The sequence below is a fragment of the Cinclus cinclus genome, chromosome 12 (assembly GCF_963662255.1).
Source record: "Cinclus cinclus chromosome 12, bCinCin1.1, whole genome shotgun sequence".
NCBI classification, from domain to species: domain Eukaryota; kingdom Metazoa; phylum Chordata; class Aves; order Passeriformes; family Cinclidae; genus Cinclus; species Cinclus cinclus.
The window spans coordinates 10,234,639-10,378,109 of record NC_085057.1 but is presented as its reverse complement, the minus strand read 5'-3'; the positions used below and the strand labels follow the sequence as shown (position 1 = coordinate 10,378,109).

Genomic DNA, 143,471 nt, shown 5'->3' with positions numbered 1-143,471 from the left:
AGGGGAGGATTGGTTTCATCTGGGATTTTTCACTCACCTCTTCTTTTCATCCCTCTCCTCAAGCCGGATGAAAAATTGTGATGGAGGCTATACCAAGCCCGAGACAAAAATGCTTTGCTGGGACTGTATCAGCCAGGTTTGTTGCCAGGTGATATGTCTGCATGTCATCTTTTCTGGGTGTAAGTAGAGTCCAGTGAGCAGACTGGGAAACAGACTTGACTATGCACAGTTCTGTTTCTTTGCAGGAAGAACTTCCCTCAGTTTGATTAATTATGTTCCTCTACTTGTCCGTCCCCTTTGACAAGATCACTGCCTCCCCTGTGGAATATGAGATCTTCCTACTCTCTCCCCTCCAAAAAAAGAGGTCCCACCCTTTCCCTGGAGCAAACACCCCTGCTTTAATTCTCTTCCCCTTCCTCTGTCACTTTCCAGGCTTTCAATTACAGCCCAACTGCATGTCTATTGCTCTTGAATGTTAATTTTATTGACCTTTGCCAATCCCTGCCCTCCTCCCAGCTGAGGGACAAGCTTGAAAATGATTATTCCTCTCGAAGGTGATGAAAAGTGCTCCTTGATTGCCAGATTGGCATCTCCATAACATTCAAGGTCTCTGCTGAGCCGGGGAGGTGGAGGAAAACAAGCTTGGGAACCAGGCCAGCTGCTTCCCACATTGGATGAAGCATCATTAAACAGCCCCTTCCCTTCAGGCTCCAGTTTGTCTCTCCCTCTTATTAAAGGAACTGAGTTTCTAAGTTAGGGAGCCCAAGATTCTGCTGTTGAGATGTTCACATTTAATTTATCTTGCACTCCACAGGGGCTGAAGTTCATCTTGCTGTTCCTGACCTAATTCAGCAGGAAATGCAGACTTTTAAAATGTGTTTGTGCCTTGTACTCAGGTTTGCTGATATGGGCTGTGACAGCAGAGGTGAAAGCTTTGCTTTGTCCTGCATCTGTGGTGTGACTGGGTTGGTTACTTAACATCTCTGAGGATAAGTTTATATTGCATGAGTGAGAGGATTAGTTGGTGTTTGCACAGCACTTTAGAGTTCTGAAGTGAGATGTGTTTAGGGCAATGTCACCAACAGGATCTATCTGACATGGAACTGTTTCTGGCTGAGGGCCTGCAGCTGTGTCAGGTCTCGTTGGGGGCCCTGAGAAGCTGAATTCCTGGACTTCCCTGTACAAATTCTTTAAGCAAATTGAGGAGGGTTAACCTTGGATAGCACCAGGTGCCCACCAAGCTGCTCTCTCATTCTGCCTTCTCTGCACAGGGAAAGAAAACATAAAGAGGAAGTTTTTAGGTGGAGATGAGGACAGAGATGACTCACCAATTACTGTCATGGGAAAAACAGATTAAACTTGAGAATAAATAATTTAATTTACTGCAAATCCATACTGGAGTAAGACAGTGAGAAATAAAAATGAAACCAACCTTCTTGCCTGACTCAGCTTCGCTCCCAACTTTTCTACCTCCTCCCCAGGAGCACAGGGAGATGGGGGATGGAGGGTTGTGGTCAGGTCATAACATTAAACCTCCACTGCTCCTTCCCCACACCATGCCCCTGCTCCAGTTTGGGGTCCTTCCTGGAGAAAGCATCCCATAAACTCCCCCATGTGTCTTTCCCAGACACAGGTTTGCATTACTGCCTTCAATCCCTTCTAAATTATCAAGCACAAATAAGTAGTTCATGCTTTTGGGATGGGAATTTATGGCTTGGCACTTCTCCTGTGTCCTTCTGCTGTTCACAAAATGCCATGAATAGGGCAGAGCTGTTGTGTTTAGTATCACACCATCTGTGCATTGCTCCAGTATTCCAAGAGCCTGTACTTGTAATCAAGGATTAAACTGTCTTTGCAATTCATCCTAGTGGCTTATGATAGCAAGCATAGATTGCTCCTAAATATTGCAGAAGATTTTTGAGCCTTGAGTTACTTTCTTCCAGCATGGCAGGAAAGACAGATATATTTGTCAGACATTGAGAAAGTAATACATTTCAAAATTCAGAAAATTCTAAAGATAAGATGATTCCCTGACTAGAGTTTGGGCACACTTTCCTTACCTGGTTATTTTCTTCTGCTCTGAAGTAAAAAAAAATGGTTTCAGCATGCCATCAGTAATATTTTATTTTTAGTGCTGTTTGTGTATAACAAAATTAAAGATTAAAAAAAAAAACACTTTATCATCCCTAAACCTAACATAAACAAATGAGATTACTACTCACAATTTTGGATCCCTTTATAAGTATCTGCTACACTTTTTCACTTGGGATCTTAGGGGTTGAGTTGTTTGTTTTGGGGGTTGTTTTGGCTTTTTTAGATTTAATAGCTCAAGGAAATGGAAACAAGGAGGGGAAAGCATAAGAATGGATCTAAAACATAGCTGTCCCCCAAGGAAGGAGGAGTCAGGTGTCAGGAAGGAGGAATGCAGTTTGTAGTAGACATGGGTTATGTTCATCTCTGACTTTGGCCAACTTGGTGGTCTTTTTCCCTCTTACAGGAGACATCACTGCTTCCTCTGGCAGAGGTGACTTGGGCTACACCATGGAGAGCTCACCTTGCTGGTTTTTCATTGCTTCTGTGCTGTAAGCAGATGGTCAATACCTGGAAGATCAAAATAATTTTTCCAGCTAGTCTTAAAAATACATTTAAAAACTTAATGATTTGCAAAGTGAAATATAAAAATTTCAGGGTAATTCTTACACTAAATTTTTGGAGATTTTTTCAGTTTGTGGTTTCCTAAGTCAGCCTTTACTAGAATGATGGTACTTTAAATGTATTCAATAATTATTGCAATGTGAAAGATTTTAGCCTTTAGTTTGAGGAGTACTTACCTACTGTGAAGGAAACTAAGTGGTAGTCTAATACTCTTTATCACTGATTTGTACTACATTAAAATTAGGATGCCAGCAGCTGGAGGAAAGATAAAATATTGTATGGCTCCTTTTTCAGCCTCAGTTGCTGCTTTGCTTCTTAGGTGGTGGTCTTCTTAGGTGAGCTCAAGTAGCCAGCTTGCAAAAGTTCTGTTTCCAAAGGACATCCAGGATTCATTTTCTGGGACAGCAGCAGGTCACAAAGCTCAGGCAGTGCCTGCTCACCAAACTCAACTCTAACTCAGATATGTTTGTATTTTTTAACTATCTTCTCATAAAAGAGGCGCTTTTAATTGCCTGTCATCCCCTAAGAATCTTGCCCTTAAACTTGTGAGAGATGTGCTGGTGATAAACTGTTCTTAGGCTGGCCCCGACTTTGCATTTGCTAATAAGAAGGAACAGCTGGTTGTTGCTGTCAAAGCCAATGCTAAGCAGTGGAAAAATGTCAAAACTATATTATTTTGTAGTGAAGTTTATCAGGAAAAAAGGTCTCTTAAATAAAGCTTCTTTAAAGGTTTAAAAAGCCCTCTGGCTAAGAGCCAACTTCAGGTTTTGTTTTTGGTTTTTTTTGTCATTGCAAAAATTAATTTTTCTTTTATCCTGTTCTCTAGTAGTGTTCTCAGGAAAACAATTGGATGAAATAATTTTTTACCTTCCTGGGAATTAATCTTGTGTGATCTGATAGTTTTTTATTAAAAACAGCAGAATGCTGGAGTAAAAAGGGCTGTTTGCACGTATCACAGACATACCTAGGCTGTCACAAATCTTGTCCACTCAAATATTTCATTTTTTTTAATCTTTGAATTCTTGGATGGAACAATGAGATTATATCAGTGGACACAAAGCAGAGGTTTTGCAGGTATTAGTGAGAGATGAGACATTTGATTGAATTTCAAGTGACAGACAGTCATCCCTGAAGGAAGAACATTTATATAAAAACTTGTGGATTTCAGCATTAAAGGTGGATTTTTGAGGTGCCATATACTCCCTGCTCACTACAGGTTAAAAATGCCAACAGAAGATTCCCCGTTCAACTCCTACAGTCAGGCTTGGGACAGTCTCTACTGTGTCCTCAGCTCACAAGATAAATATAATCAGTACATTTCTGGTGCTTTTAATTTTCAGGTGGGTTTTATTACACCTGACCCCCTCAGTGCTGGGTGCTGTGCTGCCAGCAGGGTCTGCTGCCCTCCATGAAGGATTTTACTGACCTTGAGCCTCTCTCCCAACTCTTGTGCTTTTGAAACTTTGGGGCTTGTGCTGTCAGTGTGCTCTGGTCTGGGAGTCTTATTTCTGAAACAGGAGGAAAGAACCCTGCCTTGACCAAATAAAACTGAAGTTTTCAGTAAAACTGTTCCTCTTTTAAATCTGGGTAAGAAAAATATCTTGATGTAGTCAAATAGAGCTCGTTTGCTTGAAGTGTCATCAGAGCAAAACAGTGTTGGATAAACAGAGGTGATGGAAAAAAAATCTGAGTTTCCTATGGCATGCATAGTTGGACTCTGCAGTCTTACAAAATTAATACAGTAGCCTGCTACATGGCAAAGACTCAAGGCTTCTCCCACCCATGGATTCTGGCAGAAATGTTCTTTGGTGGGAGTAGGCAACAATGCCAGAAGTCCTCTCCATCATGTAATTACTACTGCTTTATTTATACAAAGGTTCAGCATGAAAAGGATCCTCTCCCAATAAAAGACCTCTCCAGTGATGTGTTACTGTTTGTGCTGAAGCTCAGATATGCAAGGGATTTGTAATTCACAGCAGCAATGAAAAAATTAAGTAGGGTCTTATTTGCAGTGTATCTTCCTGCCAGAAGAAGAAAAAACCAAAAGACAACTCCCTCTCTGAAGCATATGTAACTCATAAAATCTGAAAATTGCTTTGAAGCATTGGCCTTGTACAGAGCTACACTGTGTAACTGGCTTTTTCAAGAAACCTCTGCATCATATGCTTTAAGGTATGTACTAAGTGATTTAATGGGGTGTGTCATTTTTAATTACTATGGAAGAGCATTCATAAGTATAAAAATGCAAGTCATGTCCTCTTGGCATTACTGCTTCTAAAAGCATTTTTATGTAACCTGCAGGAACCAGCACAGTATTTTATTTATCCTCTAAGTGCATGATAGTTCTACATTTCTGTGATCTGCAGGATGAGTTCAGTGGCTGATTCGTGGTAAATTAGCCTTAACTGAGCTCTCAGAAAAAGTGCTGCCAATATCTGAGTTTAAATGGTCTAAAATTAGCTCATCCAGCTTTATAGTACATCACTATCTTAGAAGCATATCAGTTTTCTCCACCCTCTCAATGCCATCTAATGCAGCATAATCTCTACTAACAGGAGGAAAAAAGCCATGTCATTGTGATTGCCCTATCTGTGCCACAGCTGCATCTGAGTCCTGTGGCCATCTGTGGAAAACAATTGATTTTTTTTCTTTTTTCTCTTGATATTGAGTTCTCAGCAAATCATTAGAATTTAAAAATGACATAAAACCTCTTTAGAGGAGAAGGTGATTTGCTTTGAAAAAGTGTCGTGTGCAATTTAACCTGCAGTGTATTGTAATTGATGTTGGCTGCCTTTGACAGTTATCTCATGATTTTCTCCTCGGTGCCTGTGCTCTGGCTCTTCCAGGTGAAAGGAAGCTGATGCTTGGCAAAGGAGAAGCTGCTGTGCTGTTCTCATTGCAGCCTCCAAGCACTTCAATGGTTTTTCCCATTCCTGAGTTTTTAAGCAATCCAGTCCACAAAATGCAGTGAGAAATCCAGCAGGGCAGCGGTGCAGGAGCAGCTGGGTAAAGCTCTGAAGTTTTGGATGAGTAACAGATTTATCAAAGAATTGAAATGTGGGGGACAGGTTCCAGTCAACAAAGAAACCTCTTAGCATTTGCATGTAGAAGCACATCTTCCATCAAGGTTGGAATTGGACATCTCCAACTAGAGTTGGTCTTTCATCATCTGCAACGCTTCTAACAAAATTTGAAAGTTTCCAATACTTTCTAGTGTTTAAAAATGTACGAAGTATATGCTACCACCCATTTCATTGTATCAATGGGGAACAACATTTAGCAAAAAGTGAAACTGTGGAAACATTCTTGGACACAGCAAGGCCTGTTCCTCAGCAGAGGACTAGCTGAATGGAAGCTCTTTATCATTGAGTTACGTAATATTTTTCCTTTAATGAAAATCTAGCTTTAATTTATAATTTTCCCTAGTTATTTATTTTTTTCCTCTTCCTTGGCTAAGATTAAAGTGTTCCCTCTGCACCCCAGACAAGATGTGATAGCTCTGTCCTTGCTTCAGCCAGCCGTGAGCCTGCTGTCCAAACATCCCAGTGGAACAATTCACATCTGGGGGACATCACACCCTGCACACCAAGGTCCTGGCTTGGCTTTTGCTCTTTCCCTTGCTCAAAATGCTGCTTCTCCCAACTTCTGCCCTTGGTTGCTGAGGAGTCCTGTCCCATCTCTGTTACTTTCTTGGCAGAGGAAAAATAGCAGATAAGTGTTTTAGCTGAAATCAGATGAGATGATGGTGAGGGGGTGTGTATATATGAATATAGATAACAAGATATATCTATATTGGTGCCTACATATTTCAGTGGCTTCTGGTTGCAATGTCAATATTGGCTTTCTTCCTTCTACAGGAATAAACATTAGAGAAGCCACAGAAAACAAAAGAGACTCTGAAGTTCATTCAATGCATTTGCTTCACTTAAACTAGACCCAAATCTCCTGAAAATTGTGTTGCTTGAGCTATGGTAAGCCTTGAAATGCCCCTGCTTCTGCTGTAGATTGTGTTTACACATGTATTATGGGAAAGAGGATAGAAAATATTGCTAAGGAGAAGGGAGTGGGAAGTTTGAAGCCATACAAGCATCATGTGGTGAAACTGGAGACAGGATTACACAGTCCTTGCTATTTGATGGTAGCCTGTAAAGTCTGGATTAGACACACAACAACCTCTTCATCTTACGCTGGCCATGGGAGTACAAAGATAGAGAGGGTGAATGAGTGCTTGAACAGCTAAGAGTTGTTGGTTCTCTGCTGCTGTTTGATTTTCCTGTAAGCCCTGGTTACCTGAACCTGTTTATGGCAAGTGATGTGTTGAGAGCCTCAAATCAACCAAGTGCTTTCACATCCCTTTTTTATGAACCTCACGTTATAGAAACTGTTATTCTGCACAAGCTGTGACATGGTCATAAAGAAAGCTGTGCTGATGTAACCTGATGTTTCCCTTCCTCATACTATTAAAAATACCCAGGCTTTTATGCCTTAGTATAAGCTTTCACCTTGCTAATATTGCTTATTTTCCTAGACTGAATAGAAAGCTAAAAATGCTGAATTGTAACCTCAGTGAAGATGAGGGAAACTGGGAAAAGAAATTTGATAGAAAAATAGGACTCAGAAAATTAATTTCCATTTTAATGGGGTTTTAGTTGTCTTCTGGATATGCTTCAAGTTTAAATCCAGAATTTATAAAGCTCTATATTACAAATGGGTTGAATTTTCAGTGAAGGAATATGTGTGTTGTTTCCTGAAGCACCTGGTGTGATGCAGAGAGGATTGAGTGTGTAATTGTTTATTTACATAGGTGTCTGTGGGATATAGAAGCATCACAATATGTTGAGTCCATTTGTATTGTAGAGAGTTTTTGGGGGTTATGTGAAGGTGCGTTAGATTAAGAGAACAAAAAATCTGAGAGGATGCTGCTAATCAGGGAGCTAAATTTACATGAGCTGTAGTCACCGCCATCCAGTGGTCTTATCTGCTGCAAATAATCAAACAAACTTATTAGTTTTATTTCCTTTTTATCTCCAGACTATGTTTATAATTTCTCCCACAATGAAATGACAATGAAGTCATAAGAAAGAAAAAGAAAGCTCGAGTTTTTGCTAAAAATAAAATGGAAAAAAAAGAAAAAGCATTACTTATTTCTGTTCGACCCCCTTCAAACATTGTCCTCTTAAGTAACAAAGAAAATACCAGTTCACATAATCACTGAATTTTAAAGTAGGTAGCATCTCCAAATAGACTCTGTTTTACTGTCTAATAAAATAATTCCAATCTTACTGAATTGTTTCCTGTGTAATATAATAGTGACTCTTGGGTACTTGCATTGGCTTTGCAGTGCAGCTGATTACCAGAGGCTGTTCTAATGTGTTTCTAGGGAATCACCAAGTGACCCAGAGCAGAAATTCTATTACCTCCTGTGTACTCAAAGAGGAAAAATACAAAAAGGAAACACGTTTAAGATACAGAATGCAGACCAAATTGTTACAAAACTCACAATACAGGCCACTGTTCCTGCTGCCTCTTTCTGTCACAGTATGTTCTCATGTCCCTTTCCCACAGCAAAGCTGCAGCATTCCTGCTCTCCTTCAGGCCAGGAGAGGATTGCTTCTGCTGCCTGCTCAGCGAGTTGCAAAATTTCAGTTAAAGAATCAACACAACAGTTAAGAGGTGTCCTTCATCCACAGTGCCCAGGATTAACTTGGATTAGTCCTCCATTGAGTTTCTCTCTGGGGAAGGTGCCCTGAACCACCAGGTGCAAAGAGTTGAAGCAGACAGGAAGGCTGCAGATGGTGAAGTGACCTGCTCTGATGCTTGTCCCTGCACCCATGTGTGGGGTCTCCCCTTTTTTTACAGTATCGGACTTACAGATCAAGAGCTGAAGCACTGAGAATGAGGCTGTCTTTCACAGACCAATTTTAATTTCACTGAGCTGTTGTTATTTCAGTCCTTTCGTGAGGTTTATTCAAGAGTGTTGTGGAGCAGGTGGAGGAGAAGCTAATGTGTTATGGATTATCTGACACTGTCAGCTGCATCTTTCATTCCCAAGGAACAAAAGTCATTCCACAAGTACAGAAACTTCTTGTAATTAACCATCCGAGGTAAAGAAACCTCCACCTCCTCCCCAGGAGCTAAGTTGTCAAATCAAACCAGGGCTGGGTGATCTGCTCTCTCTGGTTCTGATCGTTCTGTTCTCATGGTTCTGCTACAGATCTGTGGGTGGTGGAATCAGAGCCAAATCCCTTTTCCATTGATTCAAAGCAGAAACTGGAACAAGGAACTTGTAGAAGAAAACCTCCATCACTGCATTTCACAATAATGTGGGGCACGGATTTCTCAGTCTCTAGGTAGAATTATCTCCCTTTTCTACTTTTCTGTTAGTTCCATTTTCTACTTTATTGCAGAATACTCACATAGCTATTATACCAGAATTTATAAAATTGCTTTTAAGGTGGACATTAGGAATTAGGAAGCCTGACTCCATTCTTGGCTGGATTTATAATGTTAATCTTTCTACTTGTATTTAAAAATAAATCTGAAAAAAAAAACCTAACAAGATGCAAGTGTGTTTTCTCAGGGCAAATATTGTATTGAAGCCTGCTTAGGTGGCTATCCCAAATCCTTGCTGCATGTGGGGGTCATGACTAAGGGATACAAAGGATTTGAACTGAAAGAGAGTAGGTTTAAGTTAAATGCTATTAATAAATTATTCCCTGTGAGGGTGATGAGGCTCTGGAACACATTTCTCAGAGAAGCTGTGAATGTCCCTTCCCTGGAAGTGTTCAGGGTCTTGCTGGACAAGGCTGTGGGCAGCCTGGTTTAGTGGAAGATGTTTCTGCCCATGGCACATGTGCTGAAACTAAATGGTCTTTAATTCCCTTCTAACCAAAACCACTCTATGACTCTCTGATTTAAATGAAATGTAGGCAGGAGAGGATGAGTCACATAGGAGTTCTGGTGGCCTGTGTGTCCTTCATGAATAGTAGTAAGCTACTATTCTTCTGTGATTAAGATACTAAAATCTAATGGGACTCAAGGGAAAGCTAAGGAATTAAAAATAATGCAGCTTCTCAAACAGAAAAAAACCCAAGGTGAAAACTGATTAATTTCCTTAGGAATATAGTAAGTGAAATCTGGTTTAGAATAGCATTTTAGAGGTTGTTTCATTTCTCAAACTTCTTTGGTAAACTAACAGAGTGTTGTTAGCACATGTCTCTGTTATGGTGTTACTGTTCTCTGTTATGATTAGTGAGCTGTGTGTTTAACTCTCAGTAACTAGTCTACCTGTTAGATTTGTTAATAAAAGTCATCCACACAGTTAGGGCTTATTCAATCTGACCAGGACAGCTTAGGGTGAGTTGGGCACTAAAGGAAAATCGGGCTAGACAAATTTCAGGGCAGTTCTCTCTGCAGTTTGTACTCTGCCCTCAGTAAGAATTTGGCAACACCTGAAGTCTCAGAGGGCGTGTGCAGGTGTATCAGAGGGCAGTGGAGATCAGCTCTGCATCTATAAGCTGCTTGAGGATTGTATTGATGGGATGTGAGAAATTACCAAATGCAAACTGGATTCTCTAGGAGATGCAATAGTGTTTATAAGAGAATGTTATTAAATTACCTGTTTTCACTGAAGCGAGCGTGTAGAAGTGGATTGCAAGTGCAGATCTGTATGATTGCTTGTCACTGCTCTTAAGCAGTGGCTAATTTCAAAATGCACTGCACAAGCCTCTGCCTGTGGATTTAATCTTCAGACACACCATTGATTTAGATATTTTCTACCAGGAAATGGTGACAATATAGCAATATGTAGCAATAGGAAAAACACAATCCTCCTTCCTTCTTACACAAATACACACAACACTCAAACAGCCAGAGGTGCAATAATCCCTATTTAGCTGCCAGAGCTGGTGGCCCCAGGCAGAGGTGAAGGGGCAAGCACAAGACTCCTTGTGTTACCTAGCACAGCTCTGTGGGGGCTCTGTGCAGCCCTAAGTAATTGTTATCTGACCCTTCCCTTTGCTGGAGCGGGCTTTAAATCCCCAAGCAATGAAAGGAACTCTCACCGTGGCTTTGAATGAATAATGCAGCAGTTTTGCAGCACAGTGTAGCTAGTGAAAGGCAGCAGTTTGTGATTCAGGGGTGCTCAGACTCTCACGCTGCTCTCCCAAGCCTGGGTACGTGCACTGCTGAAGTTCACAGAAGTTCACTACACCTTCATGACGAGCTCAGTGTGGGGAAGGTGATTATTCTGCTGACTTACCCGTGGCTCTGGGTGAATGGGTGTGTCCCTGTTGGGATGTTAAAGGTACTGGGAGTCAACGTTGTGTTGTGCAACCTGCGGGATCCTTGCATATGGAAAAGCTTTTTACAGTACTCAGTCCAAGAACAGAGTGAACAGAGCTCGTCTCTCCAGGCAGCCCTCTTGTCTTGAGCACTCCTGAGCTTTATTGCAGTTCCAGTCTGAGATGTGGAGATGAAGACAGGAGCTACAGTCACAGCTACAGAACTCCATTTTCTGTAAAAGTTTATGGAGAGGGAAAAATCACAGCATCATGTAACACCATGGGTATGCGAGATATGAAGGCACTGTCCCAAAGGTATACTCATTGTAAAGCAAAAAAAAAAAAAAAAAAAAAAAAAATTAAAAGCTGGGGTAGAGCTAAGGAGATTTTTCTCTAGAGCAAGATGAACATTTTGCACTAGGTTAGCAGTCTAGTTAGCAGTAAAAATGTGGAATTGTCAAAACTTCAGTGTTTCCTAGAAGCACACCAGCTATGTTAAAATTGGTGTTAGAAAAGATCCTGAAGACCAGGATTAGGTTTTTGTTATTTTGTCTTGAGCAAGAAACTGCAAGTGGCCAAGATTTAATCTAGGAGTTGTAGAGTGCATGTTCATATTTTTGCTTTTTCCCATTCGGTCTGGGTGCTTGAATCTGTGTTTCTCTCACCCCAAATAGCTGAAAATTTTGATCTTTCACTGTTTCCAGGCACTGCCTTCATCAGCATTCCTTATTAAATGGATGTGGAAATATCATTGGAGTCATTAGACTTTAAAAGGGTGAAAACCCCTACTTTAAAATTTTAAATCCTATAAGTACATGAATGGATGAGTTGAATTATGTGTGCTGCTTTTACTAGGAGAAGAAAATTTATGCTTTGAAGGTTAAAAGCCATACGTAATAAAGGATAAATAAGTCATGGCAAATTTATTAGACTTGCTCTTTTTTGTGAGACAATTGTCTTTTAGATTTTCTTTCCTCACTCTGTGTGCTGAACCTGACATTGCTGTTATATTTTATTATTAACAGCAATAATATATACCAACACCTCACACATAGCAAGAGAAGACAGTAGTGTGAAACCAGAAAAACACATCAAGCCAAGAAGCATTTCAGGTATTTCCCCAGCCCTTTGTTGTTCTGTGTATTCCTGTGTGCTGTTGTGTTTTGGTTTTTAAGCACTGAGTGTGCCAAGGCTTGCAGTTTGTGTGCTGAGACCATTCCTGATACAGCACCCAATAGACTGGGTGGGAGAAATACCTAGCATAATGATAGATCACTGAATCCCTCCATTTGTGACTTATCTTGCATCTCTGGAAATGTAGACTGTGGCCTTCCCTCATGAGTAAGGGATGAGAATCTCTTTTCCTGAGATGACATTCAGCTATTTCACTCACAAACAACCACAAAAAATACACTTAGATTACATGCAAAATGGAAAGCTTTAAGTTGTTAGGCAACCTCATCATCTAGAACTGACCTAAAGGACTCTCTGGAAGGTTTTGCACATGTCTAGCTCACCAGATGATCAGCAGTCATGTATAAAGGGGGAGAAATTGTGCCACCAGCTTTTTGGGGTTTTAGCTGTCTGAAAAAATAAATACTTTTGTTGCAGCAGAAGTAAAAGAAAATCCAAGAATCTGAGAAGACTATTTTAGTAATGTTCCCATACTCACATGGGCTTGAAAAACCCAAGTTTCCTGGGCAGCTGCCAAGTGCAGGTAATAAAAGGTTGTTTAGCACTTGGGACAAAGCAAATGTTAAACACCAGTTACATTCTGCTGTCCAAGTCACAAGACTGCCTAGAGAACTGCTGGTGATAAATGTTCATGATTATGGTATAGAAATACCATCAGGAATTTAGGGTGGAACGAGCAGGGCAGGGCCACCCTGGACTAATTACATGGACTCAAGGAGAGGAGAAACTTCCTTGAGAGAGAAGTTTTGAAACACACACATTTGACTGGGTAAATGCTGACTGTGTAGTAAGAAATACTTTCCTATAAGCCTGCAGGAGGGTAAATGTACCAATTCCAGCTTGGAAAGTGTGCTGGATCATTCACGGAGCCACTGCATCTGAGGGCCAAATGTGCTGCTTCTGACTGGAAACTAAAGCCACTTCTCACTGATGTTTTCACTCTCTGGAGTACTTTGCTTAAGTCACTTAAGCATCTGCAAGAAGTTAGTGGTGCATGAGATGAGGAAAGGTTCAATATGTATGAATAGGTCCAACTGTGCTTCCAAGAGTGGTTTTTTCCGTGCATAACAGCACCAAAATTTGGGCAACAGCCAGAATGTTGCACTAAGTTCTTTTATTTGTTATCCTTATTGTTTTATTAGCAATTCCAGGATAATCTGTTGTTTCAGACTAATTTTACTCTCATTTTGCAGGATTAGTGAAAGAACCATTTTACAATCAGCTAAGGACACTGAAACACTTGAGGTCTGATCTCCATTTGTACCTGGGGAGTGGATGTACTGTGTCTGTACAGAAACTGCACAGGCTGTAGATAAAGTACAGCAACATCTGAACAGAAGGCATCCCTTATCTTCATGAGTTCCCTTAATTAGCTTGGTGTAGAGTTAAACTGCATTCCCTGCGGAATGAGAGTTTCTGCTCATTTATTCTTTGTTTTCTGAGTACTGTTGAAGTGTTACCATTTCTATAAATGTGGAGTTTCTTTCCCCGAAGAGTCTTGAAGTGTTTAAGCTTAATGCAGGATGAGAGACAGGTCAATAAGTTAGGGGACTCTTCCTGGGGAGAGGGAAGAACTTTTCTAGGCTGTGACAAAATAAATTCTGTATTTTGTAAGAAAGCAGAAAAGCCAAAGAAGGAGGTGAGGGATGATTAAAGAGAGGTGTGAATGAAGGAATCACAATTAGAAGGGGGAGCAAGGTGGTACGTGAAGCCACAGAAACAGGGTGCAGGAGCTAAATCTGAACTGGTAAAAAGGAAACCAGACACACAAATTTACCTTCTTGCAGGACAGTAAATTGGACACTGTCATATTGGTACAACAGAGCAGCTCTAAATTCTCCCAGGCAGGAATGTGCTGGAGAAGTGACCGAAGCAGGGGCTGCTGCTGAGGGTGGAGAACCACGGGACCTGCAGAGGAAAAGACAGAACTCGTGTTCCCATGGTCCTATTCATGTTAGCAATTCAGTTACTTATCTCTTATGAAGTCACTTTAGAGCCACCTCTAAGTTCTTTGAATATGATTGACAATTACTGTGATTATTTGCTTTTCCTTCTTGGGGATTGTGAAATTTTAATCAAAATTACCTCAATATGATAAGTTTGCAAAAGCCGAATTCCTAATGTTTATTTCCTCAACACTTTTACAATCTGATCAATCTTTAATAATGAGACTGAGCTGAGAAAAAAAAAAAAACAAAACCAATTTTCTACTCAGCCAATGCAATTTCATCAGAAATGAATCATCTTAAGTGAATACATTGATTTAGATTAAATTTGATGGGAAAATATCAAAATGAATAATTTTACCTTATTTCTTTTTGGCAATGTTGTAATATTTTATATTGGCATTTTATTCATTTAATTTCAACTTCTATGATATTTACATTATTTTGATATTCCTATACTATTGCATATAGGGTTTCAGTGATTCAAACTCAGTATGTTTGTTATTTGCACTGAAAATAAATGTCAAAATGCTGGAATTTCCTGTGGGATCAGAATTCCACTTTCTATTTACAATAAAATGTGTAAAGAAATACAGTACTCCAGAGTAAGTCTGACCTTAGTACTTCTCAGCTCTGGAATGCCAGGCAATCTAATATATGGATCAGGATTGTGTAATAAGATTTCTGAATGATTTATGCCAATCACATTGTCATTATTTCCTCACCACTACTGGCAGTGGTAATTCCTTTTACACTAATGCCTCTTTTCCCTCCAGCTAGATACAACTTATGTGAAATAAACTGCCAAGAGTCTCCTTGGAGCATGGCTTCCAGCTTTAAGGATTGTTCAGGCATTTCATCTTTTGTTGCTGGATTAGGTCCAATGCTGGTCAGTTTATGATTTCAATCCCCAGTATTATCATTGGTACTTATTTTACAAAATGATCTGCAGTGTTGATGAGTTTCCACACAGAGATAATGGCAACTGTCCTCCTGTTCTTGCTCATAGAATTCATCTGAAAGTGATCAATGAGATGGCGAAACTTTCTTTAAAACACCAGAATAACACTTAAAAATATTAGAGGGGATTTAAATTTTTTTAATTAAGCACATAATCTTTACGTAAGCAAGATAGCTTTAGCTTGTGCTGAGGAAGTAATTAACACATCAGGTGGAAGTTCACCTCTGCAAATGGTGCTCCTGAAGGTAAGGAAATCTGAATACACTCAAAGTTTGTTCATCTGAAAGATAGCTGTATAAAAATTGATTGATTTAATACACTCCTGAAACAATTACAGCTGCCATTTCCATGTATTGCGTAAACTATTTCATCAGCTTGTCTGCTGGAGAAAAGCTTATACAAACCCTATGCAGAACCCACTCTGAAATTTAATGTAGGTAAACTTCTTGATTAAAAAGTTTGAATTTGGCTGTTAATTCAGGTCAGATTGCCCTGTCCTAAAGATGTAGGTTTTGATCTCTTAATAAGCTATCTCATCTCAAAACATTGACAAAGAGCTCAGATAATAGTGTTGAGTTTTATTCTGTGTCATTAGCCCCACTGGACTCTCTTTTCCACCTGTTCTCCTCCTTACAGGAAATACTTGGAAACTCAGTGCAATAAATGTAAGGAGGCTTGCACAAAGGAGAGGTGGTGACCAGAGTTCCAGAATTAGCTGTATTGAGCTCTCTGAACCTAAGGGCACACACAGAGTAAATTATCTTCTTATCAACCAAATCTGCTGGTGATCTGAAAAACAGGATTTTTGTACTTAGTTTCTCAAATGCAAACTTAGCATGCATTTGCTGATGCCTGATGAAAATGTCCAGAGCCCCTTGTGCATCCTATTCCACCAGAAATACTGCATAGAACCTCTTTGTAGAAACCCTGAGGGGCAAATGTTGATCAAAACCTCTGAAATTCTGTCAGAACCAACACAAAATATTAGCATAAATGATATAAACTTCTTTTTTTTTTTTTCTGTTAATGTCATCTAATGAGTCCAATCTAAAAATCTTAAATGTGTCTGGTTTTCTCTATTCAGCATATTCTTACCCTGTTTTGGTCTGCAGGATAGCTGATCTCCCTTCCAAGACAGAAATGCTGCTCTGGAAAAAAGATTTTCTGGCCCCTTCTAGACTCAGGTTTTGGGCTCTATTTTCAATTTATTTCAGAGTCATTCCACTAACCACAGACATCACAGAAATTCCTTTACACTGAACAACTCCAACAACTCCTTGAACACCTCTCTCTCCTCCTTGGTTCTTTCTTGCTGGGTGTCTGTTGGTGAGTCCATTCTGTCTTGGAGAATGGCTGTTTTGTGAAAACCTGCTCCTGAAAAATGTATTTACTGGATTATAAACACGTTATCTTAGATTTTGTGCAGTCTGACAGACTGATCTCATGGCAGCAGCACTGCAGGAATGTGGGTTAGTAAAGATTTTGTGTTGTCAGCTTTTCATATCATCCTTACAATTTTTGGTTTTTTGGAGCAAAACAGGGCAATATATGTCACTATGCTTCAGATGTAATATTTAAGAACATTTTCAAGAAAATAAAGAAAAAAATGTGCCATCTCTGTAAAAACAACCTGCATCTAAATAGAAGCCACGCACTTTGTTTCACATGGAGCACATTTCCTTGTCACTGGTTGTTTGCCAGACTAAACCATCCATTGCAGACAATCCACCTTCACCTGGGGGTCCCAGATACCCCTTAGGGCTCTGTAAACAGGGAGTCAGCCAGTTGTTTCAACGCTGTTTTCTTTGTCAAGAAGATTTTTGAACCCCATCCTCTGCTGGCAAGTTTCCCCCCCCCAGTTGCAGCAAAGCCATTGTGAAGTGGCTGATAGTGGCAGTGTTTTAAATGACAAGGCATAGAAGAAAAGCCCCTGCTCTCTGGAACCTGCTGTAGGAGCAGATAAATGTATGTTAATTCTATAATTAGTGAGGCAGATCTTGCAGAGGAATCATTTACAGAAAGGATCTGTCTTGTAGGGCTGATTGAATAAAAGGTAAGGGGATGGGGGATGCACTTTAAAAGGCAAAACCAGAGTTAAGGTTAGACTGACAAATGCAAAGAGGGGAACAGATGAATTCTGAGAAATTCTGGGGCAGAGCGTGAGGATAAATGAAATTAAAATTGCACAGATACAGGGAGGGCAGAGGCATAAAGGCCTGGGTTTTGTGAGGAGGGGAGAATGATGTGGGTATAATTGCTGCTGGGTAAGGATTGAGGAGAAAAATTGCAGCTGTGGGATGAGGTTTGCTGGAGAAGTTGTAAAGAAAAAAACAGTAACAGCCAAGGGATGGATAAATATTTTAGCCACAAGTTTTTGAAGGAAGGTCACGTAATTTTAAAAGCCCCAAAATTGTGGTGAAGGAAAGAACCAAATAAAGGCTGTGCCAAAGGACAGTGTGGATATGCCACAAGGATGATTCCAAAGCCCTGAGAGTGCTGGGAGACAGAGAACTTCAATGACAGGATAAATGCTTTATTTTTCTCATGCAAGCTGTCAGAAATAATTACACTTAATTTATAGTTTTCATTTGAAGATATATTCAGTAGTTCTCAAAAGACACTCCTATGTCCAAAAGCACATTTCAAAAGCTCTAACCCCTCTGGTAGAAGTAATTGTTCTCTTTTGTAACTTATAAAAACATGCTTGGCCTCCTCTCATATGTGCCTTTGGTACACAAGCTTAGCAGATGCAGACATTCCTGTGCTGTTTGTTCCAGCAAGGTGAATTATGATTATAACACTGGGGATGAGCATCTGACGTTGACAAGGTTTTTGTGCAAGTCACTGTGAGGTAACGAGAAGTGTCTGCTTTAATGATTTTCACTGTTTAAATTTTTATTGTATTCAGCCGGATTTTTTTTTTTTATAGCCTTTGATTAAAGTTCAGAGGGAAGATGAATTTAAAAGTCTTCAAGTTTGTTAGATGTGCTACAGCTTGCCAGTCACCCTGCCAAAATTTTCCACTGTGTACTTCTTACAGTTCTGCGTGGTCTAAATTTAATTGACTGCAGATGAGAAGCATTATTACAGATCTGTCATTGCAGCCACTCTTCATATGTTTCACTAGCTGGAATGAGCAGTCACTGGATTTGTTTCTGACCTAATTCATAATGATGTAAAGCAGCAGTGATTTCACAGAAGAGGAAACAGATTTAGCTGGTGAGAAGGGCAGAACTGGGCTCAGTGTTGCTCCAGCAGCTCATTCACAGGTGAGTGGAAGAGTAAAGTCCATTGTTAAAACACTACATTTCAATTTTGTGAGAACAGAGGTGCATTATGTAAGCTGTTCGGTTGATATAACAACATAATTCATCATTTTATTCCTCTGGTTCTATTAAGACAATATCAAAAAACACAATAATCTGGGCTTTCCAGCCTAGCCCTTCCTTAGGATACTGGATAGTGTCACTCGAAGCAAAGCTCTAAAGATCAAAGAATGGACAGAGGTGCATTTAACATGCCAACTTATACAAACTGGTAATGTTACTCTGATGTCTTGAAACATTATCATTCCAGCAGCCTCATTTTAGTAAGTTAAAATAAACTAATTTATATGTGGACATCTGGATTTGTCTGCACATTGATTTATCAAGTCTATTTCTTTATTAAATCCCCTCACTGATAACAAACAATTACTACCTTGGATAATTGATTTAAAACATGGGGGAGACCATTGCCAGCTGATCCTGTGCCAAGAGTTACAGCACAAATTAATACAGAGCAGAAGTCTACATGCCTTGTACTTGCTCCACCAGATCAATATGTGAAGGAAGACTGGCATCCACCAGGTTTGTTAACAGGATTGTAACAGGATCTTGTTAGGAATACAAATGTCCAGCACACTGCTGGTGGCTTCCTTTCTTTTCTGCATATGATTTGTACTGAGAGCTGACTTTGGGAGAACAGAAGGCACTGTGATATTAGTGGGAGCACACAGTGAGAAGCTAAGACTGTGATCTTGCCTCTGTTAAAATTGATTGTCGTGTGATGGATTTGGTCTCTCTCTAATCTGGGACAGTCTCAAAAAATTCCTGAGAGTATTCCCGCAAAATGCAAATGTGATGTTGAAGTGGGAAGCTTTTCGTGCACAGCCATTAGCAGTATTTTTAGGCATATAAGATAGGAGGAGACAGAAGGTAAGATGGGCTGAGAGACCTTAAAACAAAGCTCTCATGACAGCAGAAATGTCCAGCTTCCTGTCAACACCAGCAGGTAAATAACTCAGAGGCTTTTCAAACAATTGCTTGGGCTGGGGACAGGAGCTGTGACATCTGTGCTGACAATTAAAGCTCTGTGAAGTCACCTAGAAGGACAGAAGGACAAGAACAAGCACTTGTTAACAGGGCATTGAAAATTAATAATCGTCCTCTGTCCTCCCAAACTGAAAGGGGTGGGTGGAGATTTACTGCTGAGGAAGAGAGGAAGCCATGGCATGACATGGAATATTGCTTCTCCAAATCAGATTTTCAGTATTATTGTAGAAGTATTATTAAATCAATCACTGAAAGTAAAGAGTCAAACCAAGGTTTGGAGTTTTCTTCCTTAATTATGTCAAAAGCTTTTACTTTACTGAGGACAGTAAACAGTTTAAATGTATTTATAAGGTTGTTTCATCCAAAATCATGCAATGTCTTAACTTTATCTAAGAATTTGGGCTTTTTTCAATAGTCTGTACTTCATATCTTCCTGCTGGATTGTTTCTCCTACTTGGAATATTTCCATTTGAAGGAGAAAACCTACACTATATTTGCAAATTGAGATTTTGAAAATTTAATCCAAATTCAGAAGACAAGACTCAGACTTGTATTTTGAGGGTATTTGTACCTTGGGGCTCTTCAGACTTTCTGAAGGTCAGGCCAATTCTCAAACATTTCCAGCAATAAATGTTTTCAGTTTACTTTAGATTTTTTGGCCTTTAAATATGTGTTTTCTACCATTTCTTGTGCTAATGGTTTGTTGTTTTTTCACAAGAGTGCTCACAGACTGCAAAGTTTAACTAATAAATATGCAAATGTGTTCACAGGAAGGTTTGTGCCAGAAATTTTTATGGGTCGCTGTTCTGCTCCTGATTGAGTAAATCATAGTGGCTGCTCTAACTTTCTTCCTCTTTCAAAGTTGGTAACCAAAGACAGAGCAGGAAAGGGCTGGGTGAGGGAAAAGCTGTCAGTCCAACACCTACAACTGGAAACATTAAGACAAAAGCCCCTCTGACTTTTCCCTAACCAGAACTCTACGTAACATGAATTTTGTTGACAACTTTAAACAGCCAGTTGAAAGAAATTTGGCTCGTGAGTTATTAATATGCAAGTCATTTGGGAATTTTTTAGAAAAAATGTTGCATTAGCAAAATAGTATTTGGGAGGGATTTTGTGCAAGGAAGTTTTTCTCAATTCTTCTAATTGAAATAAATTAGGGAGCTAAATGTGTAACAGCGGAGTTTTATGGAAATGTGTTTCTCCATTTCAGGCTCAGGGATCTTAGATGCTTCTCACTTCTCCCAGTGGTGTCCTTCAGTTGTCCATTTCTCTCCTTCCTCTTGGTCTTTGAATGACATAATGACTCTAAACCAGAACGTTTTACATGCAAAATAGTCCCGCTCACTCGTAGACTTTGAGTAATAAAAGAAATTTCAAAGATGCACTCAAAGAATAAGAAAAATAATTTGAATTGTGTTACTTTCCTCTGTTCACCTTCCACCAGCAGTGTTCAGCACTGATTTGAAAGGCTCAAGGTGTGGGTTGTGTAAGCCAGTGCCAGCCCCAGTTTCACCTCCCCTGTCCTCAGTCAGCTCCCACTTCCCTCCAGTTCTGTGCCCTATGTCACCTCTGTGGGCGTTGCTTTTGGAGTCTAAATCTGGCTCAGGGACCAGGTCAAAACCCTCCCTTGTTTGTCCTGCTATAAAGACTGAGAGCTTAAGCCAGAGACAGAAATAAAACATATTTCAGAGCTAGCAGGGAGAATATTAAGATTGGTTAGCTCAACCCATGTACAATCCTCTACTACAAACACAGACTTTTCCTCCTTCAAAATAAAATGAGTCTTAACGTCTGTATTGCCAAACATTAAAATATCCTGCAAAGAACTTGAATGTTAGGTCTGTGTCCCCAAAGTATTAAAGAAATTGGGTCAAATCCAACATGACAAATCTAAATGCCAGTGGGAAGATCTAGCTGGATTTTATACTTTTGTAAAGGCATCTTTTAATTCTGACGAAGCACATGGCTACTATTACTTCTCTCGGAAGTTGTGTTTACAGCAAAAAAATATTCAGTTTCTGTGTGATATGGAAACAATGAAGAAATCAAAATATTTAAGATCTATTTAGACTGCAAAACAGGCCAAATGGAAAGACATCATTGCTGTGACTGACCTACAGAGGACTTGTTGATAAAGAAAAATTGGTGTGCTGATGCTTATTCTGTCAAATGATAAAGCACAAATGATAAACCCCTTTTGGTGAATACACAGCTAAATGCCTCCCAGACCTGTCTCAAGCATCCACTTTTGCTGCCTTGTGATTTGGTAGGACTGTCTATAGATCCAGCCTGCTCAAAGATTTCTCATTTAAGTATCAGTTGCTGTGGTAACAGCATGAAGAGCAGATCAGATGGATGCCAGGACCAGATGGGTTTCTCTAAGAGCTCCACATCCATGGAGAGTTGGTGGTGACCCAGTTCCAAAGGTTACCCACACAGATCTGTACTGCAGCTGACTTGGCGTTGCCTTCTCCAGGGGTCCAGACTTTGTCTCTGAATCCCAGGGATTCTCTTGAATTTGCAGCCCTGGGCTTTCAGCAGAAGCTCATGGACTTCCCACAGAGGAAGTGCTGGCAGATTAACAGAAGTGATGGAGTTTCATGCACTGATGTTTATGCTGCCTTCTCAATGTCAAGGGCTGGGCTGAGCCCAGTCTTGAGCTCTGTCAAAATGTTGAGTAATTATTACATGATAATCACACGCTGCAGTTTCTCCCAGGCTTAATCTGATTTCTGCACTGTAGTTGCTTACATCCCACCTAAATTCCACCCACATGTAGTTTAACCAATATGACTGATTAGATTCCATTTTCCATGGTCAGAGCTGTGATGCATACAAGGTGTATCAGCAAATGTTTGACCTTTGCTGAGGTCTTCTTGGCGGGTTCTCTAGCATTTAAAAGTGAATGAATATTCTTACAAATAATTCAGTTGAAATCATAGTAATGGTTTGGTGTTTACTCTTTGGTAAAACCCCAAGTTTCCCTTCCTGTTTTGGAAGGTTGGGGTTTCTGTTTGTTTTTTGTTTTCCTGAGAAATGTGTGAAGGGAGTGTGTGTGTCGTGGTTTAGACACAATTACGTGGGCTGGGCCAGTCAGCGTTCCAGCTTTATCTGGAAAGGGGATGGAAGGCAACTCCTTAAACAATGCTCATTTCCCTCCCTCTCTTACCTCCAAAATATGTTCTAACACGTTGGTTTGTTCAATCTTGATCCAATCTCAAGTATATTGAGGGTTTTTAGAGGAGTAATGCAACGTCACAGATTTGGGAGACTTAGGGAATGTTCCCAAAACAAGGTCCTGCCTGTTCTATTTGGATGATGTGTGTCCCTTGCCTCCCTGGCCTGGCTGTGTTGGCAGATTCACAGCAGTGCAGCTGGGTAGATGAGAAGGTGTGGGTCTTGACTCTGAGCACGCTAAAACCTACTTTTTAAAAAGAAATTGATATTTGATTAAAATGCATTAGAAGGCATTCACAGAATTGAGAAAAGTTTTGTTTTCTGCTTTCATTGGGGCAGATTTAGTACTTTGGGTTTCTGTGCTAGACTGTGCCATGTAGATGCCAGTTTGTCCTCTGATCTTCAAACCTCTTGCTTCATGACCTCACCAGAAGGTGCTCAGCCCATGCAAAAGGCAGGTGATTTTGGCCTCATGACATTTTTTGGCCCTAGTCAGCAAGCACAGTTCTCACAATGCCTGTCAGGAGGCTGGGAGTAAGGCTCCCCATCACTTGGGTTCCGTCAGCTTTGCCAGGCAGTCGAAGCAGTGAGATCTGAGAACCTGCTGGCTGAATTTGTGGGGTGCACTTGTTCTTCCTGCCCCTCAGTCACCTGTTTGAGATTGTGCTGCAGCTGGAGATGCACCACTGGCACCAGGGAACACTCTGTGCCTCTGGCAGCCTCCCAGTTTCTCTGGTCACAGCTCAGCAGATCAGTGATTTCAGCCCATGGTGCTGAAATGAACCACAGACTGCTGGTGCTCACAGGCTGTGGTCATCCACAGAGGGAAGCCTCAAAGTGATTAATTTCTGCATTTGCAGCTCTGTGCTTTGAACATAGAGATGAAGAGAAAATACTTGGCAATAGAAACCAAGAGGAGCAGATCAAAAGAAACAGAGGAGCTCAGAAATATCTGCAGTAGCAAATGGGGAGACTGGAGAATTTCTGGGACAAGGCCACTAAGTAAGGAGGTAAAAAGTGCACTTGTGGAGCTCTGGCTTTGGACCAGAATGCAGCAGTCTGGGAGGTGTTGATTCACAGGACTCTAGGTGATAAATGTCCACACCTTCTGCTGGACATGGCATTGGGATCAGCTCAGGTTGAACACTTCCAGAGAGTCAGAGCCCAGCCTGTGATGTTTTAGACAGGCTTGTGCTGGCTCAGGATGTCCCACACTGGTGTTTTTTAGTAGGTTCAGCTGGTTGTTCATGTGTCTAAGCCCCCATGGTAAAACGCTGCCCCATCTCAGCTGAGATGGACTTTGCTTTTCTCAGGTTAATTTGGTTGGTGCCTGCTGAAGTTGCTCTCAGTGCCTCAAAAATGGAACAAAATTACCAGGTGATGGATTCTTCCTGTGGCAACACGGCAAAAAATTATTCCCCAGGGAGGAATCCACACGCAGTGACTGCATCTCTTAAAGCTCCATTCATGACCTATTTTGGGGAGCTGATGGGTCTCAGGTCTCCTGAGCCCCATCTAGCCTGGGCTGAGTTGTATTCACAGGCAATTACTAAATTAGCTTTAAGATTGTTTCATAGATGGTCTTGATTCCTTTATCTTCCCATGCAAGCTGTTCTATACAGCTCTAGGATATTTAGCAGAATTTGCTTTCTGAGAGCCTTCTTGATAACACTCCAGTGTTGTTTCCTCACTGCTTTTGAAGGTATCTTGGAAGATTTCAAAAATTACTTTTATATCTTACTGTGCAGTTAATGGTCTAAGTTTCTCGTTTGTATGTACAGATGTTTCTTGGATATTGGTAACTGCTAGAAAGTGGGAATGTGGAAAAAAAATGCTTAACCTCATGGGTCTTCCCTTTTCCCTTTTCTTAAGCTGTTTTTGGGGTGGTTTTTTTGTTTGTTTGGGTTTTTTTGTGGTGGTTTTTTTTTTTTTTTTTGGCTGTTTCCATCACCTGCAAAATAAACTGTATGGTTCCATCAGAAAGCAGGACTAGAACAAAATGTATCACTTGAACGAAATTCGAATAACCTAAATTTCAACAAGATTCAAGCCTGGATTTTTGAATCCTTTAATTTTGGCCATTTCACAGTGTCCTGTGAATTGGAATAAATGCACCCACCCCCCATCAACCCCCCCCCCCCCCCAAAAAAGGGTAATTCTTTGTAAAAGGAAAAAATCAGGGCTCATAATTTAGATTCAAACCTAAGATGGGAAAAAAATCCTTCTAATTCTTATATATATTTTAATGTTTTATTGGGTTACTTCTATTTGGGGGGAAAAAAATTGCTTTTACTTCTCTGAAGTGCTTGCTGTCCCTACACAATAGCACTGGGCTATTTAGTGTGGAGAACACAGAATAAATCACACTCCTTTGACTTCTGCATTGAATGAGCTGCTGAAAAAGAAAATAACAGCATCATTTGGAGGAAAAATAAAGCAGGATTGGGGCAGAGTTCCTAGTGGGAAACCTTGATTTGGAACTCTGCAAGGATATTCATATGTAGATAAATGAGGTTTTAAACTTAATGATGTCCAGTTTTATTATGTTCATAAAATATTGCTCTTTTTATATTCTTGCCACATTCATCCATCTTTGAAAATCCATCCTTAAACACCAAAAGGCAGAAAAAGCTGCTGTTCCTGGGGTCACTGCCATTGATTCCCCCCTGGAAGGTTTCTTGATGAGAACGTAATGTATGAGCAGCCATAATGAGCCAGACCAGAGGTCTACAGAGCTCAGTATAAAGGAAATTAAAAGAACAGGAAAACATTCCATGACAACCCTCCAGTACATCTTCACAGCATCCAGTGCACTGTAGTATTGCTGCTACTTGAGCTTTAACTGGGACATCTCACGGATTTTTCTGTCTTGGATTTGCCTGATTGATTTTTGAGCCTGTAAAAAATTTAGTAGAACTTGCAGTGCTGTGAAAAACAAGGAACCGAATTCTGAATGAGCTGCTGCATTCAGAAATGTAAGAATCAGTTCAGAGTGAAGAAGAACTGATCCCAGCAGCTAAGCCTGCCACCATGTGCTAAATATACTTCAGAACAATCCTTTGTGGCAGATCTCTGGAGGTGCTTTGTTGGGACTGAAAGGAAGGAAGAAAGGAACCTTTTGTGAAATCCAAAGCCAAGGCACAAGTCCTGCAAGAACTGCTATTATTCTGGCCAGAAACTGGAGGATTTCCCATCCTGCTTTAGTCAAGAGTTGCTTCCAAAGCAGAGATTACTGCCCATTGAAAAAAAAGAAAAAAAAAGTAAACCTTTCATAATAAAATGCACACAAAATGCTTATATCAAATTAGACTGTGCAAACAAACTGGCTTTTGAATAGGAGGCTTCTTTATGTGATGCAGGTTGGGTTTCTGAAAGGAATTTTATTACAAAGGCTAGACACAGTACCACTTACTTATTTCTCCCCCATTCTCCTTCCAGCTATTTCCCTGGTACTCTGCTCCTTCTAAATTCTACTCACTAAACACACAAAACTAAATTCATTGGGCTTTTTGTGAAAGTTCTCTGCTTGTTTCTGTATTCTTCATAGATCTTCCATTTTTAAAAAAGAATCCATATTTGAAGCTGTTCATTGAAGTTTAAATTTTGATGAAGATATTAAAGAGACATTTTTGTGGAAGCGAATACCTTTTGATCAATTATATCTTTGAGGTTTCATTTACTTGTCACAGCCTCTGGGGTTTTTTTTCCCCAAGAATTATCAAGGTACTTACATAGTACCAGATACAAATAACCAAGATCTAGCAAAATAAAAGATTCAGAATACTTTTTCAGAAGGACGCTGTGGGTGAAAGCAGTACTCAAGATGAAATACGCATCTTTTCTTATAGGTAGGGACCTTGAAAGCCTGGAGAGTGACCTTTGCATTTTTAGTCTGCATTATTTTTTCTTGTTCTGACATAAAGAGGCATAACACAACATATTCATTAGACTATTTGGTACAGCTGATGGTCTTTCTTGTGTAGCATTTGTCTCACCTAAACTTCATATCTGAATTTTACTCACTGGTGGAGAAACTATTTTTCCAGTGAGATTTCTGCTGCCCTCAACTGGTTTTTGGTACATGCACCATGGAGGTGAAGGGGTGTGGGCTGGATCCTCACGTTTCTGGGTGCAGGTGGGGGTGGGTTTCAAGGCTTTTAGAGTTGTTTTATGAGCACCCTGGTTGTAGGAATGTTGATTTTTAATCATCCAGAAATTCCATATTGCCCGTGCACAGCCTGAGTGCTTTGTCAGAAAGCACCACCATGATCCTGGAGTCAGCTCACAGCAGCCAAGTGCAAAATCCACTCGGGGATTACCTTCTGCTTATCCAAAGGAATGATTGTGACAGACAATTTGAATAATCACCGGGGCCGAGGGTTGCAGGTGGCAGGGATTTGGAAACTCCTACGTTTGGAATCTCCTTTGCCGAGGTCTGTAGGGAGCAGCACCCGAGGAACAGGTTTGCAGGGACCCATGGTGATGGATGGATGGATGGATGGATGCATGGATGGATGGATGCATGGATGCATGGATGCATGGATGGATGGATGGATGGATGGATGGATGGATGCATGCATGCATGCAAGGATGGATGGATGGATGGATGGATGGATGCATGGATGGATGGATGGATGCATGGATGCATGGATGGATGGATGGATGGATATGCAGGGCTCCGTGTGTCCCCGTGTCCCCCAGCAGAAATGCTGATGAGCCATGAGTGCTTCAGCATCCTTCTCCTGGGCTCCTTCCCTACCCTCTGCCTCTGGGCAGCCGGGTGCCTTTCGAAACACAGTGGGAATAATCGTGATTCTCCAGGCATTTCCCCGCTCCGGGTGACATCTACTGGTGGAACGAGCTCTGTGTTTGCCGGAGAGAGCTGGAAAATATACATCAAGTTTAATACGTGCACCTAAATCCAGCACAGAATTTATTAGCGTCAATGTTTCTGTATTTGTTTGGGTTATTCTGTGGGCAAAGGCAGGCAGATTTGTGGTAGGAAAGCAGGGTTCTTGGCAATATTGAAATGAGAGCAAAATAAATCACTGCAGAGGGTTTTATAGGCAGCACTTCAGCTGAGCTATGAATAAGTGGGATTATGCTGTCGCTGCCTCCAAGGCTTTTCTGTGGTTTTGTTTGGTTTGCTTGTTCTGCTCTCCCCATCCAGGGGAGCTGCTGGTAGGAAGTGTCACCCTGTCAGAGGATGCTGAAAGCCAGGTTTGCTATGGGAATCTGAGATGGCACCTTTATGTTTATAATCAATGCTTTGTGGCCCTGGCATGTCACAGGCTGTTGGCTTAGGAAACAAGTGTAAAGCAGGCTTTTCTTTCTGCCAGTGGCTTGTCTTCTATGCTTTGTTTTTAAGCTGCTGACACCGAAAATTAATCCTCTGTTAGAGACACCTTCAGAATATATCAAGCAAGAAGTGAAGAAAGAACCCCAAAACAGATTATTTTTTTTTTTAAAGCCTTTTTGGCAGACAGAAAATTCTACTTGGAAAAGGCACAGGGTTTATAAAAATATAAATTGGAACTTAAAGATTATATCCCAGTCCACATTATTAATGTAAATATGTTTACTTTGGTCTATGAATTCAGAAGCAAAATGCAGTGGTTTAACTTTGGGGGGTTGAATTCTCTTCACTTTCCTACAACTGATTTGGCTTTACCAGCATCAAGTGCTCTGCTTGTCCATTTCTCATCTTTCCCATGTAAACTTCCTCAAGGTACTGTATAGCTCAGCCAGTGTTTCTGAGATCCTTGAGGAAGGGAAAGAATTTTCTGCCAACATCGTAACAAATTGATTGAGGACTTTGCAATGAGCAGACGTGAAAATGAGCACAGACTTGGATTTTTGAGAACCCAAGGGATGTAAAGACCTCTTGGATTCTTCAGGGTCTCTTTTATAACAGTGAGTAAGTCAGATATGGTTCTACAAATGTGTACTCTAGAGTGCATTCCTGGCTCTGAAGGTGGATGTTGCTGTGCTCACAATGTCACTTCATTATACAATAAATGATTAAACTTGCCTTTTAATTATAGTTAAGAAGATTATTTCAGGGAAGTTTACTAAACCAGGTCCCAGGAAGATACAAATGCCAAAACAAATAAGGGTTTTCCCGGTGAGGCAGACACCAGACACTCCCTGCTGTACCTGTAGGTGTTTCCCACAGCAGCCTTCTCTGTTTGCTCTTGTGTAGGATGTGAAAAAGCCCCTGATGCCCTCAGATTACAGCTGGACAATGAAAGAATATTATTGCTGAAGAAAACTCCTGAATAATGATGAAACAGAGAAACACACCTTGAACTGTTCCTTTTCCTTTCCCAGGATGTGTCTCTTGGAGAGAAGTCACACTGGAAAGGACTTTGAAAGCTTTGATTTTACAGCTCTTGAAGCAAATAGTGTTTGTGTAAGTTTTAGGAGTTTTTTTGTGTGTTGTGGGTTTGGTTGTTTTAAAATGTTAAAAGCAAGTTCTACAGATTTCCTGAAATTGTCCATGCTGAGAGATTACAGTATATGAAACTCCTGAGAAATGCTTGTAATAAGAAGAAAGTTCCTGTGATCCAGATGGACTAGTCTATCCTAGAATAGGTACTTTCCACAATTGTCACTCACTCAGTATATCTTACAGGGAATGACACATTAGTCACTGTGCTGCAACTCTAATGACCCATAGCAGGATAAATTATGCTGCGTGCTCACACAATTGTTTCCTTGAAATATATTTATTTTTCTGTGAGTGCATGCTGGGATCACAGGATGGTTAGAAGCATCAAGACTGTCTTGTAAGCACATTTAGAAATCCCTGCAGGCAAGGTCAGCTGTCTTTGTCAAATTTACACACAAATTAGCAGAGTTAAGAATTCATTTTCTCATTGCAATTTGCGAGAAAAATTAACGAATCATCTCTTGGTAGGTGTTTTAAACATGAAGAAGAAAACTTTGGCAATTAACTATCTCATTATGGAGCCTGTCTACACTGAAGGTCCTAAAATCTAGGAAAGTTGTAGACCTGGGAAGACGGGCACAGGCTGGTATGGTGTGATGGTCAAGTCTGAATAACTGCTTGTGCATTACATCGCTTGTGTTCCTTGTCCTCTTCCCCTGCCAGAATATTTACCTTACTCTTCCTTCCTTTCATTTCCATGGGTAATTGCTTGCCATCTCCTTCCCCTACCTGTCAGTTCCTCTCCAGAGCTCTTTCCCAATGTCACCTCATGCTGAGAGGATCAGGTACCCCACATCAGGAGAATCTGAGCTTCCTCTCCACTTGTGACATTTTCTGATGACAGCATCACACTGAAGTACCTTGAAAACCAGCTTATAAATAAAATTAATAAATAGTGCTGTAGATTTGTTAAATTTTGGAACAACAATTTTCTTCAATACTGATCTTCGTAGAGCAAAGTGTGTGTGAATAGATAGATAGATGATAGATAGATAGATAGATAGATAGATTTGTGTGTATGTATATATATTTATATATTTTATATCTTTTATATACATATTATTTGATTTGTATTTGTATAAAAAATTATATAAAGAAGTACATTATGTATTTTTATATTCATATTCATAAATATATATTCTCCTTAGCTTCTTCTGACTTCCCCACCCAAGAAAGGTCAGTGTTTTGTAAAGTCATAGCAGCTGACACTCCAGGATCCCCGCAGTGCTGTCCAGCAGCCGGGAGGTGGGGCATGGGCTTTGCTGGTTCCTGATGGTGATGGTGACTGGAGCCATGCAGAACACCAGTCTTGGGGGTTGCAGGGTTCAGAAGAGATAAAGTAGCAACAGATTCCTGATTAAAATTCTTTAGTGAAATAGTAGAAAGTGAGAATTTTTAATACCACTCTCAAAACTGAAGCTGGTTGGTCATGAGGTCTCTTGGCACTGCTGAAAATATTGGCAAATCCAGGTGGCAGAGGTATGGAAAAAATAGAAGAGTGGGGAATTGAACTAAGGGAAATATCATGTAGCTCTATTTGCCACTGTTTCTGAAACTGTTTGGGGCAGAAACTAACTGAGAACACTGACTGTACAGATTTCAGCTTAAAATAGATGTATTTTCTATGTTCACAGCAAGGACCAGTCAAAATCCAATATAAAAGCTGGGTTTGAATATAAGGCAAAACTTGCTCATTTACATTAGGTAAATTTAGATCGAACCCACAGAAGTCCTCTAGCAGACTCGTTAGGATTTTATTCTGCTGTAATTGTGAGCAGAGACATCTCCAGTCTCTGGACAAGCTGTGAGAAACTCAGCCTGAGCTTCATCACATACAGGAGTCACAGCAGTCCTTGGCAGCTTGCAGGAGCCTTTAGTTCTAGGTTGATAAGCACATAATTGTGATTCAATTAAATTCAGAACAACATTGCATTGACACCCACAAAGTGTTTTTTCCTCCCCTAAGCTGGTTCCAGCTTTGGTGGAGTCAGTGCACATCCCAGTTTAGGAGCACATAGTAAAAGGTGCTTCAGATGTTTGGAAAATTCCATAACTGCCCAGAAACAGCTGCTCTGAGACAGCACTTCTATTAATTTATCAAGTATGTTTATCCACTCTGAATGGACTGAAAGTGCTTATTTTGTAGTTTATAGAGTTAAACCCTCTGGATGTACTCCTCAAAATACTCTGCATGTAAAGTTGTGTGTTAACACATGTTGTTAGTACCATTTCCCAAATAACAATGGACTTGGACTCTTCCCCAGAGGAAGAACTTGATCCCCACCTGGCTACAGCCTTCTCTCAGGGAGTAGTAGGAGCCATAATGTCCCTCTTGAACCCCCTTTTCTCCAGGCTAAACACCCCCAGCCATTCCCAAAGAGTCTTGTGCTTCCAGCCCCTTCCCCAGCTCCCTATCCCTTCTCTGGACACACTGCAGCCCCCCAATGTCTTTTGTGTAGTGAGGGGCCCAAAACTGAACCCAGGATTTGAGCTGTGACCTCAACAGTGCAGGGGGACAATCACTGCCCTGCTCCTGCTGGCCACACCACTGCTGATCCAGCCAGGATGCCACTGCCCTTCTTGGGCACCCGGGCACACGCTGGCTCGTGTTCAGCTGCTGTCAACCAGCACCCCCGGATCTTCTCCTGCCAGGCAGCTTTCCAGCCACTCTGCCCCCAGCCTGTAGTGCTGCATGGGGTTAACAGATAAATACATTGCACAACTCATAACCTGCTGATAATTTACACAACACTTTTGTTTCCATAATTAGGTCCTATTAAAAAAATTACTCATGCCCTGGAAACCATCATCTTCCTTCACTCCTCCCATTTTTTGGTGAAGAAGAGAATGAATGTCCCATGTGCAGTTGTCTGTGCCATGACATTAGTCCTGACATTGCTGCTGGTGCTATCAAAGTAGGTCAGGTCAGTCTCCCCAGCTTTGAGAGCCTAATCTTTGGGAAGACTGAGTGAAAGCACTCCTCTAAGTCAGGTAAGGTCCTTCCTTCTCAGTGCACTGATAATTATAATTGCTACCATCTCCCTTCTTTGTGAGGACTGTGAATCCAGTTGGGGATGTGGAGAGCCGTCTCTGACAATATCAGATGTTCTCAGAACTCTTAATCGAAGGCAGCCCATGAAAGCACCCTGGGGAGTGCTTTATTCTCTGTGTTTAAAAGGACATGAAAGTACAATAGTTCTCTTTATATGGGTACAAAGCAGCCAATTGATCTTGTCAGTTTAATAAATAATACAATTGCTTCCATCAGACACTGTTAATAGACTCCTGTCTGGACTAATGTTGTACAGAATTGTACAAGTACAGAAATGTTATCTTCCTCGGTCTGCCTTGGATTAACCATCTCCCCCTTTATCACCTAGAGGCAAAGCTTCCAGCAGTAGCCCCTGAAAGGCATCAGGTCCCCTGATCTTCATCTCTTTCTTCATTTCAATGTGTGTCCTTGGAAGAGATGAGCTAATTTCCTGATGCATCTGTTGTCTGACTGGTTCCTAACATTTGTATGGATTCAAAGAAGCATAAGGATGTAAAATATGCAGCAGGTTTAGGGGGTTTCTTTTTGTTTATTTTTAAACCAATCACCGTCTATGGGATCCCAAGATGCAAAATTTGTGTCATGCTTTTCAAACACTGCAAAGGTGCAGGGAAGCTCAGATGCAGCTGCACACCTGGGGCATTACGAGCACAAGGACCAGGCATCAGCAAAACTGATACAAGGCTTAGGTTCAAGAAGCTCACAGCTCAGGGGTTTGGGATGCTTCAGTGTCAGCAGAACCAGCTCATGCCCTTCTGTAGATGCCCCACTCAGCATTTTAAGCAGGACCTGAGTTTTGCATTATCAGCATTGCATTTTAGGTGAGCTTTAGGTGGAACTGTTGTTCACCAACAAAGTGCTGATAGCACTAGCAAAGGTAACTTTAAAACTTCTCATTGTCTTTGACTTTAAATATGTTACCAATTTATTTTCTTTTCTCTGCCATGACACAAAGTGGTTCTGGGTTTTGCAGCTCAGGGATGTGCCAAACAGGGAAAAAGAGAAAGTATGTCAGAGAGAATAGATTTTCAGAGGCTTCAGGATGTTTTGCTTTGAAGATAGTTAAAGGAGTTATGGATGTTACATTTTTACAACTTTCTGCCAAATACATACCTAAATATATGTTTATATATGTATAGAAGGTTTGTAAATATAAAACTTTAAAAATACAGGAATAGTTTATATATATATATATATATATATACATGTGCATATGTATGAATTTTGTGTTTGCTGTCAGAGTCCCCACAGGGGTTTTCCCCAGATGATGATGATGATGATGTTTTCTCCTCATGCCTCCCTTAGAGCATCAAAAGAGATATTGTGGTGAGTAAAACAATGGCTGATCCCATTCTGTGTGTTTGCAAGGAAAACAGTTCTGGTTTTAATGCTGGAATCAGTTGTTCAGCTTTTAATAACTTTTTGTTTCTCTATAAATAATCTGAGTGAATAATGCAGTGACCAATGAGTAAAAACCACTGCTGTTGACCAGGTATTTAGATTCCCTCTGCCTTGGTTTCCTCTGATATAAAAGGTAGGTACCAGCACAGCCAGAACTCAGAGGGGCATTAGGAGGATAAATACATTATTCACATTGAGCTGTTCAAGTATTTCAGGTGCTGGGACAATATATGAAAGTGAGGGATTTGTAGTTAAGCAAAAAGATATTCAGGTCGAGCAATGAGGTCCTACAGCATGAGAAGACAACAGACCTGGAATTCTTGTGGATCAGTGGGAAAAGTGATTTCTGGGAATTGAATGTTTCACCCCAAAAGCTTTTTCTCTGGATCCCTGTGGGATCAAGACTGTGCTTACATCAGTATTGCTTTCGAATTGTTGCACTGCTTGCAGAGAGAACACATTGCTGTCCTCCTACTTAAAAGTGAATTCAAATGTTTCTACTTTAAATTCAAAACCTATTCAAAATTTAGATTCCTTGACTAATTCTAGATATAACTTCAGAGAAAAAAAAAAAGAGAAGAAGAAAACCAGTTTTTCAGATAATAAAACGCTCATGTTAAAAATCAGGGGTTTTTTTATTCCCATATCCATTTTGAACTGAGGTTACTGTGTGTGAACGGTGAGACCAAATAAAGGTCTTCTAAAGTCACAATCAGTATATAAAAGGCCGCTCTGTGCCCTCCTTTGAGTGCTATTGATGTTTTCAGCTGGGGCATGAAAGACCTAGAACTCTGATCTCTGGTTTTGGCAAGTCAAGTCATTCCATTCAATTTCAGAACTGTGCAGCTGTGAAGCTTTACAGTTTTTGATGTTTAAAAAGGCAGGGATTATTTCTGTTCTCTGTGATTTCTGAGAACTGCTGCTTCTGTTAGCAAACCCAGGAAGAAACCTGTCTGTCTGATGTGCACGGACTGTAAACTGATACCTGGCAGACACCTGAGCAGATATTACACATCTGGCTGGCATCTCTGAGATCAAAGCACTCCCTGATGCTCTGCTGCCCTTTGAACAGCATTTAATTGGCCATGAGACCACATTTTAGGACCTGGGACTGAGCTTTGCCTCCTTGGATCACTGGATGAATCCAGTTTAGGTCTGCAGGAACCTGGTTGGTGTTCCCAGCCTCCTTTCTAGTGCAGAAGAGCCGTGTGCTCTGGTTCTCTCCCTTGCCAAGTTTGCAGCCCCTGCTCTCCCTTGTGGGGTTTCTGCAGGTTGGCTGAAACTCATTAGCACAGATTGTTGGGTGGGGATACCCCTGGTGTGCCAAGTCCCTCAAAACCCCATTCCCTGGGGAGCAGAGAGGAGCTACAAGGGACACATGCAGCAGGTCCAAGGTGAAACCATGAGTCTGTGGCAGGGAAGCAGCACATGGGGATGGCTCCCCTGCTCACCCTGCTCAGGTTCACTTGCTCATGCACTGTCCCATCCCCCGATGGGGACCCCCCAAACCCAGTTATCAGAGCCCCAGGACCCTGGTGTGTGCCTGGGGAGACCAGCACTGTCCCCTCTGCCCACCATGACCCCTTGGCCCAGCCCCACAGCCCCCACTGCAGCCCCCACTGACCCAGACAGTGATAAGGTGACAGTGATAAAGGATGGGTGGCTTTTTCCCCAAACATAATCAACTTGTTCTGCCCCTCAGGGACCCTCAGCCAGCCCCAGCTGTGGGCCATGACCTCTGGTCCCATCCCCTGCCATTTAGGAGGTCCCAGGGACTTGTGCTCAGCTGTGCCAGCGGCCGTGGCTCTCTGTCTGGGATACTCTAAAGAGTTAAAACCTGCTTTTGTGCAGAAACTTTATTTTGTGCAATCCATCTCTTTCCTCTGGTGTTTGGGGAGGCAGGGGAGGGCAGTGGGAACACCTTTTGTCTGGGGTTTGGCAGAGCATTGGCCCTGTTGTTTCCACTCTTTCCTAGAGAACAGGACCTGGCGCTGTAGAGGGGCACCAGGTGCTCAGAGTGGGGACAAGAGGGTGTCTGCACTCTAGCCCCACATGATGGACTTCCCAGCTAACTGGAGTGTGGTGTGGGCACTCTGAGTGAGCGGCTCTCTGTGGCTTGTGACAAGGACACCGTGCTGAGGGTATCTGTTCACTACCTGGTGCAAAAGGGGTCCTCATAGATAGATCTGGGATCAGGTCTGTTCCATGATGATTTCCCAGCCTGGACAGCTGCAGGAAGGCTGCACGGCAGGGAGGTGGGGGGGTCAGGGCTGAACTGGTGCTGGGTGTTGGGATGCTGACAGCACCTCCTCACTCCAGTGGTGAGCAGGTGAGGGGGAGGAGTGTGGGACACGGGCAGATGTGCACTGGGGAAAGGAGACATCAAAGTCATCCCACAGGATGTTTCTTCTGAGCAGAGGACTCTACCAGGGCTCAATGCAGCTGCGTGCAGCACTCCTGCTGTCTGCAGCCAAGCCCAAAGGCACTGAGGATACCAGTGCCTTGCAAGATTAAGCTCTTCGATTCCAGTCTCTTCAGCTACAAAGCGTGTTGTTTTATCTAATGCTTGTCCCTGTCTGTTTTAGGCTGTGGTGCCTGCTGAGAAAAGGTATGCATAATGAAATGATTAAATCATGCGTTTTCAAATAATCAAAGTCATGCTGTTTCAGCTATGCAGAAATCCTGTTCCTCTTATGAGACATCTAGCCAGATTCAGAATTTGTTTTGGATTTTACATTTCTTAGAAAGACCCAGAATGAAAAACAGAACCTGTTTAAGGCCACTTCTGTATTCCTGTATGCCCAGGGCCAGAGATGATGACATTCATATTCTTCTTGTGTCACTGCAGAGAGAAAATAACTTTGCAGTCAGATTTTATGCTCTAAAGAAAATCATTCACACTGTGACAGCACTTCAAAATATTTCAATCCTTATTCTGTATATGCTGCTGGCTATGACTGCAGAGCAGAATAAAAACGCTTCACTGAATCAGTACTTATGGGAAGGGGTAAAGTTTCCAAATCACTCCTTTCCATCTTAATTTTGTAACTAATCCCTCATCCCTGCTGTATCTCCAGTTTGAGATGGCTCCCCTGTAACTCTGCACAGCTTCCAGCTTTGGCATCCCTGGCACAGCTGGTTGCTCAACACTGCTTGAATCCTGTGCAGGGCAAGGTCAGATGGTGCTATGTGGGCTGCTGCACGTGGAATCTCCTCCTGGATGTGGAGAACCTCCCCAGGGAAATGTGCCCAAGAGTGGGTGGTGAAGGAAGTGAATGAGAAAGACACTTCTGGTGCAAGTTCAGCGCATCCTACCCACCCACCAAGGTAAGGTTTCTTTTCAAAAGGATGCTGCTCAGGCTTTTTTACCTAAAATCATACTTTATGTGCTTTTTTGAGTGATGATCATATGTTTTCCCGTGTTATTCTCTTTGGGGTCACCTAGAGGAGCATGTGAGAAAGCAGCTGAAAAGAAATAGGAAAGTTCTTACCAAGGAGGACATTGACTTGCCAAGGCCATGGAAGTGACTGAACTGATGGACATTAATAGACTTGTTTTAATGAAAAAAAAAAAAAATTATTACAGAGGAGGTGGCACAGCACATATAAAGCAGCTGCACTGTAAGACTCACAGGTTAATTTTTGCAGGTCCTAAATATAGCCTCAAGGAAAAGAGCAGTGAACAATTCCCTCCCTACCTCAGTGTGCCACATCCATGAAACTGAGTAACAGCAACAGTCTCTCTAAGAAGGCAGAGATATGTAATCAAAAAGCAAAATATCAGATGTACACTTCAAACAGAGGAATTGTTTTGGTTTTTTTTTTTTTGGGCCAAGGGGAAGAGTTTAATTTTGACAAAAGAATTTTTAAGAACTCATCTGCTCTACCATAATGAAAACTGCCACGACTAGTCTCATTTTTATTACAGAAGTGTTGTTCCAGAAGACTCCAGGTCTACATATGCAATTCTCCATTTGAAAATTGAAACTTCACAGACCAAATTACACCTGCAGTTTCAGAGAGGCCCAGTGAAAGAGACAGCCATTATATGGCTGCACTACTGGGATGGCACCCCTGCTCTGCAGCTCAGATGATGGGGACAACATGGTGACAAGACAGAAGGCATTACTCCAGCAGAAAATGTTAATCAGGGACAATGGAAATGCCAGAGTAGCTATATGCAGACAGCAGATGGAGATGGAAGAAAAGGAAATAATCAAATTGTGAATTAAGACAGAGCTTGCTTAGATGTCTGCTTACATTTGCACTCATCTTGTGAGATGAATTTGCTATTTTCCTCTTGATATAGATTTGGTCAAATGACAATTTTTTTTTAAAAAAAGGCAGAACTCCCAGCTCAGCAGCAGTGCAGAACAAACTCAGAATTTGAAAAGAGCAATTGCTTGTCCCTGAAAGAACAAAGGTGGACGGCTGTGCTGGTTGCCTTCAGGTTTGAAATGCTGCTTGCTGCAGAGCTGAGCCTGACACTGTTCTCTTTTGCTCTGCCTGTGGTGCTCTCTGGGACAGGACATGATGCTGCCATGGAGAAACCCACCTGGACAGAAGAGTCTGGAAAATATTCACAGACCTGCTTGTGGAGCTTAAAGCTTTTCCCAACTGAGAGATAATGTCAACAGTGTCCATATTCAGCCTTTCCTTTGCAGAATTCTGCCTCATCCTCTCACCTGCTTTGCATCCTACATGAACCTAAAACTCCAACCAGCAGTCAAGAGAAGAGCTCTGTGTGGGTTTTAGAGTCTTCAGTGCAATCTATTTGAAAAATGTCTTTTACTAAATGGTATAAAGCCTTTAGCAGTCAAGAATAGAACAACTTTTTGTCAAAAACAAATTATACCAGTCCTTATTGATTTTTCTTTTCTGAACAATTCCCAGATAAAATGTGCTCTTTCTACAAGTCAAAAGGTGATATTTCTAACTGCAGTCACTCCAAACTCTGAAGAGCTAAACCCCAACTTTTTCTTTCTGTGCTCCATCATTGCTGTAAATAAAAACTTTACAGTGAAGACTCACCATTTTGTTGCTGATCCATAAAGCTTACTTTTTAAACAAGGGAAAACTTCCCAGCTCCATAAACTGGACATGGCTATGAAGAGCAATTGCACATAAAAGACACATTTGTGTGCAGCTTTTATGCCCCCAAGCACCCCAAGTGCTCAGATGTGGCCCCTGCTCCCACTGTCTGACCTACATGCTCAGCTTCCAGAGGACAGGAGTGCTTGGAGCCTGTGTTCTTCTCACCAAGTTCCCTCTGCTTGAGTCTGGCAGTAGCAACTCGTGCACACAACAGGGACAAGAAAGAGCAGAGTGAAGCAAGAGGTGAAAATGCTCATCAGATGAGATTGGTACCTCTGTTCTTTTTGGGTTAGATTTAACTTCCCTCCTCCTCCTCCTCCTCCTACTCCTCAAGGTTTGCCAAGGAAATCCTGCTTCTGCCAAGTGATCAGTGATGCTGATGTTTGAGATCTGCTGGCAGAGCTGACAGCAGCAATATCCTCAGCTCTCCACAAAGGTGCTGGTTCAGAGCAGACCTGGAGAGAGCCCCACAGAAACTTCCAGTAGTGTCCCCCCAAGTAAGATTACACAGCCAAGATGATGGATTTTAGGAACTCAATAGATCAACATTTATTCATGAGTGGACACTGGGAGAATCCCTAAAATCTATTTCACTAACAACAACAATAAAACTGGAATTTCTGTCAAATACCAAAGGGACATCCTATTGAATGAGAGGAAATCAAGTTGATTTGACTCCAGAAACAAAACCTGAATACTTTGAATATTTCTCTCTGTACAACTAATACAATGACTTCCATTTTTCCAAACAAAAACTGCACTTCTATCATTTTTTTCTTCTTTTAAAATAAGTATTAGTCCAAAATATTTGTAACAAAGGTGGAGTGAATGGTGCTGGCTTTCATTCTTGGACTCTCCTGAGGAAAGAAACTTATAAACAAAGAGGTGATGGTGACCAGATCCAGACTAACACAGCTCTCATAACTTAAAACACATCGTTTGAACCATATCAGAGCCCAGCCCACTTTTCTGTCTGACTTTAGCCTCCAGCCCCTGTCCCAAAGTGGTGGCACAGAGCTCTGTGGTCTGCCATCAACAGCAGGGGTGTTGATCAGCCTCAGGTGTCCAGGCCCCAGACTGGAATCCCTCTGAAGCCCTTCACTGGCAATGAAAGCCCTTTTGAACAATCCCTCTGTAAAAAGTACGCTTAGCTGCTCTGTGGGGATTTTTGGTGTATGGTACAGGCTTTTTTTGTCACCCCAAGGATCCTTCCTTCAGTCTTCTCCTGTTCCACATCTCCCAGCCTTTCTGCACATACACTTCTCCTTTGATTTCCTTCCTTCCCAGCCGGAACTGGCAGGACTTGCATTCTTCTTTTCCTGATTTTTGTCAGTATGAGAGACATCCTAAATATCAGGTTAAAGCTGGATATCAGACATTTTAGATCTTCAGGAGAAAGGGTACTGCACAGTTATTTCCCATCTCCATTATGTGTGTGGTTCACATTCAAACAGACCACTCAATCTTTCTTAGGCAATTTATCTCTCTTGTTCTTTTCTCTTACAGTCTCCCACAGCAAGGTCCCCAAAGTCATCTAATAAACATAGATGTTATGACACCCTCCCACAATAATTCTAATTACCATACAGGAGACATTGCCTAATAAATGATATAATTACTGTGAAGAAGGAAACCAGCACTCCTGAAAATTCACTGTGAGTTGCTCTTTATCTTGTTGTAGAAATGGTTTCCATTTCTTTTCTTGAGCGTGTTTTTTTTTGTCCTGCTTTGCCTTTCAAGCTCTTCTTTTGCCTCAATGCTTGTGATCACGTGCAAGAAATGTATATCTCCAGGCACAGAAATATAAAGTGCAGTCATTGTGAACTGGCACGGGAATGCAGGTCCACCCAGTTAATTTTTTCCCATTGTACTGGGTGGAGTGGCTCTGCAGAACCACTCATATACACACACCCTTTCTTTTTTGGTACTGTTAATTATTTTAAACTGCTGTTCAGGTTGGTAGTATAGCTTATTACTGTAGAAAATGGGCAGTTTCTCTCCTTCTGTGGTGACTTGCAAGTTATGAAAAGCTTTTTAGCTTGATTTATTCTGAATTCTGCTATGTCTTGCTGATTTATCTATTATGCTCTAAAATAAGGCCAATTAAGCCCAGCAGTTAAGCCAGACAAAGAGAAAGACATGCATTTCCCTACCCAAAAGGTACTTTTGAAACAAAAAGACAGTGCTTTAAGCCAGTAAATGGTATCTTTTGCTTTGAACTAAGGACAGCACCATAGGATTATCACTGACTCTGTTGTCATGGGCACCTCACATTATTACTGCACTTTGCTTTGTTACCACATTCAGTCAAAGCAGTGACACACAAAGGAGAAGGCAGTGCTGTCAAGTGCTCCAAGGCTGGGATTGCTGAACGCTGTATTTTAATAATCTGACTTGTTCACATGAGCCAGCCAGCCTCAGCCAACACAGAGCTGTTGTTGGCCAACCAAAACACAGCTGTTAAAGCTTATTTTGAAGTCTACCAGCCTTTCTGCTGTCCCCTTTCACAGATTATGCTTAATCTCCTGTATGCAGGGTTTATATCACCTTATTGAAGGAGGGTTTCACTGACAGCCTCGGTGCTTTCTCCTCTTTGCCCCATCCTTTGTGGTTCTGGCAGGGGAGAAGATTTAGTACAAACATACCCAGGCAAAAAGGAAAAGAGTGTGAATGTCGTGTGATTCTGCTTCACAGGCAGCCCATGGCTTGTGCAAGGGTCCAGGGAAACACAAGGTTTTTGGGAAAAGTGCAAGCTGTATTTTGGAATGTTCTCCACACTGTGGGAAGCCAACCCTCTAGTGTGGCTTAAGCCAGTGGGCACATGCCCAAAACAGAAGCTGTGTTTTAAGGTGAGGGGTTTCCTTGCTGTTTTTTTTTTTTTTTCTTTTTTAGCTTTCTCTGAAACCCAAGTGAAATTACAGAGTGGTAGGGGAGTTGTCTAATCTGTATGGATCAAAATTTCATAAAATCTTAAGTGAGTAGCAGCGAAACAAAGCAGCTGAGCCTCCCCAGCCCACCAGCATCTCCCCATGGCCTCGTCTGTGCTGTGCAAAAGCCAAATCAGAGCTGTAAGTAACTCTGCCCCACTGCCAAGGACTCAGTCACATTGGTTTATCCAGAAGGGCTTCTGCACCAAAGATAGCCTCAGGCATGTGGGTTACATTTCAGGTCTGCTTTTAGCAGAGGGAAGCTGAGTGTTGGTCTTCAGACCTATGATTGCTGTAAAAGCCCAGATTTGAGCTTTTTTTACTGCCTGGTGTCACAGCGCTCCTCTAATGACCACTGGTTGTTGCCACAGTTGAATGTTTCCCAGATTAACCAGCAAAAAGAGAAACCCTCCACCCCTGGTTCTTTTTTCATTTTATAATTATCTGCTGTTTCTCTACACTTGCTCTTTTCTCCTTACGTTTTGCTCCTGCCTGGATGTGCCCAGTGCCTTGCAATTAAAACGAAGCTGCTCTGTACAGTTCACAATCTAAGATCACATGCTGCCAGCCCTTGCTCATTAGAGCAATCCCACTGGAGGGAATAAGGCTGTTTCACACCAGGCCTGCTTGCTTGGTGTAGTTAAGTTCTGACCTTAAGTTACATCTCTTAAAACATCAGCAAAACCTTCTCTGACTCACTGCTAATAATATAGCTGCTAATGGGAGGAATCTCTAAAAAATACATCCAAATATTTTTATATAATAATCAGAAAACTTTCATTCCCAAAGGGAAGGAATAGTTGCACTTTCAACATCACTTGTGTTTTGGCCTGGAGGTGTCCTACATGCTGTGCCAAAAAGTAATAATTAAAGGGACACAGTCAACATAAAACTAAGTTTATTGAAATTCCTAACCTGTGCTCCTTGGCAATGCAGTAGGGTGTTCAGAGTGAGGAGTTGTTTTAATATAAGTTTGTTTTGCACCACTCGGGCTCTTTGTTCTTTCTGCAGTGCTCAGTTTTAAGTACAAAATCTGTTTTTTCTGGTTTCGCTTCTAGTTTGTGTTCGATCACTCAGTGTTTCTGTGCTGTGTGTGTTCTGAATTTAAAAGACATCTGCTTCACTTCAGCTGGATCCCCTACTGTCAGTCTTTGCTTCCTCCTGTTATGTGCATTTCAAAATATCACTGGCATGAATATGCAAGGAAACTAAATGCAAAGCAAGCACCACAAATAATTGCTGATCCTTTTAAAGTGTCCAAGCCTCTCATGAGGACTTTGATGCAGAAGCTGTTAAGGAAGACAAAGATTTTGACTGCTCTCTTTGCAAGCAACAAGAATGAGCATCTGCAATTATTTTATGAAAGCAACCACTGGTGAGAATTACAAATCAATACAATGCAATGTACTTGGTGTATTTTATTTTAATGAAACCCTGCTTCACACAGCATTTGGAGTTTCTCAGATGTCTTGCTCATCCCTGGCATCCAGGCAGGGTGATAAAGGAGTGATCCACCTCCTCCCCAGCCGGGATCGTGTGGCAGATGCTACAAGAGACCCCACAAATTTTGCTGATTTCTTTTTTTTGGTGGGGTTTCCCCTGATTGGATGGTGTCTCAAGTAATTAATTGTAAATCATAGTTCACTCAGTTGCCAAGTGTTTGCAAGGAAAACTGCAAGAGATTCAAATGAAAAGAAGAAACAGTATAAAAATGCATAACTTTGCGTCCGCAGGCGGGCGTGACGCTCCTGCTGTGTCAGAAGCAGCTGTGCCAAGCAGACATACCCCAGCCAGATGTTGGCACCCTGCCCTGCCCAGGGAGGCTCGGATGGAGGAGAGTCAGCTCCCACCCCTGGGTTTGAGTGTAGGGAGCTCTGATCCCCATGCCAGGCTCAGGGTCTTGCTCATGGAACCCCACGGCTTCTGGCCAGCAGCCACCAGCATGTGGCCAGCAAAAAAGTGAGCCAGAGGAATTTGTGTCCATCTGCACCCATGGCCTGTTCCTGCTCAGAGTGCAGTTGGAGGTTACAGCTAAACCAATCTTGCTTCTAGGAACACTGCCCTGAGCAAGGCCTGTCTGATCCAGAAGATTTGATGTTCTCAAGATGAAAAAAAAAAAGAAAAAGCCCAAAACAAAAAGACAAGAAGAACAAGCATCTTTACATCAAATTGTGCCATTATTCCCCCTCTTACAGGGGTCAGAATACAAGGGTGTGGTGATCTTACAGGGACAATGACAGCTCAAAGGCTGTGAAATAGCCTGCACTTCCAGTGACTCTTTCTAACATGTCTGGAGATGGGGAAAAAACTGGAACAAAAAAAAAACTATCAGAAAGTCTAATGGATAGACTTCAGAAATCCATAGGTTGCCAATCAGGATTGCTCAAGCTGGAATGGAGGATGTGGATACCATATTGATCTTTGCAGGGAGAGCCAGCCCTTCCTCTACAGCAGCAGCAGCGGTGAGATGACCCAAACATGAGACACTGCACATTTCCAAAGATCCATGAGAGAACAGGGAAATAAAAACTATAAATATTGAGGGGGGTGTGTGCGCTCAGACAGGTCAAAAAGCTGAGGGGAAGATGAGAGAGGCTCCTGGCAGAGCAGGACTGCTGGGGAGAAGCCCTCTTCATCCCAAGGACCAGGAGCTTTGCTGTAGCTGTGCTGCTTCCCTTCGGAATCTCATTTAATTCAAATCCTGTTCAGTCTTGATTTGTAATTCTTCATGAAAACTGGCTGTTGTGTTTTACTTCAAGGGCTCAGTAGCCACTTGGCTCCTTTCCAGCAGATGCTCCCCACGCACAGCCAGGGCTGTGTGCTCCTCTGTATTGCAGCTTTTATTTCTATATTCCCTCCCTTGAACGCGATGAAGAAGGGTTTGTCTGCACAGCACCCTGGAGGGGTGGGAGGGAGAGCCTGCAGAGCCCAGAGGGTTCAAGGGTGAATTTAGGCAGAATTACAGCCACGTGCAGGGGCTGCTCCAGGGAGCACGTGGGGCCTTTGTGGATGCGAGCAGGCTTGGCAGCTCCTGGGGCACGGGCACAGCTGCTGGGGCTCAGCCCCTCCGGATGCACAAGGGACAGGGACACTGCTGGGACAGGCTCCTGCTGCTCCTGGGGCACTGCAGAGCACACTCTGCTCTTGGCTGCTCCTGAAAGAGCAGCATCACCTCTCTGCAGGGAGGGGCTGTCTGTGGACTGGGGATGACATTATTCCCTCTGTCCTTCTGCAGCATCCTGAGCAGCTTTGGACAGAAACACCCAGGCTGAACAGCCTGCCCTTGGTCTGCACTCAGCTGGGCCCCCTGCTGCAGTGGCCATCCTGGGGAAAGTGTGCCTTTTGGGCTTTGGGTGTTCCCAGGATGGGGAGAAAGCTCACTGCACCCATCCAAAATGCTCCAGCTCTCCCCATGAAGGTGTGGGCCCCAGGGAGAAATGCCTCATTTGCTGAAACTCAGCTGGTTTCTCAGCCACACTGCATTTGGGATGTCCAAATCCTATCCAGAGAGGCTGGCCCATGTGCTGCAGTGGAGAACTAAATCCCTGCGAGAGCTAGGTTGGACTGAATTGTTCATGTGCACAAGGGAGAACCTGCTGAAATGATAAAAACCTAGGCTGCGTCCCCATGCCTGTGTTTGGCTCTGCTGATAGCATTACAGTTCCTGGGGTGAGTTGGAGCAAAGTGACAGGTTTACCCTTTACTATGGAAGAGAACTGAAAGTGAACTTATACTCTGAATGCAACAGTAAAAGAACTTGGAAGGAACAAAGAAAACATTGGATTAATACTGAAAGGTCAGCTAGAAAAGCCCTCAAGGTCCCTGGTACTCACATGATGTGGGTGTTCGGGCCACGAGCCCTTTGCTTTTGATGGCAGCATTCAGCTTGTGGCACAGGGTTCTCCTCGTGGGTTCCATTTTTGGGGGATCCTCTGTTACAGCATGGACTGCTTTTGTACCCTGTGTTTGAATCCTGTCTGCCTGCAGCAGCTGGGCGCTGGTGCCCTAAAGGTGCAGGACAGGCAGGGATCACCTGACAACACTGAACTCTCTCCAGAAGTGACACCTGCTCTTCCTCAGACACCTTCAGCACTGAGTACATGCCGTGCTGCACCACCAGCCTTCCCAGAGGCAGGAGAGGGAGGGTAGTGTGCAACAAACCTGCATGTCCCTCAGAGAAACTCCTTTGGATGTACATTAGGGGGCATTAACTTTTTGCAGTAAACTGCTATGAATCAAGTTACCTCAGTTCTGTTTCGTTCTGCCATTAGTCAATGTTCTTCCATCACAGGCAAGTCACTTCATCTTGATATAAGGATTGTAGGAACATGTATCCAGAAGTCTGTTCCATGCTTTTCTGGTAATGGGCTTGCTCACTTTCTACTTTGTCCATGTTTAGTTGATCTGGAGATATGCCTTTAAAGTTTAGAAGAGGGTACTATGAATTAGAAGTCCTTGTTAAAGAGGCAAACAAGCAGCAGATGGTTTAAAACTGTAGTGAAGGTGTAATTGGTTAAAGAGTGAGTTAAATGGAAAGGAATCTGTGGTTGGTAGGGCACAGAGCTCCATGTTCTCACCCCATCAGCCCACAAAAACCATTAGGAGGCTCCTACAAAGATTTCAAGATTCATTGTACACTTGGCTGCCCACTTTTTTTGCCATAAAGAGCTATAAATGTGTCACGTTTCCCCATGGCATTAACTTGTTTGGTAACACAGCCTTTTCTGAAAGAATATTTCTATAGTGGCAGCACACAGACAGCTTTGCAGCTTGCTATAAATCATTGAGTATCCCCTTCCCAGAGCAGAAAAGTGAGGGGCAAACTGCTGACACTCCTGGGCCTGTGGACTTTCCTTCTCCCTGTGTCAGCTTTGGGAAGTTCTGCAGAGCTCTGCATTCCCCAGCTGCTTCCCATTGCTTTTACACAGGACACATGCAGGGTGGTAAACTGGGAACAGAGCTTGCCTTTGGGTGTGGCTTTTGAGGACTGCTTAATGAGACACTTGTGCTACTAAAGCACATGTTTGATGTGCTTTAGTACAATTCTGATCCTAAAGGGTATTGCCCAGCAAGCATTCATCCCAGTGAGTCTTTGGGGTTCTTGGTGTTTCAAACGTACTTTGACATTTCACCTATCTTGCTTAGGTAATAGCAAAAACATTCCCCTAGGATCTGGTTAAAGAATTTTTATTCAAGTCCCAGGATGCTATCATTATGCTGATCTCTTCTTTTGCAGCTGTCAGTCCAGCCCATAGACTGGTGCACCCACTGTGTGCTCCTTCTGCACTTCTTACCAGTACCTCCTTCCTCATCCTCACTCTCCTACACAGCTCAGTTCATATCTTGCACAAACTATGCCCACTTTTTCACCCCCAAGCTTCTAATGTAGAGAAGACACAGCACCTGGGTCCGGCAGTGTCCCCTGTTGTTCCCATTTCTGCCCCCTGTGTTGGAATGGATAATAAAATGCTTCTCATTTCATCTTTATTAGGCTTTACAAAAGGCTTTGGAAAATAGGAAGTCTGTCTGAGGGAGTCTCAAAATTCACAGGCTCAGTCAACTGCATGAACTAGAAACCACCTGGAGAGCTTTTAAAAAGTTTTTTTGACCTGTGAAAATTTAAATTCAGCAACCAATGTTTTCTCTGCAAGAGATGGTGAAATTTCCCCCTCTTAACTCCAAGGAAAAAACTGCTTTCCCTGATTTTCTTAAAATGTTTTAGGTGTTAGTGATTAACAGTGTCAGCCTTCATTTCTGTCTTTGCAATACTGAATTTTGTGCACGTGGCAAGCGATGCAGGTACACTACCTATTGCTAAAATGGACCAGCACTTCCAGCAACAATAATTCATTTCAGCTGCTCATAGTTTTGCCAAATTGCAACTATTTAGGTTGAAATTTCCTAAGCAGAGAATGTCTGCTTCATGCTGATTAATTTGCTTTAAATATCAGCAAAAATGTTTCAGCTGTTCTTTGGCCAAGGCTAAAGAGGTGTGATATTGGACACTGTTCTTACTACTTTGGTTGTGGTGGAGGTTTTTATCCCTTTCATAAAAGAAATTCTACCACACACATATGTTGTACTCTAAGCTTGTCCTTTCTTGGATGTGTTTCCTGGTGTCAGACAGGGTTGTCCTGAGACCCCCTATGAAACAAATGGTAAAATCACACTCCATTTCACTGCCTCCTGTTACAATCTGTCTCCTGGAAATCTTGCTGTCCCTGCTCGTGTCCTCAATCCCACCATCCAAGCTGAGCAGCTTTCTGCTGTGCAGTCTTTCAGTCAAATACCCTTGGGGTTTCACACCTCCTTCCCCTCGGTGTGGCAGAGCTGCTCCTTACAAATCTGTCCCAGGTGCTCAGATGTACATTTTTGCCCTCCCTGAAGTTAGCAAATAAGCTGATTTTAGTTGGTTGTATGAGTCCATGAACATCGTGAACATTTCCTACTTGATAAAGCCTCTCTGCACTTTTTGCATCTGGAGAGCGTATGGACACTGAACACCTGGGAAATGCTCGTGGTATGTTCTGTTCTTCTATTACATTCTGTTCCTCTGATTTTTCAGATTGTTGATTGATTTACAGACAATATTCTTATGGGCAGGTAGGTAGAAGTGTTTTTTTTTGGACAAAGAGAAAACCAGATACCTGAAACTAGTTAAGAAAAGATTTCCCCTCCACCCCACTTAGTTAATATGATATTTACTTAATATCACTTAATATGATTTAAAGTTGACAAGAAAAACGTGCTGCAGGAAAACAGAAATATTCACATCTGTCACTGTAAATAACAGGGACTTTCTCTAAGAAAAGTCAGCCCAGAAAGTCAGGTGCATTTGTTTTCATTGCTGTTGGATCTTTCACCAAAAGCATTTGGTTCCCCAGCAGGATTTCCTGCTCTGGCTTCCATGAGATTAATTGTTTCAAAAGCTGGAGTGGATGGAAAGTTGTGATGGCTAATTCCATATAGAGCTAGCACTAATTCTCCGTGCAGAAAAAGCTAGTATTTTGAGCAATGCCATGTTTTTCTGTGCAGTCTAATATTTCATTCAGCTGTTATTTGTTTTTACTTTATTTAGTCATTATTTAGCACATTAAGGAAGGACATGAAGAGGTTCCATGCTGCTGTTGATTGACACCTTTTCCTTTATAGTCTTCTCATAGCAATTTTTTAAGTGTCACTGTAACACACACAAACATGAACATGCAGTCACAGATCATACTTTTCTGAAGCCAGGGCAGGTGTTTGAGGCACTGCAATCAAAAGGAGGAGATTTTAGTTTGTGCCATTTACTGCTACTCCTAGTCCTGGACACAAAGAGTGGGATTTAGGATTAAGTTTCTCTCTGCAGTCCAGATTTATTGAAGAATACATTTGAGAGACTTCAGGTGAGAATGGTTTTCTTTTCTTGGCTTCTGCATTGTCCAATGAAGATTTCATTGGAAAACTAGTTAAGTATATCTCTTCTTCAGTTGAAGCTGTAGCAAGCACAGAGCTATAAATTCCTGTGTAGCAGACAGTGGCTCACGAGATCCATGGAGCCATGCCCACTTTGTCAAGCTTTGGACATCCTGAGAGGAGACTCTGGAAAGTTAGCATTTGCCTTGACTGCATACTTGGCTGGTTTAACACCATGAGTCTCTGCTGGGCTCTGCAGGAATAGTTTGGCTGGCTACAAACCAATGACCAGATAAAGTACAGCTATGGTAGCAGAACAGGAGAAGACAGTAGTCGTGGTTTAACCCAGCAGGCAGTAAAACAGCACACAGCTGCTTGACAGGCTCTCTCACACACACACACATGACTGGGGAGAGAACTGGGAACAAAAAGTACAGGACAACAGTAAAATCATATATACTGCACTGCAGTGTGGATGACAACTGTCAGAATAGCAGACCTTTTCTACATTTTTTCCCCTAATTCCTAATCTTTTCCTAGCATGGAGCCAGAGTTTATAGTCTGGGTCAGCCCTATTTCTAGATAATGTTTAACCACGATTCCCTTCCACTGATTATCTTACAGCTCAGTTTCAGCTGCTTTGATGGGCAGCATGAAGCTTTTCCACATGGTCTGTGGACATCATTAAAACGTGACATGAGCCTGGTGCTTTCAGCCCAGAGGGATTTGACCCTCTTTCAGCAGAAGGCTGAGGCACAGCAGCAGCCCCTGGCTCTCCCCAGCCCCGTGGTGCAGAGAGGAGCTCTGCACAGGGAGCCTCAGCCTGCACACTCCATGCAAGCTTGGATGAGAACCGTGTTGCAGTACAGTACAGATTCATAGTTCATTCAGAACATGTCCCTATCTGCCACCCCTGCAATTGGAGCAGGGGTTTAATCTAATTTTTAATCCCTCACTAATTATTAGGTATTCCTTGTCTTGCTTTGTTCAAACCTGGAGGTTGAGGGTGGCTGTAGTCCCCCATCCTGCATTTGGGAGAGCTCTCTGGAGGACTGCAGGACAGAATTGTTGGCCAGGGGCATCTCAGGGCATAAGCCACAGAGAGGCTGAGTGAGGCACTTTGTTCAAGCTCCTTCACTCCATTAGCTCCGGGACACCAAATGGAAATAAAACAGGGCAAGCTTCAGTGCAGTTCTCATTGCTTCAGGTTTTAAACATTGCAACATACGCCTGACCTATCTTGTACTGTGTCCAGCTGGTGCTCTCTGGACATGCCCTCATTGAAAGACATAATCATGTTTTGTTTAAGGTAATTTCTGAAGTTTAAAAGCCCATTTATATCTGCCCAGTCCACTGAATTGAACCTCTGCACAGTAGCATATTCAGTTTCTGTTGTAACCTGCTACTGCTGCTTTTAGCTGTAGCTGTAACCACAGAAATAACAGCCAAAGGAAAAAAAAAAAGAAAAAAAAACCTCAAACCACCAACACTCTACTTGCTTCATTTTTTTCCTTGTTTTTTTTTTTTTTTCTTTCCAATGACACTGGCTGCACTGTTCATTGGAAAGAGGGTTTGGGCAAGGCATATGACTGTGCTGTCTTCCTCAGCTGAGAGAGGAATTGGAATTCTCTTTGGCTTTGCTGAAATCACTCTCTTGCTGAGAAAATCTGTCGAAATGAAGTAGCTTTTTCTCTTCCCCTCTCACTGATGGCAAACTTCAGAGAAGGTCAGGCTCATGGGTGTTTGTGTAGATTATTCTCATAACAATGAAAAGGGTAGAGCCTATCTCACTGCAACCAGCTGGAAATGCAGCAACCTCTTTAAAAAGTACATGATTTAGCTGCCATCAATATATAGATTCCGTAGCAGCCAGACTGTTCTTCAACACTGTCAGCAGCACTAACCCAAGAAGCCAAGTGCTCTGGGAGGAGGTCTGGCCATGCCCTGGGCAGTGCAGAGCACCAGTGCTCAGGCAGACACACCAGCTCTGCTGGGATGCTGGTGCCTCCTCCAGGGGGTTCAGAGGGGGGGGACAGGCTGCACCTGAGGCATCTGGAAACAGAGTGGGACTCACAGGCTGGAGTTTCTGCGAGCCCATGGTGCAGAAGAGCACGAAGCATCCTTCCATGGCCAATCTCTGCAAGAAGAGGCCAAGGCACTACCTGGAAACCTTTGATCTGAGGGGCTTGGCTGCAATCTGCAGGGCTCCTCGGGCTGCTTCTCCTGAATTGATTGTGGTAATAATAATAAAAGCTCCAGCTGCAAATCCAAGGCCCTGTTCCCTTCTGTCTGTGGACACTGGGAAGAGGTGCTTGTTTGGAAGAATTCTTTAGGAAAGAGAGAGGCCAGCTGGCTTGGCTTCCTTTGCAGTGGCTCAGAGACTTGGAATGGGCTTTCTCCACACCACACTAAGCTGATTTGGTGCCTCTCCAGGACTAAACTTGCAAAAGACACCTCTGGATATAGTTTCTGTTGGAGGCAGACACCATGCTTCCTTGATAGACCTCCTAGACATTATGGGTCAGTGGCTGTCTGATTTTAGCAGTGCTGGAATTTTCTAATGCAGACGTAATTCAATTAGGGCTCCCAGAGGACTGGAGAAAAGCCTTTATTATTTTAGTCAAAATAAAAATAGTATCTCAGGCTTCCTAGAATAGTGAAAACACAGAGTATCATGAACAAGAGCTGGACTAAGAATATTTATACGCCTTTTCAACCAGGGTTTCCATGAAATAGAAGCTGTTTGAATTGGATTTGACCAGCCCTGTCATGTTTAGACATATGCAATTACTTCTCTATGCTTAAAATTGTAGTTACAAACCTGAGTTTGACTTTGTGGCAGTATGTACAGGGTTCAGCCTCACTAATGGTATTTAGCTGATGATGATTATTTTAACTGCACCTCCTTCAGTAAACAAGAAGCTCTGTTTTGAGTCATGAGGGAATGTATCAGCAGTAATAAAGGTATTTAGGAACCTACAACCTCAACTAGACATGGTCAGTGAGGACAGTACCTAAGTCACACAGCTTTCTTTGAAGATGTCATTCCATGCTGTTATCTTTGTTCATTTTTCTCCTTCCCCAGGGCCAGGCTGCTTTGCTGTAGAAAGAGCCAGCAATGTCAGTATTTCAGGATGGTCTGGTTAAGTTGTCAGGACATGGGGTTTTGAGGGGAGAAAGGACAGACCTGCTCAAGCTTCCCTCATGTGAGAGGGACAAGAATAAATGGGACCTCTGTTTCAACAAGAAAAAAGAATTTTCTCAGCATGTTCATTCTGTGGTTGAGTATACATCAATAGCACTGTTCTGACCATTGATGGTAATTTGCACTTGTTATTTACAGCGTGGGGTTTTTCCCCTTCCCTTTGGAGCCAATTCAGATGGAAGTGTGCATTGTAGAAGCAATGTGAATGCCGTGGGGAAGAGAACTCTCTCCAGCAGTGCCCTGCCAGGCTGGGAAGATGCTTCCCTTGGCCACAAGCGTTTATCCCCACAAAACACGCCCTAACTCCACTCTCAGGGACAAATCTGCCTTTGCTCAGACCTGGGGAGTCATATTGGGAATGCAATACCCCAGGTCACACTCTTGTGCTCAGTGCTGCTGTGCTAAGAAAGGGACTCTCCAAATGAGGCACTAAAACCAAGGTCTCTCTCATGGTGTTTCTTGGCTGTGGCTGGTTGGATGCAGAAGATCCCAAAACCAGATTATTTGGTCCTAGGATTCTGGTCATGAACAGTCAATGTAAATAAATTGAAGTCCAGGAAACAGGACTTTCCAGAGAGATTTCTGCGCAGTCTTTGCCACCTGCTCTGCTCCTAAGATACCAAGCTTGTCTGTGCTGCTGAGTTATGTGCTTTCAAGCAAATAAAGCCCAGTTTAGAATAATCTGGTTTATACCTTTTGTGAAGGTATAAAAGCATGCTACTGATGAATTTCTTTCTATCAAATGCATGTATGCTGGACATGGTCCCTCAGCTGGGATAGAAATGAATACAGTCTCTGAGCAAATGCTTAGAGCAGCCAAAGATTTGGCCTTTTCATTACAGGCTTCAATGTAACAACCCTGGCTTGCAAATCCATCACAAAGGCACTGTGTCTGCATGGGCAAGCACTGCCTTTGGCCTCAAATGGGGATATAGAGAGGTTTCTCAATGGCATCTCCAAGCCTCTCCTTCCTCATTTTGGGAATATTTCGAATGCAAACCGTGCCTCCAAGGGGGGAATTTCTTGTTCTGACACACTGGAACTGCGGTAGTAAGGTCAGCATGTGGTGGTGCAGATGTTGTGCCTATCTCACCTGGCTCTGCTGGGGAGTTCCAAGAGTGCCTAAATGCAGACAGAGGCTTAGCAGAGCTGCCAACACTGGATTCCCAAAGACCCTAACCAGGTCATGGTGAATTTCTGTGAGTTTTAGAGCTACCCAGTAGTGCAGACCCCGCAGTGTGTTCCCCCCTAGATGTAGAGAGCAGTCAGATGAAACATTTCTTTGGGGAAGACTGGCTATGACCTGTTTTTAACCCCAAATTTGGGCAGTAGTGTAGCTCTCATAATAGCAAGGCATAGGATGCTGTCAGACTTCTCCATTGATTCAAAATTTACAGGCTTGGGCCCTTGAGAAACCATCGTGCCCTGAGGAATTTGGGTATATAACTATAGGAATATTTGTTTTTTTTTTTTACCCAAGACAGAATTTGGTGTTATTTGTTGTGATGTGAAGTACAAGGTGTGAATAAGACAGGAGATGTTTTTATTAAATAGTGAATATTCAGTGACCACAAATACTGAGAAACCTGAAAGAGAAGGTAATTTAGACAATGTACCTGGTCTGAATTAGGTGTTTGTGAGCCAGCTGTGCATTGAGCTGCTGTGCTCTGCCACATGATGGGCATGACCCTGGTGGGGCTCTGCTGCAGAGACTTACTGGGTTTTCTTGGGATACGAGGTCCTTGGCTGGTTCCCATCTCAGCCATCACCTTCTCTTTGTACAACCCCGACCACAGCTGGTATAGAGGTGCAGGGCAGAGCCAGCCAGTTGCTTTGGGAAGCAGGGACAAAAGCTGTGGCTTTCTTCCCCGGGTGTGCAAGAAACAGCAGAGGAGAAGGCAAACCTTGGCCATGCTCCTCGTGGGAGGCTTGGTAGGTTTGCTGCTCTTGCTGTTGAAGGAACTGCACATCTCCCATTGTTGTGCCAAGGTCAATTTGCTTTCCAGTGTGTATTTGTAAATCACATCCCTTCCTCAGGTGAGCCCTTCAATCAGACATCAGCAGGAAGCAAGCTCCCAGCTGGGAACAGTATATAAACTGATCAAATATAAATGCCTGGTACAAAAGACAATACAGTCCCTAGTTGCTACCACTGAATTAAAAGTTTGATGGGAGTTTCCATCTTACCAACAGCATTTCCAGTAGATGCAGGCAGAGGGTTGTCCTTAGAGCCTGTAATTTGGTTTGCTTCCATCACCACTGGTGCTTTTAAAAGAAAAAAAGCTGCTGCTTTTTATTTTATTTTTAAATTGTGGCAGAAAGAAAGTTAAAAGAATGTTTCCTTGAAATATATTTTGACAGAGGCCAGCATGTCAAAATAAGAAGAGACAGCCCAGTTTTTTGTTCCTTGCTCCTTAGGAAGATTTCTGAGGAGATCAGGAGATAATTGTAAAATGGTCCCTGGGAAGTCATTAACTTTTTCTTTTTTATGTGTTGAGGGGTAACAGAAAGGTTGACAACCTGTGGAATTAGCCAGGTTACAATACTGACTGCTCAGAATCAGATGCTGTGTGCACTGTTCTAACCCTTAGTACATTTTCCTGATGAGGCATAAGAACCTGATTAACTTTAGGCAATGTACACTCTCATACCCACCAAATCAGTGGCATTCCTCAGGGTGTGGAATGTCTTTGGGGTTGGCTGCTGCTGTTTCCCTATCCTGTCCTTCTCAAACCAAGGAGATTTCTCAAGGCATCAGTGCTACTTTGTTTGAACAAGTGGCAAAATCTGCCCTCAGATTTTAAAAATATACACAAAGCATCTAATTATATTCTATGTAAATAGTAATACATCCCCAGAGGTATTTAATGTCATTTTTATCTTTTACCCAACCCATGTCTTTTATATACTGACCTTGCCAATATTTAGTCCAGCACTCAATGGTGTATAGTCCATCCCAGCATGGTTCTCTGCTGCTGTGAAGTAAGGCTCTTGTATATCTGTGCAAAGTGAGCATAAACACTAGTGCATTTATGAAATAATATTTGAAAAATCACACTCTGCAGGTGCAAAGAGCTACAGAAAATGATGGAAAATTGATGCACTGCTTGAGAAAGCAAGTATTCCAGCTTGGTGCTCTCAGCAGAACCTGGCACTCTGCTTATCTTTCAGGGAAAAATGTCATGGATCCCTCTTTTGACAAAGATGGTTCAGATAAGGTGATAGGAAATATTTTTGAGGGTTTGTAAATCTGGAAAGGATTGCTTGGCAAGGTCCATCTTGGAGAAACTTGCAGAACAAGCTCAAGCAGGGGATAGGCTGAGGCTTTGCAAGGTCCCTCTCAGCCAGCACATTACAGTGATGCCGAAATTTAAAACACAGCATTGAGTGTCAGGATACACAGCGGACCACGGTAATCCCAGAGGCAGGGGGATGTCTAATGCAGTTCTTAGAGAGAGATGACCCATGGTCATCCCTGGAGCACCTCCCAGCTGCTGGTCTCTGAGGAAAGCCTGTGCTGCACCTGTGTCATTCCCCACATCCCTGCCCAAGCCTTTACTCGGTGTCACTCGGTGCACCCGGGCCACCAGCAGATGGGAGTCTCACCGGCAGGAGGCCAGGGAAAACTGCTTCTGCCTCTCCAGAATTAAACAACTGGGTGCAAAGTTAAAATACCCTCTAGAAAAGTTCTTTTTCACAGGGGCTGGACGACCAGGCCTCCGGGAGGAGTAGAACAGATTCCTCAGTTTCCAGCAGAAACTAGACGCTGTTTAATTTCTATTCAACATGGTCATCAGACCAAAGCTCGGGGTTAATCTCACTCAGTGGCTCCAAGGTCCTGGGAAAAAGCAAAGCATGTGGCAGAAACCTGCTGAGAAGACAGTAACGAGCACTACTAATGAGCAGGGAGGGAATCAAGCATGAACTTCATCAAAGGCTCAGCATCATTCTGCAGGCAAACAGCACTTCCTCGTCACCTACAAGTCAGCTGCAGTTCATACCGTGGCAGTAACAAATAATTTCCTTCTGCAGCATGTTTTTAGCACCTTTTGATCATTATTTTTGGTTACCAGTATTGTTTTAACAGTCCTAAATAGCTCCAGCCATGGTCTGAACCACATAATGGGAGTCACTGTGCAGAAAGGGAACAGGGTGGCCCTTCCATGAGGAGTTCGCACCCTGTCAGGGAAGGAGCCATTGCCATTCTACAGCAAATATTCATTTCTGAGTTCTTCCAATTAACCTGGCAAAGCAACAGATTAAGACACCAGGGAGCAGTGCTTGCCACATTCATTTCACATGTGCTGCTGAGCAGTTGTGTTTTCATTTGTGCTTTGTGCATCTGCTGTTCTCCAGCCACCAGTGGTGCCTGGGGAGGGAGAGAAGGGCTGCTCCAAAGCAGACTGAATCTCATTATTCCATTAGAAACAGGCTTGGGATCATAATCTGAGACTCTGACAGCTTTATCTCTGCCCTTCTATATATCTGTGGTGATCTTCTCAAGCAAGCACTGGTCACTGTTGTCTGCCTTAAGGGCAGGGGCTGCTCTTTTCTGCATGGTGGGGCTGCAGGGGAAGGGGGATGGTACAAGGGAGCAGCATGTGTGACCAGGACGTCTGTCACACACTCAGGAACAGGCAACAGCAAAGACCTGACCTCCCAGCAGCTGGTGCCATTGCCAGCAGTCAGCTGTTATTGTAATGTACCTCTTCCCCCTGGAAAATGACTTTGTCCTTCTAAATGGGGTTTTCTCTTTATAAAAGGGATTTGTCCTTTGAAAAAGGCAGCATTTGCAGCTGAGTCCCCATAAGGAATCCCATGAAATCCTCATGGTGTGCTTCTGTTTTCAGCCCCATGGATCTGAACAGCACGTTCACCTCGTGCTGCTGAAGACCAGCCCTGCATATGTGATGTGCTCACAGATGGCCCTGGCCCTGCCCCCGGGGATGAAATACAGACAGCAGGCAGCAGGACTCAACAGGTCCTGCTCAGAGCCTGAGTTTCTACTGGGACGTTTGACTGTATTTTCTTTAAAGGGAATAGTTTCCAACTACGGCTGAAGTTTAGATATTTCTACTTTTTTTACTCCTCCTGCAGAACCCAGGGAAGCTGGGCTAGAGGAATGATTATTTTCCCTAGCTCCTCTGGGAGCCTTGAGCTAGATCTTCTGGTGTTTCAGTACTGGGAGACAGAAATAACGAAAAATTCACCAATAGTGAGTACACTGAGTACACCTTCCAGCTCCTCAAAAGTGACTCCAAGGGGGTTCCCACTGCACAGGCTGCTGTGCCTTCAGTCACTGAACTCTCTCTGGCCCCAAGGACAGCAGTACCAGACATCCCTTTTGCTGCCCTTGAGGTCTATCAGCCCATCTTTACATGTGAGGCAGACCCCGAGGCTTTCCACACTCATCAAGGGGCCAAAATTACTGTATCATTTGCAACGGAGAGCAGGCTGCATCTGCAGAGCCATTGCCAGGCAGCAGCTCTGTCCCAGCGCTATCTCCTGGTCCCCAGAGGCCGGGGTCACAGTCCCTCCCGGCACATATCACACAGGCACAGGGCTGTGCTGCCCAGGCTCTTCCCAGCTGTTACTGCACACTCTGCCCTGCCCTGGCAAAGAGGGATATTAGGGTCTCAGTTGTGGTCTCATTTCTATTGCCCCTCTCCAGACCCTCCAACAGTGACATCAAAGAGCTGTTTAATTCATGGGCATAGCCCAACACAGACTGCAAGGTGCTGCGTGTGATCTTATTTCATTCCAGCTTCCTTCACTACAATGAGGTTCTCCTCCTGGTTTCCTCTGCCCTAAATAAGGGCAGAATGAAGCCCAGCATGTGCACATACTCATGCTTTCTTTGTCATTCCCAGCGGCTCCTCCTTGAGCTGTCCTCTTTTCTTCAAACTAAGTGTGTTGGGGCTGAAGAGAAGCAGTGAACGAGTGCTGTCAGTGGAATCCAACTCTTGGCCCGGCTAATTTGGCAGTTGGCCTTTGAATAGATCTCGAGTGTTTTACAGAGCTGGGTGAAAAGCATTGCTGCTATTTCAGAACTGGGGCAACAGAAGCTCTGGGCTGGTTCTGCTGTGATTACGGTGCCTGGGGGATAGAGGATACAGTAAGAGAACTTTCCGCTCTCACTTTCCAAAAGCATGCCGAGAGTAATAGAAAATTATGTCCTCCTTCTACAGAAATTTATTGCTTGAGGTGGAATTAGTCAGAAGCATTAGTGCTTTCAGTAAAAGGCTGCAAGGCCGGGGTAGCCAAAAGAATATTTTTTTAAAAAAAGAAGAGGTGTATTTAAAGGCCACGTGTATTTTAAGACCACGAAACTTTGTGATGCTTCCGAAGTACTGACCGTGCAGAGTAAAGTCATCGGGAAACTCCCGATTCTGCCACCAGATCAGCGACTCCCTTTTCCCCTGGGGGAGTCCTCAAGCCGTGACGGGAGCTGGGCAGGGACGGGCGCACTCCCGAGCGCCGGCACAGGGCGCGGACACGGCACCGAGCCGAGCCGAGCCGAGCCGAGCCGGAGCCGAGCCGAGCCGAGCCGAGCCGAGCCGGAGCCGAGCCGGAGCCGAGCCGAGCCGGAGCCGAGCCGGAGCCGAGCCGAGCCGAGCCGAGCCGAGCCGAGCCGGAGCCGAGCCGAGCCGAGCCGAGCCGAGCCGAGCCGAGCCGAGCCGAGCCGAGCCGGAGCCGCGGGGCTCTCGGGGGGCGAAGTTCCCGTGGCGGCGGCTGAGCCGCCCCGTGTCACTTCCTGCGGGCGGGAGCGGGGCCGCGGGCGCGGGGCGGGGCGGCGGCGCCCGGCGGGGCTCAGCGGGGCTCGGCGGGCCGGGGCCGGGGCCGGGGCCGGGGTCGGGCCGGGCCGGGGCCGCGGGCGCTGCGCCGCGCCGCCAGCCGCGGCCGAGGATGCGGCGGAGCCGGGCACCGCGGCTGGCGCTGGCCGCCGGCCTCGGCTCGGTCCTGCTCGTCCTCTTCTACTTCCAGAGCAGCCTCAGCCCAGGTGGGTCCGCGCTCTCGGAGGGTCCCCCGGCGGTCGCGGGCGGGCGGGCGGAGAGGAGAGCGGGGCACGGCGGGCAGCCCCTTCCTCGCTCCTGGAGCCCCTCGGCTGTCGGGCGGTTCCCGGGAGCTGAAGTTGGTTCCGCCGGTGAGCTCGCCGGCGGTCGCACATCCCTCGGCTGAGCCCATTGAAGTTCGCCTCTGCTCTCGCCCGCGGTGCGAGCGGCGCTGCCGTCCCGGAGCCGCCGATCCGCTGTGACACCGTGTCTGCTTCCTACAGACACCTTGTGCCTGTCGCTGTCCCGTTCGGTGTCCCCCTTTCTCCTTCCTACAGACACCTTCTCCCTGTCGCTGTCCCGTTCGGTGTCCCCCTTTCTCCTTCCTACAGACACCTTGTGCCTGTCGCTGTCCCGTTCGGTGTCCCCCCGGGCACGAAGCCCTGCTCAGCTCCGTGCAGCCCTCCCGAGGCTGTGCCGGGATCGGGACGGGAAAGGGGAGCTGCACTGTCCCGCAAGTGCGGATTTACACCCGCGGTCCCCAAAATTCCTGGGAGTCTGGTTGAATGGCTCAAGGGACTTCTCTAGTGTGTGCTCTTAGAAATTTCTTTGAAGTTGGGAAACAATTCTGAACTAAAATCTGAACCGTTTTGTAGTGGGGGAATAATTTATTTCCCTGTCTTTTTCTGCTCCTTTGGGGAAATTAGTTCCTCTTTCCTAAGAGACGTTATTGGGTAATTCCTGCCGTTTTAACAATGTACTAATATTTTCTGAGTACAGCAGCAATCCATCAATGGGGCCTTTAGAGTTATGTCTTAAAATTCAGAAGACTGACTTGACTGAAACGTTAATGGAACGTTATCAGTGTACACTAAATGAAATGTGATTTTCCTTTTATAGGGGCTGCTCCATCACTTTAATGTGTTTTTTCCTGAAAATAAGAAAGGCATAACTTGTTGGCTGAGTAAGATTGAAAAGGAGTTGGGTTTCAGTGAGCATTTGTTCCTTCTAGACAAGCATGTGAAGCTTGTCAGATGAATTCAGAAATCCCAGAAGACCATAATCAGTATTGTATTCCTTAGTAACTTTTCCTTTTCTTAAGGAAATGATTTATGCATCTTATTTTAGTGTTGGGACTTCTCAGTAAAAAGTGCAGCACTGAATCAGCTTTAATCTCCAGGGGTGCTAATGAAGAAATGATTGTGTTTTACACTGGATATACTTTCTAGCATCTGACTGGAAAACGTGTCTCTTTACAGGGCTCAGGTTTTCAAAAACGATTCTGCTGGTCTGAGTCAGCAGAACTGTCTGTGCTTCACTGACTTTAATTGCTTACCTGATCTCAACCCAGTTTCACACAGAGTTCCTCTGAGGTCAGAGAAAACCAGGTGATGGTAGTGGTGGTGGTGTCTCACGAGGCACTGGAGGGAATTTGGGTCTGGAATGCTACTTTGAGAAGTGCTGGCCAGCTGAGGCTTTGGGAGATGCAATGCCCTGCAAATCTATTCTTTCACATGGGGCAAGCGTGATTTTTGAAAGTTCCCATAGATGGTGATAGGTCTGAGGTAGGGATCTCCAGCTTCTGGAACCAAGTAATGTTTGTCACTCAGTGTGAACGTATTTGTGAGAGTGTGGATGCCCTCTGCAGATTTGCCCCTTTAGGTCCAAAAAATGGTGAGTTAAAGCAATATTCATGTTCTCTAACATCAGCTTGTTTTCTAGCCACACAGTTGTCTCCCTGGGTCCAGCCTTCATTTTTGTGCCATTTCTTTCCCTTACTATTTTTCTGTTTACAGTTTTTCCTTTCCTCTTCAGATCAGTGACAAACTCACACTAGCAGAGGAAAGGTCATTACCATATACAGAAAAGAAGCAAGCTAAAGATTGCTTCATTTTTTTATCCCAAAGGAAAACAAGCTGAGGCCAATTACTTGAATTTTAGAAGTTACAAGTTACAATAATAGGTAAACAATTTGCAAATGAAAATGTCATCTTTAAACTGATGGCTGCCTAGGGGTTATTTGGAGTTCTAGTTGTCTGGTGTCATTTGTTTTTTCTCTAATAATGAAGAAAAATGCTAGGGAAAAAAAAAAAAAAGAAGCAATGCTATGAGTTTCTCCCAGGAGCAGTCAGATCCTTTCTCCATCGTTAGCAGGATTGAGCAGGTTGCCTTCCCTGGGCCACCCACAGTCTATTACATGAAGCATGCTGAATTAATCCTTGCTAATGGCACATAGAGACCAAACCTTCCTGTGACCAGGACAAGGAATGGGAAGAAAGATAATATAAGCAGAAACCTTTAAGCTTGAGAGTGCTAAGGGCTCACTCAGCTCTGGGAGGAGGAATTAACTGCTCTGTTTGCATTGCCCACTTACAGCTCCATCCAGGCAGTTGTGCACTGGAGTGGTTTGTGCTGAGCTCCATGGCTGTGCTGGAATAAGGCTTTCTTGTTCTGCCTCAGGAACACCCACACACCAGCCTGTACTGAAATAACTCTGCTCCTAAATGCTGCTGAGTTGGTTATTTTGGTGGTGGGCTGAATTAGTTTGTACTGAAGTCAGTGGCAGAATTCCCTGTTGTACCTCCTGGAGGCAGGAATGGGCTGGGTGTGTTTGCCAGAGAAATGGGAGAGGTCTTGGTGCTCCACAGGGAGGTGGGCTTGTGTGCTTGAGTGTGCCCTGACTTTGTGGCCCTGCAGGTTTTTTGTTGCCTTTCCTTCCTGCAGGCTGTACCAGTGAGCAGACACAGGGGCTGTAGGCCCAGCTCTCCCCTGGCCCTGGGGTAGAGCTGTGCCATGGACTGTCCCCTGCTCTCTTCAAGTCAGTGGTGACCCGTGTGTCCTGTTGGCTACCAGCGGTCCTGCTCCAGGCTCACAGATACATGGCCAAGGGCAGGATGTCTGCGTTGCAGGAAGGTGTTGAAGTGGTGCTGAGCACACTGGCCTCTGGTCCCTCCACACCATGCCACAGTGGGTAGTTCTGGGCTTTGCCTGGAGCAGTCACCTTCCAACACCTCCTGCACCCGGGCTGGTGGCGTGGGCAAGTGTGCTCAGCTCCCATGCAAACCTCATGCCATCTCAGCTGGGTTCAGGGAGTGATGGGGGCCACCAGGAGTCCTTGGCTGTCTGGTGTCACCCCACAGCCATCCAGGAGATCCTGTCTGGCCTTGGCATGATTGTCATCCATCTTCTGAGGTGTTGTTCCTCTGCTGTTCTGGCAGGAGTAGTGCACCATTAACTGTGCTGACTTGTGCACACTGTACATTTTCTGCAGAGGTGAGAACATGCTGCAGGGCTCCAGGCTGGTATTTCATCTCACTCTGCTGGCAGCACATCTAGGCTGGCACAGCAGGAGATACTGGAGGCTGCCATTCCTTGTCTACATCAGAGCTTTGGTCACTGCTGTTCTCAGGGGAACTACACTGATTTTAGCAAAAATGGGGGAGGTGGGATGACTCTAGTAGATGTGGGATAGAGAGAAGGGGGAACATGTGAAGAAGGTAGAGGGAGGTGAGTGGCCCTGTGTTCATCTGGTCTGAGATTTCTGCAGGGCAGTGCTGTGGGGCCACCCCAATGGTATGTCTTTGGGGCAACTGTGAGTAGGCAAACTGTATTGACATGGGGAGAGCTGGCAGATTTTCTCCAATAAGAAAGAATGAAAAGCCATCAGTCTCAAAGTGCTCCTTTATTTCTGCTCTGGTTGGGTCCATTTGCAGCACCCAGCTATTGTTTCTTAGGTCTTTTTAGCAGCACTTGCTCAATTCTGGCTGCTGCACTCCCCATGTTGTTTCACAACCTGCTGTCAGCACAAACTGTTGGATCTCTTGGGGCTTTGCAGGTGAGATGTACTCAGCCTTTGGTCTGACTCTTTCACAACAAGAGATATCAGAAGTGCCAGGGTTTTGATGCTGTTCCAGAAAGCTTTCCAAGTGAGAAAGCAGCAAGAGCCCTCTCTCTATCTTTATCTGTTCCTGTATCAACCAGTTGGATCTCCCCTCTGGGCTCTGATAGAGCAAAACCTTCTCCAACCCCTTCTCCAGCCTGAGAGAGAAGGGTTGGGGCATTGCAGGAGGATGAGCAGCAATGCCAGAAGCCACATCAACACATGTAGCAGATATCACAGGTAGGAACTGCCTCACCATCTTTGTGTGTTTCTTAGCCCTCTGATGTGCATATAGAAGACACCACTGCCACCACTCTCTGCCACTTCTCAGGTGGTTTCAGCTGCCCAGCCAGCATCCCTCAGGACTAGCAGATTTTGGAGAAACTCTTGCTTCTCATTGTTCTGAATTTATTAGTCTCATCTCCATCTCTGTGCCTAAATATTGGTCCCTTCAGGGGGATACAAATTATTATAGAGATTATAGAGTTGATAAGCAATTTGACCCACAGAGCTCTAGTCCCTCAACCTACAACTGCACCTAGAACTGGTGTGAATGGAGATAAATACACACTTAAATATTAGCAGACCTTTGAAAACCAGGGGATTTTCTTTTTTTCAGAACAGGAAAGAGCCTATTTTAGGCCTCAGTTCCTCCCCATTGTTTAAAGGTATTTGGAGGCTGAAATTCAGCCGCTGCCTTGGGATGTGTGTGCAGTTCAGCCAGTGAATGCTGTGAGCCTGGGTCATGCCTGCAGCTGGCTGACACATGTCCTCAGCCTTCCAGATAAGGAGAGAGATGCTGCTTTTACCTTGGCTAAGGTTGTAAGCACAGGCAGGGATGACAAATCTTAGCTACCCTCAGATCTTGTTGACTTTTCCCTTCCCTTCCCTTCCCTTCCCTTCCCTTCCCTTCCCTTCCCTTCCCTTCCCTTCCCTTCCCTTCCCTTCCCTTCCCTTCCCTTCCCTTCCCTTCCCTTCCCTTCCCTTCCCTTCCCTTCCCTTCCCTTCCCTTCCCTTCCCTTCCCTTCCCTTCCCTTCCCTTCCCTTCCCTTCCCTTCCCTTCCCTTCCCTTCCCTTCCCTTCCCTTCCCTTCCCTTCCCTTCCCTTCCCTTCCCTTCCCTTCCCTTCCCTTCCCTTCCCTTCCCTTCCCTTCCTTTTGTCATGGGGCAGTTTTGCCCAGCTCATTTTCCCAGTCACAGTATCATGATGCCCAGGATGCAGCCACCTCCTTTTGAGGAGCCACTATTCAAAGTACAGCAGCGTTTGTCAGCCAAGATGTTGGCACATGGAGGCTGGAAGCTCTCAGATCTGCTGTATTTGGAAAAGACATAAAGCTTCCATCCGTGACCCATCAGGGTAGATAAATGCACCCGATCCAGTGCTGAGAGCAGGGCAGTAATGAATCCCATCTGCTCCTGAGGGCCAGGCTTTTCATGAGGAATGCTTTCTCTAGCCCTTCTTGGCTTTATACGGTTTCCTGAGAATCTCTGATCCATGCAAGAGGTTTCAGAGGGGAAGGGGGTGGGCTCAGCACACCCAGAGCTAACTCTGTCCCTGCAGGAGAAATTCATGTCCCAGTGGGATCCAGTCTCTCCTGGCCCTGCATTCCTCTGGTATCTCAGCCTGGCTGTTCCTCTCTGGAAGCATGATGCACCTGCATTTTGTCCCAACACACTGAACTTCAATATCCTGCAATAAGAACGCCACAAAAACAGAACCAGCAGGACTTTTGCCTGTGTAAGTGCAGGTGAGTGAGGTCCAAGGCTGGGATATGAGTGCTTGTGCAGTGCCCAGGGCTCTCCTGAGGGTGCTGGTTTTATTTCTTGGTCCTTGATTCCTGCAAGCGTCAGAATGGAGAGTATGACAAACCCTCCATCTTAATTCCAGTGCAAACACAGCTGTCTTTCCCAGGACTCTGTATCAAAAGCCAAGAAACTACAAAGGCGTTAGGCACTTAACTCCCAGTACTGCCGTTTGGAGCAGAGTACCCAAAGAAGAGCTTAACTCCCCAAATACTTCTGAGGGGCCAAGGTGGGATGTTTCACTTTGAGCCTTTGAGGCACAGCTGGGCAAAAGCCCAAAACTTTCCTTGTCCAAAGGCAGTTAAGGACCTCTAGCAGTCTGACAAGGGGTGAGCATCTCATTGAGTAGCTCTGATGGCCCAAAAGGCCTGGGTTTGACACCATTGTGCCTTGGTCCTGCCTGCATGGCATAGTTTGCACTGAGAGTGAAAGCAGGGACAAATGGACCTACCCTAGGAGCTGGAGGTACTTTTTTCCCCCAGTAAAATTCATCATGGATGGAGTGACTGATGTGAACTGGGAGTTGAGCCCCACATTCCCAGGCTCTGCTGCCCATTTTGGGCCAGTCTGCTCTGCTGTATATACATCTGTACCTGCAGAGCTTGCAGTGCTGTAAACTGGGACACCCTGTCACTGTCTGGATCTGCAGCTGTGGAACAGGTCTGTGTTCAACCACCAGCTCTCTGCAATTTCCCCACTCATTCACATGCATCTTTTCATTTTTCCCTTCTTCAAATGTAACTGCCTAAAATACAGATTTTCAGTCTGAAAAGCTGTTGAAAGGCCGTGCGAGGGCACCACGTGGGATCAGGACCACAGTCATGCCATCGGAGCTCCATCTTGGACCTGGTGCTATCCTTCTGACCTGCCAGCTTGTTGATGTGGGGACATCTTTATTCTGACTTCTGGTGGAGACAGGGAAAGGGCAAGTGGGAGGGAAGCTGACCTCTCTTCCAGCATTTCTTCTGAATGCTATTGAGCAAGTTTCATTTTTTCCCGAACCCTTTGCAGCAGCCCTTACTGGGATGTCTGGGGTCTGTAGGCTTTTTGAAGGTCCCTGCCTTGTAACCTGTTCCACCTCCCACCTTTTGAAGTCTCAGAGGTAAAGATCTACCTCAACTTTGTTTCTAGACTTGGTGATCCTTGCCTCAGAGATCCTTGCAGGAGTCCACTCCCTTTAGCTTGCTGGCATGGCACTGAACACGTTTAGCTTCAGGGCATGGAGGTGTCCAGCCTTGAATCAGCCAGTGGGGAATTTCTGCAACCTGTTGGAAGAACAGGCTGGCTTCTCTGCCTGCTCCTGCTTTCCCCATAGTGCCCGTGAGCTCTTAATATCTGGATGAACTCTGACTAAATAAATAGTTGTAAATTTATGGGCAGGCAGACTGATGGGAATTTGGCTGGGAAGAGCTTGGAGTTGGTCTTTCCTGGGAGAAGAAAGCAGGGTTTCTCCTCTCTGGTTAGGACTGTAGCAGCTCCACCACCCTTGGGTTCAGCAGCTACATCCTCAGCTGAGGTGGCTTGTCACTGTCTAGCAGTGCAGGAAAGCCTGGCCACATAACCCGCATCCTCTAGCAGCTCTGTGCTGAGAGGAGAATTGCCTCAGTGTTGAAAATGGTTGAGAACCTGGTTTTGAGGGTGTGAGTGTGTGTGGATTCAGTGTCTGTTGATTTTTCTGTCCCAGTTGAACATGCTGTCCCGTGCCACCTCAGGTCCTTCTCTGTGCTGGGACAAGAACTTCCTGACCTACAGCAGGGCTCTCCAAGCACCAGCCATCCCCAGCCCTGTAGACAGCCCTGGCCTGGCTCTTTGGAGTCCTGCTTGCCTCCCTGTCTGCTGGCATGTCCCACCTCCCCTCCACCTTACCAGTGATCCCTGACACATTAGAGCAGTGAGTGCAGGGTGTTCAGTGCTCCCAGCAGTGCTGCATCCCTGTCACTGAACCTTTGGTGGTACCACACTGTGGAGCTGTTTTGGCAGCTGTGAGATGCTGCAAACCACAGTGCCCCGGGTTTGTGTGTGGTGTTGTGCTCGGGTGAGTGTTACGTGGCTGTGTACACAAACTGCTGAGGACAGGTGCCGAGACCTGCTGGGCTGAAGAAGCACCTGATTTTGGTGAGACCCAGCTTTTTCACAACTGGACTTAATTTTCATGGACTCCCTCAGAGCAGCATCCAACTAGACTTGAAGCTTTCTCCCCAAAGAGTGTCTTTGAAGGTGTTGCTGCCTCTGCAGTGGCTCGAGTGACAGATGAGGAAGCCTCTAGCCTGGGCATGGCAGATGGGCAGGTGCTGGCATCTCTACCCAAGGTACTTGTGCCATTAAATGTTTTGGAGCTTCAGAGCACTGCACAGAGCCCATAGGTCCCTTCCCATCAGCTTGCCATCTATGATATGGAGGGATGCTGAGGCCATGAGTCCTGGCCTCCAGTCACAGGGTGCTCACAGCTTTTCCTTCTCCATGTAAATGACTTGATTTATAGCCCTCCATCTCCTGGCTGCTTTCTCAGGGAGGGAGCAGCAGCAGGTTTGAGCCATCCTTTGCAGTGCTCTTTCTCCCTACAAGTTTTCAGCCTCACTGCTAATGTGGAACCTACCCCAAGTCTGCTCACTGGCCAGATGTTGCTTCACTGACCTCACAGGAAGATGGGTAATATCAACATAAGGTTCAAAGGTGGTGTTTGTTTGGAGCCGCTGAGTGTGGGTGTCTCTGGGGCTGCCTTGTCTGTTCTAGAGGGTTTTCTTCAAAGCAGGGACCTGAGAAATCAGCACAAACTAATGGGAGGTCAGAAGCTTCTCAGCAGCTCCCCACTGCCCTTTGTGCTGTGTTGCCCTGTGAGTGTGTGGCTCTGCCTGCCACAGGAGCCTCTCTGCACAGGCAGATTTCCCCATGGCAGAAGGCAGCGAGTTCAGTCCTGCACATATCTACAGAGCCAGGCCCTTCCTTTTGGCAAGGGTGCTGGAGTAGCATATTCACAGCTGGGTCTCTTCCAAGTTTACTCCTGGCAGTATCAGGGAGATTGATTTCCCTTTAGCTTAATAGGATCAGCAGACACAGGCACTGTGAGACTCAAACAAGGCTGAATTGATTCTGGTGGAGTTTTGCATCAGTAGCCCACAGCTGCTGCTGGGTGCTGTAGACACACAAGCATCCCAGTTCCCTTCTTCCTGAGGTCCCCACCAGAGCTTGCCCTCTCCCTGTGAAAAGGGAAGGGATGTCCCCAGAGCCAACAGCCACTCTCAGGAAGGGTTAAATCCAGAGCCACCAGACAAGCAGCTAGCAGTGATGCTGGATCTGTTGTGCCCTGGAGCTGCGATGGCACTGGAGGTGTTTGTGTCCTCTGTGAACATGCTGACTGGGGAGATGGGGCTTTTTGGTGGTTTCAGGCAGTGGTCATTGCTAAATGCAGCAGAAGTAGGCACGAGGGGCTGTGTTGTGGGAGTGTATGTGCTGGAGACGGTTCTCAGAGATGGTTCTCCCTAGTCTCCAGCAGGCTGGAATTCATTCCTCTTCTCCTCTGTGAGCTCATGCATCTCTTCAACTCTTTGTAAAGCCTCTTGTTCTGTATCTTGTGACAGAGAGTCTCACCAGCTAATGACCTGTGTCATTTAGAAAAGCAGGACACAGCCCCTCAGCTGCATCTGCTGGGAGCAGAGGGGTGGGAGCCATGAAGAAAAGCCAGGGAGGGATGGCTGCGTGCAAGGTGCTGCACTGGGAGGAGTTTGCTGAGTGTGCATTTTTTCTCGCATCAGCTTGTTGAGGCTTTCATCAATCCCAGATGCACAGAGCTGAGAAGATGCCTTGAAACATATTCAGCCGGCAAGTTGAGCCATCTGCCATTAGAGAGACTCCTCTTTGTTGTACCTGTGCAGGTAGCCTGTGTGCAGAGGGCACGAACAGCGCCTGCCCAAACCAGACCTGAGTGCGGGCAGGTTTTGAGCAAGCCCAGCCTGGTCCCCTGCACGCTGGCCTGCCGTGGCCTCAGCAGCTGAGCAGGAGGCTGGGGCAGATGGTCTCTTGGCTTGGCAGCTCCGTGCTGCTGTGTGAGCAGCTGTGTGCTGCCTGAGCCTGCCCAGAGATGGGGGCCTGCAGGGGTACGGGTACCACTCGAGCGGGATTTTAGGGAGAGGTGGATCTCTGGTGCAGCGTTGCCCAGGGAAAATCAGCCCCTGTCCATCCTAAGAAGGATCCCTGCCTTGGCACTGCTGGTGCAAGCTCTTCTGCAGTTCCTTTGGGCAGGAGGCTGCAAAGGAGGAGTTTATTGACAAGGAATGGAAATGCTGGCAGTTCAGGCTTGCATTATAAATGCAAGCAGCCAGCTGGGGCCAGGAGAATGACAGGCGTAATGGGGAAGAGAAATTGCTCTTGGAAAGCTTCTAGCTTGGCTTATAGGAGGAATTAACCATTTGGAAACAGAAGATTGCACGGTACTTACACACAAATACTTTATTTGCTCACAGTGGCCATGTTCCTGCTGGATATTGTTAATTTTCTGTTTCCTATAAAGATCTTAATTGTAGTCCTTGTGACAGTAGAGACCTAGGGACACTGCCCCAGCAAAATACATCCCTTGAGCTAAAACGCCTGCGATCTTTCTCTTAAACCTTCCTGGCATCTGCCTCAGGCTGGTACCAGGTGACCAGAGCCTCCTGCTGCTGAGGAGACATGAAGGTTTAGGAAGAACTCCTGCACTAAATGGGGCAGAGTGTCCAGATCAGCTGCCATTGTCTCTGTTCCTAATATGATCCCCACAGACGATGCTGGGGCATTTGGCAAGCTCTTTGAAGCAGCTGGATTCCTTCTTTCCCTTTCTGCATGATTTATTGTGAGCTAATCCTATAACTGTCACCATTTTCCATCACTTGATTAGAGTTTCCCTGGCTGATCCTTGACTCAACTTGACTAAATGGGAATAAGAAAGCCTTCCTTGAAAAACAGAGCCTGAGCCGTCCCCACCTCTGGGGAGGAGGGAGCCCCACAGCCAAGGCCCAGCTGTGCCAAACTCTGAGCCTGGCATGGCTGGTGGCACTGTGATAGTCCAAGAGGTGTCATCGCTGAGAAATGAAGGAAAATTATCTTTAGAAGCATAAAGGCAAAGTAAGCTGTGCAAGAAAGAGGAAGCCAAAAGAGGAAAGAGTTTTCATGAAGCTTTATAGAAAAAAAAGGAGGTTCTTCATGTAATTTTAATATCTTCATAATGGCAATAGCAACAAGTTCTTCCTAAGTAAACCTTCCAGGATCTTGAACATCAAGAGTAATGCACAAGTGGTTTTAAAGCATGTCCAGAAACCAGATTGCTCAATCACAGTCACTTCTGGAACCAGTGGCAGCCAGTCCCTGCACTGGCTTGGGTACAGCCAGCACTCCCTAAACAGATTTCAGAGGTCTCTTCTAGCCAGTTAAAAGCTGAGCAGCCTTCTGTTGGGGGAGGGGGAAAAAAAAAAAAAAGGAAAGGCAAAAAAGTGAAGTTAGAAAGATAATTATTTTCCTGCCCAATGAGTGTGACGTGCAGTAGAAATCTAAACTCGTGCAGGATGTTCTGACCTCATCTCACGTCAGGACTTTAATGGTTTTTTTGTAGCAGCTTAAAAAAAACCCATCCATCTGATGACACCCCCTCAAAGCTCACAGCCACCTCTGTGGCTGCTGCCTGAGCTTTGTGTACAGCAGATGGAAGGCAGAGAGGCAGAGCTGGCTGCAAACCCCTCAGCACTGGATTGTCCTTCAGCCTGGCTTAGCTGCAGAGTGCTGAGTGTGCACTGCAAATGTGAACCTCTGCGGGCTGGCTTTGTCAGCCAGGCATGAGGAGCAAAACACACACAAGTCCTTTGTCTGTTTTGCCAGGCAAGTGCCCCTCCAAAGGGGGCTGATAGGGGCTGCAGGGTCACACTGGCTCTGCTCACCTGGGAGTTCTTGCATGCCTTGGACAGTGAAAAGTCAGCTCCAAGCTTTCCACTTTCTTCTAAACCACTAAGAGCATTAATAGAAATGGACAGTGGAGATTATACTGTCAGCAGTGCTTGCTGTGTTTCTTTGGAGCACTTTCAGCAGAGATCCCTCCTTTTTAGTGGTTTGGAGAAAAACCCAAATAGCTCTGAAGGCTGGACCGCTGCCTCCCTCCCTCCCATCCCACATCCCATGTGGTGCTGAATGGGACATGCAGGCTGTGGGGCTGATCTCACCCAGCGTCCTGTTTCCAGCCAGGAACTGTGCCAAAGGCACAGCAGATCCTGGGGAGTGGGAATGGAGAAATTGCCCTTTGGAGAGCCAGTTTCTGGATCCTTTCAGTGGAGGAAGGAGTGATAATGTGAAATAAGGTCTGGTTGTCACCTTTCTGTAGTGATGGCAGTGCCTTGTGTGTGACCTGTCAGAAGGCTCTCTTTTCAGGTGTGACTCGTGGCAAGGAACATGGCTGGGACATGTTCAAGCTAAAAGAGAAGATACTGGAAGTTGGTGGCAAGGGGGACAGCCATGAGGAGCCCGTGGCTGAAAGGGGTCAGGCCAGATGCTGCCTGTCACACCACTTGCTCAGGAGATGCCTGTGCTGTTCTTGGCTCAGAGGCATTGCCTGCCCCACAAAGGTTGCCATAGCACTTGAGAGGCTGGGCTGAGGCATTTTCCAATGAAAGTCAATGTGTCTGTCTTGAACTGGATCCAGATGGAGAAACCTGAAGTTTGGTGGCACTTGGTGCCGGTGGCACCTTCCGCTGCTGGCCCCTGCCCCGTGCTTGCTGTCTGTGGTTTCATTGCATCTGGCATGAGTCACTGAGCATGGGAATGGTTGTGGGTAGGTGACAGTCGTGAGCGTGGGTCACTGCAACCCCGGACTGAGGAAGCAAGGAGCATCCGTGTGCCTCTTGCAGGCTGGAAACCATGTGAGTGCATTTCATGTGCCTGGGGCTTCTGTGCTGTCCCTATGCCTGTCAGCCCTCAGATTCTGTGTGAGAGTCTGTGCTGGGAGTCACTTGCACTGTGCTGGTGGGACATGTGTCCCAATATCAGACAGAGAGGTGATGCAGCTCTGCTGCCACTCCATCCCCCAATGCAGCATGCCAGAGCCATTTCCATGAGCCCCATTTACAGGGATGCTGCCTGCAGATGACTGTGCACAGATATCAGGGATCTTGGGCACAAGTGGAGGCAGGTGTGCTTGGATTTTTGGTCCCTCTTCAGTTCCCCGAGGCTGTGTGTTTCCACCCCCAGACATTCACCACAACCGCTGCTGCTTCTGGCAGGCCTGGCTGTTCCCTGTCTGTCTGGAATGAGAGCAGGACATGTGCTCACCCCTCTGCGTGGCTCTTCCCATCCATCACTTGCCAGAGAGAGTAACTCAGAACCTTCTTCCACGCCCCCATTAACATTTCCTGAAGGCAGCACACTCCTTGTCCCTCTCTTGCCCATGGACTGCTGCCTTCCAGCTGGCAGGCCACATCCCTGGAGCAGTGAATGATTTTTCCTGTTAAAGGAGTGCAGTCCATCAAGTTATCCCATGTAAAACAGTGACTCATTATCCCCTCTTTGGAGTGTGTTTCTTGGCTGGAGCAAGGCTGTTGTCAGTGCCAGGGAGCCTGGCTGCCATTACCACCCAGTTGTGCCACACAGCCCTGGCACTCTGGAGAAGCTGCAAGGGGGTGATTGCTGAAAACAAGGGTATTATATTAGGAGTGACACCTCCTTTTATCTCCTTCTCAAAGGAAGCAATCTTGAACATCTTGCCTATGTACACCTGGTTATGGTGAGGTCCAGGGATCCCCAATACCTTTGCATCTGTGTGTGTGTGTAGGAACTGTGTGGTTTGGGGCAGAAAATGCTGCAGAAGGGTTTGTCCCGGGGGATGGCAGCTGTGGAGCATATGCATTTGATGGAAGGAGTTTGGAAAATGCTCCTTTCCCTCTTGGCTAACAGTTTTGTACCGCTGTTCCCCCTCAGAAATGAGCTGTGTCACTGTGTCACAGTTCAGTGCCTTTGGAGCCTCCTCTGAGGGTTGTGGCTGGGAAGGGAATACTGGTGTGCTTTAGCAGCAGAGACATGGGGTGAAAATGGGTCCTGGGGATGCATGTCCCATCACCCTTCAGGAGCTATCTGTGACTGCTTGGAGTTGGCCTTAAGTAGCTTCTCAGGAAAACAAGAGTCATTTGTGCAAAAAGGAGAGATTTCTGGGGAGGAAGGTCTGTGTGATAGACTGGCAGGATCCCTCCATTGGCTCTGCAGTTATGTGATGTATTATAGCCAGGTACTGGAGAAGAGGAAGATGATGGACCACTGTGCAGCCTTCTTCCCTCTTTTGTACCCTACCCCTCATCTTGCTCTGAAATGGTACTTTATCACTGTGGCTAAAACACCACTTCTGTGTGACCCCAGTGCCTGTGGAGATGCAAACCCACCCTCTCCCCTATGCAAACATGTGTGGGTTCACCCGTCCAGGCTGATGGGAGAGAAGTTTGTCATCCCCTGCTGCAGCTCACTGTACATGAGCTGCTCTCTCTGTAAACCTACTCATGCACATGTCCTGTCTTGCCCTGCTCAGGTTTGCCCTGAGCTGCTTTCCCTGTGGTTTTTCCCTTAGCTTTGTGGGTAATCTCCTCCCAGTGTATCTCTGTTTCCAAGAGGGGTTTAATTACTTGGTTTGGTTGTTTCAAGAGGACTAGGGGGGATGGGAGAAAATGTGCAGCTCTGGAAAAAAAACGCCTGAGCTAAGCTTTCAAGCATCCCTGTGTTTCTAGGAGTCAGTTCTGTCTGATCCAGCCAAGTTCAAGTCACTTGGTTTAATTTTTGCTAAATAAAATATCATTAAGTCAAGAGCCACCAAATGGAGTGCCTTTGCCATGGGGATAACTGGGCTGACAACATCCAGGCACGGGCTATGCTTCAAAACAGAATTGTATGGCCCCAAACCAAGCTACTTAAAGCAACTTCTGGGCCAGAGAGTTAGGGTGCAGTGCTGGTGAAAGACACTTACCCAGTGGTTTCAGAGGGACACTTGAGCTTCCTGGTGCCTTGCCAGTGCCTGAGGACTGTGGCTCAACTGGTGACATGGAGGAATTCCACTGAATCACATGATGGTTCTGCAGGGCACAGGGATGTGCCTGCCTGCTGATCTGTGCAGGGAGGCAGAATCACAAAGATCCTGCCCTTCTGAGATGCTTCATTAGCCTGGCTGGGTTATCTGGGAAGGACCAGCTCCAGGACCCTTGCAGGGGTACAACCATCCTGGCCCTTGTCTCTGCTCTAATGTCTGAAAATGCTCTGGAGCAAGGATGGGGAAGGTTCTGCTGCTTCCCAGGATGCTCCAGGTTGTCAGTCTGCTGTAGGGAACAGGAGACGAGCTGGCAGGGGAAGGTCTGATGGAGAATTATTCCCTAGCAAGTGAGCTGAGACAGGCATCTCCAACACACTTTCTGCCACCTGTACCTCAGCAGAGAGACATGCAGAGCAGCCAGCCCTTCCCAAGGCTTGGCCCATAGAGCCAAGGGCAGGCTGTCAGGAATAACTTGAGCTATACTTTACTGGCTTATTCATCAGCAAGGAAAACACTGGAGGAGGCCAGTGGTGGGTCTGCCTGTGACCACACTGCATGGGACTGTGTTAGGTGGCAACCTGTTACATGTGTTGGTGCTGAGCCTCTGCAAGAGAACATTGTCATGAGGCAGAACAAGCAAAACTGGGGAGAAAAACACCATGAAAAGAAATGCAATGATGGGAAGGGCCACAGGGGCATTTCCTGAGCTACAGAGGATGTTGGTCTGGAACAAGAAATGCATGTTTATATTGTAAATATTAGAGTTACAGAGTTTGTGAGTTGATGCCAGCTCCCCTCCATCCCTCCTGCTCACCACTCTCTGGCACAGCCCCAGGATGAACAAAAGAGGTCAAGTACAGCGTTTGCTCCACAGGGATCTGTTCTCTGCCACGTGGAAGCTGTGTGAGGTGCTGGCTGTCGTGGGTTGGTATCTGAGCTCTCCTATTCTTGGGGAGCGGTGCCGTGCCTGGGAGAGACCCCGGGAAAAGACCAGAAATCATCTCCTGGTTGTTCTCCATAGGGCTGGTTGCTTTTTGCCATTGCTTGTGCTTGTCTGACTATTGCTGTGACATGTTCTCTCTCTCCAAAATTTTTTATTGTGCAGGTGCTCTGCTGCCAGTTACCTGCCAGAGTGGGGCATGGGTGCTGCCTACTCCCTCTGAATGTTCTGGGTGCAGACACCTGGATGAGCCCAGCCACTTACACCTCCTTACACTTGCAGCTCCCCAGCAGAGGTGGTTGTGTCTGAATTCACAATGATGAAAGATGCATTTAAGCAAGTCAGTCACGTGGCTCTATTAGATTTCTTTTCCTAAGTTTTTTAATTAAGCCTCTGTCGTCTATATCCTTGACTTTCTAGATGCAGTAAAAATGAGCAGTCACAAGAATATGAGGAGGTTTGATTGCCTGTTTGAAGCCAAAAATTTGATTTGCTTTTGGAACCAAAAAAATTCCCATTCCCAAATCAAAACCTTTCAGTAAAAATTAGAATAATTCCCAAAGGTCCTCTCTTGCTCTGTGAACACCAGAATTGCCACACAGTTCTTCACAGCCAAGAATATGATGTGAGAAAGCAAATGCTCACTTATTTGGTCATCTTGTCCATCAAAGAGAGGTCACTGCCTTCCACAACATTAAGGCAGTAAGTGGGTTTGGAGTTCTCTGTGGGATTCTGGTGTTGGATTCTCACATCACCGTAGTTTTGAAAAATATCTGTGTTTAAAAACAAAACAGCAAACAACAATCAGCCTTTGTGCTTAGGTAGAAATTAAAGAAACATGTTCTCCACCAGTAGGAGCCCAAGCATAAAAGCCAGAGCTTCCTAGAATTAAACTGCTTTCTGGAGACAACACTGTTTGACCCTATAGCTCTGATCCTTCCAGGCAGGGCTCTTCACATGGACTACTGAACACTACCCAGGGGTTCAACTGCTGCTTCCTTGTGGGATTTCTTGACTTCCATGTCCTGGACCATCCTCATGCCATCTGTGCCTACAGCTGCATTTGTCAGTCTTTGCTATCAAACCAGGAGGGAAAACTGAGCTCAGACTACAAGAACGGTCAGGATCCATCACTATTGCCAAGCTCTACTTTTTTCTTTTTTTTTTTTTAATTTTCTTTTTCCTGCTTGGATGTTAAAATCGAAAACTGGACAGATGTGATTTAGCAGGCAGTGGCTGCAGCTAGGGTTTGGCTTTGACTAGCGCAGTCACAATATCCTCTTAGAATTTCTATGGCAGGATCCTTCTCTGTGTCTCTTGGGTGCATGATTTCAGTAGTGAGGAGCCTGACTTTGTGGAGCAGCATCTTTGTGGTCAGGGGTGAGCGAGCTGTCACTGCTGAGGCTGAAGCACTCACTCATTGCCCCTGGCAGGTCCTGGAGAGGAGTCAGCAAGGTCTGGAGAAACTCATTGCTGTGTCCAAGAGATACAGGCCCTAATTTCTGTCTTTTCCAGTGATTTCCAGGCTTAAACCAAGTGCTAATCCCTGTACACTGTAGAGCTGGGGGCATTGTTTACCCTTCTGGTAATGCAGTTACTTGTTTCCCACTGTACACTCTTCTTCCATGAACGCAGTTCAGCTGCACACATGCCAAGTGTGGCAAGGAGACAGCTCCTGTCACCAGTCCTTTTTCCTTTGTTCAAGTCAGAATCTATTGAAAATATCACCTTCAATTTCAGAACTTTTTCTTTGGTGTGAGAGAGAGCATTCCCTTCCAAGAGGGTCTGCCCTGAGAACTGACTCTTGCTACAGAACAAAGCAGCACCTCTCCCACTGCCCCTCTGGCGTTTGCAGGCTGTAATTTACACTGATCATTTCAGGCACCACAGCTATTTTTTTCTCTTTTTTTAGGTTTTGCACAGACACAACAGGAAGCAAAGATGGGGCTGTGAGACAGCAGAGAGGAGGCAGTGGTGGGGTCAGGATTAGCTCCTCAGGGCCTCTGGGGTGCCTGCTCATGTGCAAGTACATGTGCTGTCTCTTCACTTCCTCTGGCTTCCCAGGAGAACACTGAATCTCCTGCAGGTGTTAACCCTCTCCAGTGCTTCATATTGGAGAACACACGTGGAGTTTTTGGCTTCTTGTGGCCCCAGGGTCCAGCCTGGAAAATGTCTGACAGCTTCCCAAAATGAGCTGGGATTCTTCCTGTTGCGTCCCAGCCACTCACTCCCATTGATCTGGGTTTTCCAAACCTCTTCCCATGTGGCACTTGAGCAAGTGGGCATGAAGATGTTCTGCATGTGAAACACCTGCCATCCCTGTCTCTGCTGGCTGTTCCCAAGGGGTGATTGCTTCCTGGCTCAGCTCATCCACACATCCAGCCCGTGCAGCCTCCCATGGCACAGCAAGTCCTGGGATCACCTGGACACCTGGCAGCCCTTCTCAGCAGCTCTGCATCTGCCTTGGTCCCAGGAGGGCAGAGCTGTCAGTGCTGCAGGTGAGGGTCACCAGTGCTATGGATAATAGCATATGGATAATGCTTCTTTCTGCTGTGATGGCAGATATCTCACCTGATTTGTTTCAGGGCTTCATTTGCCTTTTTTTATGACTGTCACACTGGCAGCTGATGGCCCAGAACTAATGCATCTGGGACTTCCTGCCACTTCCAGCAGCAAAGTAGCAGAAACTGCTGAATTCCAACATTGTGAAATTAAATCCTATTAACTTTCCACTTCCCTTATCCAGGATGAACTTCAGTTTCCCTATTGGTGTTTGTCTTTCCCTGCCATGGCAGCTTTTCTCAAGTCTTTGTCCATCATCAGCATCTTTTTGTTTTTATGTCAACTCCTTCTCAAAATATAAACCCCAAAGCTAATCTGGGAGGTATTTTTCTAGAAATCTGCCCTCTGTGCAGTATTTCTCATTTAAGTTCCACTTGCTTTCTTGTTGCTTGTGACCTTTACAGTTCACCTTCTAAACTTCATCCTCTCTGACTGAAGTCCTTGTTTCCTCTGGAGTGTTGTCTCTCATGCACTGTGTGTATCTGGATGAGGATCTACCACATAGGCTTGATCTACAGAAATTTATTTACAGATGGGTTTGCTTGGGTATGAGCTGTGTCTGGTAAGTGCCATGTTGATTTTCATTTTGAGTTATTTATTATCCAGTTGCACCCACATATTTTAATTGCTTTCTTTTCTTCAGACTGTTTTCTAAAGCCTGGGTAATGCTGATGTCAGCCTAGCAGGCTTGTTGCTGCCTGAATCCTGTCTTCAAGCCAAACTCTTCAATTCATGCACTGGATTTGCTGTTGTGGTTGCAGAGAACCTCCCTCCCTTTATAAGGGTGTTCACAGCCAAAACAACATCTTTTTTTCACTGCTGTTTCCAGAAGTCTGGAATAGGCATGGTCCAGTCTTTTCCTCCCTTCACATGTCTGGCTGTCTTTGCAATCAGCTAGTGCACCTAAATATTCACAGCTTTAAAATCTATTCCCTTTTCCAAGGACAGCTGGCAAGACATTGAAGCCCCAGATCCTTCTGTAGTGTTGATGTCACCCTGCAAGAGAGTAGCTCCAGCTGTGATGGGACAGCACTGAAATCTGGGGTACAGGAGGAAAGAAAGGAGGAAGTGTGGTACCTTTTTAAGCTCCAAAAGAAAGTCTGAAAGCCCTTGTAGCATAGGAGACTCAAAAGTGTGCCTGAGCTTCTTTTCAGTGATCTTATTCAATGATTTCTGGTCAGTGTCTCTGCCTTAGCACAGCCGTTTTGGTCTCCTGCTCCACATCACTCCTATTCCCTTGCCTCATCATTTGAAGATTCAAAGGACAAATATGATACTTCCTTCTGCCTGTGTCAGTGAAAAACACTTCAGATTTGGATCACAGACATGAACTGTGTTGATACTTTTCACCCAAACAGTGATCCTGCAGTTGCCAAGGGTTTAGAAAGTTGATGTGCCTTGGCTAAGTGATGTCCCCGCTTTCAGATGCAATTGTGGCAATGCTAAATTTCCAAGGATTACCACTGCTTGTGATGGAATCTGGGAACCTCAGTAACAAGCTATAAAGTCAGGAGAAAAACCAAGATGCAAAGATCTTGGCAGCTTCTCCATGATGTAATATTCTGCTGTACTCAGGGCCATGGTGCCAAAATACAACACAAACCATTAATCCACTCACATGATACTCCCTCCTCAACACTGCCATTTATTTCAGTACTCCTTGGCCTTCCCAAACATTTTGGGAGTCCCAGGGTCATTCCAGGGATTGGTAAACCAATGGTACAGGGAATGGGATGCTTAACTAGCTCTCAGCATGAATGAGTGGAAAAGGAGGGATGTGTTTTTTCCAGCCAGCATCTGGCAGCAGGGAGGGCTGGGGCAGGAGTGTGCAAGCTGTGATGCTGCAGGTGCTGGGGCTGATGAACAGGGGGTGGCCACAGCTTCAGATCATGGGGCAGGGCTGTGTTGGGTTGATCTTAGTGGGATGGACTCCATAAAATCACTGTCCCCAGCCTGCTGCTGGCTCAAGTGGGTTGCAGCAGCCCTGGCCTACCTACTACCGTGACAGCCAGGTGATCCCAGGTGTTTTGGGGATGCTTTGGGCACAGACAGCCTGGACTTGTCTATGTTCACACACGTGTAGCCCTCTGACCCAGCCTAGGGAGAATGGACACTCCATCCCTTGGGACACAGCTGATGCTGCTGCTACCCTTCTCATGGAGCTGTGCAGGGCCACAGCTGCATCTGCTGGGGGGACAAACCCTGGCTCCAAGGGTCACCCTGACAGCCCAGCCAAGATCCCAGCTGCTTTTCTCCTCGGGATGCCATGTGTAGTGAGAGCAGGCAGTTTCTGAGCGGGGAGACTTCCTGCACTGGAGCCGTGTAAAAACCAAAAACCCAGGTGTTGCTCTGAAGGGTTTGGCAGCGCAGGGGCAGGGATGGTGCCATGGCTTGGAGCTCACAGGATGCTGTCAGGATGCAGCCAGTGTCGAGTGCTGGTGTCTTCCTCTGCCAGCTCAGCACTCCCAGCCTCCTCCAGCTGCACGGGAGAAGCCTGGGAGGGAGATTTTTTTCCAATTTTTTTTTTATCTCTTCCCCTTTTTTCTGGAACTCTGTACAGTAAGACCATAGCAGGGATCCCAGGGGGTTTGCTGCTATCCAGAGAAGACACCTTGTTCTCTGCCAGATCTTGTGCTGGGGAAGGGCTGGAGAAAATCCATTTCACAGCGTTTCTGCTGGGGCTGTTGGCAAGAGCCCTGCGAAGTGCAGCAGCCACTGGCCAGGCTGGTCCCTCTGAAAAAAAGAGACTGAAGAGGTCAGAGCATGGCAGTGACCTGGCTGACCTCTGCCCCCTCCCCTCTTTACTGCAGATTTGCCTTTTGTTGAGCCCAAAGAGCCTCCTGGCAAGCCAGCACTCCTCCAGGGCCATGACCTGATGCTGCAACAGGCACTGAAGTCTTGCCCTGGGACATTTCCACGCTGCCCTGTGCAGCACCAGCACGAGCAATTTGCATTTCTAACAGCCTTAAGTCAGCTCAAACCACCCGGGGTTTGCTTCTGTCCCAGTGAGAAAGGTTCTGGCTGATGCACGTGTTAATCACAAAAACAAACGCCTCCACATTGTTTTTACTAAATATAGGAACAGTGTCTGCTGCAAGGCACTGCTGGCAGCCCTCAGCAGGGTCACAGTCCTACATCCAGCAGGAGTATATCAGCCCCAGCCAAATGGGGAAGGGGCTCAGGTTTGGTGCTCTGTGTTCACAGATGTGAGCTGCAGTGAGGTGAGTTTTCAAGGTCGATCTCATCCCCAGTCATTTGCAGAGGGCTGAGCCTGAAAATGTGAGACAGGGCTCCTCTGGGACGAACATCTCAGCCCAACTCTGTACGTTGGATTTTCTGCTCATCTCCCACTGGCACAGATGCTATTTCACCCTCCTGTGGGGTAACTGATACAGAGGATGAGGAATGAACTGTACCTTCTCACTGAGTCACATCTTGATCAATCCAGTGCTGCAGGAAGTGTCATTTCCCACGGACGCGCAAGCGTACAGGCACTGCTGATGAAATCTTCTGAGGTCAGGCAGTCATTTCCTCCTAATTACAGCTCCAGGAATGAATAACGTTTAGCTGAGACCCTGGTGACTTTGTGCTTTGGAGCAGTTTTCATTTAAGCAAAATACAAGCAGGTCAAAATGAACACGGGATCTGGATTTTTCCTTCTGGTTATTTTGGTTGTACAGATGCCATCTGGGACATGTATAACAAATTTGGGGTTGTTTGGTGAAGGTCAGTGAATGAAGAGATCCAGATCCCCAAACTGTCACGTGAAAAGCTTCTGTTAGAAACCTTCACATTGCCAGAAATGTCTTGTGGCAGATGCTTTTTCCAGGAACTTGGAGGACTGTAAGAACCTCCCAGGCCACATTCTCCTGAACAATGTGTCCTATCTTTCCACTTCAGAAAAAAACATAATTCTCCATTTTAAAACTCATGGTGTGATTCTTTCTGTGGGAGTCAATTCCAGGGCTGCACAACCCCCATGATTATAAACCTTGTCATGTGGAAACTGTCATGGCATCCTCTGCCAATGGAGAGAGTCAGAGCCAAAAAGCAGAGGGTGGGTGAGTGGTGGGAGAGCTGCTTGAAAGCGTTGCTGCAAGTGAGAGCCCGTGCCCCTGCCCTGGCTGGCTCCATGCATCGGGTTTGGGATATCCAGGCCACATGGTTCTGCCCCCACTTTGCTGCAAACAGGTCCCTGAGGAGACCCTCCTCAGGGGCTGAGGAGTGGCAGCTGAAGCAGATGCTTCCTAGCCTGGAAGGTGGTTGCACTCTAAATAATTTATGACCATTAGAACTTGAGCAGCTGTCACTGATTTGGTTTCTGGTGCCACATCTAGCCTTGGGTTTGGTGCTGCTGCGCATGGATCTCCAAAATGAAACAGCTGATCTGCAGGGCAGGGAGGGGGCAAGGACTGCCTGTGTGGCTGTCTTCAGCTTCAAACACCAGAAGAGATGCTGCTAGTTTAGAAGGGAAGAAAAAAAAACCATAAATACCAAATAAGAACTTCAACTGATTTACCATTCAGACAAAGCACCTGCCTTATATGTGTGCTCCTGTCCATGTCTCTAAGCCTGGAAGTGCAAACTGAGCCTGTGGAGGTTCAGCACAGAGCTGCCAGTGTCAGGTCTGCCCTTTATCTCTGCCAAGCACAGAGGCTGTCTCACCCCTCACAGGGCTGTGCCTATGCTAGTCAGGGTCCTGTCTCCTCTGGGTCATTCCCTTGAACGTACAGCCTGGACAAAGTGGCATTTCCCAAAAGCATATGGATCAAACTTTTCCTAGTTGCTCATGAAATTGTAATTTGTTACATTTTTCTATTGTGTTATATTTATTAAAAAATAGGTCTGGACCTTTTGAATCCTAACTGCAGATTTTGTTATAAAATGAGGGGGAGGGAAGAACATTGCTTGAGCATCACTTCCAGAGCAAGATGGGTTTGTGTCTTCCTGGTAGAAGCTGTCTTATCCCAACTTGGGCATCTCAAGAGAAAGTGAGGGAAGCAGACCCTCCCAACCCCTCTGATTTTCCTCACTCCTTTTTCAGCCTCTGAAGATATGAGATCCACCTGGCAAGGCAAGGCTGGTCGCAGCCCACTCCAGGCCCTATATGAGAGTGACCAGGTAAGGGAACAGGGACAGACAAGTGGTGGGGTGAAGATTGGAGGGAGCACCGAGTGCTGACCCTTTCTTCCACTCCTCTGGTGTGTGGGGCACTGTGACAGGTCCAGCTACCCCCAGGGTCCTTGCAGCTGAACCTCTGGTTGTGTCTAAAAGACAAGACCACACTGCTTGGGGAAGTAACTTGATAAAAACTGCTTATGGCCCTTGCTGGTACTTGGGCAAACATTTAAATTACCAGTGGGCTGACCCATAGCTGGGCAAACCTGGGAGACTTTGCCATCTGAACATTTCAAAGCCAGCTCTGGCCCATCATAGCAGGGCAAGAGCTTCATTGGTGCTCTTCCTGAGCTAATAACTGATGTTAAGACAGATGTCTATATGCACACACGTAGGTACGTGCACGTAGATATGGGGGGACTCAGCCATGGGGAATTTATAATCCTGGAACATTTCAGGCCTCTCCATCACTCTGAGCTGTATGAGCTATACCTGCTGAGAAATGAGCAACCAGGCACAGCTTGGACAAAGAATCACTGCCTTCCAAATGGGTCTGGTGGGTCCCTCCCTGTACAGGAATCGGGGAAGGTGTCCTGCTTGCCCTTCACAGCAGGGCCTGTGGTTGGAGCTGTGAAAAGTGTTTGTTTCTTTCTGCTGCATTTCCCCATGGACAGGCAGTCTCCCCCTCATTCAGTCACACTTGCCTTTGCAGAGGGATCTTCACCCACAACTTCCCTGCAGGAAGCCCTGTGGGAAACCACCCTCCAACGGGTGCCATGCCACGTGCCCCAGCCACCAAATGTGCCCTGCATCCCCATGTCCATGGGGCTGTCATCTGCTGCAGCCCCCAGGAGCAGAGGGCAATGCTGGTGGCCCCTCAGTGCAGTGCTTGCAGTGCCCAATGCAGCCAGATCTTTCCATATGTGTTACTTTGTGTTACTGTCTAGGTTTTATGTCTGTAAGCAGCCAAAGTACATTTTTTCTCTGAAAAATGGCAAATAGGGACTCCCTAGGCCATGATGCCAGCAAACCCTGATGCTGCTGGAATGTCACGGTGTTATTTCCTTAAAAGTAATACTTAATTTCCCTGGCTTTTAAAGAGAAGGAAATTAAGGGAATAATTTTGCTCTGAAGTAACTGCAAGACATGCATTTATTCCAGTGGGTGGCTGCTGAAAAGTAGTCACATTTATTTGTTACAATGCCTGCAGACAGTGTCTGTCTGTCTGTCTCTCTGGTCCAATAGTTTTGAATTGCACAAGTGCAGGGAAAGACACCTGAAAAAAATCACCTTATTAAAATCCCTCTTTTTTCTAAGCCTTGTGAAAAGGTTTTCCAGTTCTGAAAGCTGACAGGGAAGCCCCAAACAAAATAAATTTCTATTGAAAGTTTTGGCTATGTTGTAAGGCAGCATGAGAATGCTTCTTCAGCTGTGGTTATCATTTTCCTAGGTGCTGTATTTTCTATGTAGCCTCATAGCCAACAATGTCAGAGTCATACCCTGCTGGCAGTTAGCATCTGCTCACCTGAATTTTCCTTTATCATGTCCCTGTTGAAAGGAGTAAGGATGGGATGCTTTCTTCTGTCCCTGTCTCAGATTACTGCCCATGCAGGTTCCTGGAGAAAGTGGACACTAAGGTGACCTGGACAAGGTTATTTCTTTTGTAGAAATAAGATCCAAAAGGGTCTGAGTGTGCTTCATCCCTTGCAGAAGGAGCTGTTTGCCCAGATGTTAGTGTCTCTCTGAAGATGACAGGTCTGATGGATCATCCACAGGATGGACAGTTTGTCTTAGTATCCCCATTCCTGGCACGAGGTTTACAAGCTCCTACAACTGCCCCTCAAAACACCTCACTAGCTTCCAGGAAACAATGAGGGAGCACCTGAGGCAAAAGGTGTCCTTTATCATGCCTGGGCACTGACAGCTCTCAGCAGCCACCTAGGCACCGAGCCTGCCCTTGCCATTCATCTGGAGCTTGCCACATCTGTGCAATTGCAGAGCTGTTTGCTGCGGCACCTCTGACACTGGGAGGACTGTCTTTACAGCCCCAAAGTGAGAGCCACCGTGGTGCTGGGACATGGTGGTCACTGCATGGCAGTAAAGCCATAGCCCTGCGGGGTCAGGGCCACCCCAGGTTCACGGGTGCTTGGTGCCGCCGTTCCCAGACAAGGCTGTGGATGTTCCCAGCGGTGAGGAACACGATATTTCCCAACCCTTGTGAGCAGAACAGGGATATAGTGGGCAGGAGGAGGAGGGGACCTTCCCCTTCTGACTTCCTGGAAATGGTTTCCTTCCCCAGATGTTCTAATGACATTTTGGGTTTTCTGACAAAAGCCATGACAGGAAAGGTCATGTCCCCAGATCTGCAAGGGGTTTTCAGCTGGGTCAGGGGTTAAGGGACTCTGGGCTTTTGGTAAGCCAGTGCAGCAGCTGCCAGTTCTTGAAGCAAGGGTCAGAGGGGTTAAAGGACCATGTGTTGGTTCCTTATCCCAGCAGCCAAAGGAAACTGTGACCAGAGCTGAGGCACTGGAAGAAGTGGAAGAAGTACCTCAGGAGAAGGAACCCAAAGCCCTCAGGAAGGGCCCCAGCACCACCTACTCAGCCCCTTGCTCCTCTCCATCACACCTGCCACCCCATCTCATCTCCAGCTCCCCTCCTGCTCACCAGGGTTTGATCATCAGCATTAGAGACCATTTCCATTTGCCTTTCCTTGGCAGGACACCCAGGCCGTTTCCATCCAGCATGCCCAAATGTGCGTGCCACGTTTCTGCCCTTGGCTGGGTGTTCGCAGCAAGCACATGCGTGTGGGTGTCAGTGTGAGGCAGCAATGCCCCATAGCAGCAGGAGGTGTGCAGGACCCTGTGCCAGCAAACGGGCTGTGATTTCTGTCCCTGAAGCCATGCATCCCCCCAGACTGGTATGAGGGAGCACGTTAGCCCAGTGTGTGTGTCTGCTTTTAGAAAATACTCTGTTACTGACCCTCTCTGCACCACCTGTTCTTCCCTCAGCCCCTTCAACTTTTCTCCTCATCCAGCTCCTCATCACATTTTGCCCTTTCTTTTGACGCCAGCCTGTCCAAGGATTACGTGCACCAAATCAAGTTGTGTTCAAAGTGAGTGCTGTCTCCAAAATCCCACGTGGGTGACTGACCAACCCAGCAAAGGGGAGGCCGTGGGGACAAATGTATGCCAAGTGTCGTGTGTAAGCCACAGTCAGCTTGGGCAGGCTGGTGACCATCTCTGTTGGGTCTTTTCTCCCCAGTTTGAGCAGTCGTCCCTGCAGGCGGTTCACCAGCAGAGACGGGAGATGTTGAGCAACATCTGCAGCCGTTACACCCGCAAGCGGCGTCTCCTGCGGCCGGATGACTTGCGGCACTTGGTGGTGGATGACACGCACGGGCTGCTCTACTGCTACGTGCCCAAAGTGGCCTGCACAAACTGGAAGCGGGTGATGATGGTCCTGACGGGGCAAGGCAAGTACCAGGACCCGCTGGAAATCCCGGCCCACGAGGCCCACGTCCCCTCCAACCTGCGCACCCTGTCCGAGTACAGCGTTCCCGAGATCAACTACCGCCTGCGCAGCTACCTCAAGTTCGTCTTCGTGCGGGAGCCCTTGGAGCGCCTGGTCTCTGCCTATCGCAACAAGTTCACTCTCAGCTACAACACGGCCTTCCACAAGCGCTACGGGACCAAGATCATCCAGCGGCACCGGCGGGAGCCCAGCGACCGCGCCCTGGAGCGGGGGGACGACGTGCGCTTCGAGGAGTTCGTGTACTACCTGCTGGACCCACGGACGCAGCAGGAGGAGCCTTTCAACGAGCACTGGGAGCGGGTGCACTCGCTGTGCCACCCCTGCATCATCCACTACGATGTGGTGGGCAAGTACGAGACCTTGGCTGAAGATGCCAACTACATCCTGCAGCTGGTGGGGGCCGACGCGAGCGTCAAGTTCCCGGCTTCATCCAAGACCACCAGGACGACAGACGACATGACAGCCCAGTTCTTCCAGGACATTAGCCCCTTCTACCAAAGAAGACTCTTTAATTTATACAAAATGGACTACTTGCTATTCAATTACTCTATCCCCTCGTACCTCCGCATCCGATGAGGTGGGGGCTACAGGGGAAGAGGTGAGGGAGAGCTGGATAACTCTCGTCTCGCCACAATTCCTCTCCTCCTACCTTGTGCTCATCTCTTGGTTGACTTCTTACCTGTGCCCTTGTATTAGGGTCTGCTCCACCTCCTGATGCCTTGTTCATGCGTGATCTGGAGGAAGAACACTTCTCAAAACACTGGGGCTGGAACTTCTCCTTCATTTTCCCTCCCAGCCTTCAATATCTACAGGGAATGGTGGTGGGACTGGACGCTTCTTGCCTTGCCTGGGGTTTTTCTTTTAACTAAGAGATTCCTCTGTAGATCAAAATTTTGGGAAGGCTTCTCTTTCGGGCAGGATCCCTTCAGGTCTTTCTCCTCCTTACTGGGCTGTTTGGGGGCAGACATTGAGTCTCAGGGGTCAGAGTGGAGTGTATCAGAGACTTGCATAGAATCAGAAATAAAGCAATAATTTAATGTAACTTTTTTCCTTTTATTTAAAACTGCTCCCACCTTTTCTTTTTGTCTTGTTGTCCTCTGTCCTCATCCCATTTCCCACACCATCTGCTACAGAGGGGGACATTAAGGCACGAAGGTGAGGTGTGTTACTCTGACTACATTTTTATCCCTGGAGGGATTTTTTGTTCTTCTCCTTCCATGTGTTCTCAGTTGAGGTGCAAAATACTCCTAATATAGAGAGGAAAGGCTTGCAGTAGGTCCCTCAGTGCTTTCCCCTGAACTACCACAGCAGAGCATTCAGTGCCTGTGTGTGCATGTCTCTGGATTTTTGGTCAAATCCATTAAATCCAGGCCCCACACCTCCCATTTTTTGAAAGCAGGTGCTAACAGTTGTAAAGCCATACAGACAGCTTGGGTGCTGGTGTCTGCTCTGATGAAATCACATCATCCCCAGTGTCCTGCCCATGGCCTCGCTGGTCAGGCAGGGCAGTGCTGGCTTCTCTTCCCATGACAGCATGGGCTGCTCCTGTGTGCAGCCCCTTTATAAAAGTTACATAGAGTTTAGGGGAGCACTGGGCTGGGATGCGGGAGATTGTTGTGGTAATGGAGATGTAATGTTGTACTGGGAGGCCAGAAAAGTCTGTGTGTGTTTGTGAGAAAAAATTGAGGATAAAAACAAGGAGAGAGACACCTAAAGGGAAACAGTCTTTTGCCTGGTTGCCTTTGGATAATCATTCCTTGAAGAAAAAACAGGGAGGAGAGGGTGAAACACAAAAGAAAATTACAAACTGAGCCCTAGGATTTTAAATTAAAACCAGTCTATATTTCAGTCTTTCCTCTTTTCTGTTTGACTTTTTCCTTGCTGGCTGCCTTTGTAAATAAACACACTGGTAATAGATGCTGTAGAGTGTGTCTGCTGGCTTGGCTGCAAACACTTGACTTATTAGTGCAATACAATGGGAGTTTCTATAAAACCACAGTGCTCTCAGTATCTGTAAAAGAATGGTGTTTCCATCTAACAACTTTCAGCTGTTATATCTTAACCTTTTTCCTCTCTGCCTCTGACTGGCATCTGTATGCTGACACTCCCTCCTTGCTTGCTCCATTGGAAATTTACTTCAGCAAAGCAATGAAAAAGAAAAGTAAATGAAGCTGCTGGTGATCCTAGCACTGTGAATGATTTGCCCACTCTGCACTGGAGATCTTGAAGAAATGGCCTTTCTCATGCTGTCTTGGTACCTCCCTGTCTAGCTGAAACACAAAGCACAAAAACAGATTATATGATGCAACAAATTTCATCTGCAGCATTCAGGCTTGGAGTGCATTCCTCCTGCTTTCTCAGGAGTCTCGTGTTCCCTGCTTAGAGCTGCCTCTGCTTGGAAAAATCATTGTTCAAATCACTGCAAGATCTTTTCATCACTTTTGGTCATGAATCAAAATTTGGGGTCACATGCAGGGTCATAAAGGGATGGGTTTTTTGATGGATGGTTGTTTTTATCTTTCCAAAATAATGTTCCCTGCCAGTACCTCTGAAGAGCTGATGGCACAGTGAGTGGTAAGGACAGATACACTCACTCCCAGCTGTGCTGTCTGTGGGTGTTTAGACAATATCTAAATATGTCTGGCTGGGAGCTCCTTTGAGCTTTCTTTGGTGTGCAAGTGAGGGAATAGAAACCTCTGGCCTTTGTTTTCTTCAGCCAGGTGGTTTCTAATCTTCAACAGTGGCAATAGGGAGGTGGTCCCAGCTGTGAATGGCTGTTTGACTGACAGCCTGTCCTGGCATCCTCATCAGATCTGACCCACTGACCCAAGCAACAGCCCAGCCACACAAGAATGGACCAAAGGTAGCCCTGCAGCCTTGGCCATGAGCTTCAGAAGTCAGGACCCTGTAAAGGTGTGGTTTGGGGCCATGTAGGACCTTTAGAAATACCTTTGGGCTGTTTCTATAAAATCCCAACAGCCTGCATCCACAATCCAAACCACTTAGGTCATACCCTTGGCTTCCTCTCTGCTTAAATCCAAAGCTTTCCAAAGGAAAATCTAACCATGCAAACAGAAAAGAGGCACTTTGTATTTCTGAAGTGAACACCTTCAGCCTGGGCTGGAGCTTTCCGGGACAGGAATCGCTCAGCCCGTGCCAAAGCCTAATTGCTGGGAGCGGGATGCTCTGGGGCCAGCTCTGGAGTCGGGATGCTGTGGGGAAGGATGCTGCGAGGAAGGGATGCTGCAGGGTCGGGATGCTGTGGGACGGGTTGCTGTGGGGAAGGGAAGCTGCGGGACCAGAGTCGGTGAGCTGCGGGGTCGGGATGCTGTGGGGTCGGGATGCTGAGGGGAAAGGATGCTGCGGGGCAGGGATGCTGTGGGGTCGGGATGCTGCGGGGCAGGGATGCTGCGGGGTCGGGATGCTGCGGGGTAAGGATGCTGTGGGGTCGGGATGCTGCAGTTCAGGGATACTGTGGGGTCGGGATGCTGCGGTTCAGGGATGCTGCGCTGCAGGGATGCTGCGGGGTCGGGATGCTGCGGGGTAAGGATGCTGTGGGGTCGGGATGCTGCAGTTCAGGGATGCTGTGGGGTCGGGATGCTGCGGGGTAAGGATGCTGTGGGGTCGGGATGCTGCGGGGCCGGTCCGACTCTTGCCGGTCCGACTCAACCGAAAGAGCTGGAGAACGGGAGCAGGACGGAGCTCGGAGGACCCCGTGTGACCAGTGATCCCAACTACAGGCGGTGGAATACCCTGTATGGGTGTTGGGAACAATTTCTCTGGGAGCTCCCGATTGGTTGGCATTTTTAAACTGCATCCCTTTTTCTTTTTAGAGGAGAAATTATCAAGGAGGCCTGGGCCATCTCTGAAGTGTAACTGGATTTGGTTTTATCCTCCACTTGAAAGTGGGAACGTGGCAGTGGCTGATGTGCAGCAAGAGCATGAGCTACAAGGGGACGCCTGGGGTCTCCTCCCAGGAGCAGGGCAGGACATCATCCCCTCGGCCCTGCCGAGCACTCCTCTCTGAGCAGGGAATGTGACCACAGAAGGTGCCAGTCCTGGCCTCACTGAAGAGAGGATCGTGTTAGTAATGTCCCCCCAGCCTCCTGGAATGATCCCACCCTGGCCTCAGGCTCCAGAGCTTGAGGACAAGAGATTAAATGAATCAGATTGGTCCTGGAGTCTGGCCCAAGGCTACTGGGGGCTCTCTTGGAGCATGTGTGCACAAATATACAATGAAAATAATGATTATATTATACTGTATAATAGAATTACTGCTGGGTCAATCTATGTACTATATATTGAGCAATTACATTTGTATATGGTTATAATTTGGCTTATGTATGTCTATATATGTGTGTCTATACACCATGGCATTTATTATAGAAATACTCGTATCCCCCCAACATAAAAGAGAGAGTACCTTCCTTTGCTGCACTGTTGAGCTTTGCCAAAGTCCAGCGTGGCTTAGGAGTTAATGAAGAGCCAGACCCTTCCTCCAGGTGCCTCCAGCAGTTCCAGCTTTCCAGTGTGGTGGGCTCTCTGTGGGTTTTCTGTGCTACAGAGCTGCTGGCCCCATCCCTCATGGCCCATGTGGAGCTGTTGAGTTTCTCCTTCCACTGGAACAAAAAGGAGCTGCAATGATCAGGAGGTTTCCTTCCAGACTTTCCTGTGCACCACAGATTGGGTTGTTTACCAGCTGGAGGATTAAATAGACTTTCATTGAAGAGGGGGAAAAAAGTGTCTTCAAGTATGTCTTGGAAGCAGCGTCTCCCTTGAAGAAGGCTTTTCAGACTTACTGTTTGCTGGCTGGCACTTCGCTTGTCCCTGTTAAAGAAGCTCCATCTTACAGAGAGTTTCTGGAAAATTACTGTGTTAGGATGGAGGCAGTGAGTGGAAGCAGTGGGGGGTGAAAAAGAAATGATTTGACTATCTCTGAAAACAAACTGCTGTTCCCATCTGCATCTACAGATGGTGACAGCCCCTTTGCCTGCAAAGAAAAAACCTTTTGCACCCAGGAATGGGGGAACCCCTGACTGACCTTCCTCCCTAGCTCAGCTGGGGTCTCCCCAAGCTCCCAGCAGCCACCCCAGCACTCCAACACTTGTGGTGGTCCAGGGCAGGCACCCACCCCCTCCCAAACTCCAGTTCTCTTCCTCAGCCCCCATCCCACAACACTAACATGAACCTGAGATTTAGTTTATTGGGGGACAGCTAGTGGCTGATGTCAGCAGTGGGAAATAAAACCATGAGATATTAAAAAAAAAAAATATATATATTGTTTCACTGCCCACTACTGGAGTCTAGATCAGCTGGCTGATGGCTGCACGAGGTTCAAAAATAGCCAATCTCATTCTATGCTAACACTCCACATTTTTGTTTATTCCCTCTAAAGGTTACAACGAGATAAGCCTTCCACAAGCATCTCACAGCACTGGATGGGTTTCTCAGTCTAGGACCAGCACTGAGCCCAAAGTGGCAGGTTAGCAGCCAAGGAGAAGAGCAGCAAGAAGCTTCTTCTTCCACCTCCTCCCTTTTTAAGGCTATTGCTTATCTGGGAGCTGTGAGGAGTAAATATAAATAAAAGTCACTGCCAGCTGAAACTGAGGTGCTGGTGACTCTGGCAGGGTGGGTCCAGCCCAGTGAACAGCTGGGCACAGTAATGACACAGACACAGCAGCAGAGAAGCCAGGCCCACTGCTGGCAGTGATTTCTGTGCTGGGTTAGATTGAAGACAGAAATGACTGTGAGATGTCCCCACCCTGTCTGGGCTCTGCTACCCACACAAGTGTGTTCTGAAACTCAGATTTGTGGAGGAAAAGGGAGGCAAACAACCCCCTCCCCAAATCTCCTCTCTCAACTTGCTCCAACACAACACCACAGGGAGTATAAAAACAGGTAGAGCCTGCTGTGATGGACTTAAAATTCTTAGAAGCTGAGGAGCCTGCAGGTTTTTAAGCATCAAATTTCTGCTTTAAAGGGGAGGGAAAAGGGAGGATGCCTGGACAACTCAGGGACTTCTGGCCCTGCTGGGATGGATGGTGCCAGGGGACAAAGCAGTGCTGCCCACTCACTGGAAGGGCTGGGGGTGCTTTCTTAGAGGACCAAGTTCAGATGGAGTTGCAGGAATGCTGATCCAAGCTCTGCTCCAGGGCTACATATAAGCTTTATTAGCAAAGGCCCTTTCTCATTTGCACAGAGAAGAAAAAAAGAGGAAAGAGAAAGAGTAAACAGGCTGAGCAGCCAAATAACTAGCCTCTCACTGCCCTTAAAAAAAAAGGAAAAAAAATCTCTGTTTATTGAAACCATTTCCTTTGGTTATATCATTTCTCTTGGGGCTGGAAGCAATTTTAATTCTTTAGTGCATTCCCTGCACTAAGTGCACAGGCATGAGGCTGATGCTTGGCTGCCCACCAAGGGGTGCCCTGGATAGCAGCACATCTTGCTGTGCCCTCTGTCATTTCCCCACCTCACCTCTGAGCCCCAGTGCCTCCTGCAAGGGCAGAGCCCCCAGGCCCAGCACAGGTAAGGTGCAGTGTAGGTCACCTTGGCTCAGCCTTTGTCCACAAGTAGGACACAGATGGCATCCATTACGTGTTCCCGTCCCTGTCCTCTGTCAACAGTGACAACCAGATTAAGCTGGGTTCTACTCAGAAATCCCCCAATGAAGGGACATGCCAGTGCCAGGGCTTTGCTGCAAGGACACAGCAGAGAAGCACCCGTGCACTGAGCACTGGGATTTGATGCTGGAGGAGTGTGACTGGGGTCCCTTGCACCACTCACTGGCTCCTGTCTAGTTCTTCTGCAGGATTGGAGGAAAGAGGGGCAAATCTGTGCTGTTAAGAGAAAAGTAGAAGAAGTTTCACATGTAGAAGGCTGGGCTGTCCCCAGCAGCTTGGCTTTAGCACCAGCCTTACCTGATTCACAAGAGCAGCCAAAGCACCAAGCTCCAGAGAGGACCTCTCTGAGGTGGTGGGGACAATGCAGCAAGGAGGAGGAAACAGGGTGTTGAGGCAGGAGGAGTTATTTGCCACGATTGCTCAAGCCTGTGCCAAATTTGAGCTATTATTAAAGCTTTAAAGTAAAGCACTAAACTGAAGTTATTAAAATGTATCCATACATATCCTCTAAGGGGACCCCTCAAACTGGGACTGGCTGTCAGATGCTTTTCTTTCCCCACAGGCCCTCAGCTGCTGCTGCTGCAGTTGTCACCCATGGGTGCCCTGTCTGAGCAGAGCTGGCAGCACAGAGGCTGCAGTGACAGTGACAGTGACAGTGACACCGAGCCAGGGCAGTGTGTGCCTCGCCTGCCAACACCTCCCTGCCAGGGAGCTGCTGTGCACACTCCCTCCTGCTCAGCAGCACCAGGCAATTTGTCCTTCAAGAAAAAAAAAAAAAGGAAGAGGAAGGTTGGAGAAAGGGGAGGCAACAGCTCTTTTTGGTTTTTTTTTTTTTTTTTTTTTTTTGTTTGTTTGGTTTTTTTTGTTTTTTTTTTTTTTTTCAGGGAGTGCTTTTCCCTGTGGCTGGCAGCCCAGAGCTGCTCAGCTTTTGCTGTTAGGGACCTTCAGCCAGCCCATGCAGGGGCCCAGCTTTGCAGTGGTTCTGGGACACCAGAGCAGAACTGGGAGCAAGGAAACACCCAAGGCCAGCAGGCACCCAACACAGCTGAGATTCAAGTGTTTTAGAGCTGGCAGGTCCTTGAATAAGGCATCTGTCAGCCAGCAGACCGAGGAACTTGACCTCCCCTTTTCCTTTCTCCGACGAGAAGGCAGATAATTAATAAAGGTGAGGCCTAGTGACATTTTTCAAAGGTTTGATCCGTGTCCTCAGCTCCTGACTTTTCAGCATCTTATTGTCTGGAGGACTCTATTGCTTCTTCAGCTTCAGCGAGAATTGGCTGCTTTCAGCCCCAGAAGCCTCCCTGACATGTCCCTGGTAGCACCAGATTGCCACTCTGGAGCAAGGACCTGAGGAGTCACTGGCCACAGCCTTGTGCCTGATCATCACCCAGACCAACGCAGGAAGCTTCTGGATTCATTCCAGAGCAATTGTTAATGGTGACTGTGGGAGAGGCTTTAATTCTAACCTGAAACATGTGGGTGGCAAAAAGTTCTTGGTTAAGAAACACTGATTTTCCTGAAGCCCTATTAAAATTGTGTCGTCCAACCCTGAATGGATGAGAAAGAAGTTCTACCTGACAAGTTAGAACTAGAAACAGGCAGAGTCATGGCAAGAAAAAAGCAACTCGCAAATACAGAGCATTTCTTTTTCTTTTACCCACTTTATTTATGCGTGTGTTTCTATAAACATTGTAACTACTGGACATTTCATAAACCGTAAAAACAAATCTTCCTGCCCCCAAAATGCAATCTAACCAGCTTTTTGGTCAGGCACCAGCAATGCTGTCAGGGCAGGTAGGTGGTATCCCTAGATAACCTCCTGCTGGGCATGAGCCAGCAGCTCACTGCCTCAGATCCTATGCCTCTGAGCAAACGAGAGCAGACAAGTTTAAAGACCTGGTTGCTCTGCTACTCCAGGGGTTCAGCAGCAGAAAACTGGGGTGAATAAAGAATTCCCCTTGATGGAAAGTCAGAGTCCGATGGAGGGGCTGCAACATCCACTTGCAGGATCGGACGCAGTGACCTCGGCAGGCTTTGGAGCAGCCTCGGGGCTGTGTCAGTGCTGGGGATTGAGACCACGGCCCAAACGCTCCTCCTTTCCCAGTGCCCCAAATGCTCCTTGTTGCCTTGTTTGCCAGGTGCAGGTGTGAGCAGCAGGTGCTTCTCAGAATGATCTTGCTCACTTGCAAGGGCACAAGTCTGCGGTGCTGATTCCTTGGGACGGGTGAGCCTGTCTTTAAGGCACAACGGGAAGGGCGGGAGGGGTGTTGGGATGGCAGGGGAGACCCAGCACTGATAGCCAGGTCCCCCAGTGCCCCAGAGGAAAGCACCATGTCACACGAGGGATGACAGCAGCACATGGACTCTCAGTTCCCCAGGTTCATATCTGTGCCGTGGATGAGCCAAACGAGACGGAAACAGATGGCCAGGAATCCAGTGCCCAGGAGATCACCCAGGGCAGTGAGGTAGGGGATGGAGAAATTGTCCGGGTCCAGAGCCTTCCTCCACATCAGGCGCACGATCAGGTCAGCCACGTAGAGCAGGATCCCCACCTGAGAGAGGGAAGGCAGGCCCTGCTGTGAGGCAGCAGGAAGGCAACAGACCACCCTGGGCTCACAGCCAAAGTCGTGTGGCCATGGCCAGGGTACCAGGGCCAACAGAGGTCACTGAGCCTTCACCCCTTCCCCAGAGAGCTGAGGAGATGGGATGGGATGGGATGGGATGGGATGGGATGGGATGGGATGGGATGGGATGGGATGGGATGGGATGGGATGGGATGGGATGGGATGGGATGGGATGGGATGGGATGGGTGTAGCTGGCCCCTGCTCTTTAACATCACATAACCCACAGTGCCACAGCCCTCTGCTGCCAGCCCCAAGTGTGGAGACCCTGCTTGAACAGCTGACCAGCACTGCCTGCCCAAAGCAGAGCCTGGCCACAGCAAAAGCATCTCCCAAAGATGTAGTTCCTATTCCTGTGCCTTGAATGGGAGTGCTCCCACTCACTCTACCAGGTGAGGGGTTCCTGTGGATATGCAGGCAACCCCAAAGGACAAGTTCTTAGCCAGACTTTTTTCTCTTCATCCTTCTTTTTTCCATTAGAAATTCAGATCATGTCTGCTTTGTTTTTTCTAAAAGTCTCAGTGGACAACTGGAGTTTGAGGCAGTTTTTATATCAAAGCTACCCCAAGCAGAACTGACATGTTAAAAAAATAAATCTTTTTTTTCATCCCAACAGTTTAAAAATCTTTGTTGTGATTTCTTTTAATTCTTATTTCATTCCCAATTCTGATGAACAGATGGAGGAAAAAAAATACTTTGGTTAAAGATTAAAGACTGTCAGGTTAATTGAATTAAGAAGGGAGAGAGAATTTGCACCCCACATCTGTGGTCCCTCCATGGGAGACCACAGAACATCAGGAACCAAAGCCTGAGGCAGCATTTCTAAAGGTGAAAACTGCAAGCTGGGTTGGGAGAAAGGGAGGAGGAGAGATGGGGGAAGTAAATTAAATAACAGAATCACAGAAACAAAACCTGTCTGGAAACTCGAGAGTTTTACATAGATCATTCTTATTCCTCAATTCAGGATCAAATACATCCACATTTTCCATGATGGAAAATTTGTTTAACTTGTGCTAAACAACCCTCAGAGATGAAGATGCCACGCTCTAAGCAATCATCCCCATGGCTTTTTTCCTCCATTTTTGTTTTTCCCAAGGCCTAACATAAATCTTCCCTTTTCCATTTGAAATCCACTATTTCATGTTTCCTCCCCTAGTGACCACATAGCAAATGTTATTCTGTCCCTCCCTACAGAAATTTGGTAGTTTCAAGGCTGTTAACCAGATTTTTCTCAAGCCTCTCTACTTTGTACTAGTTAACCCCAGTCCATTCAATCACTCCTCTGAGGTCATGTTTTCTGGGCCTCTGATCTTGGCCTTCCTCCAACTGACCAAACTTTCCCCCCAACCCTCTTTCTTTCTGTCTTTCTTTATAAAGTATAACAGAGGGGGAAAAAGGGCCAGGCTGAATGTGTTCTCCTCCACTGGTCTCTATGGGAATCTTTCGGGGTCACTGGTGTTGCTGGGATGCTGCTCTTTATGCTGTCATTTATTTCTCATATTTTCATGCTTGGCTTTGGTCAAGGAGTTACCTCGATGCATAAAGAGAAGAATAAATATTTTCCTTTGCAACTGTGGCTGTGCTGCTGGGCTTAGGGTTGTGCAAAGGTCGAGAAAAACTGATTGTTTACCTACACAAGGAATTCACCCTCAAACACAAGGCTGCTTGTAAGGCAAAGTGAGAGTCAGCCACCTCATCATGCAAATTAATGAATCACTGATTTAAAAGGGCAAGTGAAGTCAGAGCCTCTGTGAGTTCAGGCAACAGCCACATGCATTTCTGAGAGAGAAAAATAAAGTTTAGAGGGTAGGGAAAACAGCAAAAGGGAACAAATAGGACCAATCAGATAACCTGCCCATTGCCTCTACCAGGAACTTCTACTTTTGAAGATGAACTGTTCAGAGCCTGGACTTTCCCTTTGTTTTTTACCCACATGGCCCTGCCCAGAGGGATCCCCTAGGTCTTCACCATAATATGTGACAGTGGTTTCCAAAATGGGTGGGGAAACATGCTGGCTGGAGCTCACTGCTCTTCACTTGCCCCTTGCTGGGGTGACTAGTAGCAGCCTGGAAATTGGAGCTTAGAGACTCAAGGAGTGAGCATTTTAAAATAAGGTACTTCCTTGCTAAGTGTGTCTCTGAACACTCACTGCAGCTCAGTGGATGTTGAGAACTTTTTCCTCCTCTCATGCCTGATCACTCACTCACCCTAAAGCACAGTTGTGCTCATGTGGGAAACTAGAGGCTGGCAATTTGGGTGAAGTATTACTGGACCTACAGAATGTACATGATTCTTGGTAGAAGCACACCTGAAATGACAGGAAACAGAGGCTGCTGCTGCATGTTTTACTGTGACTCCTTTTTAACCTGGAGAATGCTGGTTTTATGTTATCTGATTGATTCCTTTCGGATGAGAGTTTGGGGTTTACCTGCAGCAAAGCAGCAGCCAGATAGAACATCACAAAGGTGAAGGACAGGGACGTGTGGCCTCCCTGCAGCAGATGGATGGTGTAGAGGAACACGAGGTGTCCTGGGATCACCAGGAGGAACAGGACACGGGCTGACTTGGAATTCACCCCTGCAGAGCACAGAGACAGAAATGGGGGTAATGCAGCTGCAGAGGGTGAGGGGAGGACAGGACACAGGGCATATTTTAATGCATAAACCTGGGGCTGCCCCTTGCCACCGACCACATTGCTAATGCCTTCTCGAGATCACACAGACACAGGAAGCCTCTGCAGGATCAGCCCAACAGCTTTGTCTAGCACTAAAGCTACATGCCAAAGGCTTTGTGCTCCATGCTGATCCACTCTGATGCTTGCACTCCTCTCAGCTGCTCTCTGTCTCCCACAACTTCTGCTCTGCCTCACTGCAACAGATTTTCGCAGTTTATAGTTTAATCTAGCACTAACTCTCAACCTAACAGGGAAAATCAAGAAGAGCTCTACAAAGACAACAAACCCAAAACTGAGTTTTGCTGATGTTTAAGTATTTCCAGTGCTGAAGATGGAGGAATTGCTGATTTTCAGCAAGATTATGGTCTACTCACTGCTCTGTCCACAGGTGATGGCTCTGGGCTGGCCATTAAAATGGCTTTGTGTTAGATCAAATCTAAGATTCTTTTTCAATTACTTTCTTTAGTGCTCCCTGAAGGCTGCTTTCTTTGCATGCCGGTGAGCAAATATGCCATAAGCGTTTTTTTCATGCTGCTCACTGCAAAGATGCTTCCTCTCTGATCTGAATATTCTCTGTGGAAGGGGAAAGTTCTAGCTTTGAGACCTACAGTCCTTCACCAACCAGGGAAGGGAGCTAGCTGCCATGACATGGACACCAAGGGTTCAGGGTCTACCTGATGAGAAGAAGGTGGTGCATGGGTTGGGCCAGTTCTGCCTCATCTTGTATGGCAAAACTCCAGGCATGCTCCAGAAATGCAGGAATGTAGAAATTCTGCTAGCTTGGATGGCCACCAGATTCCCTCCAACACCTGTGAGGACAAAACACAGAAAACCTGTAAATCACCTTCACCACAGCAGGAAACATCAGTCCAAAGCCTGGCCTATGGTGAGTCCACCTGCATTTACTGAGAGCAGTGGTGAGAGGAAGAGAAAACCTGATCCCTGCATCCCAAGTGGTGCTGCACTATCCACTTTGCAGGAACAGCTTCTAAAAACCAGGAAGTTTCCAGTAATTGTATTCTTCTGACTGCTGACTGAAAACATTTTCCCCTTCTCTCCAGCACTGGATGTAAATGCCACATGGCCTCTGAAAATGATATAATTGCACCTGGTTTGACACAGTCTGTGAGCAACATCTGGGGAAAGCAGTGCAGATGCTGCTCATGGCCACTTCTTGGATTTACTCACTCAGAGAACCATTATTGTTTAAAAGACAACAAAACATTACAGAGAGTGATTATATATCTGTCTGAAGGTACCTACACACTTGTTAAACGAGAAGGAATCATGAGAACAAATTAGAACCCAAATATGTTAGCTAATTAAAGTAAATTAATTCCTTCCAGACTGATTAATTGTAGAAAACATGAAAAAACAGCTACATTTTCCAGTAGAAAATAGCAGGATAATGATCTGTGTAGCCGACTTTCACCACCTTAAGCATTTTCAGGGTGGAAATGCCACAGAAAAGATAATGGTGGACCAGATGCTACAGGCTTCTCATGCTTTCCCTTCCTTGCAGAAGAAATCATCATTAAATGTGAGATTTTCCAGATGGGAATCAAAGTGAAATACTCAGGCTGTCTCACTGTAGCTCAAGATGGGACCTGTCTGAGCCATGCACTGCCACACTTTGCACATGCAGAGTGAAGAGCTGCCTGTGCAAAGACACAGAGCACTGCACAACTGTGCCAGCAGCTCTGTCAAACAGGTCACCTGTCCCCACAGAGCCATGTCTGGAGCTATCTTTGCTCAAATAAATGGCTGTGGACTTTCCCAAGCAGGCTCCTTGACTAACTGTGCTGGAAAGGGTTTGTGCAGATCCAGGAGGGTGGCAGCTGAGTGACACCTCTGGCACTGCAAACAGGACATCACGCTTTGAGGGTGTCATGAGGCCCTAGGAACCTGAATTTCCCTTGGAATGGGCACGTCCTACAAGAATGTTATAATAGCAGAAAAATAATCTAGTGGTTCTTCACTGATACCAGGATCCCCAGCATCTTGTACTGATAGGTGTGTGTATAAAAGTACTGTGACTATAAATATAAATATACACACAAAATATGTTGAGGTATATATATATATATATATAAATCCCATTAAATCAAATCCATATATACAATCTTTTAGAAAAATACACATATATAATCTTATTCTATTAATATTTATCAACAATCTGTATAGGGGATGATTGCACTGCACAAATTACTGAGTGGAGGGGAGGAAACAAGGGAAAATGGATTTATTGTGACATCCCAGTAGGTTTGATTTTATGAAAAGTGTCAGTGTAGCTCTCAGAGATGCTGTTAACCTTTTTGCACAGCTCTGTCTTCACTGTTCTTTTACTTCAGAGACACTTCAAAACATAAGCAGGAACATGATGGGAGTAGCTTCACTACCACTCATGATGGGAGCAGAGACTTGAATACTGATCTCTGTTTAGGGACAATGGTGGATTGGCCAGAACCCTTGGGAGGAAGGGGAGGTGTAAATAAAAGCATGCACAGAACTCCCATACCCAACCTACCATTAATCACAGGTGTGAAAACTGCCATGCCTTCAAAGTTTGGGTCAGTTACAGTTTTGTCCAGGATGAGCCCACCAATGCTGTTAAGAAAAGGACAGGAAATGAGGTTGGACCAATGTTTTCCCAGGGCAATTCCTACACTGTGAAAATATCACAATGACATGGGTTACTGCATAGTTTTCATTATCAGGGCTGGACTGTTCACCATGTTCTCCTCTTACAGCTCAGTTTCCACCAAGAGAAAACATTTCAGATTTTGTTATTGGCAAAATGAGCTCAGGATGACCTCCTTGCCCACCCCCAAGCAAAACTGGCCTTAGTTTGGAAAGCATTGTCATCCTCCCACAAAGTTTTGTTACACTCCTATACTGGCCTTAGCAGTTTTTTTTTTTCAATTCTCTTCTAGATCTCAGCTGAAAGATGTAGCACAGGAAAAATGAACTACCTGGCTCTACATTTACCAGCATTTTCTCTTTACAGCTGGATAAGAATGAGGTTGAATCCTGACAATTTGTGGTGATCATCATCTGTGCTCTCAGTTTCCTGGCTTTCACCCATGTGCTGTGTGGATGTGCCAGTGAGACAGAATGATTTGATTTTTCCAGTCCTTTGGGGGCTCCTTATCTGCTTCCTTGCAGCCTGTTGGAGAATCACCAGTGGCTGAGGAGCTCTAGGCAAATACCCTTCTGCTGTCCCTCCCAGTGTCACCTTTGGTGGCCTTCTAAGTGAGCCCAGGGCTGGGCTGGGAGCAGTGCCTCCTTTACCTGCTGATGCTCATGGCCACAATAACTGGCTGCCACCCAGACTTCAGGACTTCGGCCAGGGAAGGACTTTGCTTGGCAATAGCAACCCAGAGAGGGATCATGACAATGAATACAGCACAGATCAGAGGAGAAAGGTACTTCACATCTGGCAAGGAGAAGAAATCTTGAATTAAATGCCCATAGCTTCACTGGTTGCCAAAATTGTATTGCACAAAGATTGGAAGAAATGCATCAGGACTCCTGCTCCAACCGAGTTATGTTAGAGGAAAAATCACATGAAGCAAGATAGTCCCCACAAAACCACCTCATTCCACCATAGAAATCCATAATTAATCCCTGAAATTCAGTGCTAGATTATGCTCTTTGAAAATCACCAGGATTCAAAGAAAGTTATATTTGAAGATGAACAACTCTCCAATTCCATCTCCATCTAAGAAAGAGAAAAAATTACAAAATTTCTGGCTTCAGGATACAAATCAAACAGCAGGGCAAGTGGGAAACTCCTGTGTGGAAGCTGTATCCCACTTAGGGCAAACACTTCATACCTTCACCTAAAACAAGAGGTGAGAAGTATTTTAGGAGGCAAGCTAGCAGAATTCCTGAGCAGCTGGTCTGCTCTATAGGAGCAAATGTTCTCTGGCACATATAAGCCAGTTAAGATCTGGGGTTTCTTTCGTGCTAGCTTGCATGTGTTTCCATTAGGTGCTTTTTCCATTCAGCCTTGGAGTGATCTTTATAAGCAAAGAAGTTAAAAAATAAGTAGATGTGCAGAACTAAAAGAAAATAAACATGACTCAGAAGCATGAGAAACACCTCCAAGCAATGGGGCTGATGCCAACCCTTTTGATACGAAAATGCTTCTTCAACAAAACTCTCCATCTGGTCTCTGAGTTGGGGCCAAAGGCAGTGGGATATAACACCAAGCTTGCAGGTAATCTGGGAGATGAAGCAGCTCCAAGTGTGCATTTTTAAAAAAAATCATTGCCAGGGCCTTGGGCTACCTGGATGCGACAGCACTGAAGTGATGGAATCTTCTGTGAATGAAAGGCTCTGACACAAAGAGGTGCAACTCTTCACGAGTGGCTTCACTGCTGCTGGGGAGTTAAGAGTTTTGTCAGTGCACTTTGGCCCCTGGACTCATCCAGGAGAGCTGGGTTGTATGACAGATTTAGCCGCTGTGCTGGGTCCCTTAACCACACCACGTGTTGTTTTGAGCAATTAATTCCTTCTTAAATAATGCAGACACAGAGCACTGGAATTGATCAAACCTTATCAGAGCCCACAGAAAGACTCCTGGTAGGATGAATGGTCTTCAGGCTCTACATTCCAGTTCTGCCACATTCTCTCACAGGCAGCCCATAAGCAAGCTGAAAGCCTTTGTCACAGTTTGTATCTCCTTTATGCAGGACTGAGAAGGACCAGAGGCAATTAAAAAAAAAAAAAAGAAAAGAGAGAATCTTCTCTGGCAAGAGGATATTCTGCAGAAGAAAGTGCTGCATCAGGTGGTGAACAGCACTTCAAACTTTACAATCCATCAGTATTTTTGAAGGATACATACACATTTTGGTAGGACCTGGAAGTTTTTAGAGTGTGACCTGTACCTTATTGCACACTGGGCAGGGAAATGGATTTGCTCAAGCACCATCAGCAGTGCTATCCTCCTACCTGCTTCACTTCATGCTCCCAATGACTTGGTGTCTATGTGCTGACTATTTTCCATCTCAAGAGGCTCTTTAACTCTGGCAACCCCAGAAGAGCTCTCTGGTCACAGTTATAGAGGTTATCATGTTGTTCTGCCCGGCGCTCCCTGGGAGATATTATCTGAGGCATAGCAACTGAAAGACAGATTAGCTTTACAGAAGCAGGTGTGATGGCATAATGGAAAAATCCTATTTTTTAAAAAAAAACATCTCTGAAGCTCAAGGAAGACTGGATGGAAGCAATTCATAGGCCTCTCCCTGCAGTGTGTGCTCCTTCAGTCCCTCACTTGTGCTTGCACATGCAATGAGTTATGCAAACTGAGAACAGATGCCTCGCTGTTCTGCTCAGTCTGAAGCAACAATTTGGGTTTCAAATGGTATTGAGTTGCTGGATATTTTTATTTTCCCATTTCTGTTCTAGCTTAGGCTCACAGTAAGTAGCCTAGCACTTTAAAAGCAGCAGACGTCACCAATGTTTTGAGCTTCTGAGGGTCATCAGCTGCCCAAGTCTTTGGCAACCAGCAGCACAGCTAACCTCAGACCACAACCCCTACTCAGAGTCCTGCAGGCACAAAACACTGCAGACTACATCCCTCCAGCTGAATATCTTGTTCATCCATGACTCTCCATGTGAGAGGATACAAGGATATTTTACTGGTGCCAAAATCCTGAAACTGCCTTGTGAAGAAGGACCTGCTATTACCCCTGCACAGGAAGTAGTTTTGCTTGGCTAGTGACAGATTGAGGAACAAAGTCAGTGTCATGTATGTCAGCCTTCTGTTCCAAAGCTGCACAATACATGTTGGTCATTTCTTTGACAAATCCCAGTTGTGTTTATTAGGCTCTGCCTTCCAGTTTACTATTAAAAGAGAGTCTGGGAAAAGCCTCTTTGGTCATTTTTCTACCCCAGTGGCATGACAGCCTCCATTCTGAAACATGCCAGAAGTGCTGAGGCAGCCTGCAATAATTTCACAAGGATTTGTGAGCTCCCTTGCTGAGCTGCACCTCCTTGCTGAACACTGTACCTATGTATTTGAAGAGTGTGCTGCTGATTCCTGCGAGGAGGGAAAGGGTTATCAAATCTCCAAGGCTCGCTGCTATGGGAGTGGCGACATTGTCTGGGTTGATCCCAACTTTCCTTGCTCCAATGATCACACCAATCATCACCAGACCTAGAGAAGACACAGAGCAGGCATGAGAGAAAGCATTCTGCTGTGTTTTACCCCAGAGCTGCTGTTCTGGTTCCCAGAGGAATGTGGGGGTCTAGGAGAAGCAAGAAGCACATTACTCACAACAGCACCATGCAGCTGGAGGCTGGACACCCCCAGGAATTTGTCCTCTTGTTTTCACCAACCTGAAGTGCATGTCCTTCTAAATTGCACCAAAGGCCCAGAGGCACACAAACAAGTTCCAGGGATCAAAGGAGATACCAGCAGGCAGCCCAAATGTAGAAGCTCCCCTCCTGAGCAGCTAAATCTTTGCTGCCTTGAAGCAGGACCAGGCATGAAACATGCTCATAGATAAGCACACAGCAGGCATGCAGCAGCCTCCTGGTGCCATCCCCCCCTCTGGATTCCACAGCACAAAGATATTTTCCTTATTAGACTGAAATTTCTCGAAGTTTGGATCAACAAGGAGCAACGAGCTTCCTTACAGTAGCCTGCATTAGCCTCTCAGCCCAGTCATCAGACAGAGCCTCATGTCCCAGAGCCTTTGAGGCTGCTTTTATTTGCACTGGGTGGATATTGATGCTGTGAGCAGCTCCAGAGTCAAGGGGTTATTGTGGTGGCCCACACCTCTTCCCTTGTCCTCTGAGGTGCACCTGGAATATTGAGCTGATTTTCAGCATTGTTGAGAAGGGAAGTTTTGCTTGCCCAAGTAAGCTTAGAAACACAAACCCTGATGAACATGTAGGAATCCTTCAGCTATCAGATGTCTCACAGGCCTGGAAGTAGCACCTGGAATAAGCCTTGCCTGGCCAGGCTCCACTGCTAAGTAGCAAAGGCAGCCTTGAGACAAGACACAAGACATGCCTTCAAGTCCTTCTGTGGCTGACAGGCTGCACCAAATGAAGCCTGAGAAAATGGTGATTCCCTCCAGCTCATAACTTCTCTAACACAGCCCCTCCAAAGCTGAGCATGCACAGGAGCATCAGCTCAACCCCAAGAAATGCCACATGTGCATCTTCGCTGATAAAACATCCCTTATACAGGAACACATCCTCACACAACATGACATTTCCACAGCAGCCCTCCTAGACACCCACACTCCCCTCCCCACAGTACAGCTGATGCTGCTCCTCTCCCTGGCCGTAAAAAACAGCAGCTTCCCATCGTGCACACCCACACACAAGCTGCCTGTGACTGTGTCCAGGGAAAACACTAATGTCAGCAGCAAACCTGAGACGGTGCAGCAGCAAAGCCCATCTGTGCCACACCAAGCAGGGAGATTGTAGGGAAGAGTAATGAAAGCTGAGCTGCTGTTTTTTAACAACTGCCTCATCCCACGTTTTTCATCAAAGGCATCTACAATCACCCTTCGACTCCCGCTTCGGGATATGCACTTGTTCTAGCTTGTCCCTTTCATTTAGAAAACTTGCAGTATCCTTTGTGCCAGCTGCCGCTATTCAGGGTATCATGCTGCCCTCCTATGGCAGACCTGCAAACCGGAGATCTTCAGGCCACTCAGAGCAGCTCCTACCGTCCAGCCCATCACATCCCCCTGGAAGAGGAAGAGCCAGGGCAGAGGGCTGCCTGGTTCCCAGCTCACAGCACGCAAACTGCAGGGCTGGCCACAACCCTGTTCAGGGTGTGGGGTGACCCAAGTCTGTCTGGAGGATGGCCTGGATTTGTCTGCTAACAGACCCTCCATTCCCTGGGGGACACTATTTCACCCTCCCCTGGGAAAGGGGCAGTGTAGATGGCTCATGTGACACCCCAGAGACATGGAGTGGGGGGTGTTTGTACACCATGCACAGCATGGGGCATTTTTCGTGTGTCAGGTGAAGGACATTTTGATTGCTGCCTGTGGATGCTGAGAGCCCACTGAACAGCAGATCATGGGGGAAGAGAAGCAAAGGCAGGATGCAGAGAGGATGAACGCAGCAGACACGGCTCCCTGCATCCCTCTTCCCTCTGCCAGACCAGAGGGATGCCAGCTGGGCCTCCCTGGTGGAAGGGACAGTTCATCCCCTGCCAGAGTGCTGCATGTTTGATCTGAGGAACCAGAACCACTCACCAAGGGAAAGTGCAGCTATGAAGGCTGTGGTCACACTGCTGGCACACAGCACAGCAGCCTGGCTCAGCTCCACAGAGCCCTTGGAGATGGCTCCCAGGATCACAGCAGCAACAGCAGCCAGAAGTCCCACCACAGTGGCCTGGACCTGGGGACCAAAGGACAGCTGGTGAGCACTCACCACATCTGCTCCCAGGCAGCCCTGGCTCCACATGACTGCAGCACTGCCACACAGCCTGGAGGGCAAAGCCTGGCACAGATGCTGATTGTTTGAGTATTTAAACAGCATCCCTGCAAGGCTCCACTAGATCGAAAAAGAAATCCTGACAGTTCGGAGAAAAATTCTGCAGGCGTGAAAAGGGCAGATAGCACTTCAGCATCCATTGGCTAAGGAATAGCCCTGGTGAGCACAAAAATGGGCTCCCCATCAGCACTGCACTCCTGGGAAGCTTGGAGCTGTGCAGGGAGATAAGGGAAGGCACACAGACACATGTTGCCAGCCCTGTGCTCTTGCCATGTGCAAACTCTAGGCTGGTTCCTGGCTTTTAACAAGCAGAAGGAGCTACAAGAGGCAATTTCTCCAATCTCTCCCCTCCTGCCCAAGGCTGATTCCCAAGCACTGCCAGTAAATGACAAGCTTTATCCAGGGGCTGCTGTGAAACAGGGATTGTGCCATAGCTCCTGCTGCAAAAGGAGTTCTATTAGTTCAGTTTGTCTACAAAAGCAATGAACATCTAGATGTGTTTTACAGCTAAACTACAAGCTCTGGGGCCACACAGAGCTTTATTTGAGGTCAAGTCCTGGCTCTCCTTGGCTGCGTTGAGGATACCTGCCCTACACCAGCTCTACATTCAGCACTGCTGGAACAGATGCTGCTGGTCTGCAGCAGAGCAAGAGAAAAGGGAATTTTTCATCTCCCAGCTGATGTGACTCACCTGGATAAGGGCTAAATTGCAGGTGGCCATTTTCCATTGCTTCTGGGCATCATCCATCTGTCCAGTGTTAGCCTAGGAGTCAAGAGAGATACCCTGAAAAGCTGTTTCTGTGGTACAGGTGGCTGCTGAAGGCAGTTTCACCGGGTCCCTGGGGGAAAGGGGCTGTCCTAGAGAGGCAAATACAGGTCACCATCTCCCAGCCTTCCCCACACTTCCTTCTTGACACTTTTCCACCAGCTCAGTGTCCCAGGGGCACCAGAGGCTCACACTGGAGGTGCAGAGGTGTTGCAGGGCACCCAGCTAAAGGTGGAGTGGGCGTATCACCACAGCTGAACAAAAAGCTGAACAAATTGAACCATTTTTCGTCCTTTGTTCCCCCTAAATTGCTCTGGTAAGCTACAATTTCTCCTGAGGCATAATAAAAAAAGGTCCAAGTAAACAAAATTGCTTAGGGAGATAGAAGAGATCAAATACTGAGTAGCAAAAGCTGCTGCAGGTTCCAAGAAGCCTGGGTCTGCTCCCCCTGAGGTAGGGGTGCTGGGAAGCCCTCAAGGATCAATACCCACAGAAAAGCAATCCAGTACTGAAGCTGACAGCTGTGGAGCCCTGGCTTTGTCTCCTTCATGTGTCACAGGGCCCCAGATATCAGCAAGTGGCCACCCAGGGATTAATTCACCTTCAAAGTGCAGATGGAAATTCTCTGTTCCAGTTACAAAATGAGGGCAAACACATAATTTTAATGATCACACCCCACTAGTTTCTGCTTAGCAGAAAAGTGTGATTATCTAAATGAAGAATTTCCTGATGCCTCCTGGTAATCACCCCCCTCCCAGCACCCCCCACCAGCTTGTTCCCACTCACAGCAGTGGAGAGCCTGGATGCCAGTGTCATCTCCAGATTACCCTTCAGGCCAACCAAGGCAGGAACCAGGATAAACACTTCTGTAATTGTCCGAAACACATCCCAGTGCTGCAAGAAAACAAAGGCAATGACCTCAGTTTGTGCTGCTGACCAGTCCAGTTCTGCTGCACCCCAGGGCAGCAGGTTCTTGGCTCACCACTCCAGCCATCCTGTGCACATAGGGGCAGAGGCTGCCCTCATGCATTTTTCATCTCATGTTTTGCACTTTTAGAGTGAAGGAAGGAATTTTCAGCTTGCAGTATTCTTTCTCATCTCATGCTCAACAAAGCACTACCTTAATGGGAAAGGGCCTTTTTTACTAGGGGCAACAGAAGATTTTGGAAACCCACAAATTAAAATCCGCCTTTAGCATCAGCCAAGACCAACATTAAAAATAATTAATGTTTATGAGCCAAATGAAATAGAGCATGTTCTCCATCCTTTCACTGACACTAGATACAGGAACCTCTATTGCTAACCACACTCATAAGAAAAAAACCAAAGATCTGGAAAATGATCTCACAACAAGAGTTTGTGTCTGTCTTTTCTTACCAAACTTCTAGTCAAGCATCTAAGACTGGTGGTGGGAGGGAAGGAGATTTTGGCATCTCTTCTCCACAGGCAGTTCCTAAATCTTCCTGCTACGAAGCACATTCTTGGTACAGCTGGAAAAAGGTTTTAAATTAAGATATCTCATAAGCCAAACTGCCAGGACAATATCTTGACTGTTGTTGCTGCTCTGAAGCTGAACTGTTGAATCAGCTGCAACACCAGAGACAATCTGAAAACGTAAGAAACGTTGTTGATGGACGTCTTCTCTAAATTTGGTACCATACAGTGCCTTGGAATAGAATTTGTTCCTCCTCTGTGCATTCAAGGGTGTTGGTAAAGTCCTGCTGTAGCCAGAGAGGTTTAAATGAGGATGAAATCACAGAATGGGGCCACTCAGCAGGAAGGAAAAGTAACAAGCTCAACATCTAAGAACAGAATAGAAAGTAAAAGGGGTGGCTGCAATGAGTCAGATCAAAGGTTTATCTAACCCATCCTTAGCTCTGCCAATAATCCAGTTCAGGTGTATATATCAAGAATTGACTAAATGACAAGTAAATGGGATAATTCTCGTGTGTATTTTCCAGACTATGACTATCTGCCACAGGGTACTGAGCTTGTGGGGGTTTTCTGCACACTCAGAAGTGTTGAAAGGTTTTCTCTTTCAGGTCCTCATCCAAACTCCCCCCTCCAACCTATGTGCCATCCTATCGCAAAAATTTCCATAGTTTAGCTGCACATCATGTGAAGGATCAATTTTTTCATTATTTCCAACTTGTCACTGGCTAGTACCCATGATGGTCCTGAATTCTGGCACTAGAGCACAAAACAAACAGCACATCCCTACCCATGTTTTTCACATCCACTGGGATTCTATAAACTTGAATATCCAGGCAGATATTCAATAAACAGACTCAACAAATGGTGACACATTCAGCTGCCAGCCTGTTAGGAGTTATGTACAGGGTGTAACAGCTCGGTGGTTTTTTTTGGATGTGCCATGGGAAGCTGTGGGAAGGTGGTGATGTCTGTCTGCTGGGAAGACCTCACAGCTTCCTTCTCAGTCGGGATAAATGAAACTGGGGCTGAGCCAGTCCTGAGCATGTGGTGCAAGGCACCTCAGAAGTGCAGATAACAGGCAAAATGTTATTATCAATATAAAAAAGGCACTTTTCCTGGCAGTGGTGACCTGGGAACAGGCACGTTTCAAAATGTACAAGGTATGTTACTGCTGCATAAACAACCAACAACACAAAAATTGTTCCCTTATTTGATACACTATGGTTTTGTTTCAATTTGTTAACAATGAAACCTAAGTACCTGAGAAAACTAGGGGTGGACATCTCTTAAAGATTCGTATCTCCCTCTCTCTCTTTAAGAATAAAGATCCAAACACATCCTGAAACCTTCAAAAGAAAGAGGAGAAAAAAAGAGACTTCATAGTCACTATGTAAACACACCCCCCCCCCCATCATTTAAAGCACAGAGGCATACAGAAATTCATGCTTAAGACCTTGCATATTCTGTACATAAAAAGACATATTTAGAAAGTAACAGAAACACTCAAGTGTTTGTATCTTCTGTGCATGCCACCTTTGGGAAATATGACTTTGATATGTCTCAGTAAGCTCCAATACTTGTGGCATAATAAATTTTGCAGGTCTCAAGCTATCGGAAGAGAAGTTTCAGCATATGAGTTATGATTTTTTGGGACTCTGCCTTATATATAATTACACCTGAAAGCTCTGAACAATTAATAACCACGCAACTGTACTAATAAAAAAAGCTGACTTAATTGCCTCTATTTCAGTCTCATTAGTGACTCACTGAGAGCCTAAGGACAGATTCATAATGATTTATACCACAACAGCCAGGACTCCATCATGTTCGTGACTGCAGAAATACAGAATAAACAGATGATGCCTGTGCCATCAACTTGCAGGACTGTCAGCTGGAGGAGTGGTTGAGTGAGGCAATTTGGAGCCATGCAGGCAAGGAACTACTTGAGTGAAGACCTGGACAAAGCCTGGGGAATGTGTCTGTCCTTTGAGATGAAAACTGGCCTAGAAAGAACAAATCCCATGCACCACTGCAAACCCACACAGGGGGACACAGAGCCAGAAAGAGACTCTTTCCCACTTCACATTTTCACAATGGAGTTTCAGCCCTAAAACTCATCTCTGAAGAAGCTTGGTTAACCCCATGTTCTACCCACAGCATCTGGGTCCCTCAGAGGAAGACAGGTTATCATGGATGCACTGAGCCAGCCCCCCAGCCTCAGTGCAGCCCTGCTAGAGCTCGTCACACTGTCCTCACAGACCCAGTCACATCCTGTTACCTCTCCAAGACATCCATCTCCCATGGCAGCAGCTCAGAAGCCTCAGGGGCTTTCCATTGCTCTGAACAAGTCAACAGAAGATCAAAATATCTTAGAGTACAAAATGCAAGCCAATTCAATACTCTTTTCAAAGCTAATCATCTCATGGGCTTTTGTCAACAAAGGACAGAGATATCATATCTGTGATTTTCATTTGGACTGTGTCTCACTCCAGAATTCTCTGGTTTGAAATCTGACTATCCAGCTTCAATACGATCCTTCACCTTACTGTATGAAAGTGGGACAAACACTGGCAGGGCCCTGCAAGGTCTCCAGCAACACCAGCCAGCCCAGAATCCAGATGGACCAGTGGGCCAAGAATCACTGGAGCAGAGGCAGAAATGTCCAGAAGGAAAAAGCCTGTGCCATGCTATCAGCCCTGCAGAGAGACTGCATCACCTGCATACACAGGAAGAGAAAATGGCAAACATCTATGTCTTTGGGCATCCTTTCCCTACAGCATGGGAGACACAGGTCTGAGCCTTAGAGTCAACTGGGCTAGACAATACTCTTTTGATGATTTTTCTTTTAAACAGTAATATGAACAGTTCTTGGTTTCATCCCAGAGCAGATCAGAAACTGCTAAAATCCTGAGAAGTTTGATAGGATATGAATGAGCAATTTACACCTTGTTCTCTTTACAGCAGTATGAGCCTTGCAAAAGACAGCATTAGCTGGACTCACAACACAGAACCAAGTTATTTCAAGATATATGGTATATAATAAAAGAAGGGCAGCAGGATTAAACTCAGTATTATCTATGCTCTAGATACCATTCTTAAGCTTGCCCATATATCTCCCTGTTAAAAGCAGACACGGAGTTTCCTAAGAATGTTTTGCAGTCACTACAAATAGGGCAAAAACATTCCTTAGCCAGAAGAACCACTAGAAAATGGGCAAATCACAGACTCCTGGACTTGAAAAACCTGTCGTTTCAGTATGTGAGCCCTTATGAGTGACAATATGAGTCTTAGGGTACCTGGCCTCAAGCAGGCAAACAGTGTCAGGTTTTAGTTGGACAGGACAGTGAGTTTCTAGCTCTCACACTTGCAGGAAGTTGAAAATAAACAGCTCAAAGACTAAGAAGCACAGAAGAATAACCCAAACATTTAAAAGCTAAGATCTCTGCATTTTCCCAGCTCCTGGTTTTGTTTTTAGCTCTGGGATTGCTGATACCATGGCAGCACACCTCACTAACATCTCTTCTGCGCCACTTTTGACTCAGTGCTCTAGACTCCCTCCTCTGGGAGCTGAACCCATGGACTGATGGTTTCTATTTCAACATAGCTCACCAAAATATACACTTCCTGTGGTTGTGGTTTATACCTGACCCCATTTCTAGAAGTCAAGAGAGCAAATATACAAATTAGATTGCACATTGTTATTTAAAGAACAGGTGCAATGTACACATACATGGCTTGTGTTTCACATCAGTTTGGATACAGTCACAGTTTTGAACACAGCTCAGTTCTTAGCAAGTGAATCGATTTCTTCTAGACAAAGACCTATTCACTAGTTACAGAGTGGGTATGTGCTATGTCTTTCTCCTCCTTTGAGACAAATGCTAACTATTAACATAACATCTTGGGTAGTTTGAGAACTTCAGTAATGCTGCAGGACAGGTCTGTGCCTAAGCACGGCACAAGGTGGAGATGACAAACACAGCACAGCAACAGCCTGTGCCACTCCAGTTAACCCTTCTTTGATATTCCTTGTGCTCCCTTTAGTTCCCTTCTCTGCCTTCTTTGTTTCTTCCAGTGCAAGAAAAAAACAAGCAAGGTATTGTCTTTCCAAACATTCAAGTATCCATATTTAGCTCCTCCTGTGGTATTAATGCCAGAGAATCCAATGTACTCCACTGAGCTCAGAGTGCAGGATATATCCTTGGGAAACTCTGCCAGCTTTTTGATTTGTAAATCCATGGGCATGAGATGCCCAAACTAGATCAAATTTTGCATTTCTATTTGTGCCACTGGTACAAAGGAAAGACAGTGGGATAGATCCTGGTTGTGGGCACAATGGTGTAAAGGCAGCAGCACTCCCTGGCAGTCAGTGGAAGTTATTCTAAATTTATACCCATCTCAGAAACTGCCCAAGAAGAACTCCGTTTGTAGGCAATGCCTCAAAATACCACCATTTTATGGTGGCATGCTTCTCATCACAGTATCTAAGTGCTTTCTAGACCAAAGATTACATTAGGTTGTTTGCAAAGAAAGCATGAACTTGCCTCTAAGTAAAGCAGGTAGTTAATAGCAACCCTGACCTATATCTCTTTATCAGCAATATTTGAAGGAAAGAAATGATATCATGCAACAGGGGAATATGCTGCAGCCTGATCCAGTTGCTTCACAGGAGTCTTTACCAAAGTGTTTAGCTTGACAGAGAAAAGGGAGCACCCAGTCTAACGTTAGGCAGCCATCTGAAAACCAGTATCCCACATTACAAGGAACCCAGCTACTGATCTAAAGGAGATGGACAGTGTCCCTCCAGCACAGAAAAAGTCTACAGCCATACTGCTGACTGGCTGCTGGGATCACACTCATTAAAAACAAGCAAACACAAATACTCAAGGTCAGAGCCTTAGCCCACCCTCTCACTACAAGTTGCCTAATCACAGGTACCTACTTGAACAACATCCATCAAGAGGCCAGCAGCCACCATTCCCAAGCCAGCCAGAAGGAACGGCACAAAAATCTGGGAGGCAATGGAGAATGAAGTCTCTGGGAGAAATCCACTGGCTGACCTGGTCAACTTGCAGGTGAAACCTCTCAGCTTCTTGCCGTGGAAGCACAGTTCCAGCTGTAACTGGGTGACCACCATGGTCACACACTGTTACCCCATGCTCAGCAGGAAAATGGAGGGAGATCAGGACATCACACAGATCCTCCTTGTAGCTCTCCCCAAAGTCAGAAGGAATGTTTTTCCTCAAACTACAGCAACGATGCCAAATTCCTTTAGTTTCTTCTCCTCCTAGGAGCACGTCCAGATGATTGCAGCAAGGGTATCCTCCAAAATTGATTCAGCTGGGTTGAGCCCAGGTGGCAGCCAACTCGATGGACCCAATTTCTCTGATTTATATCCAGGGGGGAATTAAAAAAGAGAAGAGAAGATTGTAGAGATGCTTGTGGACGAATAGAAATGAGCCCACACCCCATTCAGCTCCCACCACTTCGGTAAAAACCAGTAAGACCTGCTCAGGCTACAGCGCTGAAAGAGTGACAGGTCATACAAGAATCCCTCGGCGTGCTCAAACACACCGGTGTCCTTTCTCCTCGGGTTACATTTCTGGTCAGAGCGCGGCGCGTGTTTGATACGATGGTTTAATGTGTAAGCCTGCTGCAAAGCAGCCCAGCTCCCTGGCTCCCACCGCAAGCACTGCTGAACTTTCCTCACTGTCCCGAGGCCGAGCAGGAGGGGAGCTACCAACCACGATCCATTCTGCAGCTCTCCAAGGTGAAGAAAGGTCAAGGAAAGCAGGAGCCCACGTTTCTCTCAGCTGACGGTATTACGCAGGTCTCGTCGGCGGGCAGGTGACACCGCTGAGCCGGCTGGTGACACCAGATCTGCCCTCCTAGACCCCGGCCCCTCGTGCCCGCTCCATGGCTCCGGGACAGAACAATCGAGCTATGCCAGCTGTACCTCTGAATGACTGGCTCTCGGGGGGGAAAAAGTTCACAGAACCAGCCAATAAGCTTCAAAAACGAACACCCTTATCTGCTGTCATCACTTCAACTTTCTGCTGGTTTGCAAAGGCCAAGATAAGAGTCCTAGCCGGAGCTTATTTAAGGTAGCTCCATAATCTCTCTGCACAACAGGCAAGGGAGAGAAAGGGCAGGCTGTGAGCTGGTCACCCTTCCTGTTCCGAAGTGGAACGCACAGCTCCTGCGTGCTCCTGGGAAGGTACTGCCTTTGAGAGAGGGGGTCTCACCCCAGAGCCTTCATGGTCAAGCAATTTATACAAGGTCAAAAATCAGAGCTGCATCATGGCTGCATACAGCCAAAAAGTTTGTATCCTTCTCTGTAAAGGCTTCAGCTCAAAGTCAAGCATGTAGGGGAAAGAGTCACATTATTGTGCTTGGGCTTCTTTCTAATAATTAATTTGGGCAAACCAATTGAATCAGAGGGTCAAAAAGTTTCAAAAAACACCTTTTAGGATGGATCAACCCCCTTCCTCCTATTCTCTGTGAGAGAGAAAGGCTAATGGTTTGTGGACTCTGTCCTTGTGACAGGGTCCCCAGTGTTGTAGGGGAGCTGGAGAGAACATGACATGATTGCAGCTAAATGGGGAACTGAAGAAGCTCTCAGCCATTTAGACAGTGTTTATTTGGTCTGAATTCACACAAACTGATGTGAGAGAGCAGAGCTCCCTGGAAGCAAGGCTGAGTGGAAATCAAACACAAGCTACAGAATCTCTGTCCTTCGCTGCTTTCTAAGGCTGTTATTTTGGTACAGCCCCTAAAACCTTCTGCACTCTCAGCTGCCTTGGTGTGTACATGTGTCTCCACCGCCTAACAATGGTCCAGTTAGCTAAAAGCTAAGAGGAGAGTACATTTCAGCTAATTTCACTGGGAAAAAAAAAAGTCCCACAATATCTGTAAGAGTCAGGTTAATAAAAATCCTGTAATAACCACATATGACCCAACCTTTTTATACCAGCTGGGAAGAGAGAAATGACAGTCTGAAAGCCCAGTTCTGGTTAGTCATTCACAGAGGGTTCAAGGAAATAAAAGACAATTTCTGGACAAAATTTCTGGACAAAAACATAAGTTTTCAAGTTCTAGTAATGTGCCTACCTAGTCCCATATGCCGCTGTATCAGCTAACTGGGTTGATGACAGGCAGAAACAGTAATGTAAAGGAAATATCAATGAGCCTAAATGACTCAAATGACATTAAAAAACACACAGCAGCAAAACATCCTGTACTAAAGCGTCAGCCTGACAGGGTTTATGGGTTTATCACACTCCATCTCTTTCCTTCTAAGCAAGCACCATAAAAAGCCCTCAACCGATAAATCAGTATGCAGAGAGGTAATTGGTTCAGATGACCCATGTGTGTACATTGGGTCATTTTATTATGCATTTAAGGAGCCTCTGATATAGAGCCACACCATATTTATCAGCAGAGAGATGTACCACATTTTCCTGGCAAAGAAATATACCTTATTTTTCCAGAAGAGATACATCAGGTTTGAGAAGAAAGAGAGCATTGCTCAACAGTGGGAAAAAGATTGTGACTAGCTACTGAAAAAAAAAAACAAAAAAACAAAAAACCAAAAACCAATAGCTCATGGCTGTACCAGTCAAGATGGCAAAACCTGGGGAGATGCCCTGCTGCCCTTCTCTGCACACAGATACACTCTACCATGATGTTGCCAACTAGTCAGAAAGTAGCACTGTCCTGGAGGAGTCAAAGCAGAATCAGCCTCTTTGGTGAGTCCTGACCCTGATCTAGATCCTCCATCCACAGGCACAGGGCAAAAAACAGAACAGAAAGATGGCAAGTCTCTGAGAGCACAGTTTAATGCCTACCTTGTCATGCTTGCAAAGAAGAGACAGAAATGCCCATGAATGCTCTCACAAAGTGGCAGTGTTAGCAACAGGCTGCACTATTCCAACACCATGGGCTCACGGGACAGCGATGCTTTTCAGGGACTGCACGTCCCAGTTGTTCAAGCACCACCACTCCTGACTCTGTGAGCTCTCTTTTACATCATGCAGTGTATTTTTGTTTCTAATCTTGCTGTTCTCCTCGCCACTTTAGGAAAGGGCAGAGAAGAGAACTTTTGTGGAGAGATGGAAAGCAGGCAGATGGAGAGTGCCTGGGGCCTAGGGTTCCACTGCTGTCCCACAGGAACAACAGCAGCAGCCAGGGAAAGGCCAGGACTGGCTCAGGAAGGAAGGGCAGCAGCAAGTCCTTGATCAGAGGTGCTCAAGCAATCCATGGTCATGCAGGAACAGCCACTGTACTCACTGCCAAAAGCCGTGTTTCCTGTGAGATGTTGCATGAGTTGCATGGGTTGATTTCCCATACTTCAAGCACTAATATGATGGCTTTTAGTGGACTCGTTATTTGCAAAAACAGAAAAGAGCCTTCTGCATTTTCAGAGAATGAGGTTTGCCTCACATTCTGTTCATATTAGTGGCTCGGTTCCTCCTTGAAAAAATAGTCCCAAGGAAGAAACATTGAAGGAAAGGTTCTCCTCCAACATCATAAACCCATCTGCAATCCATTTCACACTTTAATAACTCACAGTAGGAAGAGACACATTTAATGTCAGAGATCTGTAGGAACAGGCAGCTCTAAAAAGTCTAAAAAATAAAAACTGAAGTGGATGCTCAGTGTTCAAGACTCTTGGGAATAATGTCTAAGGAGACAAAAAGTAGTTTGACACTGGGTTCTGGATTTGCCTGGTGTTCTGTGACCTGACTAGACATTCTGCTGGGTATCAAGTACATGCTCAGGTCAGTTAAGGATACTGTGTCACTCCTAAGCCTTAATAGCTCTTCTAGCTCAGGGAGATCAGCCCTGGGTTAATGACAAAGGAACACAGCTCCACATTTGTGAAAGTTGTCAATGTAAGCACAGTAGTTCCTGTGTCACTGTATCAGACAGGTCAGAGTTGTTTGACCTCACAACTAGTTAGTCAAATAACAAGGTTAACCAAAAAGGCACACTGTTAGAGTAACCCAGAGTGCAAAGGCATGGCAATTTATAAACTGCAAATTACCTGCAGCTTTAAACTGTCTAAAATTAGGTGCTGATCATTGCCTTAAAGGTCTGTATTGCTGCACTACAGGAGGAAAGGTCTCATCCTGACCACCACAAATTCAGAAATGGGACTTCAAATTATCTGCCATGAGACCTTAGGGAAGGATGTGGTGCACAGCGGGGCTGAGCTGTTGTATGAAGTGTCAACAGTGCTGGGCTGGCTGTCACCTTGTACAAGGAAGTAGCAGGTGCAGGACTGTCCAGAGCTACACCTGTGAGTGATGTCACCAGTCTCTCTGCTGCAGGAAAGCACTGTGCCACCCCAGCCCTGGGGCTGCACTCACCCACCCACCCTCTTCCCAGGACCCAGGGGAGATCTCTGCACAGGACTGCACAGTGTTAACCATCCTTCATGTACTCTTTAGCACTGTGCTCTCTTCTTTATCCAGAGGAGGAAAGGTGCCAGAGAAGCACCACCACACATCTCTTGAGAGCTGCACAGTGCATTATTATGACTTTGAGAGATGTGCTAGCATAGAGGACTGCTGCAAATCCTCCCTTACTAAGCCATTCCCAGAGCAAATCCCCTGCCTGTGAAGAAAAGTCCCTCACTTATCCCATATCAGGTATGTCAGATGAGTTTCTTTCCCTTACCTGAACATAATCCAAAACCATTCCTGCCAAGACCATGCCAAGCCCAGCTAGGAGGTATGGCAGGAGCACTTGCAGGCAAATTGAGATTGCTGACTCTTCCTGTGACTTTGCCATGGCCGCTTTCTCCTCAGCCAACAGCTTCTGCTGTGCATGCAGAGAGACATCCTCTGCTTCCTGGCTGCCAAGTCGGCTCTCTCTGTGTTTGCCCTTGCTCTTTCCTTTGTGCCTGGATCGTTCTCCATTCCTAGACCTGCCCTCTTTTCTCCTCTGCCGAACTTCCTCACCTTTCATGGTGGCTTTCTTGAATCACAGTTTTTCTGAAAAACAAAGACAGAAACAATGAGATAGCATAAAGAAGTATCAGGTAGGTGAGAGACAGGAAATTCTTTGGCACTGTGTGCACTCCATTAACCTGGAGGGAAACCACTTACTCCCCAAATCCAAGATACTCTGCTGGCCCAAATACCAGTACTTAGTTTACCTTCAACTTTGTATAGTGTCAAACCTCACTTTCTGTAATTGCATCTCTTCCTAGGCCTGTGTTCATGCTGCTGGGCTTGCTGTGCATGCTGGCTCTTCCCCTGAGAGCATCTGGAAGAATGCAGAAGATGCTGCACGTGGCCTGAACCCTTGACTCATCAGCTCTCATACTGGGAGTCACAAGAACTTATGAGCCCTGCAGAATCCAGCCCTTTCCAGGACCTGACCCCTAGCCAAGAAATGGGAGCAAATTTTGACTTCTTTATATTCTAGCATCCCACAGCCAGCAAAGGACTAGTATCCAGGTGTGCACTATGCTTACTACCTAGCATAGCTGTCCACCACTCCTCAATAACAAGACAATTCTTTGATCTTCGTGCTAATCTGGATACTTTTTCTTCTTTTTGTGCCTTAGTTGTGCACTACATGACTCATCTGTCTACAGGGAAGTTGCCATGACCCCACAGCATCTTACAAGAAAAGATAAACGCGCAAAATTCAAATCAGTAACCTTTTTGCTGCCATCAGATCTCGTTTCTTGATGGAACCGTCACTGATACCGCCTGTCCCACTGCTGCCCCAAGTCTTTCACCCATCACCTCCTGCCAGCCCTCATGTGGATTAACCTCTGCCAGATTTTCTCTGATGCTCTCATTTCCAGGATGGACCCCTAACACCCCGAGGCCCCTGCGCTATCCCATGTAGGACCAGCCCTCTTCCTGCCCCAACATCTGGATAGCGGAGGAAACAGCTGGGAGGCCCTGCCCACGGCCGGGGAGCGGAGGGAGGAAGGATGGGCAAGACAAAGTCCCGCTGTGCGGGAGGAGGAACCGCGGCCCCGTCCCCGCTTACCGGCTCCGTGCGCTGCCCGGGCGCTGCCCGTGCCGGGGCCGTCCCCGCGGGCCGATGCGAGCCGGCCGAGCTCCCGCCACATCTGGGCCGGCTCGGAGCCCGCCCTGCGCGAACAGCGCGGGTTCGAGCCCGGCCCCCGCCCGCGGAGGAGGAGGCGGAGGCGCTGCCGTGAGTGGCAGCCGCCGGTCCTGCCCCGGCGCCGTGCCCGCACCGCGGCTGCCGCACGCCCCGCCACGCCGGCAGCAGCCTCGGCCTCTCCCGGATCCCGCCGGGCACAGCGGGGACACTGCCCGCAAGGACGGGTCCCGCTCGGGGGACAGCTGTCCCCCGCTGTCCCCTCGCTGTCCCCCCGCTATCCCCTCGCTATCCCCCCGCTGTCCCCCCGCTGTCCCCCGCTGTCCCCTCGCTGTCCCCCCGCTGTCCCCCCGCTATCCCCCCGCTGTCCCCCCGCTGTCCCCCGCTGTCTCCCCGCTGTCTCCCCGCTGTCCCCCGCTGTCCCCTCGCTGTCCCCCCGCTGTCCCCCGCTATCCCCCCGCTGTCTCCCCGCTGTCCCCCGCTGTCCCCCCGCTGTCCCCCGCTGTCCCCCCGCTGTCCCCCCGCTATCCCCCCGCTGTCCACCCGCTGTCTCCCCGCTGTCCCCTCGCTGTCCCCCGCTGTCACCCCGCTGTCCCCTCGCTGTCCCCCGCTGTCCCCCCGCTATCCCCACTCTGTCCCCTCGCTGTCCCCCGCTGTCTCCCCGCTGTCCCCTCGCTGTCCCCCGCTGTCTCCCCGCTGTCCCCTCGCTGTCCCCCGCTGTCCCCCCGCTATCCCCACTCTGTCCCCTCGCTGTCCCCCCGCTGTCCTCCCGCCGCTCCCGGAGCCCGTGCAGGGCGGCAGGGGAAGGGTGACGGCTTCCAGCGTGGGCAGCGTAAACAGGAGACTGCAATTAAGAGCTGCGGAAAGACGTTTCCTCTGTTTGGGTTCGTCAGGGTATATTTTTTGTTGGGTTGGTTGGCGAGGTTTTTTTCCTCCTCATTTTGGCATTTGCAGGAGCTCGTGTTGCAAGCTTCCTGTGCAAAAGCCTGCCTCCACCGCCGGCAGAGCAAAACTCCTGCCGATTTGATTTTTCTCCCCATCCCGTTCTGAATCAGCGGGTTAGATAAGTGATTACAGCATCCATCACGTTTAGGCACATAAATCTCATTAAGCACTGAAGTAATCATACCCATGCAAGTCTCCTGAATCATGCGGCTCAAATTTCCAGAACAATTGAGGATATTAAATCATACCTCAGTACCAGAGCATACTTATATCCTGCTGAAGTCTCTCGGATGTCATGCTATGCTAAAGAGCTCTTACAGATAAAATGGTGCCCCTGGCTCAAAGCAGGGCACACCAAAAGGAGATGAAGGTTTTGGTAAGTGGCAGTAACGAAACCCTGCAGCTGCTGTGTGTCCAGGGTGCTCGGTGGCTGTTGAACGTCACTCTATAAGGGCAAGGCTTTAAATTTCAGCTCACTTGATGTAATTTTAGGTCTTTACTTTGCAACTGATGCTTCCCTGAGAGTGGTCAGAAGACCACGTCTTGGTGTGAGAAATAAGAGGGGAAGGAACGCGGTTTTAAAATGTAACAACGTTGCCAAGACACTTTTAGACCTGTTAAGTGTATTCTCCTATCATTTTACCGCTGAGCTTCAAAGAAAAATATCTACGGAGCAAGCACAAAGTCTCCTGGGGTGCTTGATTGGCAAGGGCATTTTGGTAAATGCTTCCAGCTCAGGAAGGAATGTCCTACAAGGGATCTCACACCTGGGTCTGAGCAGCAGCCACAAGAGCTCCAGCCGCCTGCCAGAGCTCGCTCTGGGTGCACAATACCTGTCTGGCTCATGTGCCGTGACCTGAGGTACCAGGCTGCAGCCCCTGGAGCATCCCCAGTGGGTTATATTTGAGTAGGCTGCCTTTCAGCAGCAGCACAAAGCTGCGCTTTCTCAGAAGTGCAGCAGCACTGTTTGGATGGATCCTGGCTTTGACGTAAGGGAACGGTGGCTGGACCTTGATTGCAAACAGAGCTCCAGTGACTCTTTAGATAGGATAGCTCACCTGCTCCTTGCAGCCTGGGAAGTGCCTGTTGGCAGAAAGCTGAGCAACTTCATGCTAAAATGTTCTATCTCCCGTCTGAGTTATAGTTCAGGTGTGCTGCTTTCCTCTGCTCTCTCACTGATGTGCAGGTAGCACCAGCAGCCGCAGGGTTAGGACTCAGTACACTCATTTCTGTTTCTCCCCACAGTCTTCTGCTTTTGAAGACTGTTTCGTTCAGCAAGGGAAAAAAAATAATAATAAGCTTGGTATTCCTTTTTTCATCTCCATGTTGCCTCACAACTGGACTTTCTTTCCAGCAATTATACCCTCAGCCAAGAAGAGTGGAATTTTACAGCTTTCTTCAGTATTCTGTCTAAAAATGTGACTTTTTTTCCTTCCCAGTTTTCTCCTATAAAATGGCATTTCTTGGATGACTAGGAGACATTTCTCAAATATAAATCTTGATTTATTACTTCAGTTAGCCCTGGTCACAGACTTAGTTGGGTTGCTGGGCCACACAAGCTCCCGTGTCACCACTGGGCTGTGTTCAGGCTGCTGGAGACTGCTGCATGGCTCATCAGGCTGCATTCCCATCATGGGATATTGATACCCACCCGCTGCAGCTCAGGGATGCATAAAGGAATATGCATCCTCTAGCCTTTCTCCTCTGTGAGACAGTGGTGGCTAGCATGGTTTAAAATAATTATCTGGAGATATGTGCATAGACAGAAAGAGGTAGTACAGAACCGATACATAATCAATACTTTTTACATTATAAATCTGAGGGTTTAGAGGCAGAAAACAGCAGGAACTTCCTGGTGCTGGTAAAGGTAGAGAAGGAGACATCGCTTCTCTTTGGTTTTCCTTTACGTGGTATTTGAAGGAAAGTGAGCTTTGTTGTCTCCTAGGCCAGGCCAAACTATTTCTAGATAGTTGCATTAATTTTGCTCTAATTTCCACCTCCTTCTCCTTCTGATACAAAGTTCTGGGAAGTCCAGATATTTTGTGTGCACCAGTGGTACTAAGAAAAATTAAAAGTGCCATCTTCTGTCTTCTTTTTCTCATCACCTCCCCTTGTTACAGGCACTCACCACTCAGTTGCCATTGCCTTTGGGGCAGTTGTTAAGCCAGGCTACAATCACAGACTTTCCCTCTTCCTGTATGGAAACAACCCAGAAGAGAAGAGCAAAAGCAGTGTGAAGACCTGGTGTTTGTAGTGGGACACCTCTCTGTCTGCAGCACAGAGTCCTTTGTCAAACCAATCTTTAGAGAAATAAAAACAACCTAAACCCCCACGCTTCTCCAGCACTGATGAGAACTGTCTGCAGGTTCTACCACCTACTAGAGTGCCAAGGGTGGTATTTACGTTGCTTTCTATTGCTTGAGCCTTTCCACTCTCCATCTGCCATTAGATGGCAGCAACTGAATGCGAATGAGGCTCTGCAGTTCCTGTTTATCCTGCGGCTTGTGCAGGGATTTCAAGCTTTTCACTTCTAGGTCAATGGTTCAAATCTGGCCCAGGTCAGGAGGGGCCAGAGATCTTCATAATCCGACAGCTGCTCAGCATCCTCTGTGAGAGCAGTTTGTGCATTTTGTGCATTTCTGTTTCTGATCTTGTCGACGAGTGCCCTTCTCATCACTGGCACTAATTGGCACCAGTGCTTGACACGCCAACAGAGTTGGAAGATGCTCCAAAGAGACTGAATTCTCCTCCCTGAACTCCATGTGACTGGACAAAGGGGAGCACTCATCCCTGTGCACAAGCCTGTCCTCGGTAATGATGCCAGAAGAATGTGCTGGCCCCATTCCTCCTCTAAGCGAGTAATTGCCCAAAATTATCTCATTCCAGACAGTATGGTGACAGTTGGGGTCTTTCAGCAGATAAAATTGATTTTTTATTAATTTGAGATATGATATTCAGATAGAGTAGTGATGGCGCAATGAAATCCTGTCAAACATGTTGTAATACCTATGTTATTTACAGCCTCTCTAACTGCGGGGACAAACTCCATCCAGAACTGCCTTACAAAGTGACCTAATTTGGAAAAGAAAACAGATACAGAATTTTCTCACATTAGAGGACACCTCACTGTGTCTCCTTCCCTTACAAATTTAAAGCCCTATGAAGGACTGGAGCAACTGATACTCTCCAGAGAAACCCGTGAGATAAGAACTGAGCCTAGCAAGCATGTGATTGTGATACAGTTCAAGCCCGTGTGTGTATCACTCAGCTTGTTCTATAAAGATTTGAGAAGCATGTCACTACGTAAATCCCTCTGGGCAGCTGGGCTCCTCTCCAACACACAGATTTCCCTTGCTGCTAATGAATCAGCCTCTTTTGCTAACTTACCTCCAAAGCTCGTTTACTTGGAAACCAAGGGAGCTTAGGGAGCAGGGCTCTCTCCCTGCATAACAATGACCTATTTTAGATACTTCTCCTCACGAGGTCACGGAGAAGGGGCACCAAAAGAGTGCTTCTATCCAAAAGACATTCGCTGGAATCAGTCCTGAACAATGCCAGCCATTTCCATTTTGAGACCTGACATTTCATGGTGCCAGTGCCACCACACAACAGAAAATGCCAGTGTGAGCCAGGGATGGGATCCAGCCACCTCATTCCAAGGACACATATCCAGCCCCTCTGCACACGTGGGTATTATTCTCCAAACAGCCCCTTCCCATGGAAACTGGTAACCCAGAATAGAAATGCAGGATGGCAGATGAGGCCAAGGGCATGTTTCACACATCTGGGCATATTTACATCACTGGCCTCTCTCAAGTATCATGAGCAATACAGTAAGGAAAACACAGAGGTGTGTTAGGGAATCTGTCCTTCCTCACCAAGCTCTGAGGTGCTAGCCATGCTGGATTAGCAGCACAGCTTACAGGACTGCATGGAAGGGGTACCTGGTAGCCCCACAGGAAATGCTTGGAAAGAGGAAATGTTTCATGTGCCATCTTGCCTCCAAGATGTGGGCTACTGCCCGAGCTTGGGAAGAATTGAAGCGCTTTGTGATTTTCCCACAGTTAGTACCCTGAAGCAAAATGGGAGGAACAAACAGATTATAATGTATTCATCTTGTATTTTATTTAACCCAAACCTCACCAATCTGATTACAAGGCTCAGGGCCCCATCTATGATTGATATCCTGCAAGGCAAGAGAGGACCATTGTCCTGTGTAACTCAAAGCACACAACATGTCCTTAGATTAGCTCCTGGTTGAACTGGAGCATTTCTGCTAGAAATTCTGTTAGAATGTCTTTATGAGGTTAAATTTGAGCATTCAGCCCCTGAATGCAGTTACATCTTTATGACTGCATAAGATCATTTGCAAGCTGCCCTTTCCCTTCTTGCCATTCTTCTTGAGTCCCTCACATTAGAACAAGCAGATTAGCTTCCCCTCACTCCTGTGGGTCTCCCCAAAATTTCCCCTATTTAACTAATCTTCCAAATAGTGTGCAAAACAACGGGGCCCAGTACTGGTCAGTAGTGCTGAATCCAGAGAGAACCAAACTCTGCACTGGCAGCAGAGTTTGTTTGTCAAACCACTGACCATTTTAGCCCTGCTAGACCTTTAAAGACTGGCACATTGGCCCATGGATTTTCATAACTAAAGTGCTGGTTGTGTGCCTGTGCAGCAGGAGACTGCCAGTGTGTTACAGTGTCACTTCAGCCCATCCATAATAGATCTCTGCCTGTAACCTGTCAGCCTAACTGGATTAATTTGAAGGGACCTGTTTCTCCTAAATAAATGTTCACTGGTGTTAATTACCCAGTTATTTTCATTCATGAGTCACCTCTGAGATCTTCCATTATTTTGACTAAACACTGTCACAAGCAGTGACACACAGCACAGTCTTTTTTCCATTCTCCTGGAACATTCCTGTGCTTTGCTGCCCCTGCAGGGTAGATTTCTCACCACCACCGACAGCTCAGGCTACTGAGTAACAGGGAGAGAAAAAAAAATAAAATCAGTGTTTTCACAGAATTACAGAACGGTTTGAGTTGGAAGGAATCATTAAGATCATCTATTTCCAACCCCCTTGCCATGGGCAGAGTTTTTTCTAGTTACCAATAGGTAGTTACTCAGTCTGCTTCATCTTCCAAGTTTACTCATGGCAACATCAAATATGCTCTGTTCAGTTAATGCTATTTTTAGTATTAAAAAGGGAGTCATCTTCCTGACCCCTGAAAATTCATTTAGATACCATGAAGAATAATTATTCTTAGTCATCTCAGTGTGTTTAATTTAGCATAACTGCACCTTTGCTAGGAAGCAGGATGACTGTATTTATGCTAAGCACTACAATTAGTTCCCTGTAGTTCACACCAGAGAATGAGGTAAAAGCTGTACTCAGTATTTCTCAGTTTCCCAGTTTGTAGTGATCACTTCAAGATACCTTGCAGAACCATTCAAGAATACTTACACTTGCAGTGCTCTGGTGTAGGACACAGCATCATAATAGGTTTTTTATGTGCTTGAGTACGATGGAGGTGGCAGTAGGAAATCTTTCTGCTGGGATATAGCAGCTCCAAATGTAGGTAATGAGTATAATTTCTTCCATTCATTTCTGCCTGGAAATGATACCTTAAAGTAAGGCAGTGATCCTTCTACTCAGTTTTTTTTTTATAGCTCTTAAAATAAACCATCTTTCAAAAACACTCAGTTTTGCGGAAACTTGGATACTATTTAATATGTTTGGAGCTGTGTCACTGCCCCCAAGGAAGACGAACAAAGCAACCTTTCCCTACAGATAAATGCCTCTTGCTTAAGAGGAATTAAATATAGACACTTATTCCTTAGGGCACAGCTGTACTGAATTGAATTTTACTAAGTGACTTAAAAATGCTCATTTTGAAATGTCATTCTGTTTTGTTAGGGTATTTCCTCAGGAATCAGTTTCATTCTTACCTTTTGCTGATCTGTATTATGAATTGTTGCCTTTGATTTCTTAGCTGTTTGCTGCTGCAAATACCAACAAACTTTCCTCTCTGAACTCTTTCCAGAAAAGCTGAAGCTTTCTTGAATAAGGATCTGGGAAATCCAAACAATATTGTTTACCAAAACAAAATATGCAGTGAAAGTGTCCCAAAGATCACCATAAGAAATGGCCTCAAGCTTGGCAATCTTAGCAGAAAACTCTAAAAGGACTGTGTAGAGAGGACTATGAAGTCTGAGCATGGACACATTCATTACCAAAAACAGGCTTTTGAAAAGCATAGTTATAGCCATAGGCTTTCTGGGGCACCTTTTCAAAGGAATTTTCTAACAAGGCAGGTGCATTTTGTGTACCCTGTTTCAAGACTTGCCAAATTAATATGGAAACTGCATGTAGTTATTATGTAAATGTATTTTAATCCCCAGACAAATTCAAAACTTCCATAAGGCAGCATTTAGACCTTTTGGAAAGGTCTTTTAGACCATGGGGGGCACCAAGGTCTGGCCACACACCTCTGTCAACACCCTCAGTCTGTGCTCTTTGCTTAGCCAGCCCTTGGTCACCTGGGGGACCAGTGTCCTACCACTGCCATGGAACAGACACACACAGATGTCACACATCACCTTCTAAGAGCAGAATCTGCCTGTGGCTTGGGTGGCAGGGAAGACATTTTAGCAGCATGAAAAAACCAGAGTCATATTTCTTCCAAGGGTCCTTGAGCAATTTACGAGCTTCCTCAAGAACAGTTATTTGTTAAATAGTATTCTGAAAAGTTGATAAATGTTACACAAATGTCCTGATGCTGCTGTTACTAGGACCCAAAAGGCAGATTATGGAACCAGACTCAGTCCCCTTCAAAGTGCAAATACTGAGGGTTTTTTCTCCCCATCATTTACCATGCACTCACATGATGCTTCCCTGGCTGTAGTCCTGCACACCTTCAAACTCTTGCTCACTGCATCATTTATTTGTGCAAGTCCTAATCTAACAAATTCTCCTCTCTGAAAACCAACAGCAACAACTTTTTCAGCACTTTCAGTTCTATTTCAGTCATGACTTTTCTTCTTTTTCTCCCATATACCAAGGAAAGCACCCAGTTTCTTTTCCCCATCAATGTGTTTTTCACAGGCAGGAGAAAGGGACGTTGCTCACCCTGCAGCTGTGTTCAGAGCATGTCACCCACAGGCTGAGAGAAATAAAGGGGAAAACTTGTGTCCCTGTTCTGCAGCTGGGCTGCAGCATGTCAGCCTGGTCCTGTATTTAGTAGGTTTGCAGCTGCCTGTTACTCAGATCCACAACACAGGCTGATCAGGCTCACTGGGGCTGTGCCAGGCTCTCCTGAAAAAAAAAAAAAAAAGTATTTATTTATAACTGGCTTATGAGATGGAAAAGTGGTTTCTATATTTAATAGAAAGTGTTCCCAGCAGATTAACCCTGGTAGTATTAGGTTTGGGGACTTGTTTAGTTCTATTTGAGCATTAGCTACTATACTTATCATATTTCCAGGTCCAGTCCTCCACAGAGTGGAGTCCCATAGCAAAAGTTTTACTGCTTAGAGAGAGGATAGTTTATTCTCAACATGTCAGCAGATCCAGACAGAATTGTAAAGTCAAGAGGAAAGGATGACAGTAATTTTCAAGGTTTTTCTGAGTTCTTACTTTATATTTGGAAAAGAGAATTGGTGTTTGAATACACTCGATGCTTTGTGCTGCAGCCACTGGTACAACATGAGCCCTTGTCCTGTGATCCTCTGGTAAGATCACTTCTGCCTTTTGAGGCCAAATTCAAGGACACGTTCCCACCTAAACAGCAAGTTTAGAAACACTGCATAAGATCTTCTACGGGGATGTCCAGCTCAAAGTAAGTTTGACCATGTATTTCTCAGTAGCTCCATTCAGTGAGGCAGTGAGTGCAGCAGCTGCAGTGCCCATGTGCAGAGAACAGCTGGATGCAGGCAGAGTGCACTCACAGATGCTTCTGGAGCTGCCCTGCCAACATCTCACCGTGTCTCTGCAGTCTCTTGCCACTGTAGCACAAAGGCAAAAGACATTGTGAGAGAAAGGGTGTCAAACTTGGGTGCAAACTGAAGGAAAGAAATTCCTTACAAAGATAATCTCTGAGTTCCAGCCTGGGTAGATTACATTATTTTCATTTGCATCACCATTTCTTCTTCAAAGGTATGCAATGCATGATCCCTCTCCCCTGCTGTGAGCTGCTGTGCCAGGCTGTGAAAAAAGCACTGCTGTAACATTCAGTTCCAGACATGGGTACATTCCAGGAGCAGGAGACACTATTTCTGTGCGTTTCCTTCTACCCTGTCCAGCTGAGCTTATTTTGAAAGTGACTTTCTATTTGCGAGAGACTTTGGAGATACTTGGCTAAAACGTAGACATAGATCTCCCTTTCCAACTTAGGCTGCATTTCTCCTGTAGTGCATTAAGGAAACTGAAACACAAGGAGATTTAATTAAACTCACACAAAGCTACAGACATATCTGTAGATGACTCCAAGTAGAAAAAAACTCTGTAACCTCTAGATTTTATCACTTTCCATTATTCTCTAACCTCTTGTTCTCTAGTCCCTTCTCCCTAATAATAAGGAACATCTTTCCAGACTCAGACTCTAATCTGGAATGTTCATATACCCCACCACACAAAGAGATCTCATCCTGATATGGCAAGCCCAGATACTCTGTCAAAGTAGTTTAGAATTCGGATTACATGCAAGTGTGTATATATGTAGCATTGCAACATCAGAGACAAACATAATACTAGGAAATCTTGTTTGGTTTTTGATTTTTCTTTTCATTTGCAGCCTGGACAAAGGGAAAAGACTGTATGTTCTTGCTTGTGTGCCACCACTCATTTGGTGCAGGGAAATTCTTGGTTCCTGAATGCAAGAAGTGCATGGTCAGAGAGGGGTCTGCCCGTGGGTGTACAACCCATGTGCTGCCCCCCAGTCTCATACCAGAATGCTGAGAGCAGCCATCACATGCCTTGGCTTTTCAAGAACCTGTACCTACAAAATTACTCAATCCCCTACACACCCCTGGCCACAACGAGAGCCATTGCTTGCCTGTATCAGCAGTGAGAGGTTTGTATGAAATGCAGAGCCCTACTGGTTCAGAAACAATGAGCAGCCAGAGCACATGATATATGCTAAGTAGCTCTTCAATCTGTTTACCAAAAGCTTTGATATGATTCTGAAGGATATTGGCAGTGCTGGGCACTTCAGAGGCAGTGCAGCACAGCTGTTGAAAAAGCAGCTTTGGAGGAGGCAAAGTAAAACTTGCATTTGCATGTGCTGCTTGTTTGAGCAGCATTTTAGTCTCCTGTGTCTCAGTCTTCTCATGTATGCTACCAGGATAATTGCAGTTAAGAACTGAGCACAGTCTGTGGTAAGGCTTTCTTAAATATTTGGGTGATAAAAGCTGCTGAAAACATTTATGGATTTTCATTCCATTAGTAGTTAGCTTCTGCCACAAATAGGACCCAAACCAGCTTTGATATCTTAAGATGAGATCTATTTTTGTATCTGTGTGTTAAGCAAAAGACCAGAGTCCTTGAAATGACAGATAAACAGGTTTCTCTGTGTCGAGAGCCAAGCTGCTAAAAAGAACCAATCTGCTGAGCACCATGTGTTTAATGTTCTCCTGTGCCTCAAGAGACAGACACTGCTGAATGGACACTGCCTTGCCTTGCCTGGAAGATCTGACCTGGCAGCAAAGTGGTTTGGAGTAATGAGAGCCATAATAAGCATGTGAGCCCTGAGCTTTCCATATTTGTGGGGTGTGTGGAGCCTGTGGAAGCACTGTCAGTAGTACATTACATCCTGTGACCTGCCCTGTAATAATATCACTGAATGGACGGTGACATTAAGACCATGGGTAAATGTTTTGTAGTGTGCACTCCAGGATGAAGGTAATAATTTAATGAGCTTTTGAAGAATTTGCACCCTTCCAGAAAGCTCTGGGAATGAGCTTCAAAAAAACTTCCTTCCCATCTATAACACTATCACTCTAACTGAACAAATGCCGTGTCACAACTACCAGACAGTCTTGTGTACAGGTGCAAAAAGGACGTTGCTGAAGCTCTCCTTACTTTTCAGATTACTATATAAGAAAATATACCTCATTAACTTAAACTGGAAGAGCCCTCAAAGCCACTTACAGTTTTTCCAAGCAAAGTGACTTAAAAAAAGGTAAGTGTTCCAAATTTCCACAAATAGAGCACTTCCTAAAACGTCTCTTTAATACTACAGACAGTCACTGTCTTGCCACTGTCAGAATCTAGTTATGTCTGCAGATGTACTGCAACCTCCCTTCTCCTCCCCTGTGCACTTAAACATCCTTTGGGATTTTTTGCTTTATTTTGTTGTTCATTAATACATTAGTTAAATTACCTATGTTGAAATGCTATCGAGCACCTAGAAAGACGGGGTAAATTTGGCTTCAGTTTAGGAAGAACTTTCAGATTACAGAGAAAAAAAAGTATTGGGCCAGCATGCCTCCAATAATTGACATCTTTACAGGCATAAACATCTATACACAGGTAGCTGCAGCAGAGGATGGATGAGAAGGCTTTTAGAGTTGCCTTCCCACTCCACAGTTTGTTAATTAGCTGTGATAAACATCAACTATCCACTTTCTGAAAGTAATGAGGTATAAGCAACTAGAAGTACATCCTTTGGTATTCTATAAATTGCAGTTAAATGAGTTTCATTCTCAGGCACTCAATTGAGTTCCTCTGGTTTACTGAGCTACTGCACATCAGCTGAGCTACATAAATCTTTGCTTTTCATAGATAAGGGGGGAAATGTAAGCTGTGAGCCCTGTTAACTCAGATGAGTAATGCCTAAAGCCCCTGACTGCATATATCAAAATTGAAACAGGCTGGATCATACCCATTAAACATTAGGAAGGCTAGAGACCCAGGGAACAAATCATCAAACCCATCTTAAACACATCTCTTCAGATGGGACTCAGTAAAAGTGCTCATTGTTCTCTGCTGGCTACAAAGGAATCTGCCTTAAACACTGATTCTTAAAGTAAACAGACAACATGAGTTTTGGAAGAAATATTCAGCACTAAACAAACCCTAGTAACACTGCCCACCTCTCTGCTTGTACATGGATGTGCTGGTTTTGGTTAAACAAGGACAAGGAGGAAGGCTTTTTTTCTCGGACTGCAGCGAACACAAGATCCGAGTGGCTTCAGGGCTCATGCCTGTGACTGAGGTGGATTTCTTCTCATCTGGTTAACTACTCCTTTGGCAGAACTGCTTATCTCAGCCCTGCAGCTATGCAGGCAAGTTTGCATTCACAGGAACACTGTAAGGGCCTCTCAAGGGAAAGCTGCCCAGCATTTTCCCACATTACACCCTTAATCCTCGAAGTTCACACTAAGTGCCTCAGCTCACTGCTCTTTTGCGCATGGCAATGGATTCCGTGCAAGAAGGCACTGAAATATGAGTGTTTAGCATTCCTTTTCTGATGTTGAAAACGTGATCCTTTTAGAGCAAGGAAAAAGTAAAGTCTCTGGTGAGATACTGATATGGCTTGGTAGAGTTTCCCAGAGTAAAATATAGATCACTTGCTCTTCCTTGTCACACAGCTGTTTTGATGTCCAGTATCTGCCCAGTATCCTGCCCTGTCCCAGACAGCAAAAAGTTCACTATCTCTGTCTACTGACAGTCCATCCTCTCCATAAGCTACAAACATTTTCATAACATGTTCTTTTTCACATGTTACTTCTCCTTTACCTATGCCCAAAGAAATTAATCCTCACGCTGAAAACTCATCAGAAGATTAAAGCTTTTGGAAATGGAGAGCAAAGTTGGAAAGGGGCAGACTAGCAGTGTTGCAGGGCAGGCGGGATGTCAGCCCTGAGCTGCAGTCACAGCCAGCATTGTCACATGGCAGGCATACACACATGGAACATTGTCACACAGCAGGCACACACCCACACTGACCATTGTGACACACACACCGAGCATTGTCACACACACACACTGAGCATTAGCACACACACACACCCCCCGAGCATTATCACACACACACACACACACACACACTGAACATTGTCATGCACACACACTGAACATTGTCACACATACTGACCATTGTCCCACACACACCAAGCATTGTCATGCACACACACTGAGCATTGTCACACACACACACTGAGCATTATCACACACACACACCAAGCATTGTCACACACACACACTGACCATTGTCACACACACACACCGAGCATTGTCACACACACACTGAGCATTGTCACACACACACACTGAGCATTATCTCACACACACATACACTGAGCATTGTCACACACACACACTGAGCATTATCACACACACACACCAAGCATTGTCACACACACACCGAGCATTGTCACACACACACACTGAGCATTATCTCACACACACACCGAGCATTATCACACACACACTGAGCATTGTCACACACACACTGAGCATTGTCACACACACACACTGAGCATTATCTCACACACATACACTGAGCATTGTCACACACACACTGAGCATTATCACACACACACACCAAGCATTGTCACACACACACACTGAGCATTATCACACACACACCAAGCATTGTCACACACACACTGAGCATTGTCACACACACACCGAGCATTGTCACACACACACACTGACCATTGTCACACACACACCGAGCATTATCACACACACACTGAGCATTGTCACACACACACTGAGCATTGTCACACACACACACTGAGCATTATCACACACACACACCAAGCATTGTCACACACACACACTGACCATTGTCACACACACTGAGCATTGTCACACACACACCGAGCATTGTCACACACCGAGCAGGCACACAGTGTGCCCAAGGGCCGAAGCTGCTCCACAGCTAGTGCAGGGCTGGCTCTGGCTCTCTGTGCTCCCAAGCACAGCCACTCAGTGTATTTTGGGACTGCGTGTGGCTGACAGTCACTCAAATTTGGCCACAGTGCAAGTGCAAAAGGAATAGAGGTGGTTGCAAGAAGCAGCTCTTTTTTCTTTCCATCTCCAACCTCTGTGTATTGACATGAAGAATAAAATTATCACCTTAATACAAGGGTCTTCTTCAGACAGAGAAACCTGACCTGTCCCCAGGCAGGACAACGTTGCCAGATTAGAATGACTACAACCAGCCACAGACAACACTGGTTTTGGCAGAGGTCCTCATAACACATTCCCATTAAGGACTTCCCCCCTCACCTCATTCATTTCCCAACAAGTGAAAGCCTGCTATCAGAGGGACATTAATGGCTAAAGGGATAAATGTCCTTCAGAGCATAAAATTCATTACATGCTTCCAGAAATTATGGGCTAACCTGCTAAACCATTTGCAGTGAGAACATCTAATAATGGAGTTGTGTATCCCACAGGGGTGGAAGATGGGGCATGAGACCATAACATTTCTCCCAATGGCTGAGAACAAGACACTTCAGACAACATTTTTGATTAGCTGTCTTCTACCTAGGTCCTTAGGAGAGGGTACAAACTGAGGAACACTGTGGTACCCAGCTTAAGGTACGATCAAGTTGTAAATACAATTCTAGTTTGACATTCACAAGGCATCACTCCTATCTATAAATCTAGCCATTGGCACAAACCCCACGGATTCAAGTGAGACCAGAGACTGACCCCAGGTTGGTCACACCTGGGGTTTTCTGCCATGATAAAAGTTTGATAAACTTGGAACTCACTTGTGGGTCAGCTTCCTAACACTACCAATGTTTGGGGTGGCTGGAGCTGGAGTTTCAGTTCTGACCTTTATTCATGGAAATGAAAGCCAGAATTATGATAATGGCAACAAAAATATTCAGCACTTCATCCTCAAAGGGTGGGGTGGATGATTCAGTCAGCACCTAGCTAATCAATGGCACAATATGAACCATCAATTATTTACACAACATCTTTGCAAGCTACATATGAAAATATCCTGTGGGGTTGATGGTTTTATTTAGATTTATTTTTCTCTAGTTTCCCCTATTTCTAGACTCCCCAAACCATAGTAGCAGCGATTTTTTTTTTTTAAAGGGTGTTATTATGATCTAGAGGCAAGCTGGAGGGGAGGTGTGAATGGACACTCCCGAAGTGATCACTTTTTACTTTGTGTGTGGCTTTCTGAGCAGTTCCTGTGTGTCTTTTTACCCTCCTGCTGAGGGATTTGGCTGGCAACATCCTCATCAGCTGCACTGCCTCCTTGATTGTTGGAGGCATTTCCTTGGTGACCAGAAAGTGGCACAGAGGAGTAATTGAACGTGAACTCTTTAAAGAGCTGGCAGAATCCCAGTAAATGAGTGATCAGAAAAGCCACTCTACTGAGCAGCCTGAGAGGAAGGAGCATTTTGCAAAGCAACCAGACTGGGAACAGAGGCCCAGGTTTTTTAAGACGGAAACTTCTTGTCCAGAGGATCAAAGTAGCTGCATAAAGAAATACAGAATGAGTGTCTCTGAGTGCAAGAGATGCCTTAAGAAGATGCTTCCTTTCCTTCTTGGCTCAGGAAGGGGAGTTTTGCTCAACCCACATCATACTACTTTTATTAAGTAGCTGATCTTGCTATGTGCTCAAGAGCTTTGGCTTTCACACTCATCAGTGACTGGAGGTCACCCAGTATTTTGCAGGAACATATTCTGTGGCAGGGTTAGGCATCTAAAGTGTTTGATGTTCAGTCCTTTCTTTGCTCCTAAACTTGTCACATATCTGCTTAAAAAAAAGGATCACTCCAGGGCACATCACCCTTAGGATTTTTCTCAGTGCAGAGAGGTTTGCTATGTGTTTATTCTTCAGTGAACTTCCGTGGAACACATACACACTGTAGGCTGGAAAAACCTCTCAATGCTCCTTGTACTGTCCTCAGCTCAAGACCAACAGGCTCTTCTACTTATATCAGAGCCCAGTTTAGATAACTTGAAATAATCTTCTGAATTACCCTTCTTTTAACAGGGTAATTTAAGAAAGCCAAGTCATTCCTTGGGAGTAATAAATCCCGTCATTGCTCCACATGGAAAATGTGTCTTCCCTTGTATTTTCTCATGGGCATGAAAATCTATATTTGAAGCTGGAGTCATACACAGAGACATTTCTAAACACAGAAAGTCATGCTGACCATCCACACACCAGGAAAACCACCTGCCTGGAGAGCTCATTGAATCCTGGAAGCCTCCTGGAGGGCTCCAAAACATTTTCAAATGTGAAATGAAAAACGGAATGAAAATCCTGAATACTAATTGTTTAGGTTGCAACACAACCCCAGCCCAGCTCTAAGGAAGTCATGCTTTGCCTTCTCTACAAAGACATTTCAGAGATGTCTTTCTGGAGGCTCAGACACTAAGAAGCATGAAATAAGACACTTGGAAGTGGCAACTCAATTCCATCTTCATCAGTAACAGGGAATTAACTGCTAATGGCTAATAGCTGACTGTAATTACAAATTAAGTATAGTAATGAATGAAGATGAGAAACATGAGATCCTTCATATGCAAAATTATCCAAATTACACAGTTCTTTCTGTTTTCCAAATAGTCAGTCAGCAATCTCATGAAAAAGGCTTGTAATAAGAGGGGTTTCTGAATTTTATTGTTTCTACAGATTCCCAAGAAAAGCAGCATGGTTTCCCCAGAAGTCCAGGTCTGCATCTGAAGCCTAATTTACCTTCTTGCAGCTGAATCAGCAGTCTGGGCCAAAAGCTGGGACAACATGTCATATCAAACAGTAATAAACTTGAAGTCTGATGGTAAAGCTGATTGACAAAGAAGAAATTTCTTGTTCTGTGGATATCACCAGAGTAAAAACATCTTTCAGAAGAGAGATTCTCCTCCTGCTGTCTCCAGAGAGTTTCATGTGCCACTGAAAATAACCGATCTGTTTATTTTCTGATCTATTCACCACCTCTTCTCAGAGGTTGTTCTGGAAGGATGGCACCTTTCTGTACAAAGGCTGGATATACCCCTTTTTCTGGAGAGATTCATGGCTGGCACCAGCAAAGTAGGACTGTGGGTACCACTAAATGTCACTGTGCAATTTGGGAACCTCTTCTCTTCAGGGACAGCAGTAAACTCTTGGCAACTCTTCCACCACTTGTTCCCTAATAGCAAAACGTAAGATTAATCAGAATATTTCCCATTATTATTTTCCATGACAACACTGTGGCCCAAAGCATGATTTCATCCACACTCTCTAGGAATAGTTAGAAAATAACCCAATTCCTTAAAACACAGGCTGGAGGATAGGATGGTAAGAAAGGAATTGGATGGGTTGTTCCCAAGTTCCCAGACTCCAGGGGAGTTTGGGAACTCATTTGAGTGGTAGCACCCAAAAAGGGAAGCTCAGGATGTGGAGAGAAAGACAAGAACAAAGCCTGTGACTGTGTCCAGTAAGCAGCTGCAACTTGACGAACTCTCATTAGTGCCACTGAAGGGAAAAGAAAGCCCCTGTGCACTCACACAAGTTTCTTCTTGTTGACACAATTTTCACGTACCAGAGCTCCCTGGCTCACTTCAGGGGCTGGTTCACATCATTCCTCACAGACTTGCCTGAGCCTGTATTATCAGACATACTCCTTCTCTCCATCCTCCTTTCACACCCACTCCTTCCTTTGCTTTCCTGCCATCTCTCTGCCACCCTTTTTTGCAGCACCATCTGTCCAGAATGGATTTGTCTGTTTTTCCTCAAACCAAGTTCTTCCTCACAAGCAAATACACAATTTGAGTGAGTCCAAAATCAAAACCAAGCTGATGATAAAAGAAAACACAACTTTTTGATTGCTCCTCATTCAGAGTTTCCACCAGGCAAACATTTTCAGCTCATTGCCAGAGGATCGTTTCATCTGCTGGATATTCATTTGATGTTTCTTCTGCTGGATATGCCTTTCACTCCACAAGTCAGTTCTCCCCCAGGTGTCTTTCACGTAAGGTCTTCCATGCCAAGTGGCAAACTGCCACCTTTGTGTGAGATAGTGGCAGCAGTTCAGAGAGGACAAGCTTGGAAGCAGCTTGGGAGGAAAAGAGCAGGAAAAGCTTTGAGGTTGAAGGGGACTTGTTGGAATCCCTTCCATTAAACTCCAAATGCCTTCAGTGATGAAGGGGGAAAAGAAAAACCAAAACCAATAAATACTCTGCATGCCAGAGCTACAGCCGGTGAAAGTCAGCACTGCTCCACTGCCATGTGGGTGACTTCAAACACAGACTCTCCCTCATCCTTTCCATGGGGAAAGTCCTACAAAGTGCAGGTCCACAGACACACAGGACGTCTCTATCCTAAATGCAGAGCAAAAGAGTTCCCAGCGGAAATAAATCAATGTCTCACTCCAGTGGTGCAGCGTAAATTTGCACCAGCTTTAAACTTGCATTAAGAAGTATCTGTTATATAAAGTAAATCTCAAGAAAGGGATTTTCAGAAAACAAAATCAAGCTAAGTTACAGCCAGCTTCTCAATTCCCTCAGCACCCTTTCTTAGGCAGCTTTCCAATTAATGTCAATGAAAGTTTTGACTGAGTAGTGACAAAGTAAAAATAGACTCAGAATTATCAGGATTTGACCCAGAGTCTTTAATACACAGAAATAGACAGACCCACACACCAACACACACAGAGAGGTCAAACCTCAGGAGTTATAATGAGCTTTGATTTTTCTTCAGCCACAAAAATATCAGCTATGCCACCAGTACATTCCACAATAGACCAATATTTATATTTGATCCATGCAGTGGTTTCACACTGCACATTACATAAGCCAGTCCTTCCCCATACAGTAATGGAAACAGACAGCATCTGCCATGGTTTATTTTTTGCTTCAGGCATTCTTTGCCAGGTACTCATGGGAAGCAAGGTGGCAGGGGAATGGCACTAATTTTCCCCCATGCTGACTCCAGGGTGCCTGTGAACAAGCAGTGCAGGAGTTTCACTCTTTTTTGGAACTCTTGCAGGAGCTCCTGGCTCATCTTGCCCCCTTTGCATACCTAGAAGGTGTCATGTGCTACAAGAGTGTATTTGCTGACAGAACAAATTTGGGCCCAGTGCCCAGAAAAGACTGGTCTCTGCAGTGAGCTCCCCTCCTTCTACCTGTGTGAAAGGGATTCAAACAATCCTTGGGTGAGATCACCCTTCCCACAAGTGCCATTCTTTTCCTGTGATCTCTGCTAGAAAAGCACCATCCTATAGAGAATGAGCTCAAAGATAGGTTGACCCCTTCACTGAACCCTAGGCTGCGGGATAAATTTCTAGGCTGAGTGAAATGAAACTTCAATGTTACTGAAAGGCACTGACCATTTAATATTGACACCAGCATTAACTACACAAAATAGCTACTTGGTAACGTTTTGTGAGTCCATCCACCATCGTACTCAGGTTATATAAGCATATGACTCTAAAAGAAAACTTGGATCCAGAATGAAGTTGCCACTGCAAACTTGACTTCAGCCCTGGGTTTAGACCCACTACAGATGTGGGATCATCTGGCAGCATTGCTTGTTCTCTAATTTTTTTGAATCTGTGCCTCAGGGTAAAATTTGGACAGATTATTTCCTACTGTTAAACATTCTTAAAGAGTGAAAGCTGAACTAGCACGAACCTCACAGAGTTGTAGTATTGTTCTTCGAGTCTTTTAGAAACAGGCTGGAACAAAAGAAGATGCTTAAGCCATGTCTCCCACACTGAGTAGGATCACTTAAGCCTGGAATAAAAACCATTCTTGTTATATCTGAGCACTCTGTGCACCAGGTACCTAATATCCTGAACCCCAGTGGCAGCACTGAGGAGCTGGGAGTATTTAGCCTTTGACAGGCTGGGCCCTAAGCTTGTGCTTACACGGAACATCATCTTCCCCTGTGTCTCACCCCACGCTTGCACAGTGCTCAGACCCTTGCAGAGGGCTTGGCAAGCAGGGAACATCATGCAAGTTGTGCCCAGGCAGACTGCTAACATCTGCCTGTAACAACAAGGTCAGAGAAAGAACTGGGGTGGGAGAGCTGGGAACATGCCCCACAGTGAGCTGGAAAGGTCTGGGAGCAGCTTGAAGTTTTTATTGGCAGGGATCAGAAGATAGCAATGGACTTCAAATCTGCCTTTTCTCTGTAACCCATGTAAACTCTTTTTCTTGGTGCCTAATTGCAGACAAACTGTGAAGGGACACAAGGGCTGGAGTTTTATCATGTCTTTTGCTTCCAGCAAACAGGCGTGATTATTTTTTGCATCCTTGCTGGAAAGAACAGAGCAGACTGTACTCCAGGACTTTGTCACCTCAGGATATATGATCACCATTCCTATGTGTCACACTCAGACTTACGCCAGCCTGTTAGCAGAGCTGGAATAGTAAAGGCAGCGAGAGACAAGATGCATTTCCACAACCTTCCAGCTGTCAAGAGGAGCAGAGACTGACAGAAATAAGCTGCATAGAGGAGACAGGCCAAACCAGAAATAATCCATCATGTGCCACAGGATCCTTTCTGAGGAACTTGATGTCAGGCGTTGGGCATGTCAGCACGATTTGCACTTTGGTGATTTTCCATCTGTAGCTGCTGTTTCTGATATCATACAAAGGGTTACCACTGACACAGAACACTTTAGGAACAGCTGGAGGAGCAGTGGCCAACCCTCCTTTGCATACTGAAAGTCTTGCACAGCCAGCACCTGTAAGACACATTCTGCAAGGCTGGGAACATCTCAGAGAGGCAAGGATAGCAGCTCTGCTGGGGTCTCACTGCTCTTGTGTGCATTGGCACCAGGTTGAACATGCTGTGAATAGAAGGCTTAGCCCCCTCCTGGCTGACTTCCAGAGAGATCTGAAGTCACAGAGAAGCCCCCAGAGCCCCGCAGATCCCCACTGGTGGTTATGTGACATAGGTCAGTGTGTGAGGAGTTATACTTATGAGGCAGCTGTGGTTCTAGAGCCACACAACCATCTTGAGAAAGACCAAGGCATTAATGAGGGGAGTCAAGTAAACAGCCAGAGAGAGGCAGAGCTGTAGTTCTTAGTCCAAGTGGGCTATTTTTGAGGGGAGAGTAGCTTGGAGTTTTTCATATCTGGTTTGACCAGCTAAACAGATCTCAGAGAAAGCAAGAGCAAAAGAGAACAAGGATATTACAATAACTTCTTCCAGCTTTCCCTGTTACAACTTTCTAAAGAGTCATTTAAGATGGAACATTGCCTTTCTCCCTCCTAGAAGATCCCTTTGTTAAAAATTTTTGGAAGCAACAGAAGTCCAAAACCCACACAGGTTTCTTCAGCAATAGACAGGACAGACAATATTTCTTTTCTGCCCCAAACCTGGCTATCAGTCTTTTCCTGTTCATTCCCTCTAAGGCAGATGCCAAATTCCTGCAGATCTTCCATGGGACCAAACTGCTGCCAGCCAGTTCGGGCCAGTCATAGAAAGGGAGGAGGTATCCAGACCATGGCCCTGCCCTGGAGACACTGGTCAGCAAAACAATCCCACAGAAACTGAAGTTTGGATCACCCTGACTGTTCACATTCACATTTCACCATCACTCCTCCACTTACTCTTCATCTCCATTCCTATCTATTCACAATCATGTTAGGCATTTCAACAAGTATGAGGAGAAAAGGATCCCTGAAAAGAAGGCAGTTAAAAAAGAGGTAAATTGGTATAATTAGGATTATTCTGGAAAGCAGAATGCCCTCAGGAAATAAGAGTACTCATGACTATGCATTTTCATCTCATTTCTGTTTGTTGTGGGGCTACAGCACACAAGCATTAGAAAATATGGAAAGAAGAAACTCATGTCCAGAAGTAGGACACTCAAGGTCATCTGGATAGACATTGAACAATGCACTGAACAAGAAATTAGGTATTCAAGAAATGCCAGCCAACAGAAAGAAGAAACACAGTCACATTTCTCAGCCTCATGTCCCAGCAGCTGAACTTTCTGTCCCCTTCTGTCATTTAATCCCAGCTTTTCCCAAGTCATCAGGGTGCTTCAAGGGAAACTTCACCAGAGTGCCCTGAACAGCCCTCCCGTCTCAAATTCAACACCTCTTGAGCTACTGCCTTTCATACCATTAACAGGACCTTATGGGTATATTTTAGGCACTAAGTGATTTTTTCAGCATTTACTGCAACAAGCTCACTGCTTCCTTTCTTGCCTTTATCAGAGGAAGTTTGGTTTCATTTTAAAATCTTCCTGGTCTGATTTAATATGGCTTTTCTTCCCTTGCCCACTCTGTCAACAATGTTTTGTGTTCTTCCATGTAGTCATGCTGCCTTGTATGTCCCTCTTCTCATTCAGTTGTTGCAATTGAATTGTTGCAATCTAGCCAACTAGACTGAATGGACAAATTCCTGCACAGGGCCGTCCTCAAGATGTTCTCAGCCCTCTCCCTACCCAAGTGCACTCCCTGCTCACACAAAGAGAATTAGGTCATCTGCTTCCAAATGTGCACAACAAATGCTGCAGCAACAGATGTTATAGAACTGTGGGATGTTCAGTGACGTAGTTTACCATGACCCAGTTTTGAGTCACCATCTATGCCACTTGTGTTCCAAAATGTGGGAGCTTGACTTAAAAATATAAAAATTCACATTAATTCCATAGAAAGCTCTGTGGATGGCCCTGTGGCTGAAGTGCTCATACAGCTGAAGAAAAGAGGAAAAAAAGGCATTTGTGCAGAATAAGATGCAGATCTGCAGCTGCCAACATTTTCCAAGCCATGACATTAATGTTTGCCACATGAGGGCTGAGCAGAGCTTCAAAACATGCTGCACTACAGCAAAAGTCCATACTTAACTTAAGACTGGGGTAGCCAAGTATGGCAATGGGAATCATCACTGGTTTGTAGAGCTCAGTTCTACCACTGGTTTTGGCTGGGATAGGGTTAATTTTCCTCACAGTAGCTGATTTGGGGCTGCGCTCTGGATTTGTGCAGAGAATTGTATGGATAATACAGGGATGTTTTCATTAATGCTGAGCAGCATTTGCACACGAGTCAGGTTCTTTTCTGTCTCTCACCCCACCCCACCAGCAAGTCAGCTGGAGGTACACAGGAATGTGGGAGGGGACAGCTGGGCCAGCTGACCCCAGCTGACCCAAGGGATATCCCACACCACATGACATCATGCTCAACTCACAAAACTCAAGGAAGAGTTTTGTGGAATGGGGGACATTGTGAGTGGTGTTGCTTGTCCTCCCTGGTGACCGTCACACACACAATGGAGCCCTGCTTTCCTGGGGATGGCCAAACATCTCCCTGCCCACAGGAAGGGGTGAATGAATGCCTTGTTTTGCTTTGTTTGCGTGCACAGCTTTTGGGCTACTTTCTAAATAATCTTTATCTCAGTTAATGACTTTTCTCACTTTTACTCGCCCCCATCCCACTCCCCCATCCCTGCTCAGTTGCACTGCCATGAGATGCCAGAGCTGAACAGTTCAGCCCTCCACATCTTCAGCTCTTTATTTTCTTATGTACTATCAGAGAGCAGGGATGGTCACAGAAGCATCATCTTTTAGTAAAAATAAATAACAAGCTATCCTATCTAGAGAAGGTTTTGGAAACAATCCCTTCACTTCTTAATCAGGAAAAAACACCCTCTGAAGTCAACAGCACAACCTATTGCCACTGATTCCCAGCTCAGGCAAAGGACCTGAGGTTCATATTTCTAATCAACTTCACCACCAATGTTTTATTTTTCAGTGACTCATTTGGACCCAGCAGGGAATCCCAGAGAACCCAAGAAGAGAGATCCCATAGCATCAGCATCCTTTTTTTTTCAAGTAAATTCATCTAAGTTGCTTCCATCCAAACCTTTTCCCCTTTCAACAAAACTTTTTTCTGGTCCAATTCTAGCTCCAAAGCCTTTCTCTTTCTCTTATAGGGCCCTCGTGAAAGTCTTGGACTCACCAGCACTGGGAATTAGACTGTACATGGTTGTCCTAGCACAGAACAGAGAGAACATGATGTAATTTCCATTT

General features: G+C 45.6%; 2 protein-coding genes across 5 annotated transcripts; one reads left to right on the top strand and one right to left on the bottom strand.

Annotated features, from left to right (window-relative positions):
• Positions 1–58,925: 58,925 nt before the first annotated feature.
• Positions 58,926–86,945, top strand: CHST13 (carbohydrate sulfotransferase 13). The gene is made up of 3 exons (XM_062500773.1): positions 58,926–59,059; positions 82,299–82,375; positions 85,634–86,945. The coding sequence occupies exons 1-3, from the start codon at positions 58,966–58,968 to the stop codon at positions 86,477–86,479; spliced, it is 1,017 nt and encodes a 338-aa protein (XP_062356757.1). The 5' UTR covers positions 58,926–58,965; the 3' UTR covers positions 86,480–86,945.
• A 7,230-nt stretch (positions 86,946–94,175) lies between these two features.
• SLC41A3 (solute carrier family 41 member 3) lies at positions 94,176–118,460 on the bottom strand. Of its 4 annotated transcripts, XM_062500646.1 has the most exons (11): positions 113,431–113,463; positions 108,432–108,544; positions 107,841–107,948; positions 106,980–107,051; positions 106,048–106,192; positions 103,836–103,982; positions 101,111–101,255; positions 100,347–100,426; positions 98,494–98,628; positions 97,574–97,722; positions 94,176–95,075 (listed from the first exon to the last, which is right to left on the bottom strand). In XM_062500646.1, the coding sequence occupies exons 2-11, from the start codon at positions 108,531–108,533 to the stop codon at positions 94,890–94,892; spliced, it is 1,269 nt and encodes a 422-aa protein (XP_062356630.1). In that variant the 5' UTR covers positions 108,534–108,544; positions 113,431–113,463; the 3' UTR covers positions 94,176–94,889. The 4 variants fall into 4 exon arrangements, with proteins under 4 accessions (XP_062356630.1, XP_062356628.1, XP_062356629.1 ...); XM_062500644.1 differs by lacking the exons at positions 108,432–108,544; positions 113,431–113,463 and adding an exon at positions 118,170–118,460; XM_062500645.1 differs by lacking the exon at positions 108,432–108,544 and having other exon boundaries at positions 113,431–114,432.
• Between the last annotated feature and the right edge of the window lie 25,011 nt (positions 118,461–143,471).

Coding starts and splice junctions, on each gene's coding strand:
- CHST13 (XM_062500773.1), top strand. CDS start 58,966: ATGCGGCGGAGCCGGGCACCGCGGCTGGCGCTGGCCGCCGGCCTCGGC. Junction 59,060..82,298: donor CCAGAGCAGCCTCAGCCCAG/GTGGGTCCGCGC, acceptor CTCCTTTTTCAG/CCTCTGAAGATATGAGATCC. Junction 82,376..85,633: donor CCCTATATGAGAGTGACCAG/GTAAGGGAACAG, acceptor TTTTCTCCCCAG/TTTGAGCAGTCGTCCCTGCA.
- SLC41A3 (XM_062500644.1), bottom strand. CDS start 118,460: ATGAAAGGTGAGGAAGTTCGGCAGAGGAGAAAAGAGGGCAGGTCTAGG. Junction 103,983..106,047: donor CATAGCTGCACTTTCCCTTG/GTGAGTGGTTCT, acceptor TGTCTTCTCTAG/GTCTGGTGATGATTGGTGTG. Junction 100,427..101,110: donor GTGGCCATGAGCATCAGCAG/GTAAAGGAGGCA, acceptor TTTTCTTAACAG/CATTGGTGGGCTCATCCTGG.